This window comes from Bacillus rossius, chromosome 1, assembly GCF_032445375.1.
Source record: "Bacillus rossius redtenbacheri isolate Brsri chromosome 1, Brsri_v3, whole genome shotgun sequence".
Lineage (NCBI taxonomy): Eukaryota > Metazoa > Arthropoda > Insecta > Phasmatodea > Bacillidae > Bacillus > Bacillus rossius.
The window spans coordinates 264,736,120-264,880,298 of record NC_086330.1 but is presented as its reverse complement, the minus strand read 5'-3'; the positions used below and the strand labels follow the sequence as shown (position 1 = coordinate 264,880,298).

General features: G+C 37.9%; 2 protein-coding genes across 4 annotated transcripts in view; both read right to left on the bottom strand.

Moving 5' to 3' along the window:
* LOC134527557 (uncharacterized) overlaps positions 1-3,235 on the bottom strand; it is a 17,963-nt gene extending 14,728 nt beyond the window's left edge. Inside the window, exon 1 of one of the 2 annotated variants that reach the window (XM_063360345.1) lies at positions 1-3,235. This exon is cut by the window's left edge and continues 2,136 nt beyond it. The gene's annotated coding sequence lies outside the window, so the exon portion shown is untranslated. The other variant, XM_063360346.1, reaches the window with a different exon arrangement.
* A 58,445-nt stretch (positions 3,236-61,680) lies between these two features.
* Positions 61,681-138,367, bottom strand: LOC134527555 (uncharacterized). 2 transcript variants are annotated; one of them, XM_063360343.1, is made up of 5 exons: positions 138,234-138,367; positions 113,297-113,388; positions 112,376-112,548; positions 111,682-111,758; positions 61,681-85,009 (listed from the first exon to the last, which is right to left on the bottom strand). In XM_063360343.1, exons 3-5 carry the CDS (start codon positions 112,546-112,548, stop codon positions 80,796-80,798), a joined length of 4,464 nt encoding a protein of 1,487 aa, XP_063216413.1. In that variant the 5' UTR covers positions 113,297-113,388; positions 138,234-138,367; the 3' UTR covers positions 61,681-80,795. The 2 variants fall into 2 exon arrangements, with proteins under 2 accessions (XP_063216413.1, XP_063216414.1); XM_063360344.1 differs by having other exon boundaries at positions 138,030-138,336.
* Between the last annotated feature and the right edge of the window lie 5,812 nt (positions 138,368-144,179).

The following is a 144,179-nucleotide window of genomic DNA, read 5'->3' as shown; positions in this document are numbered from 1 at the left end:
GAATGGAAAACATTTAAAGAGGCAAAGATAGCAACTTTACCATATCTGTGAAATATGACTTTTTTGTAACACGCATGCGACAAACTCCCATGAGATGGCTGAATTCATCGTGCACATAAATAAGAAACTAGAAATACATGTGTCATGAGATTGCCTCTATGACAGTATGTACAGTTTTGTGGGAACATAAATATATATTTGTGAAAGCACACGCGTCTTGACTGGAGGGTCAGGACGGGAGCAAAGTCGAGGCGGTGGACAGCACGTGACATCACTTCGCTGCCTGCGCAGAAAGATGCACGCCCGTCTGAAGCAACCTTTCCTACACTAACCTTGGACATTACCAACCAAGAAGGGGCGTGGTGACAGGAAACCTTGGTAGGGCAGGGCTGCGCTGAAAAATGTGGTGGGAAGTTCAGCTGCATTAGGGGAAATGTACTGCATCCACAGGTAGGGGGTGTAAAACAGAGACCAAAATTCAGATTGCCTGGTGCGCAGCTATGTCCAGTTGAATCTTAAGTCTTCAGAAAATTGCTTATTATCTTCATTGGAGAATAAAATTCTTATGTTGATTTTAAGTTACTTTTTTTCTTTGATCAATATTTTGCCATGTTATTTAACTAATATTTATACTTTTTCACGTTTTCTTTTCAGATTTGTACAAAAATGACTCAAGGAAGGTCTGATCTGTCCTCTAAACCTAGAGCAGCGAAAATGAGAATGCTTAGATCTCAAGAATATAACGAAGAAAGAGAATCTCGACTGAGCACTGATTGTGAGTGCCATGCATTGTCTCGCGCCTCTGAGACTTTCACCGAAATGAAATCTCGACTGAGCGTAGCGCCATATATTGTCTGATGCCTGAGACTTTCACCCAAAGGGAATCTCGACTGAGCGCTGATCATTCAGAAACATTTACTCAGTACAATGATAGCTTAAGTAACAATTGAGATTGCCACTACAGTGCTCTAGCTTCAAAATGCCATGACCAATGCCAACAGTGATTAGAAATAGCTAGGCAGAACTATGAAACCCTGCATCATAATCATGCAACTTTCTTAGAAACTGAAAGGGAGAGAGTAGATGCAATTCAGCGTGTAGAGACAGAAGAACAGCATCAGGCCCGCTTGAATGCTGACCAACTACGGCACTCGCTCAACAAATTCTCGATTTCATCTGAAGACTATGATGATACCCAAGGTGGCATAAAGTCCTGCCTTGGGTAGATAAAGAAAAGAGTGTATTTAATTATACAAAAATGATTGCCTATGGTACATTTGTTTCAATCGGAGGAATGATCATAAACTATCAGTTTTGTAACGCCATTAAATAGTACAAGAAAACAAATAGTATGTGTTGCTTGAACAGAAAAGACTGTATTGAAATTTTTGACAACCTTCATCAGATATTGAAAGCACTACTAAATGAGGACCATCTACAATCAATACACTTTTTAGAAAATATTTGTGCTTACAATAGTGCCTCAAGGTCAGGTTTACCATCTTATTGGTTCACTGCTGACTGAAAAAGAGCCAATATTTCGTCAGATTTATTTTGTGTCTACTTATCAAGAAAAGGCAAATATTAGGAACCAAAACATTCCACAATTAAACGGTCACCTAATCACTATTCTTCAAAATATGCTGCATCACGTGAATCTATACGTGCAAAGTTTTAAAAACGCATTAGAATCTTATTACACCAGAACAAAACAATCAGTACAAGTAGTACAAATTTGTCATTGGTGCAGACAAAAAAGCCACTGCTGAACGTGGCAGATGAAGTTGCAGTTGTCTTGATTGATCAAGAATGTAAACGTCATGATATTGTGCTGCGCAATCGAGACAACAGGCCGAAAAAAGAAATAGACCAGCAATGAGAGCTTGTTTTTAATCCCTGGTTCCTTACATCCAAAAATATTAAAGATTAAAGGAAATGGACATAGTGCAGCAATAAAGGATGTTTTCAATCCTGAGGGTCCATTCAACCCACATATATTTAAAACTTTAAGGAATCAGTAATATTCTAGCAATGAAAGGTTGTATTCCATCCCAAGACCCCTCTCAAACTTCAAATATTTAAGATTTTGGAAACCTTAATAGACCCCTCTCCCCAACCAACTTTCAAATGTTTCAGTTTTCAGAAAACAGAAATAATAAAAAAGGATGAAAGCATGTTCATCAAACCCTGGCATACACCTTATAAAGAATAATTAAAGATTTCAGGAAACTGACATAGTCTAGCAATAAGTTCATTTTACAATCACTAACATACACTTAACAACCAAAATTTAATTTCTCAAAGAACAGAAAGTGCCATGAGTTGTTCTCTGGCACATCTCACACACAAATATTTTTTTAAAGATTTCAGTAAACAGAAATAGTCCAGCGACGAGAGCTCATTTTATAAATCCCTGGCATGCACCTAATATCCAAATATTATGATTTCGGGAAACAGAAATAGTTCAGTAATAGGAAGTTTTTTTATCCATCATATGCCTCCTAACACACAAATATTTAGATTATCAAATCAGAAATAGTCCAGCCGAGAGAATTTATTTTTCAATCACCTGGCCCCTCTCACTAGAAAAAAGTTAAGATTTCTGAAAACAGAAAAGTCAGGATTAATTTTTAATCCCAAGGCCTCTTCCAACCAAAATATTTAAGATTTCTGAAAACAAAAATAATCCAGCGATGAGAGCTTGTTTTCAATTCCTGCTTCCTCACATTCACAAATATTTAAGAATTCAGAGAACCAATAAGACGAGAGAAGAGAGCTTGATTTACAATCAAATTGCACATCCCAACCCTCAATATTTAAGATAATCTAAAACTGGAATTATTCATACCGTACGCTTAATAATATACAAATATTTAAGCTTTCAGAAAGCTGAAATACACTAGCGTTTCCAATTTACAATCGGACGCCATTGTTTAACTCATAGAGTAAATAAAGTACTAGTACAGAGAGGACACTTAATGCTATTGCAGTTCAACGTTTTTTTTATTCAGAAATGCCCTAGTTGCAATACAAAAACGCAAACTTGACAAACATTAAAGCGACGTTGCAATGGCTTAAAACCGAGATAAAGTACCTTCATCTGGAGTAAGACTTACGTTTCAAATTATAAGTACATTTTAATTTAAATAGATCATTGATCCTAGAAAGTACAATTTACAGTTAATTCAACGCCGACGCCATTAATTATGTTGTTGTTGAATAAACAATTGGTTAAACATGCCAACGAAAACTTGTTTATTTTCTTTTAAGTAAATATATTATTTTCATTTCAACACTACCAATTTATGCCTAAATTTAATAAAATGTTAAAACAAATGTAATATTTATTTAATCAACATGGTATTTTGATTATAATTTTCGTGCTCAGATGTTGGATTAAACTGTATAGCAACTAGAAAAATGCGATTGCCATGCCCTATGAAGTGTCCCCCTTACCCTTCTCGATGCTATTGCAGTTTAACGTTTTTTTTATTCAGAAATGCCCTAGTTGTAATACAAAAACGTAAACCTGACAAACATTAAAACAAAGTTGCAATGGCTTAAAACCGAGATAAAATACTTTCTGGAGTAAGAATTACGATTCAAATTATAAGGAAATTTTAATTAAAATACAACATTGATCCTAGATAGTACAATTTGCAGTTAATATGCTTAAAACACTAATTTGAGTAGTACATAAATTTGCAGCTTCAACTGAATGTTGGCGAGCAAGTGACTTTTTTCGTGCATGCATTAATATTAATAAAAATTGATTTTATTTTTTTCCTTATAAAAAAGGTAAATAATTTAACTAAATATCGGTAAACGTAACATATAATGATTAAGGAGAGCAATATTTTAAAAACAATAAGTAAATTTCGTACCTTCGGGACAGTGTTTGGCTTAACCTCATTTCGGTTAAAAATGCTTTTGTTTACGTAGCATAACACTTGTCAAAATGCATAACATGTAACATATTTTCGGATTATAATAAATTGCTGCCTTTTTTTTATGTCCAAGAAAAAATTTATTTTCTAGTTGATTCATGTGGATTGATGTTGACGTCCCTCGGCTTCTGGTCCCTATTTCCCCGTTTACTTGAAATTCCTGTTGTGCCCGTACTGCTCTCGTCGGAGAGGTGTGGGTCCAGGCCAACGTGGCCGGGACCGAGGAATACGGGACCTGGAGGGAGAGTGAGGTGAGGAGGAAGAATGTTAGGCAGTTTTAAAGGACCACTCGATGTTAACAGTTCCACGAGCCCCTTTTATTGTAATTCTGAGAGCCTGCCGCGGCCTGGCGGATCCGTCGTGGAATGAGCGCCCTTCCCACGAAGACCCGGACTCCCAAAGACCGTCTCGCGCAACCAACTCGTCTCGACACGAACTAGAAATCCTCCCACGTAACAAAGTTCCTGATTGAAAGTTGCTCCACAAAGGCGCGTGACACGTGCGCGGTCCTTTACGTAACAGACTCGTAATGACGACGAAGGTTCAGCGGTTCGTAACTACGCTTACGCGTCCTAGGATGTTCGACTCGTGACGTAACTCGTAACTCGTAAGCTCAACCGTGTGAGCGACTCGGCGGATGCAGCTCAGCTGCCGCGACAACCCGTGCAGTTACACTGTCGTCGGACCCCGAACTCGGAAGACGCGCCTCGCGAGCAGCGCGGAGCGGCGTCCACGTCTGTCCCTGATCGAGCGCTGAGCAACACTGCCCTTCCCCGCCCGCCGGCAGGCCGAGACCCACGGGCCGCGGGGGAGGGGAGGAGAAATCGGTCGGCGTTGGAGAGCGCCCCCCTCGCGACGCGGACGAGCGCCAGGCCGCGATTACATATTAGCACTGCGAGACATTTGAGAAAATTACAAGATTATTCACACAATAATTAATACATTACGGTTACATTATATACACACTTACTGAGGTTCACGATCATTTGAAAAATATATACAACACAGAATTGTTCGTAACACTAAGGAAGCCACTGGCATGCTAGGGCGCACGCGGGTGCGTCCCTGGCCGATGCACTACACTGATGGTTCACTGGGGAAACAAGGGAGGACGTTGACGAGGCATAACGGCCTGAAGGAGCCGAGGAGACACTTGGGTCGACGTCATTGTTAAGGTTAGGATTTTCGTAGGTACCTACCGATTGCATTACAAATCGCAAACAAAACTAATGCATAAACAAACATGAAGTATTTCATCACTAACACAGGCAACGTGTATTTCTAGCAAATTTAAAAGCCTAAGATGTACCATTTTTCCACAAAAACTGAAATGAAGCTGTTACCAATGGCATCTAATTCTTTATGGATAAGGTGAAAGCACAAATATTTCTCCTATCTTCACTTCTTGAAGACAGATGTGTAGCAATTGTTGAGAGGAAATAAAACCTTAATTTCAATATCAAAATTTCAAAGACACTTCATTTTATCGTAACCCTAACCTCGGTAATTGTTCCGTATCACATATCCAAGTTTATCCCTTGATCCTGCTGTCATGATCATGTATGATTTATCTGGTGGCACATGATGCTTGCTGTTTACATTCAGTACTTCGAAATATCTGGACATAACAATGATATTACAATATGACGTCGTACCGACCATGGCCGTTAAGCCCGTGCTCCGCACCGCCAGTACCGTATCCCGTTTTTGGAGCGCGCCCTTTGCCCAGCCGGAATGAGTCAGGCGAGCGCCTCGGGCGTGACCCCAATAGACGTAATAAAACTTAAAGGTACGGAACCCCGGAGGCTCGAACCCATAATTCAATTAATGGAAAATCCATTAGTACGAAATTACTAATTACCCGACATATAATAAGTGCGTCGTAGCCACTCCGGGCGAATACACCACGTACGGAGCAGACAACAAACCTCATTAACAGTCAATGCGGCCACTGGCCTTAATTAAAATGCCCGTGACTATGATCAAGTCAGACTAGGAGAAATCCCTCTAAAACAATAAATTCGCAGTGAGACAATATGTTAGTAAATTTACAGTCGCCAACTTGATGTCACAATTTGAATAATTAAATACATTAAAACCATTGTTAAGCTTTAAGCACCCAATTACCAGGTGCTACATTTAAATCAAGCACCTGGAGCATGTTTTTTACTCATCATGTAACCAATTAAATTATTATAAGTTTTTGGTGCCGACTCACAAAGAAGAGAAAGTTTCTCTTCCTTGCGAGGCGGCCATGTTCGGCAGTCTCCAACCACTCCGCGCCAGGAACAGACGTGTGTCCGTGGGCAGCATTCAAGTTTGTTTCATTGATTATTTTTATTCTGTACTACATCTTCAAATTTTAAAACTTTTTCTTAATTCACCGCTGCCCACGTCGACTCGGCGCGTATTTTGCGGAACCGGGCCTATCCCGACCGTCTTCAGTGTGGTACCGCGCTACGTATCGTATCACCGAACGTACGGTACTGGCCGACTCCAGCGAAAGTATTTTTAATTAAGGACACCGTGCATATGCCTGCCGGCTGCACACACATAAGTGTTTCTTCGAACTTAGGAGCCCACTCATAGAGCCCCCCTGCACCCGTTAACTTTCGGCGCTGGCCGTCTCCAGCGAGCATCGACCCATGTCCCACGAGACTGCCGCGGTAACCATTAGTGTCGCGTAGTTGTGTTTTTTTGTGTTAATTGTGTAACTGCTAGACGTCGCCAAGTGTTGGTGAGAGTTTTTGTAGTGGGACTAAATTAAAGGTAATTCTCACCAACTCGTGTACAATAATTTTCCGTAGTCTCCCGTCCTCCACACGGCCGAGCGGCCTTCACAGTCAAGGGAGAACCATTCAGGTTAGATTTAAGCCGTGTACCTGGCGGGGCACGCGGGGGCAGAGTGCCCACAACCCAACATCAACGGCCTAGCAGTCCGCTAGCCTGGCGCCCCTCCGGACAACCACAGCATCGCGACGCCCGTAGCACCCGTCAGGTACCCCCCGGACCTTTCACAGAGGTCGGGTGACGGCAAATACAAACCATGTTACGAAGTAAATCAAAGTTTTTTCAGGATTTTTTAATCTAATAATATGATCAAAATAAGGGGCGTAGCCAGGGGAGGTAGGGGTTCTAACCAACCCCCCCCCCCCCCCCAACAACCCTTAGCAATCATTTTTTATTATCTGAAAGCAGGTTAGCCAAAAGCCTGGGTGTCTTACTGCTATCACCGGCCACTGCACTGGAGGGGAAGAGTAAGCAAGCCCTACCGATTCTCCTTCCATTCCCCTACCCCTGTAACGAGCAGAAGAATATTGTTGTATGCTTTTTAGTTTGTATGCTTGTTGTCTATGAGTATGGGTGTTATTTTGTGTCTGTGTCTGTGTTGTGTGTGTGTTTATTTGTTCGTATGTTTGCATGCATTTTGGTCAGTGTCCTGTGAGTCTGGATGTTTAAGTGCGCTTATTTGTTCGTTCGTTTTTTTCTGTATGTCTGCATGTTTATGTATGTGTGAGAATTCTTGTTTGTTAGTTCGTTTGTTTGTATGCTTGTTCTGTGTGTGTGTGAAATTGCTGTTGTTATTGTATTGCTATAATTATTTCGCTCAAATTACAGACTTCATCGCTATGAAGAGGACTTCTACCGGAGTGCCCGTGGCCCTGCCCTCGACCTGAAGCCTGCTGCCTCTTTCGAGTCTACTCGTACACTTATCTGCCAGCCACAATTAAGACAGAAACGCATGCATAATACCCATGAACCTTGAAGACAAAATGTGCTTCAAGTGGGCATTACTGGTGCGACTGGCATACCCTCATGACACCTGGTGGCAAGTCTGCTCACCACCTCAAGTAGTTCCCCCTTACGCCGCTAGAAGGCAGCGTCGCGGTGCCATAAGGCACTATGCTTTCCTCTCGCGGCCCGGAGAAGTCGATTGTTCTTTGTTTTCGTTTCGGTCCGGTAGAGAGCGCGCATGTCGTGTTGTTGCCACGACCGCCTTGGACTCCTTCGGAAATTTTCGGCTTAGAACCGAACCTACCCCCTCCTTTGACCCGGGGCCTTACCGCCCGATTTAATTAGGGGTTTTGGCCGATTACGGGGGACTCAGCCCTCTGACCTCGGCTACTGACCTCGTCTCATCTACGTCCTCTGCGCTAAGAGGCTTTTTGCGGGAACTGTGATTTTCGCGTGCACGAGAATGTAGTCAGTTTGTTTAAGATATGTTATCCCGTTTGTACAGTAGCCAGGCAGAGGTAGTTTTTAGAAAAGTCATGCGTAGTTAAATTTTTATTTCTTCTTATTTAATTCTAAAAATTCCAGTTTCGTCCGCGCATCCTGATTTCTCGGTCCGCGGCATCCTGATGTCGGCGCGAGACACCTAGTGAGCTCCGAACTCTACACCCTGGTTGACAGGGTCGAAGTGCTGGAGAGACAAATTACTCCCAGCTCATGGTCCTGCACCTCCACTGCGGGTCACGTCAGAAGAAATGTTTCCGCGACCCAAGGTTATCTGTTGAAGACCCGGGTGGTAATGTGAAATCAACATCCCCCCCCCCCCACTTTCTAGCTACGAACTACATTAATCGAATGAATAGCCTACCAGCGAACAGTGCTTTCCTCAAGAATATGTAGAATCAATAAAACTAATCATCGATGTAATTGTTGGGACATTCAAATTTGGTGCCATTTTTAAATTTTAACTATGTAATAATTTTTGGTAAGGTGTAACATGTACTGTTTTAATTACTCCTGGGGCGCCCCCTTTAACTTTGTTATTTACTAAGATTTTTATTGTCAAGTTTGAATAATAAGAACACAAAGTTCCTTAATAATAAAACAGGGAACCTATATACCAAGCTACTTGTGTAGTGTTAATTTATTTATGATATACCTTGTTTCCTTAAAAGATCCACCAGCTCCCCAGTTGCTTGTGTCAGGGAGTTCCAAATTATCTTGTTCTCCACCTCGTGCCACCTCTGGTCAATAACTTAATTGTCTCATTTTTCTTACCCAGCAGTTTCCACGGCTCTTTTTTTAATTAATTTAAAATAATTTAACTTTGAGGCACGAGGGGCATTTCAATTGGTAGCAGAGAATTACCAATTGTAACGCCCCTCGTGCTCTGCACGCTGGCGACCAGGGATGTGTCTGTCGGACCCGGGAGAAGGTTTTTGCATCAGGTCATCGTCCCGTCCGGTCACTGCTCTTAGCTTAATTTCTCAGAACTAAAGTGAGGAGGAGAGAGAGGAAGGGGGGGCAGAAATAGCCACTAAGGTGGGAACGCAGCTCCACTGGAGACTGCTTCGTGACGAGACATGCTTTTCTCAGCAGGCCTCTACAAGGTAGCAGCTTGCAGCCCAGGAGCTGCTCAAAGCAGTTTTGGTCATGCAGGGAATTAAAATTACAAACTCGGGGCGTGACTGCAGGCGAGAGAAATTTCAACCGGGCTGACCATGTCCACATTAGACAGCAAAATATCAGATTGGCCCCCTGGGAAGGGGCTTCGGTCCACTGGCACAAAGTTTAAATCCGTGGCGTACACCGGCCTAACAAAAAGTAAATCACCCCCATTAACAACCAGATAAATTAAAAAAAAATAGAAACCCCGAAAAATTTTAAAATTATAGAAAAAATTAAAAAAAAGTGACGAAATGCCTAATTTCCGGCACATACTCCCCCGCTTGAATGCGGAGCATATAGGGAAAATAAAACAAACACTTACACTGCTCATTAAAACTAGTACCAGGTTCGCCTGTATCCTACTACTTATATTCTAACACCTTTGAGACGCGTCCGCCTCTCAGGCACAACATATCGATAACCCTTAAACAATATTATTAACTAAGAGCTTATTAACTAAGTGGCCACTTAAAACTAATACAACGTAAAGCTAGCATTCTTATTTCTAGTACCATGGATTTTTTAAGACCTCGAGGATTTCTGGCATGCCTAATATTAGAGAGTCCCCTATGTTAGGGTAAAGAAAATTAAACACATCTACTTTAAGTCAGCCTGTGTTTTCTTTAGATGGGAGATGTGCGCTCTGGTCACGAATTCTCCCGAACTGGGGTCAGCTAGGCTAACCGTAACTGGCGTTAAAAATCGCTGTATTTGAAAAGGACCCCTCCAGCGGTACGCCAGCTTGGCGGAAAACTTATCCACTGCCTTGCTGAGTGGGTGTGCCTTACAAAGCACAAAATCGCCTACCCTGTAAGGGTTAGGAGATCTGTTTTCGTTGTATTTCTTTTTTCTGCTCTCATGAGCCAGATTAAGATTTTTACGAGCTCTTCTCCAAATCTCCCTGATGTCTCTCGGATCATCGGGCAATAGGTCATTCAAAGACCAAAGATTTGAAAGAGGGGTATTTGGTCGGTAAGTGAACATGAGTTCGAAAGGAGTACTTTTGTGTCCTTCATGATGTGCATAATTAAAGGCCATTTGCAGCCACACCAAATTCGAATCCCATTTATCCTGCTCCTGCGCATGGTAAGCTATTAAAGCAGACCGGAGATTGCGGTTGAATCTCTCAGCATGCGAGGGCTGTGGATAATAAGGCGAGGTTGTGATGTGCAGAATGCCATGTGAGAAGCACATGTTCTTAAAAATCCTAGCCGTGAACTGGGTTGCATTATCTGACACTACTATAGACGGGACTCCCGACGTCTTGAAGATCTGATTACGTAGCTCAGATACAGTGTTTTCTGCGGTGGCTTTTCGTATGGGGATGAGCCAGACAAATTTTGTGAAGGCGTCGATACACACCAGCAGCATAGTGTTTCCTGTCTTTGAGCGCGGGAAAGGCCCGACAAAGTCGATAAACATCTTTTGCATGGGGCGCTCGGCCACATCTGAAGTTAAATAACCGAAACCAGTGTTCTGCGCTGGCTTACTCAGCGCACAGATTTTGCATAGTTTCACCTGCTCGGTGATGTCCTTGTGCATGCCGTCCCACACGAAATGACGTCGGATACCCTGAATGGTCTTATATATACCGAGGTGTGCGCCCACTGGCGAGGTGTGATAATAATGGAATATCATATTACGTAGATTTTGCGGGAGCACGATTTTGTATGTTTTTGATTGGGGGGTGCGTTTTTGCAACAGCCCCTTAGACATCCTAAAGTATTTTGGCGCCGTTCCTGAACTAAAACGTTTAATAATACTGGAAATGTGTGGGTCAGCTTCCTGCTGGCTCTGTAAATCCTGAAATGCCAACGGAAAGTCTGTCAATAGGGCTTGACATAAGAGTGGCGTTCCTTCGGGCGGAGTCTGAGTTGGGTTTTCGAACATGCGAGACAGTGTGTCCGCTACTATATTCTGTGTGCCCCGAATGTGTTGGATTTTGAACTTTAAAGAGGAAATTTTTGCAATCCATCGCCCGAGTTTCCCTAATTGTTTCGGGTGTGCCAAAAGCCAGGCTAATGCCTGGTTATCTGTCTCTAACAGGAATTCCCTGTGTTCTATAAATTGACGGAATTTGTCGATGCCGAAAACCACGGCGAGGCATTCTAATTCGTAGATCGAGGAGGCTTTCCTCTCGGCGTGGGTAAGTGTCCGCGACGCAAACGCAATGGGCTGTCTATAGCCTTCGACTTCCTGTGACAGTACTGCGCCTATAGCCACACTGGACGCATCAGTCTGTAAAATGAAAGGTTTGGTGAAGTCTGCCATGCGGAGTACAGGCGGGGAAGAAATCGCCTGTTTCAGGAAATTAAAAGCTTTTTCTTGTTCCGGACCCCATGTGAAAGGTGTGTTTTTCTTACGCAACGTATTTAGTGGTGCTGCGTGCTCAGCGAAATTAGGAATATATTTTGAGTAAAAATTTGCCATACCAATAAAACGTGAAATACCCTTAGGGTTTGTGGGAGGCGGAAAATCACGAATAGCTTGAGTACGTGAAGGATCAATGGTGACTCCCTTGCTAGAAACCAGGTGTCCTAGAAAAGACAGTTCTTGGACTGCAAACTTAACCTTTTTTGTGTTGACAGTTAACCCCGCTCTACGAAATCTACTTAGGACTTCCTCTAAATGTTTGATGTGTTCTTCAAATGTTTCTGAATATACGACGACATCGTCTAGGTAGTTGTACACTGTTTTGAATTTTAGATCTCCTAGTATCTGATCCAGGAGTCGAGTTAGTACTTGGGCTCCCGTGGCAAGTCCGAAAGGTACTACTGTGTATTGGTACAAGTTCCAAGGGACACAGAAGGCTGTGATGGGTTTTGAATCCGCAGTAAGGGGAATTTGGTGGTAGGCAGAATTTAGATCAAACACACTAAAATATTTGGCTTTACTGAACCAATGAAAAGCAGTGTTTAGGTCTGGCAAAGGTATGTTTTGTATCACTATTTTCTCATTAAATTTTCTGTAATCAATTACACATCGTTGTTGATCCTTGCCCTTAGGCACCAGAAAAGCTGGGGAACTGTAGGCGGAGGTCGAGGGTTCGATTACCCCTTTTTCCAAAAGCTCCTGAACATGTTTGCGCATCGTCTGCATCTTAGGGCCTAAAAATTGATAAGGGTGAGATCTCACTGGTATTTTATCCGCTAACTCAATTTGGTACTCGACTAATTTTGTGCGACCTAATTTACTAGTCAAGACATCTGGAAAAGTTCTGCATAATTTATCAATGGCGGCCCGCTGCTGTGTATTAAGGTGCTCGTGTGAAGTGGTGTTACCCTGATCCAAGATGGCTGCCGTTGGCTCGGCCGGAGCTGAAACTATTTGTTCAGGGGTCCCACAAGGAATAGGATTACCCATGTTGAATTTGAAAACGAAATTCTTCGCCTGAAGATTAATGATTAGACCTGTCTTGGCAATGAAATCAGACCCGTAGATTAGGTCTGTGGCAAGTTGATCAGACACCAAAAACGGGAAATTCCATGAATATAAATCAATCTTCACCTTGATCACAACTGCTAACGTAATATTTAATGGCTGCTCTGAAGCTGTGAAACATTGTAACTTAGTGGTCTCAGTTCTTAGAATTAATTTGCTCTGTTTTAACTTGTTAAATAACTGCCCAGAAATCAGGCTGCGCGCTGATCCTGTATCAATTAGTCCCGGTACAGTGTGTTCGCCAATCGTTGTTACTGCATACGGAATTACTGTAGGAATATTGCCAAAAATTTGGTGGCACTTTCTCTTTCCCTTATTTGTAGGATCAACACACGTTTTACATGAGTACGTGTGCGTTGAATTACCATTTCCCTTATTTTTGTTATTTCTCCTGCTATTGTGCTTTCTTTGTTTATGTTTGTGACCTCGCTTGTTACTTTTATTCCTGGACTCCTTGTTGTTAGGATTATTGTTTTTGTGTACTGGTGTTTCTTGTGTACGGCCATTACTTGGCGCCAGTTGAACTTCCCACTTATAAGAAAAATTTTTAACACTTGAATTTTTCGGTGGCCCTGAATAAGGTTGTTCAGGCCACCGCGTTATGCGTTTTTTGGAGTGTCGCCATTTTGTTTGTTGTTTTTGTGGTAACACTGGGACAGGGAATGTCCGTCTCTTTTACAGAAAGTACAATGTGCATTTTGTTGATATCTCCCTTGTGGCCTTGAAGAGAAAAATGTATTGCCCTGATGTTTCTGTGCTGCATTCTTATGTTGCGAATTACTGCGCTCCGTTCCCGCGCTGCTACCTTGTTGACTAGCGAATGTGGCTTGTTTATTTCGCTGAAAATCAGCGTATTCTATGTTTGTGGCGTGTACGCAAAGTTTGTCTAGTTCAGCATAATTTTGGGGGCGTGCCTGGAACACTGAGCGCGAGCGCTCCGCTGGGTTCAAACCGTCTAGAATCGTACTCACGACCTCTCTCTCGGAAACCTTTAACCTGAGTACCTGGTTGGCTTCGCGTATGTCAGCCACGTAATTTGGCAAGGCTTCATTACGCTGCTGCAGGCGGTTAAACCACTCCAACCGAATGTTTGTGAGTAGCCTACTCGGTATACAAAAATTTAACACGTCTTCATGAAATTCGTCGAAAGTGAGGTCATTCTCAATGGCTGCCATGATCCTCTCACTAAGGGGAGCTTGGGTGTACGGGTAAACAATTTCAAAAATCTGTTTGTCGGGAATCCCTCCCTTTTGCCGTAGCTTTAACAAGACTCGAAGGAAATCAATCAGTTTGTGTGCGTCCAGACCCGACGCCTCTGGCAAATCCTTGAGTAGCCTTTCTACAGGATGGGTGATTTTTCCGTAGAAACTGTAGCCAGTTCCTGGGGCTGTCGTGCTCCGCAATACTGAGTTGTGGGGCTGAGCCGTGGCTCCTGCCGGCTGAGGTGAAGGCTGATTTTGTGGCACCGGGTGCGACTGAATCTGTTCCCGAGTCGCACCCGAGGGACTGACCTGTGGTGGAGTGATCTGGGGCGTTATGAGTGGCGGCTGCAAAATACCAGCACTCGGAAGTGGGGTGGTTTGCCATGAAGGAAACTGTGGTTGAAATTGAGCATAAGGGTTAAAATAGCCCTGAGTGGTCGGATACGGGAAAAACATGTTTGGTGGGTATGGTTGCGTCATGTGGTGTGCCATGGTTGGTAATCCCTGTGAAAATGTCACGCTAGTGACGGGGTGGGTTCTCACATGACCCGTTGTAATGTTTGTCGCCGCTGTCGTCGACTGCACAAGCGGCTCTGAATGAGTGGTAGATACGTGTATCGGTTGGTTTGGAAGCGACGTTAGTGGCTGTGAGTCAGGGGCTGCGTCTGGTAATCTGCTCGTTTCCATCTCCTGTCTGTTTACCGTCGCCCGTACTTCTGATTGTCGCGTGTCGGGTTGCTCTACTCCCAGGGGCAAGCTAGGAGCGTCCCCTTCCGGGAAGGCGGGACAATCGATGCCTAAAGCCTGTGCCTCAGCCACATAATGCTGACTGCGTCGTGTGTCTTCCAAAACGGCTGCTCTCGCCGCCAATTTTGAATGGAAACCTGCCGTCTGTTGCAAACATCGTTCTACCTCTTTTATATAAATTCCATGGAGAAGGTCTGCCGAAAGCTGTTTCAGGTTTTGCAAACGTCGGGTAACATGTTTTAGCCTGACTATATGTCGCTCGACATTGGGTAAATTTTCCTCCACATCTAGATAGCTTACGAAAGCCGATATATCATAAAACTTGGCGCAAGCAAGGTTGAATTCTTCAGTTACATCTAAATCCAAATTCGATACACTAGTGGGCACGCCATCATGAAGGGCGGCCCTGAGCCTCTTCCTGAGGACTTGGACATTGCCACTGGAGGGCAAATTGCGTAGCTTTAACTCATAGGTCAGCTCGTCTGACAGCAATAACTCCGGCTTAAACATACTGCTCGGACTTAAATTACTGCTAATTAAAACAAAATTTTAACACACATGTATGATTCAAACATACACCATAAATACTCCTCCCTTAAAAACTATCTTAATTTTAAATACCTCCTAAGGCTTCCTATATTAATATAAACTACCAACTAGCCCCAATGCGCGGGGAGTAAGTCACACTTTCAAGGTGGGGGGGTATGTGCCCAAACTTATTTGCGTAAAGAGTCGCCGTACTACTCAGACAACTGCGCGAGCTTCCCCTGTCAGTTTGACTTGCCAACCTGTATACTCAACAGGGGGACTGACCTGCCGCTCGCAAGGTCGTCTCCCACGATGGACAAGGAAGAGGGGTGTGCGGGAGGAACAGGGCCGTGTCGTCGCCCTCAGATAACGGGCGTGTCGCTGGCTCAAGCGGGGTGATGGGGGGGGGGACGCCAGCTGAGGCGAGAGATAAGACACGTCTCGCTGCCGGCCTGCTAGCGGACCGGACGCCGCGACTTCTTGCGCTATGCGCAGACTAAGTCCGCACGGGACTTTAAAACTCAATCATAACTTTAAAATAGAAAAGCAATATGACTACCGGGTGTACCAGCGATCAGTTCACAATGTTATTATTACAAAATTGCTATCACAAAATTTAATTAATTTTTTTTTCTATATATATATATTTTTTTTTTAGGTATGCCTACTCGATTTGGGTATGCCTATAGACCAAACCATGCTCTGCTACCAATTGTAATGCCCCTCGTGCCTCAAAGTTGAATTATTTTAAATTAATTAAAAAAAGCCGTGGAAACTGCTGGGTAAGAAAAATGAGACAATTAAGTTATTGACCAGAGGTGGCACGAGGTGGAGAACAAGATAATTTGGAACTCCCTGACACAAGCAACTGGGGAGCTGGTGGATCTTTTAAGGGAACAAGGTATATCATAAATAAATCAACACTACACAAGTAGCTTGGTCTATAGGTTCCCTGTTTTATTATTAAGGAATTTTGTGTTCGTATTATTCAAACCTGACAATAAAAATCTTAGTAAATAACAAAGTTAAAGTGGGCGCCCCAGGAGTAATTAAAACAGTACATGTTACACCTTAGCAAAAATTATTACATAATTAAAATTTAAAAATTGCACCAAATTTGAATGTCCCAACAATTACATCGCTGATTAGTTTTATTGATTCTACATATTCTTGAGGAAAGCACTGTTCGCTGGTAGGCTATTCATTCGATTAATGTAGTTCGTAGCTAGAAAGTGGGGGGGGGGGGGGGGATGTTGATTTCACATTACCACCCGGGTATTCAAAAAATAACGTCGGGTCGCGGAAACCTCTCTTCTAACGTGACCCGCAGTGGAGGTGCAGGACCACGAGCTGGGAGCGATTTCTCTCTCCAGCACTTCGACCCTGTCTGAAACCCAAATCAAATCCAAAACGAATTAGACTTGCTTCCAGACAGTCCTATACCGTCGGCGCAAAAGGCCAACAAACGGGAATGGGGGGGGAAAAGAAAAAAAATTACTCACCAACCAGGGTGTAGAGTTCGGAGCTCACTAGGTGTCTCGCGCCGACATCAGGATGCCGCGGACCGAGACCGGAATTTTTAGAATTAAATAAGAAGAAATAAAAATTTAACTACGCATGACTTTTCTAAAAACTACCTCTGCCTGGCTACTGTACAAACGAGATCACATCCCTTAAGCAAACTGACTACATTCTCGTGCACGCGAAAATCACCGTTCCCGCAAAAAGCCTCTTAGCGCAGAGGACGTAGATGAGACGAGGTCAGTAGCCGAGGTCAGAGGGCTGAGTGCCCCGCAATCGGCCAAAACCCCTAATTAAATCGGGCGGTAAGGCCCCGGGTCAAAGGAGGGGGTAGGTTCGGTTCTAAGCCGAAAATTTCCGAAGGAGTCCGAGGCGGTCGTGGCAACAACACGACATGCGCGCTCTCTACCGGACCGAAACGAAAACAAAGAACAATCGACTTCTCCGGGCCGCGAGAGGGAAGCATAGTGCCTTATGGCACCGCGACGCTGCCTTCTAGCGGCGTAAGGGGGAACTACTTGAGGTGGTGAGCAGACTTGCCACCAGGTGTCATGAGGGTAAGCTCTGCATGCTGGCGACCAGGCCCGCGGTTACTTTTTTCGCCGCTAGATGTCAGGGATGTGTCTGTCGGACCCGGGAGAAGGTTTTTGCATCAGGTCATCGTCCCGTCCGGTCACTGCTCTTAGCTTAATTTCTCAGAACTAAAGTGAGGAGGAGAGAGAGGAAGGGGGGGCAGAAATAGCCACTAAGGTGGGAACGCAGCTCCACTGGAGACTGCTTCGTGACGAGACATGCTTTTCTCAGCAGGCCTCTACAAGGTAGCAGCTTGAAGCCCAGGAGCTGCTCAAAGCAGTTTTGGTCATGCAGGGAATTAAAATTACAAACTCGGGGCGTGACTGCAGGCGAGAGAAATTTCAACCGGGCTGACCATGTCCACATTAGACAGCAAAATATCAGATTGGCCCCCTGGGAAGGGGCTTCGGTCCACTGGCACAAAGTTTAAATCCGTGGCGTACACCGGCCTAACAAAAAGTAAATCACCCCCATTAACAACCAGATAAATTTTAAAAAAATAGAAACCCCGAAAAATTTTAAAATTATAGAAAAAATTAAAAAAAAGTGACGAAATGCCTAATTTCCGGCACAACTTTGAGCTGGAGGGAAAATTCGACATTTCAGGACAGGAATTCCCTACTCCCCTCCATCTAATCAAGACCTTTGAGAGGAATAATCCAGAAGAGTCCATCAACATATACTCAATCGTCGAGTGTGTGTGGAAAATGAGGAAAAACTGCATCATTTCTACCTCTTGTTGCTCGACAGTAAAAGTAACTTGCACTTTATTTACATAAAAAAAATTAAAGACTCGTCCGGCGACAGCTTACAGCCTACACAGAGAAGATTCATGTCTGCAAACGCTGCTTTACATACTATCATGATATGCCACGAGAAAGCGGACTGTCAGGACAGCAATGTCTCGATGCGCACAAAGAGTTCTGCTACACACATGCTCCTGTACATGTCGATATACCCAAACCTGAATAGAATGGCCAGTCACCAGTTATGAAGTTCAAGAATTACCATCATACCATTACCATAATATGGTACCGATGCTGAAGAGAAATTCATGCAGACGATTATTGATATTGAAAACCAGGTAAAAGACATATGAAATGAACCTACCGATGGAGCGACTGATGACACTAGAGTACATCAGCTTCGCTGCAACCCAAGAGAGCTGCTACTGTGAATCAACATTCATGGCTAAAAACTACAAGGTCAAATATCATGACCAATTCAGTGGAAAGTACCTTGGAGCTGCCTGCAACAGATGCGACCTACTGCGCAGGCGGCCCAACAAACTGGTGGAGTACTTACACAACCATGCCTACGATGAGAAATTTACAATAAAAAAGCTGGGCTTTGATACCAAAGAAATTATCATTATCCCCCACTGTGGCCATGTGCCACTTTTGTTTAAGGTATTTCCATTGGCTTTTATGGTTAGGTTCGTTTAAGTAATTTATGGTAATTTTTGTTAGTTAAGTTTAATTGTTTTGTTCTTTTAAAGTTTGTATTATTTTAAATTTATTTTAAACGTTTAGGGAATTTATTGTTGGTCATGGCCAGGTTCGGGATTGCCGAAGGCCGTTAGTTATCCAGAACAATCCAATACATGTGAGAGATAATTATTTATCCTAGGGTATTTTAATTATTAAGGTTATTTTATGTTAAGATGTTTAATAAGTAATGTATATTTCAAAGAGCAGAGAGACTAATATATTTGTGGGCGAGCCTACGAGTGGAGTTGTTCAAATCAACTTTTGAAGTGACGAACTACTTTCTATGATGTCACATTGGCGGTGCCGTACAATGCCCTGCCCTGCTAAGCACAGTTGTGGTATCTGTTATGAAGTAAAAATGGAGAAATAGTGCTTTAATGTTTAACTGATAGCTGTACCTAGTGATAATCTTGAATGTTAAAGTTATTGTTTGCATTTAAAGTATTTTTTCGTTTAGAATTCATTTTTGTCGGTTAAAATAACATTAAATCACACCAAACCACATAGAAATCAGTTACCATTGTCAGGATATTTGACAAGGCTTGAATTTACTAAGCCACTTTATTGTAAGTACTTATAACTGAGCCAAAATATTGTATCTGCGTAGATACCACTTAAATGCTAAGTAAAATGTAGATACATAGGCTACTGGTTTTTGGTTAAGTAATTTCACCTCAAAATATTTTTATAATCTGTTTGTTGTGAGATTGTATGTTAGGGTCTGCTTAATTTATTTTGCAGGATTATGAAAGCATTAAACCTCATGGTTATGTTTTTAATGAGCAAATTGTTTGAAATTGCAACAATAAATCGTTCAGGATAAATATATAATTAATTACAGAATAAAAATTGTTTACATAAACAAAAATTAAGGTTAATAAGGCACTTATAAATCCAAGATATTGATCTAAACACAAGTTATAATATTACATTAACATTGAACCTGTGCATAAAGTCACACACTGTAGTAATTGCTCAAGGTTTTCATAAAGTTGCAATTCACAAGATAATCAAGTCACATGCTGGAAAAAAGTTAAAGAAATCATATTATTAAAAATTAGCATCCTTGTTTACACTTAAAAATCATAACAATCGCTGACATCGTCTCGGCCTTCATTACTGGCAAGGGGAAGTGAATGCCAGAATTCCAGTCTGTTTCCAGGAATAACCGATGACCTCCCCTTCAACAACTGAAGCAAAGACCCTTTCCTCGTAACTGAGATTCCTCTCGGTCGCTCTTGTTTGTTGGGCGCAGGAATTTTACCGGATTTGGTGATTTTAATTTGCATAAAATCCAACATATTCCACTCTTCGCGATAGGCTTTTTTGTAGAGAAGTTGTAGACTTCCTCTTTTGGCTTCAATCGTAACAATATCTTTCAGATATGGCCTATCAGATGAACTGTTTTTGACCTTTTTCAAGGACACAAAACTTTTCCACTGACAAAAGTCTTCGAGTTGCATTGTGAGAACATTAACTTTTTTTGAAGCCATTGTTACTGCTTCTTGAAAGTCACTGAAATCGTAGACTTTCGACTGCTTGTTCGTTTTCATTGATTTTTCTACACTGTGGTGGAATGAGTCAGCAGACATGAATGTGTGGCCTGGCTCAAAATACTTCACCACAATAGCATCAGCACTAATCAGACATGAGTTCACTATATATACAAAAAATGTAAAAAGTGTCCAGTTCTTGTTTTGCAATGAGCAATTGTCCATCCAGAATACAACACATTTCGCATCGCGTGCCTCACTACATGATAGGAATTTGAAAACAGCGCTCACTATGTCTTCTTTCTTCCTCCCTCTTATAGCTTCATGCCAAATAATGGGGACAATATTTGACTTGCTTTTTGAACCAACAGGTGCGAAGGTTTCATTGTACACCGATAAACGGTGTGAAAAAACAACATTTTTAAACATGTCCAACCTTGGAAGCATGATGACTTTCTGCAAGTTTACACTGTAGATGATTTCATCTTCACGCAACTCTTTGGTTTTGTCTTCATTATACATCTCTCTCGCAGCAGTTGCCCTATCAATATGGAGCTTCCATTCTTGACAATCGTTACAGCTGGGATCAGATTCATTGAGAGAGTGAGGGTGCTGTTCGAAATGTTCACAGAATTCACATTCCTCGTGACCTAACTTTACGAAGGAAATATTCATCTTATTTACCTCCTCCCTGTAAAGATCATACGAACAAGAAAATCTTGGGTGACTTTTACCAAAATCATTGTACATTTTGGTAATAGTCAAGTCACTAGGTAAGTACAATCTGTTTGGTGCATGTTCACGGCGGTAGTGGGATATGGATGGCTGAAATGAATTAATGTGCTCTTGAATGAGTGTCTTGTCAATCTTATTATGAGGAATTTTCCCTTTTCTGCCATCAACTCTGGGAGAAATTCCTGTCTGTTTGCACATTGATTGAATAATACTGTCATTGTTTTTACTGTAGCCTAGTGTGCTAAGAAAAAATATTTTGCACACTTTCTTCGAATATCCTTGTTCATCTTTCAGGAAGTATTCAACTGTATCTGTCCTCCTTGATGCGCACCCTGCTGTTTTTCTTTGCACGGGTTTCTTATTTGTTCCCCCAATAATGAAAGATTTCTGCTCATTACGAGACAAGTTCCAGTATTGCTCATTAATTTTAATCCTTTGATCCTCGGATATAACACTGGTACATCTCTTTTTGCACTTGCAGACTTCTTTAACAAAATGTTGGCTTTTAATTCTACTTATTTTAACACTGGCCCTTTCATTGGGTGAAGCAGAAATTTCCTTCTTTTCCTTAGTTCACCTGTTTTGGTTAACTCTCCAGTTGTTTGCAATGTGCTACATGTAGCAATAGGTTCAAAATCATCTACTAGATGTATCTCAATGTCGTCAGCATTTACTGGGACAGATTCTTCCTCATTAACTACTACTGGAACAATTTTGTTCCCGTAAGCATGTAGGCCTACAGGGTATACTTGAACCCCATTATCTCTTAGTGGATCAGATTCAACCTCATTACCAGTCACAGATAAAGTGGATTCTCTTAGTGGTTCTTGAACTGGTAGTAAATTACCATCTACATCAACAATATATTCTACTACATCTGTAGTAATTTTTGAGGAAATGGATGGACACATTACAAGTGATGTAGTCGATTTGGCCATAGTTCCACTATTTACTCGACTAGTTTCAATCGGACAGTCTTCCACAGATTCCTTAACAAATATTTCTTCACTTTCCATTTTATCTTCAAGAAGAGCTTCAGGCTTTTCAAGTGAACTGAAACAAATACATTAACTTCTATCAGATACATGATAAACACACATATTTGTAAATTTACTTGACTTTAGCAATAGTGTAAAATGTTAAGCTTTAAAATGGGTAAATATTACAATCCATAATTTTACATTATACATATTATGGTGAGTAAGAAAATTTTCTCATTAAAACTAGATTTAAATGGTATAAAAATATGAGTTGTTCGATTATAGCACTTTATGAATAATATAGAATATTAATAGCAGGACTATAATACAACAAGAATTTAAACCAGCATACTAATTCTCAAATACTGCCTGTTTCGTAAACCTTCATTTTAAATTTGACAATCCTGAGGGACATTTACCATTTATTATACTAATGGTGAATCAGGAGTGTGGTTTCATTTCCAAGAAATTATGACTTGTATTAATTGTAACATATTGTATTAATTAAAACTTCTAGAACTGTCTGCATGTAATGAAGATATGTGAAACAGAGTACTATACACAAATATGGGCTGAGACATAATAATTTTGTAATATTTTTCACCTGTAATCATGATCATGATGCACAGTCAACACAGGTGATTTATTTATCTCCTGATTATCTCTGATTCCTGCATTTTTTGTAAAAGCAGGGATTAAGGTCACCTCTGACGAAGAATTTTCAAGCACTGGTACTACTCTCAAAGAATTTACATATGTAGTAGTTGTAGTTGTAGGCTTTTGTGATTCCTGGCTCTCTGAAAGAGAAACATAAAACACATTTTATGAATTATGGTAGCATTTTCTACAATATTCTTGTGACACAAATGTTCGAAACTGCCTTAAATAAACTGTATTCTAATTGAATATGCTGTGCTTCAATGAATAATTAATAACATATATTAGTTATATTATATGTATTACAAATATATTATGATGAAAACCCATGGTGAGAGTATAGCTACTACACACAAAAAATAAACAATTACCACAACAATTTGTCCCAAGCACAAACAGCAAAAAAAGATTTAGAATACTGAAACACTTACCTCGTTCTTCTTTTTCAGGCACATTATTTATCTCTGCGCATAGGTTGAAACATTAATTCGCTTCTACAAGCACTTTTTTCTTTGCATTTCTTTATAATAGAAGAAGATAGCATTTTAACTGTTTATTAGGCCATTGCACAAACTTCAAATGTACAAATACTCACTATTCGTTTCTTTGTAAACAACAGTCAGGTTGACCACCATTCCTAAAGGCCCTGTCACACTGTCAAATATATTGTATCCAATAAATTGGACAACAAAATTTGAAGGGTGATTTTGGATGAAATACGTCTTCAAATATATTGTATTCAATATTATTTGACGAGCAATGTAAAATATATTTGAAGTCATTTCACACTATCAATTTTCTTTGAGTGAGCTCGTTTTACCAAACATTATGTAGAGAACTGTAAATGACAGTATTTAGAATCAAAAACAAATTTTGGGTCAAGGAACGCGGGCTTTTTTAAGTAGGTTATATTCCAATTTAGGTATATTGTGATCATACACAGTTTAAAATTTACGTTTTCCAGGTGTTTGGAATGCCTGCATTAAGAGCATCAAAGTGTTTCAAAAGCTGTAGCTGTAATTGCAATTGTAGCAAGTCTCAGTAAACTAGAAGAGAAATCTAAGAAAAGGAAACGCAGATGGTGGACGAGACAGTGGATACTTTCCCGGCAAACAAATGGTGTTTTACCCCTTTTTGTCATGAACTTCGATACGAAGATGCCGATTCATTTCCGAACTATGTAATAATGGATTCTGAAAGTTTTGATCTTCTTCTTTCAATTGTGTAGTCTCGCATTGCAAAGAAGGATACTCATTTGTGCCAGTCTATACCAGCAAAGCAGAGGCTGGCAGTTACATTAAGATTTTTAGCGACAGGGGAATCATTTAAGTCCCTTATGTTCTCTACAAGTATTCCACACAACACCATCTCAAAATTTTTACCTGAAATTTGTAGTGCAATTTATAGTGCTCTTCAAAAACAATATTTAAAGGTATGTTTAGTAAGAATAAAACATATAATTAAATGTAAATCTGCAAGTAGGCATATCCCTTCTCATTCCCGCTTATTTTCTCACCCAACTAGCTGCTGTTGTATGGACACTTTCACTTGTATTTCATCAAAATTGTTCCTATACTTTAAAGTGAATGTGTTAATTTTTGCTGTGTTTAGAAATTGGCAATTTTGTTTTATTTTGAATTAAGTGTATTTACTGTTACAAACCTCAACCTGAGCCTTTAAGCTAACTTCACCTCAGTCACATTATCTCTTTAAAATAATTTTTTAACGAGATATTAGACCATGTATGCTTGTTTCGTACAGCCTGGGAAGTATAGGCTTACTGACAAGGATCTGCTACACAAATATTTACATTCACGAAAAATGGTATTACTTTCAAAACTTAAATAATAATAATTGAACACGTAGGCAGAATTTTAATATTTCTAGGCCTTTCTTGCAAATCACCAGAGCTACTTGCTTACTCAGAGATGCTGCTTTAACATAAGTCAGTACCATCTATTGTCAGGAAATTATGAGTCTATATTCCAGAAAATTCCAGACAATACTTACAGAGTAGCAGCTATTGTAAAATAAGGAGAACAATGACTTATAAGAAAGATTGATTGGGTAAGCCAAAATAATTTTAGTTACATTAAGTCTCTGAATTGAAATATTTTAAAATTTATTTTAGGTGTTATTAATTTGGATTTGTAGGTAAAAGTTCCGAAATGCATATCCTAGTTTTGATACCTCATTCCTGATGGCACATTTTGTACGCAATGCTTGCTGTTTTAATTTAGTGTATCAACAATACCTGAACATAAGCAAAACTGGTATAGCAGTCAAATAATGATCGTAAGTTGAATAGAAGATGTTTTCTGGTTTAAGGACCATAATATTCCAAAACTACAGTAACTTCTTTTAGTCAAATATATTAACCTGCACTTCCGTACATACAGATTCAATTGGAGGATAATATACAATAACAATTACATATTCCAGCAGGAAATAAAATAGTATTAATTCAATTACTGTATTTATTTCCCATTCGCCATTGCTGATACTTAAACTATTACACTTCAGAAACGGAAACAAAAGCGGCCGCTTTATTTTAGATAACTCTGATTGGCTGATCCCATCCAACATCCAACATATTTTAGAACCAGTCCTATACGTAAAATATTTGAAGGAAACTCTAGACATTCAATCTCTCAAATAAACATGGCTGCGATAGTGACGTTTAACGTGACGTCACAACCCTCAAAGATATTGGATCCAACATATTGGAAGGTGTTGGAAGCTAAAATTTGACAGTGTGACAGGGCCTTTAGACAAATTATTGTATCTTCATATTGCTAGGGAATATTATGGTAACTACAACTTCTTTGGCCAAAACATTGTATATACAGAAGATACAACAAAATCGATTAGTAAACTGCAGATCAAAGAAATTGGCTTAGTAAAATATGTTCAAAATGTAGATACGACTATATTATTATATAGATTTCTTTAATAAAAACACTGCAAATAGAATATTTTACACTAGTAATAGTCTAAGTGTATCGTTGTTAGTAAGAAAATATCATCATATCATTTTTGTTAATTTTGTCAGTTACCACATCTGTGCTTAGCAGGGCAGCGCCGCGCCGTGCACAGTTTATCGGCGCGGAAGAAAAAGGAGTCGTGAACCGCCCCCGCGGCTGGGAGGTAGTTTGTGCGTTTGCCCGCGGGACAAGTATACTAGTTGGTGGAACGTAATGTGAAGTCGCCGGGGATTTTGTTTTTTGGTTCGGTTTAGCCGGAATGTGAGGCTGGTTTTCGAAAGGTAAGCGATAACCTGGTGAAGATTTACCAAGAGTTTACCAAGGTTTACATCGCTGAAGAATTTACACGCCAGTGTTACAAGTGTTGGCTGCTTCGCTGATTTATTCCACTACAACTAGTGCTACCAGAACGTCACCTTTAAGCAGCGACCAAGGTCAATGTCCGCTCACCTGTATGAAGTATTGCACCTATTGGCTTTAAGGTTGGTCAAGAAGTGCGGCAGGCACCGCGACTAGTAAAATTGTGATGTTGCAATTTTTGCCCTCAATCCCCGCCGCAATTCAAGACACCGCAACGTAAGTACTGAATCACCTGATATTCATCGTACCAACTGACTTGTGATTAAGTGAGAAGCTTTTTTTGTACAAAAAATAAACTGCGTTTATGATACTTTATTTTTACGTAAACGGCGCGGCGAACACGGCACATGCAGTATTTCATTAGTGGGCTGGCGGTGACAATTTATTTAATTCTGAGATTCTAGAAGGAGTTTAACCTGCAAGAGTTCAGACTTTTAATTCCTAGTGGGCAGCCCAGATAAACAATACCAGGACTTGAACAACGATACCCCCAGAGACTGTTGGTTGTAATATTTTTTAAAGCTTTGTTTTAATTATAGCTTAAGATTCTTTGTGTTAATTACTATTTTAGCCAAAATTTTGTTAACTCTAATTTGTTTTATCTCGGCCGGGCGACGCGCGTATGCTAAAGGAATTGTAATATTATTTGAATGTTATTTATCTTTATATAAATTTATAAATTTATTTACCGTATTAATGAAACTAGTGTACCTACATCATGCTTGTTTTCTTAACTAGTAAAAATATGTACCAAGCTGCCGAAATAGTTTTGTTTTTTAGTCACTTTTTTTATAAATGCTGGGGTTTTTCATTATTGTTTTTATTAATTTTTACTAAATTATTTGGCTCCTTAAAGATTTTAGGATCGGTTAGATGTGCCTCGAGAAGACCTTGGTTTTGGAGAAAGTTTATTTAAACAGTAATGTGGTTTACGTCTCCGAGGAGCCTGACTGTTCCTGGTGGATGTGGGGGGCTGTGGCTGGACTTGGGTGCAAAAACAAAGCAAGTCACAACTCACACCACATGCAAAATAAATTATTACGTTTTACAAGAATCTGAGTAACAAGTTCTCTGTACAGTTTATTCAAGGCTTATAGTTTGGCTTCCCTTGCATCCTACCTACCAGCCGACAAGTTTATTGAAACAGGAAAATATTTCACAGCATAAGAATTTTCCATCGTCACAAGAAAAGGCGTGTTCCTTTATGATTATATTACAAGCTGGAATAAGTTAGACGCGCCACAACTGTCTGCAAATTAATATTTATTTAATAAACTAAATGATAGCAACAACAGTGATAAAGATTATGCACATGCACAGGCAGTATGGGACAAGTTCGGCTGCCTGACCCTGGGCGCCTACAGTGACATATATTTGAAGACCGACGTGCTGCTGCACACGAATATTTTTGAAAACTTTTGTCAGTTCTGCCTGTCTACATACGGAATTGACAACAGCCACTCTGTTAGCGTGCCAGGGTTCGTGTTCGAAGCAATGTTGAAGGAGACGCAAGTACGGCTGGAACTGATGTCAGAGTACATGTATTTGTTTATCGAAACTTTGATCAGGGATGGGGAAGCTCAAGTGGTGAAAAGACACTGCAAGGCGAACAATACCTGCTTACACCGCACCTATTATGTCAGACAGCCGTCAAAACATATTATGTATTTTGACACCCACAATTTATACGGGTACAGAATGTCGTTGCCTCTTCCAGTAAGCAGCTTCAAGTGTGTTGGTACAGACCTTGACATAATGGCCATACCGGATGAGGGACGGATGAGATACATCTCATCTTAGAAGTTGATGTATAATACCCGTCCGCCCTCCACAAAGGACACAAAATCTCCCTTCCTGCCCGTCAGCTAGTGCTCACTTGGTTCGCGTCAAACAAAATTAATGAGGATGTTAAAGGAAAAATATAATTACACAGTTCATTACAGAAACTTGAAGCAATCTCTCCAACATGGTCTGAAAATAAAGAAAATATACAGAGTCCATTAATTTGAGCAGCATTCCTGAATGGAGCCATTTATTTAGAAAAATACATTGAAAAGATAAGAAGCTAAGAATGATTTTGAAAATGAATTTTACAATTTGACGAATAATTCATCGTTCGGGAAACTTATTAGAAATTAATTTAAGCGACAACGTATGAAACAAGAATGCAGTGAGAACAGACTCAGAAAAGTAATTGCTAAGCCAGCATTCCAGGACCGAACCATGTATATACTATAAAAATCTGTCTTTAATGAAACTACAATATGAGAGAACATTTTGACGCCACTCCCGCTGCCTGTCTAAGTTTTTAAATTGATTATTAATGTTGAAAGTGATCTCAGGGATTTTAACGGGGGTTCGGCCTCGTGGCTGCAGGCAGGAGCGCACCTCTGTTCGAAACCTACCCGGGCTGTTAAGGCCACCCAGGACGCCTTATAAATAACTGGTAAACGATTTGACACGACACTGCATTTATTCAGAACCGATACACTTGTTGGTCCAGGTACTGGCCGCTTCTGTTGTCTGACCGCTGCGACACGCGTATTTCTCTACGTAAACGGTACGCGCGACCAGGATAGGTTGCCAAGTGGTGTACACGGACTTCTACAGTGGTTGATTATAAATGTGAATGGCGTGGCGGATAGCCACAGATCTCCTGTGCTGCAAGAACTTCTACATGCAGTTACGTTAACATGGAAAATAGCACATACAAACGGACATTCCAAAGTTATTTGCAATCTAACCTGTGACGAAATATGAAGGTCCCGAAAAGTACATAACCCGGTACACTGGAATAATACACGTTAGAGTCACTTATTAATTAGAAATTACTCGGTTAGATTGCACGTTACAAGTTACACATTTACATACGATGAAAGTTAAGAGACGTAAATTAACGAGTAAGAACTCGACACGTTGCTAAGAGTCTTAGACGATGACAATTAATTGGCTTTGAAGCCGAAAAGCTGCGTACCTCAATTACGCTGTCCTTAAACTGAACATGGAATTACGTAAAATATTTAAAACTCCCTGTTGGGATAAAATTAATTAGTTACAAGTCGCACGAAATATCGTGCGACTGTGTGGGGTCGGCGCAGAGCTGGAAAAGGATTTTAAAACTTACACTATTGCTGATATGTGGATGTAGCGCGAAAGTTGATGGCTCTGCGTTCGCGGAGCGTCCGACCCCTGCGAGCTCACGACGGTAACTGAGTTTGAGACCGCCCTGCGGCCTCGCGCCTAAACGCGTGGAGCGCGGGAAAACAGATCCGCCCAGTTTTGGGCTTAAAAGACATGTTACACAATATATGATTATAAAAAAATTAGACATGATTTCCCAAAAATTAATTATGTTTAAATTGTTATTAAATTGGTTGTTTTTGATTTGAACAGAATAATTACGTATTTAATTCGGCGCATTGCCACACCCGGCCGGGCGCTGTCGTCGCTTTGGTGTTCGTCGCGGCGCACTTTTACACACTCGGCGGGAATCAAGCTCGGGCATGTTCGATGCACTTAAGAGGTGTTGTTGTGGCATAATGGCCTTTGTGAACCAGAGGGAGCACCGGCTGTCGGCGTCAATTTATTGACCGCCCAATATATGCAGTGGTTTCGGTCCTGTACTTATCAAAGACATTGATGTACAATTTCCACTATGATGTGATGAAGCCGAAATAAAAGGACAACATAACGCTGACATACATGGACACAGACAGCTTAATATTTGAAATAGAGACGCGCGATTTCTACCAGGACCTGGGAAATGATTCTGCACTAATGGAAATATTTGATACTAGCAGCTACCCTATTATCCACCCTTGTTACTCGACCAGGAACAAACAAGTAGTGGGAAAGTTCAAAGATGAGTGCATTGGGGTGGCAATGGAAAGTTCGTCGGTCTAAGAGCAAAACTCTACATCTACAGATGTGGTGATGATATTACACAAAAGGTATAAAATATGCATAGTGAAAAACAAAATTACATTTGAAGTAGTATACAATAGGGCATCCAGCATAAGGCTTCTACGCTTGGAGCTGAAGGAGCCGATCGCTATCTTAGATTGTGATGTCACGGTGGCCATATTGGACTCCAAATTCTTCAAAATTACTCAAAATTACTCAAAACTGAATCAAATTAATTCTAAATATCCCTACTTCGAGGGAAAATATCCCATTTTATGCCTCAAAAAATCCAAATTCCTAAAAATGGCTTAAGACCTTGAGGAGCACATGAATAATACCATGATAATATTGGCCGGAATAATCAGGAGCACACTGAGGAAACTAATGCATGATTACATTAATATCAGCAAATGACAGAAAAAATTTTAATAAAAAAAATAGGCTACCTATTTATAAAAATAGTAAGACAAAAAAATTAAAAAAATATATATTAAAAATTCTGCCAGCTTGTGCTAAAACTCTACCCTTGTTCAACACAAGAGAATTTCACAAGCTAGCAGAAGCAGTCTTTGTATTATTATTTTTTGTTTCTGAGATTTGCTGATATTCAAGAAACTGTTGATGCCAGCCGATAGTGCGCCACTTAGTCGCATAGGCCGCGATGCCTCACCGACGCCTCTCAAAGTTGTGTGCCACCCACGCGCCCGCGCGTGCAACATGGTGCAAAGAGTGTGAGTGCACCGAACGACCCGCAGCTAGCACCACTACCGGCCACATCGGCGGAAGCACTCCGCCGGGTGTGGCAATGTGCTTCCGCCGGACTATAGCATTCAAGGGCACATGTTTTCTCCCACAGACATAAACTATGTAATATATAATTCTTCAAACAATTTTTCTTATAATGTAATTGTTCAACGTGCGAATATGTCCTAAACTTGGCCGTGTCTGTTCCCCGCGCGCTGCGCTTTTGGCGCGCAATTAGCAGGCCCGCTGTAGTGCTGCGCTACACGGAGTTGGCAGTATCCATCGGGAGCTCGGAGAGGATGGTCGTCTTCGCGCATCGTTGAGAGGTCAACTTCGCGCCAATTCTGCAGCCTCTAGAAGGTGAGTTATGACACCACCGGCCGTGCGTCACCGCGCAGGTCTTAAAAGCCGTAGCGCGCCTAGCACCATCACAGCAGCAACGTCCGCCACGTACAGGGGTGTGCCTAGGGGGGGGGGACGAGTGGGACCCGACCCCCCCCCCCCAGGGCTAAAAATATTTTAATATATAATTCATAAAATGAAAAAAATAAATATTTACTTTTATAAAGTTACGGCCAGTATTTTTAGATAGCCTAAATCAGCAATATTGAACACGTATTTTTCAAAATTTTCCCGGGGGAGGACCCCCGGACACCCCGCCTAGCTGGGGGGTATTCCATACCCCCAAGGCCCCAGCCTTCTGCCTGAGCCCCCCCCCCCCCCCCCCCCAGAACAAAATCCTGGGCACGCCACTGGCCACGTATTGTTATCTATCAAACTCCCCCTCGCACCATTATAAGCGGGGTCATCACTGAACAGCTGTGCACGCGCAGAGCTCACCAACCTCGAACAGTCGCGGCCAGGGGATGGATAACACCATGTAAAGGTTGATATGTAATAAAAAACACACTTCACATAGCGGAGTTTTTCATTTGTAGTGTAAGGCGTCTTGGGTGGCCTAAACCGCCCAAGGATCACCTCTACGGACACGTCCCTGCCCCCCGCCACTTGGCTGAACCCAAACCCCGAGACCCATTTCGCAAAAACTTGATAGCTTTGATGGGGAGGCAGCCGGACTGGTGTCAGTATGTGTTAGGGCCGAATGAACAGATTCCACTAAATATTTAGTGGCCACTAGCACTTCCTCTAGTGGAGGTTTCGAACACCACTAAACTTCGTATTTTTAAAATATTTTAGTGTCAGCTCGGCTGGGATTAATGGTATTTAGTGCGAGAGGCCACTAGACAATGAAGCTAGTCGAGTTGAACCGAATGCAATGACGTCAGGTAAACGTCATAAATATTGACCAATAGGAAACATCTAAAACAATGACGTACAATACTTCCGGTAGGAAAACGATTGGCCTTGGTTGTTTTGATTTTCGTATCGTATAATATTGTAACTCACATTGAATTATATTTGTTTGATTAATACGATGGAAGTTGAAACCGATTCTGCCGGTAAAAAGTACGGTGACAGGTTTTCTTCGGGTGAGAAAACAATCTTGTTCTCGCTTGTTGAGGAATTTTCCCGTACAGTGGAAAACAAGAAGACAGATTTTTCAACGATTGCATCGAAGAAGAAAAACGAAACCGCCTGAAAAACTTACTGTCGCTGTAAAATTCTAATGGATTATCAAAATCCCTCAAGTATCTTCTAGGCGCAGGTGCAAAAGGGTTGTCCCTCGCATACATAATAAATTCATTAAAATCTCTATTGAAAAAATTCCTGTTTACCGCCATTTTGAAGAAAAGCTCCACTATTTGCTCCACTAGATGCAATTAGTGCGGTCAGTCGCCCACTAGATTCCTCAACTAAAAAGTTAGTCGGCACTATCACTAAATATGACTGAACATGCACGAAATTTTTTTTACATAATGAGTGAAACAATTTTATTTAGAATTACATTAATTTTGAGAATTTCTGCTGCCACTTTAATATAAATATATTTTTTATCAAATGAAATTCCACCAAAAATTCATCTATTACTCAGTCAAATATTATGCCTTGAGACAGCTGACAAGCATTATTACGCAAGCCGAACTTCCTGCTCATTGATGTCTAGCAAAATCTTCCTTCTCTTGCGATCGTTAGCGAGCATCCCGCATCCCACATGAAAAATAAATAAATATTTACCTCAACACAACATGTAATGACATATGTTGATGATAAGCAGAACTACTTGCGACAATTTTCCTGTATTAGATAAATAACTCTCTTTAATGAAAAAATTGTAACATTTCTATTTAAGAAATTGTTCCAATTTAAATCTCTCGGTTTGCATATGAAATACATCGCTGTAGATACTGCGGCAAGGAGTTCATCTTGAAGAAAAATGCTAAACGACATGAAAGAAGTGAGTGTAGTTTGGGTCCTTGCGAAAAACCATTTAGTTGCAGTCAGTGTCAGAAATCCTTTGGTAGAAGATATTCCTTGAATAGACATTGCAAGACCTGTACAACTAAGGTGACTAAAGATCATGAAGACTGGGCTACAACCAGGGCCGGAACTAAGGGGGGGCATGGGGGGCATGTGCCCCGGGCGGCAAATATTAGGGGGCGGCAAAATATTAAAAGTGGTTCCTAAAACAAGTTGAAACTTGTCATTAAAAAAAGTTTTGAAAGTGTACATATCGCAACCAATAAGTTAGCCAGGAAATTAAGAAATTATATTTAACTTGATTATGCATAATTTGTAAATATATTCGTACTTCAAATGCGTTACTTCACTCTAAGAAACAAGTATTACCATAATTCGTGGTCTGGAGTGAGTAAAACCACTGCGATGAGAGCTGGTATCTCAAGGACCCGTTGCGCGGGTGATCACTTGGCTGAGCAAGATGTAGCCCTTTCTCTGATAAATACCCTCATTTTTCCAGCCCCTACTCAGTCGCTCCTGTGTTTTCGTACCATGTGCGTCTCTGCCTGAGGACGGGAGCAGATAGCAGTTCCCGAAACGTCGTTTGTTTCTGTTTTGGAAAAACTATTGTGGTTGTTTCGTCTTTTCGTTTTGTCGTGTTATTGTCTCGTTTCAACTGTTGTGCTGAATTTTTTTGGGTTCAATATTTTTGTGCTGTCATCATTTGTGGGGTTTTTATCGTTCTATTCTGTTTTGGAAATTTATTGTGTTTGTTTCGTCTTTTCATTTTGTCGTGTTTTTGTCTCGTTTCAACCATTGTGCTGAATTTTTTTGGGTTCAATATTATTGTGTCGTCATGATTTGTGGGTTTTTTTCGTTCTCTTAGTACATTTTTTTTTGTTTTTCTTTGTTTGTTGACCATATTCCTGTTACGGAATATTTTGTGGTGTTTAATTCTGTTGACAACAGAAATTTTTTGCTTAATTTGTGCTTTTTGTCTTTTGGTTATTTTTACTTATTTATTTATTTTATTTTTTAGTTTTCTTCTACAGAAAAAGTGCTTAGCAATGGCGTATGTCCAAAAAACTTACATCAAGTAATGTTGAAAGTCATTGACAGATTAATTATGGAACTGAGTAACACGTTTAAGGCTTTGGAGAACATTAACAATAACTTTGGATTTTTTAGTGGTGTTCAAATTCATAAAATGGAAGTAGAAGAATAAAAATCAAAGCAGCAGAATCAGGAAACACAGTGCCGATCTTAACAAAGAAGAATTCGTATTTGAAATTGAAAGTTTTAAGCACCATGCATTAACAGTAGACTATGAATTAAAAGATGCTACAGCATCGACAATGTTGATGAGCCTTATCTCCAAAAATAAACTGGAGGAGGCACATCCAAACATTACTACTGCTCTGAGAATGTTTTTCACCCTTCCAGTTACAATTGCGTCAAGTGAAAGAAGTTTTAGTAAACTTAAACTTATTAAAAGATATTTGAGAAGCACGATGGGCCAGCAGAGATTAACAAATCTAAGTATTATATCTATTGAACACAAACGAGCTGCTTTGATCAATTTTGATGATATTATTAACACTTTTGCAGCTAATCATGCTCGAAAAATTAAATTTTGTACTGAATTTCTTTGTATGGTTATCAATACAATATTATACTTAATTCAGAAACACATGTTCCTTATGTAATTTTAGTACTTAATAAACTTATTGGTAATACATTAATTTTACTGTTGTGCAAACAATAAACAATAGTTTGATAACAGTCTACTATATTATAATAAAAAATGTAATTGTATTAGTTTTCCAATTAGTGTACTTGATAAATAAAAGTTCTCAATTATGTAGTGAATGGTATCATTTCAACCACCGCTTCTAACGAAAAAGTGTATTTTATAATGTTGGTAAGGAGGGGGCGGCAAATTAAGCTTTGCCCCCCCTAACGAATCTCCTAGTTCCGGCCCTGGCTACAACACTGAGGAAGAGGAACGATGGCAAAATATTATACGACTATAATGATTACGAAGAATGTAAAAATGCTCTTGCTAAAAATACTATCCTAGAAATCGATAGTAATTAAAAAATTATAACTAATGAAAGCAGCAACTTCTTGGGAAATGAAAAGATATTTAGGATTATAATCGTCTCCATGAAAATGCGAACGGAGAACAGCCTGAAACTGAAGATATCGAAGACTGCAATGAAACATCTAAAACTGGCACGATTGAAGACTATGATGACACATCTGAGGCTGACATAACCGAAGACTGTTATGACGTACCTGAATCTCACGAGATCGAAGACTGTGAAGAAGCTTTGAGGCCAAAACGTTGGAAACGACGTGTTAAATTATTCTGATCAAGCATGCGATGATCACTGGGTCGATGACGAAAGTGATCTTGCAGCTGGTGTTAAAAAGAAGACACCAGAGATCTTAATAATATTTATTATAAACACTCAAGAAAGATGATGGCAGCAGAAGATATTGATTATGAATCATGGTAAGATCCTAATGTATTGGTCGATTGATTAAGATTTCTACATGCTTCGCTTTGCGCAGGAAACTATTCGCAAATCAAAGATGTATCCTTCATAGGTAGGTACTTAAAGAACTGAGGGAAGCTGGCTTCATAAAATAATGACAGTAGTATGTAAATGGGGCGCCGAGGACAGGCCTCAGGCGGTGGATTGAGATTGTCGGTCCGCCATCTTGGATTTGTGACGTCACGGCGGCAAAAATTCCTCAAAATTCCTCAAAAATGACTCAAAATGACTCAAAAATTCCTGTTTTAAGAAAAAATTTCCCTTTTTCGAGGGAAAAATTCCCGTTTCGAGGGAAAATTTCCCGATTTAGTCCTTAAAAATCCCAACGGCTAGAAATGTCCTGATAGAGGCTTAAGCATCCTTAACTCAAGCCTCAGTTAAGCCTCTATCAGGATGTGACCTTGACCTTTGACCTTGACCCCGACGGCCATCTTGGATCCACCATCTTGGATGACGTCATTTCGTTTTCTCGAACATTCCAGCATTGTGTTATCGGCCATTTTGAATTATGACGTCACCGTTGCAATTTCCGTTACGGCCGCCATCTTTAAATTTATTATCCGATTTTAATGAAAAAAATTTAAAAATTATAAAAAAATTAAATAATAAAATTTTTAATAAAATATTTAAAAAACAAACATTTACAACACGGAGCTCGGAGTCCTCGGTTCAAACCCGACGAGTGCAAAAAAAAATAAAAATGGCGACCGATCCTTCCCCCGCGGTGGCTGCAGGCATACTGGCTCCCACCACTTTTTTTTTCAAAGCATATATATATCGTCAGGTAGTATGACGTCATGTCCGCCATCTTGTCCTCGTCTGCTGGAAGCCATCATCATTGTATCGTCGGCTAGAGTGCGCCGATGACATGTTAGTTTAATTCGTATCCGCTAGAGTGCAGTTATAATTCATTACTGTGACACCCGCCATCTTGTCATTTGGCCGCCATCTTGAAAATCCGTAATTATTTAGCTAGAAATTCGGGAAAACTTTCAAAATTCATTAAATAAATCACTCATTAATTTACATATTGATTCGATCGATTCCCGTCCTCGGTTCGATCTTGGATGATGCAAAAAGAAATTAGATATAACATCAATTTAACATAATAGTAACAGGTTCGAGGAATTAAACACTGCAAGTTCTTTTACAAACATAATATTTATTACATAATTTCTATTCTACTACAGGATCATTTGCGAAAGCCAGCAATCTTATAATCATTTAGTTCCGCAGTGGTGTGAAATGACTAATTCTTAGCTCCAATCGGTTTATACTAGACAGAGTCCAGCCAGAACCTTTACAGACATAGTCCACCTCTTCTTGACAGAGTTTCTGGATACCGTTTTTAACAGTTTGCTTCACATCGTTAGAACTGTAAATTACTGCAGCCGATGTCTTGAATGCACACTTCTTCACTTTGTCATCGAACGGATATGGCTTTCCATATATACAGTCCAACCACAAGTTATATTTCAAAGGTCCGTTTGTTGCTACATCATCAGTAAGCTGATTGATTATGTCCTCTCTGATATCATCAAGAAAATTACAAATGTCTTTCGACTCACCTAACGTATTTAAATAATAGTCCTTCAATGTTCCACGAAATGCAGACTGCGCCAAGTAGAAGCCATTATCGTTCACTTGTAATGCTCCGAACACAGTCTTAGGTTTATTTTCCTGTTCAGACGTCATACCAATCGGTTGCTGCACATCGGTTTTCTTGCTTGTACGCTCACGAGCCTTCAACCTAAACCGAGGAGTCGAAATTTCTGCAGGTAGTTCAGCAGTAGGCACACGGACTTCACCTTTACAGTTTTTCGCATGTCGTCGCAAATTATCAATTCGAGTAAACCATTCATGACACTCATCACATCGAAACTTCATGCGAGATGGATTCTTCGTGCATTTGCTCCGCTCATGTCTTCGTGCATCATGGGAAAATGCGAACGACGTATCACAGTAGCTGCAAGGATACCGTGGTGATGAAGACGATCCTTTCAGACCCGATCCAGATACAGGCGTTACAACAGTAGTACCATTTCCAGGCATTCTCTTATGCACATCGATGCATCGTTGTTGCGACGAAACCTTTACTTTCTGCCGAACAGCAGGACCTTTGCATGCCTTCATGTGCGTTTTCATATTATCTTTTCTGGCAAACTGCTTATGACATTTCTCACAAACAAACATTTTACGATATAGGTTCTTGGCACATTCGCTCCTCTCGTGTCGCCGAGCATTGCTGCTGTTTGAGAAAATCTTGTCGCAATAACAGCACCGATGTTCGCTAGTTGTCAAATCAGCATCCATTGAAGTCTCCATCGAGGTCGTATCGTCGATCGTCGTGGTTTCCTGCACATCCAGCTCAGTAGTCATTAAGCTATCTTCTGCTGGTGATATCACATCTGTTGAAATCTCCTCCAGTGTTGACATCGACGTTGTCAACGGAATCTGCTCCTTCTCCGTCGTAGCTGTCGTCAAGGTTCCCGTAGACGATGGTACAACCTCCATCGAGTTCGTCGTTAAAGTCGGTAAAGATACCATCGAGTTCGCAAGAACAGGTAATTACGTGATTAATGCACCAGAAGAAACAAACTAGGTGATCCTTACACCGACGACGTCAGTAACAAACTGAGCGTCCTGTTGTCTAGGACTCGCTTATATACATGCACCGTATGGAATAAAACGCTAGTCAAATCAAGAACCATTTACAATAATACTAGAGTCAAAACAACATTAAAATAGAAGGACCATCAACGAAAAGGCAGCACATTTGGAAGCACCGACAACGAAACGGCAGCACATTTGGAAGCACCGACAACGAAAAGACAGCACATTTGGAAGCACCGACAACGAAAAGGCAGCACATTTGGAAGCACCGAAAACGAAACGGCAGCACATTTGGAAGCACCGACAACGAAAAGGCAGCACATTTGGAAGCACCGACAACGAAAAGGCAGCACATTTGGAAGCACTGACAACGAAAAGGCAGCACATTTGGAAGCACCGACAACGAAATGGCAGCACATTTGGAAGCACCGACAACGAAAAGGCAGCACATTTGGAAGCACCGACAACGAAACGGCAGCACATTTGGAAGCACCGACAACGAAAAGGCAGCACATTTGGAAGCACCGACAACGAAACGGCAGCACATTTGGAAGCACCGACAACGAAACGGCAGCACATTTGGAAGCACCGACAACGAAACGGCAGCACATTTTGGAAGCACCGACAACGAAACGGCAGCACATTTGGAAGCACCGACAACGAAAAGGCAGCACATTTGGAAGCACCGACAACGAAACGGCAGCACATTTGGAAGCACCGACAACGAAAAGGCAGCACATTTGGAAGCACCGACAACGAAAAGGCAGCACATTTGGAAGCACCGACAACGAAAAGGCAGCACATTTGGAAGCACCGACAACGAAAAGGCAGCACATTTGGAAGCACCGACAACGAAACGGCAGCACATTTGGAAGCACCGGCAACGAAAAGGCAGCACATTTGGAAGCACCGACAACGAAAAGGCAGCGCATTTGGAAGCACCGACAACGAAAAGGCAGCACCATCATCAAAAAGGCCGCACATTTGTCATTGGCTCCAATATTCATTGGCTCCAATATTCATTGGCTCCATTATTCATTGATTCCATCAGTCTATTGATTCCATCAGTCTAGTGACTCCATCTGTCATTGGCTCCTACAGTCATTGGCTCCTACAGTCATTGGCTCCAACAACTGTCTTTTGTCTCACCAACTCCAAATATATATATTTGGCTAGAATTCTACGAGTCTAAGAGACTATGAGACCACATGGCTACGAGTCTAAAATGATCTAGCTGGTTACGAGTTATACATGGCTTGCGAGGCTACAGAGCTACGAAGTTTCTAGTACACAGGTTTACATGACTGCGAGGAAACAGGACTACAAGTCTGCAAGAGTACTTGACTACGAAGGTACTCGTCTACATGACTCCAGTTACCGCATCTGTCTTCGACGGAATTTTCTCTTTTGCTCCAACTGCTCCATCAGCATTATGTTATAAGATTACAAGGCCTCTTGCTTACGTAGCTTCAAGTCTACAAGCCTCCAATGCATCATGACTGCGAGACTACGATCAATGAGGTTACGAGTCTACGCGATTGCGAGTCTTCAAGGTTACGTCATCGCGAGGCTATAGGACTACGAAGCTTCTAGAACGCATGGTTACGAGACTGCGAGGCTACAATTCTACGAGGTCCCAAGACATCCAGGCTACGCGACTACGAGCCATGAGGTTACGAGACTACGTGACTACGAATCTTCAAGTTTACGAGACTGCGAGGCTACAGAGCTACGAAGCCTCTAGTACACAGGTTTACGTGACTGCGAGGATACAGGACTACGCGACTTCGAGCCATAAGGTTACGAGATTACGTGACTACGAATCTTCATGTTTACGAGACTGCGAGGCTACAGAGCTACGAAGCCTCTAGAAAACGAGTTTACATGACTGCGTGGATACAGGAATACAAGTATGCATGAGTTCTTGACTACGAAGCTACTCGTCTACAAGGCTCCAATTGACACATCTGTCTTCGATGGAATTTTCTCTTTTGCTACATCTACACCATCAGCATTATGTTATAAGATTACAAAGCTACTTGCTTACGTAGCTTCAAGTCTACGAGGCTCCAATACATCATGACTACGAGACTACGAGCCATGAGGTTACGAGACTATGCGATTGCAAGTCTTCAAGGTTACGTCATCGCGAGGCTATAGGACTACGAAGCTTCCAGAACGCATGGTTACGAGAATGCATGACTAATTGGCCGCATGGCTACGAAACTTTATGTCTCTGACTACAATAGCACTATTCAGTGGTGAGAGTTAATTTATTTCATGCAAAGGTACTTGCTGCAAGCAGTTCCACTTTTCAACATCAGATGACATCACGTTTTGCTTGCAGGTAAAATAATATTTATTTATTTTATGCGGGATGCGGGTTGTTCACTATCGATCGCATAAGAAGAATGGCATCGATAGTCTTCAAGGAGAAGGAAGTTCGTCCTTCCTGCTAGTGCTTCTCAGATTTCTCACGGTCCGCCATCTTGGATTGCGACGTCACGGCTGCCATCTTAGATGGGTGTGACTTTGACCTTTGACCGAAACCGCAGGAATGATCGCAAGCACACGGATTAACCATCAAAATATATATAAGAATTATCAGGAGCACACGGAGAAAACCATCATAATATTGGCAAGAATAATCAGGAGCACACGGAGAAAAACGACACATGTTTTCTTTGATATCATAAAATTACAGAAAAAAAATATTTAGAAATAAAAAAAATTAATAAAAAAATTTAAAATAAAAACAAAAAATACATAAAATTCTGGCTTGTACTAGAACTCTATCTTTGCTCAGCAATGATAAGTTTACAAGCTAGCAGAATCTATTTATGTATTTTTTGTTTTTATTTTAAATTTTTTTATTAATTTTTTTTATTTCTAAATATTTTTTTTCTGTAATTTTATGATATCAAAGAAAACATGTGTCGTTTTTCTCCGTGTGCTCCTGATTATTCTTGCCAATATTATGATGGTTTTCTCCGTGTGCTCCTGATAATTCTTATATATATTTTGATGGTTAATCCGTGTGCTTGCGATCATTCCTGCGGTTTCGGTCAAAGGTCAAAATCACACCCATCTAAGATGGCAGCCGTGACGTCGCAATCCAAGATGGCGGACCGTGAGAAATCTGAGAAGCACTAGCAGGAAGGACGAACTTCCTTCTCCTTGAAGACTATCGATGCCATTCTTCTTATGCGATCGATAGTGAACAACCCGCATCCCGCATAAAATAAATAAATATTATTTTACCTGCAAGCAAAACGTGACGTCATCTGATGTTGAAAAGTGGAACTGCTTGCAGCAAGTACCTTTGCATGAAATAAATTAACTCTCACCACTGAATAGTGCTATTGTAGTCAGAGACATAAAGTTTCGTAGCCATGCGGCCAATTAGTCATGCATTCTCGTAACCATGCGTTCTGGAAGCTTCGTAGTCCTATAGCCTCGCGATGACGTAACCTTGAAGACTTGCAATCGCATAGTCTCGTAACCTCATGGCTCGTAGTCTCGTAGTCATGATGTATTGGAGCCTCGTAGACTTGAAGCTAAGTAAGCAAGTAGCTTTGTAATCTTATAACATAATGCTGAAGGTGTAGATGTAGCAAAAGAGAAAATTCCATCGAAGACAGATGTGTCAATTGGAGCCTTGTAGACGAGTAGCTTCGTAGTCAAGAACTCATGCATACTTGTATTCCTGTATCCACGCAGTCATGTAAACTCGTTTTCTAGAGGCTTCGTAGCTCTGTAGCCTCGCAGTCTCGTAAACATGAAGATTCGTAGTCACGTAATCTCGTAACCTTATGGCTCGAAGTCGCGTAGTCCTGTATCCTCGCAGTCACGTAAACCTGTGTACTAGAGGCTTCGTAGCTCTGTAGCCTCGCAGTCTCGTAAACTTGAAGATTCGTAGTCACGTAGTCTCGTAACCTCATGGCTCGTAGTCGCGTAGCCTGGATGTCTTGGGACCTCGTAGAATTGTAGCCTCGCAGTCTCGTAACCATGCGTTCTAGAAGCTTCGTAGTCCTATAGCCTCGCGATCACGTAACCTAGAAGACTCGCAATCGCGTAGACTCGTAACCTCATTGATCGTAGTCTCGCAGTCATGATGCATTGGAGGCTTGTAGACTTGAAGCTACGTAAGCAAGAGGCCTTGTAATCTTATAACATAATGCTGATGGAGCAGTTGGAGCAAAAGAGAAAATTCCGTCGAAGACAGATGCGGTAACTGGAGTCATGTAGACGAGTACCTTCGTAGTCAAGTACTCTTGCAGACTTGTAGTCCTGTTTCCTCGCAGTCATGTAAACCTGTGTACTAGAAACTTCGTAGCTCTGTAGCCTCGCAAGCCATGTATAACTCGTAACCAGCTAGATCATTTTAGACTCGTAGCCATGTGGTCTCATAGTCTCTTAGACTCGTAGAATTCTAGCCAAATATATATATTTGGAGTTGGTGAGACAAAAGACAGTTGTTGGAGCCAATGACTGTAGGAGCCAATGACTGTAGGAGCCAATGACAGATGGAGTCACTAGACTGATGGAATCAATAGACTGATGGAATCAATGAATAATGGAGCCAATGAATATTGGAGCCAATGAATATTGGAGCCAATGACAAATGTGCGGCCTTTTTGATGATGGTGCTGCCTTTTCGTTGTCGGTGCTTCCAAATGCGCTGCCTTTTCGTTGTCGGTGCTTCCAAATGTGCTGCCTTTTCGTTGCCGGTGCTTCCAAATGTGCTGCCTTTTCGTTGTCGGTGCTTCCAAATGTGCTGGCTTTTCGTTGTCGGTGCTTCCAAATGTGCTGCCTTTTCGTTGTCGGTGCTTCCAAATGTGCTGCCTTTTCGTTGTCGGTGCTTCCAAATGTGCTGCCGTTTCGTTGTCGGTGCTTCCAAATGTGCTGCCTTTTCGTTGTCGGTGCTTCCAAATGTGCTGCCGTTTCGTTGTCGGTGCTTCCAAAATGTGCTGCCGTTTCGTTGTCGGTGCTTCCAAATGCGCTGCCTTTTCGTTGTCGGTGCTTCCAAATGTGCTGCCTTTTCGTTGCCGGTGCTTCCAAATGTGCTGCCGTTTCGTTGTCGGTGCTTCCAAATGTGCTGCCTTTTCGTTGTCGGTGCTTCCAAATGTGCTGCCTTTTCGTTGTCGGTGCTTCCAAATGTGCTGCCTTTTCGTTGTCGGTGCTTCCAAATGTGCTGCCTTTTCGTTGTCGGTGCTTCCAAATGTGCTGCCGTTTCGTTGTCGGTGCTTCCAAATGTGCTGCCTTTTCGTTGTCGGTGCTTCCAAATGTGCTGCCGTTTCGTTGTCGGTGCTTCCAAAATGTGCTGCCGTTTCGTTGTCGGTGCTTCCAAATGTGCTGCCGTTTCGTTGTCGGTGCTTCCAAATGTGCTGCCGTTTCGTTGTCGGTGCTTCCAAATGTGCTGCCTTTTCGTTGTCGGTGCTTCCAAATGTGCTGCCGTTTCGTTGTCGGTGCTTCCAAATGTGCTGCCTTTTCGTTGTCGGTGCTTCCAAATGTGCTGCCATTTCGTTGTCGGTGCTTCCAAATGTGCTGCCTTTTCGTTGTCAGTGCTTCCAAATGTGCTGCCTTTTCGTTGTCGGTGCTTCCAAATGTGCTGCCTTTTCGTTGTCGGTGCTTCCAAATGTGCTGCCGTTTCGTTTTCGGTGCTTCCAAATGTGCTGCCTTTTCGTTGTCGGTGCTTCCAAATGTGCTGTGTTTTCGTTGTCGGTGCTTCCAAATGTGCTGCCGTTTCGTTGTCGGTGCTTCCAAATGTGCTGCCTTTTCGTTGATGGTCCTTCTATTTTAATGTTGTTTTGACTCTAGTATTATTGTAAATGGTTCTTGATTTGACTAGCGTTTTATTCCATACGGTGCATGTATATAAGCGAGTCCTAGACAACAGGACGCTCAGTTTGTTACTGACGTCGTCGGTGTAAGGATCACCTAGTTTGTTTCTTCTGGTGCATTAATCACGTAATTACCTGTTCTTGCGAACTCGATGGTATCTTTACCGACTTTAACGACGAACTCGATGGAGGTTGTACCATCGTCTACGGGAACCTTGACGACAGCTACGACGGAGAAGGAGCAGATTCCGTTGACAACGTCGATGTCAACACTGGAGGAGATTTCAACAGATGTGATACCACCAGCAGAAGATAGCTTAATGACTACTGAGCTGGATGTGCAGGAAACCACGACGATCGACGATACGACCTCGATGGAGACTTCAATGGATGCTGATTTGACAACTAGCGAACATCGGTGCTGTTATTGCGACAAGATTTTCTCAAACAGCAGCAATGCTCGGCGACACGAGAGGAGCGAATGTGCCAAGAACCTATATCGTAAAATGTTTGTTTGTGAGAAATGTCATAAGCAGTTTGCCAGAAAAGATAATATGAAAACGCACATGAAGGCATGCAAAGGTCCTGCTGTTCGGCAGAAAGTAAAGGTTTCGTCGCAACAACGATGCATCGATGTGCATAAGAGAATGCCTGGAAATGGTACTACTGTTGTAACGCCTGTATCTGGATCGGGTCTGAAAGGATCGTCTTCATCACCACGGTATCCTTGCAGCTACTGTGATACGTCGTTCGCATTTTCCCATGATGCACGAAGACATGAGCGGAGCAAATGCACGAAGAATCCATCTCGCATGAAGTTTCGATGTGATGAGTGTCATGAATGGTTTACTCGAATTGATAATTTGCGACGACATGCGAAAAACTGTAAAGGTGAAGTCCGTGTGCCTACTGCTGAACTACCTGCAGAAATTTCGACTCCTCGGTTTAGGTTGAAGGCTCGTGAGCGTACAAGCAAGAAAACCGATGTGCAGCAACCGATTGGTATGACGTCTGAACAGGAAAATAAACCTAAGACTGTGTTCGGAGCATTACAAGTGAACGATAATGGCTTCTACTTGGCGCAGTCTGCATTTCGTGGAACATTGAAGGACTATTATTTAAATACGTTAGGTGAGTCGAAAGACATTTGTAATTTTCTTGATGATATCAGAGAGGACATAATCAATCAGCTTACTGATGATGTAGCAACAAACGGACCTTTGAAATATAACTTGTGGTTGGACTGTATATATGGAAAGCCATATCCGTTCGATGACAAAGTGAAGAAGTGTGCATTCAAGACATCGGCTGCAGTAATTTACAGTTCTAACGATGTGAAGCAAACTGTTAAAAACGGTATCCAGAAACTCTGTCAAGAAGAGGTGGACTATGTCTGTAAAGGTTCTGGCTGGACTCTGTCTAGTATAAACCGATTGGAGCTAAGAATTAGTCATTTCACACCGCTGCGGAACTAAATGATTATAAGATTGCTGGCTTTCGCAAATGATCCTGTAGTAGAATAGAAATTATGTAATAAATATTATGTTTGTAAAAGAACTTGCAGTGTTTAATTCCTCGAACCTGTTACTATTATGTTAAATTGATGTTATATCTAATTTCTTTTTGCATCATCCAAGATCGAACCGAGGACGGGAATCGATCGAATCAATATGTAAATTAATGAGTGATTTATTTAATGAATTTTGAAAGTTTTCCCGAATTTCTAGCTAAATAATTACGGATTTTCAAGATGGCGGCCAAATGACAAGATGGCGGGTGTCACAGTAATGAATTATAACTGCACTCTAGCGGATACGAATTAAACTAACATGTCATCGGCGCACTCTAGCCGACGATACAATGATGATGGCTTCCAGCAGACGAGGACAAGATGGCGGACATGACGTCATACTACCTGACGATATATATATGCTTTGAAAAAAAAGTGGTGGGAGCCAGTATGCCTGCAGCCACCGCGGGGGAAGGATCGGTCGCCATTTTTATTTTTTTTTGCACTCGTCGGGTTTGAACCGAGGACTCCGAGCTCCGTGTTGTAAATGTTTGTTTTTTAAATATTTTATTAAAAATTTTATTATTTAATTTTTTTATAATTTTTAAATTTTTTTCATTAAAATCGGATAATAAATTTAAAGATGGCGGCCGTAACGGAAATTGCAACGGTGACGTCATAATTCAAAATGGCCGATAACACAATGCTGGAATGTTCGAGAAAACGAAATGACGTCATCCAAGATGGTGGATCCAAGATGGCCGTCGGGGTCAAGGTCAAAGGTCAAGGTCACATCCTGATAGAGGCTTAACTGAGGCTTGAGTTAAGGATGCTTAAGCCTCTATCAGGACATTTCTAGCCGTTGGGATTTTTAAGGACTAAATCGGGAAATTTTCCCTCGAAACGGGAATTTTTCCCTCGAAAAAGGAAAATTTTTTCTTAAAACAGAAATTTTTGAGTCATTTTGAGTCATTTTTGAGGAATTTTGAGGAATTTTTGCCGCCGTGACGTCACAAATCCAAGATGGCGGACCGACAATCTCAATCCACCGCCTGAGGCCTGTCCTCGGCGCCCCATTTACATACTACTAATGACTTATATTACTTGCATGTGTCTAAAAATTAAATAACAAATAATATTTTGTATTTCAAAAACGATTGTTTCATTTCTCGAAATCTGATTTCTATCTAATGTCGAGTTTTCGTAATACAACTTCTAACTTAAAGATATAAAACTCATCGTCATCGACAAATAAAATGGAGAGTAATAATAGTCATACCAACAATCAAGCCAAATTCGATCAAAAAATGCAATTTAAATCAGTTAAGGCCAAATGTAGATGGAACAGTTAGAAATCTTAGAGCAATTGGAGCTTTGACACACTTGGAGCTGTTGGAACTTTGGAGTAATTGGAGCAATTGTAGCAGTTTGAGCTGTTGGAGCATTTGAGCATTGGAGCTCTTAGAGCAATTGTAGTAATTGAAGCATTGGAGCATTGACTTTCGGAGCCAAAGACAGTTGGAGCGAAAGACAGTTGGAGCGAAAGACAGTTGAATTTAAAGACTGTTGGAGCCAAAGACAGCTGGAGCTTAACAATTTTGGAGCGAAAGACAGTTGGAGGCAAAGACATTTGTACTTTTTTTGACGATATCAAGAAAAATATTATAAATCAGATTACAGATGAATTATCAATGCACAGGCCTTTAAAATATAACTTGTGGCTAAACTGCTTGTATGGTAAACTGTATTTGTTCGAGGACCAAGTGAAGAAGTTCACATTCAAGACAGTGAATACTCCCATTTACAATTCCAATGATGTGACGCAGTCTGTTAAACACAGTACCAAGAAACTCTGTCAGGAAAAATTGACTATGTAGGAAAAGGATCTGGCTGGTCTCTGTCTTCGGTAAATCGTTTGAGGCTAAGAATTAGTCAGTTCAAGCCAATGCAGAACTAAGTGTTTTTTTAGATTACTTACTTTAGCCAGTGTTCCCGCATAAGTTTAGGATTTATGTAATAAATTATATATGTAGAAATATTTTTTTTTTCATGAACCTGACACTTTTATGAAATTTTAAATTAAATTTGTATATATTTTTTTGTTGAGCATGGATCGAAGAAAGGACACGAATCCATCGATTCAATCGATTTATTGACGCCGTCCCCGCTGCCTGTCCTGAAATTATGTTAATTAACATGTTAGAAAGGAAATTTAGTCTCAAGGGCGGGGTTCTTGGCCTCGTGGCTGCAGGCAGAGACGCGTCGACAAAGGACCCCCCGGGCTGTAATGGCATCCCAGGACGCCGTATTAGTAAAATACACACGGGACTTTAATTATTTTATTTCGGTAACACACGTTACAGTACTTCTAGTCGCACAAGAGACTGTCACGCGGCTGGCCGTATCGTCGTCAACCTTCACTCCGCCTACACGGCTCTCGATTGGTGGCACTGATTACGTCTCACGGCATTCCGGGGATTACCCCAGCGAGGGGTGCAGGCTAACCTGAGTTACGTTGACGGCAGGTCGCGACACGGCAGGACTAGAGCCTGACACGTGAAAGTCCGTAATACTAGAGATGGGAATCCGCTAATGTTTACGTGGGTTTACAAGTAACACTGAATTATGCATAGATTTAATGATGACGGCATACACTAATTTTAACACGGCGATTAACACTAAGTAATTATGAGCGCATCTCGGGCTCGGGATGGATTCGGCTCCTGGACCTCTGATGGTCACGTGACGCGAGACTGGTTCTCGCAGTGGCGTGTGCCACGTTAAAACTGGGAACGGGCGCGATGGGACCCAGCATTGCCCCTCTGTTCACGTCCGTTGCACATCCCAGGGATTGAGGCATTCGTAAGTTCAGTTACGCATTTGGCGCAATGCCGCCCTGCATGGGCAAAGTTCTAATTCTCCGTGGGGAGATTTTATAGCGTGAGGCGCAGGCACCACGGCGGGCTGCCTTAAAACACAGAATTACGTATTATGCTGAAAAACCCGTATTCGGGTCGCACACTTTATCTAAGGACCGCACGACATGTCGTACGGCGGGTTAGGGCCGACCGGGGAGCGGTAGAAAGAAGATTCGGAGAAATTACCTATTGATGCTAAATGTGGAAACTGGCGCGAAAATTGGATACTCTCCGTGCGCGTGGCAGCCGGCCCTGGCGAGTGCTGGATGGCGACTGACTACTCTCCCTGGCAACCGGGCCAGGGAGGGAAGGAAAACCCGCGGAAAAACGACGGAGCGCAGGAAGGCGATGCCGGCCAGTTTTGTAAGCGGAAATATTTGATACAACCATAAATTAATTAAAGACAATTTTTATACTTATTAAAAGTTTTAGTTTCTGTTTGATAATTGATTTACATGTGCACTAGATACCTGATGCGCATTGCCACACCCGGCCGGACGTTTTGGGCATTAGCTGGCCGTGACTGACGTCACGCCGTTCGAGGCGCTGCACTAACAAACACGCGCGGGCGTGTTCGGCGCACTGACACTGGTTCAGGTGTTGAGGACACATAATGGCCTGTGCTCTCAGAGGGAGCACCGACCGACGGCGGCGTCAAATGCCCCCCCCCTCCCTCGACGAGGCCATTCTGTGCCTCAACACCTTCACACACACTCTTAAGAATACGCCGGCACACTGACCTGGTACACCCGGGGCGGCTGACCATGGGGCGGCGTCGAGTACCTGTGGGTCAGCGTCAACAGCGGCCAAGGTGGGCGGCGTCGCAGTGCCTTCAGCGGCAGGCGACGCGTACGAGGTGGCGCGCGCGGCAGGCGGCATGCCCAAGGTGGTGCGCGTGGCAGGCGGCATGCCCAATGTGGCGCATGTGGTGGGTGGCGGTACGTCTGAGGTGGCGCGCATGGCATGTGGCGCGTCCAATGTGGCGCACGCGGCTGGCGGCAGCGCGTCTGAAGTGGTGTGCATGGCGGGCGGCGGTGGCATTGCGGCACCTTCAGTGGCAGGTGGTGGCGCATCCAAAGTGGCGCGCGTGGCGGGTGGATGCAATGTGGCGCCCTCAGCAGCGCGTGTGGCAGGTGGTCGTGGTGCGCCATCAGTGGTGGGCGGTGGTGTGGCGCCTTCAGCGGCACGTGTGGCTGCACGGCCGGTCTGCACTGCGCCAACCCCCGTGGGCCTTCACGGCAGTTGGGGGCGGCGTCAGGGGCGGCGGCATCATGGCTGTCAAGTCCGCCCGGTGCCTTGTGGCATGGCGTCGGCAACCTGGTGGTCTGCCAGACTATGTCACAATGTGGCAGTTTTGAGACATGCGGCCCCGCCAGTTGCTCTCTCAGAGGCTGGGGGCGGCGTCGTCGGTGGTGCCGGAGGTGGTGTTCGGGATCCGCAGTGGTGCTGCGTGTGTTCCGCCACCTGGTGGTCCGGCCGACTGTGTCGCAAAGTGGCTGTTTTGAGACGCGCGGCCACGCCAGTCGCTCTCTCGGTGGCTGGGGGCGTCGTCGTCGGTGGTGCCGGAGTTGGTGTTTGGGATCCGCAGTTACGCTGCGTGTAATCCGCCACCTGGTGGTCCGGCCGACTGTGTCACAAAGTGGCTGTTTTGAGATGCGCGGCCGTGCCATTCGCTCTCTCTGTGGCTGGGGGCGGCGTCGTCGGTGGTGCCGGAGGTGGTGTTCGGGATCCGCAGTGGCGCTGCGTGTTATCCGCCACCTGATGGTCCGACTGGCTGCACCTCCCTTCGGCTGTCTCTGTTGGCTCGATTGTCACCTGTGCAGCAACAGGGGGCGGCGTCGGAGGCGGCATCGGCAGTACTGGTGGCGGTGTAGGCGGCGTGTCGGTGAAGCGTGTCAGCTCCGCCCAGTTCACATATTCGCCCCCTTCGCTGTGCAGCTCTGTGTTGTTATTCTCTGTGGGCTGGATTGGCACCTGAGTGGCAACAAGGGGCGGCGTCGGAGGCGGCGTGACTGCGTCTTCCTGACGTGTCCACCCGATCTCCGCGTGCCAATTGTACCACAGGGGCTGGACGGTCGTGTCTTCCTCCACCTGTGGTGATGTCTCCACCCCATATGGCGGGGGGCGTCACGCCGATGGTGGCGTCTGACTGGCCGACAGTGGTTGGCGGAGGCTGCGTCTGCGTCCGTGGCGGTGCGACGGTCCAAGAGTGCGTCACTAACACGTCAGTGATCGGACGCCATATTTCGTCAGCAGCTTCATCTACTGGGGGCGGCGACGGCGTCTGGGGCGGCGACGGCGTCGGGGGCGGTTACGGCATCGGGGGCGGCGACGAGTTGCGGACGGATGTCTCGGTTGTTCGTGACGCGGGTGGTATCATGGCCGTGACAGCGGTGTGGTGGTTGACCGCGTGTGGCAGCAGCGATGCGTGCTGTGTCATGTGGTACAGTCGTAGCGGCATCCAGTCTACTTCCGGCCCCTCTGTGTACTCTGCGGCGTTGTTATCCTCCCACTCGTTCTGTTCCTCGTACTCCCAGTTGTACCCTGGGCATGGGTAGCCCTCGCTTGCCCATGCCTCGTAGGCCTCCTGGAAGTCGTTCATCTTCAGAGACTCGTGGTGACTTATGACCTTGTTGCTCCACTGTGTTTGGCTCGCGGCTGTCCAACCCGAGCGGCAATGGGGGCGTCGATGGCAGGGCGCGAGCAGGTAGGGGGGTTCGCCTCCCCTCACCAACAGAGTTCATTTCCATGCTCGCTCGCTTCCCGCCTCGCGGGAGCCCGTGGCGGCGTGGCTGCATGACGTGTCTGTTAACAGCTGACTTGAAGGCGGAGCGGGGTGGAGAGCGGGGTGGGAAGTGTGCGTGGCGTGCGGGGGTGAAAAGCGGTGGCGGGGAGGGGTGAAGAGTGGATGTCACAAGCGGGGGTGGGGAGAGGGTGAGAACCGCGGTTGCAGGGCGGACGAGAAGAGGTTGGAGAGCGGAGGAGGGGAGGCTGTCTGGTCTTGGCCTGGCAAATCTCGCTGGTGCGGCGCCGCTCCGTCGCGCGATGTTGCCACGTTGCGCGTTGCTGCACTGATCCCTACTCGAGCCCTTTGTCTGCTAATTTTCGTTTCGTTTTTCGTGGATTGTTTGTCGAAAGAGTTTGATGATGTTTTAGCCATACAAGTTGGGCGACAATTTGACGCCGTCTCCACTGCCTGTCCTGAAATTATGTTAATTAAAATGTTAGAAAGGAAATTTAGTCTCATGTGCGGGGTTCCTGGCCTCGTGGCTGCAGGCAGGGACGCGTCGACAAAGGACCCCCCGGGCTGTTATGGCATCCCAGGACGCCGTATTAGTAAAATACACACGGGACTTTGATTATTTTATTTCGGTAACACACGTTACAGTACTTCTAGTCGCACAAGACACTGTCACGCGGCTGGCCGTATCGTCGTCAACCTTCACTCCGCCTACACGGCTCTCGATTGGTGGCACTGATTACGTCTCACGGCATTCCGGGGATTACCCCAGTGAGGGGTGCAGGCTAACCTGAGTTACATTGACGGCAGGTCGCGACGCGACAGGACTAGAGCCTGACACGTGAAAGTCCGTAATACTAGAGAAGGGAATCCGCTAATGTTTACGCGGGTTTACAAGTAACACTGAATTATGCATAGATTTAATGATGACAGCATACAGTAATTTTAACACGGCGATTAACACTAAGTAATTATGAGCGCATCCCGGGCTCGGGATGGATTCGGCTTCTGGACCTCTGATGGTCACGTGACGCGAGACTGGTTCTCGCAGTGGCGTGTGCCACGTTAAAACTGGGAACGGGCGCGATGGGACCCAGCATGGCCCCTAGTTCACGTCCGTTGCACGTCCCAGGGATTGAGGCATTCGTAAGTTCAGTTACGCATTTGGCGCAATGCCGCCCTGCGTGGGCAAAGTTCTAATTCTCCGTGGGGAGATTTTATAGCTTGAGGCGCAGGCACCACGGCGGGCTGCCTTAAAACACAGAATTACATATTACGCTGAAAGACCCGTAGTCGGGTCGCAAACTTTATCTAAGGACCGCACGACATGTCGTACGGCGGGTTAGGGCTGACCGGGGAGCTGTAGAAAGAAGATTCGGAGATAATTACCTATTGATGCTAAATGTGGAAACTGGCGCGAAAATTGGATACTCCCCGTGCGCGGTGTGGCCGGCCCTGTCGAGTGCTGGATGGCGACTGACTACTCTCCCTGGCAACCAGGCCAGTGAGGGGAGGAAAACCCGCGGGAAAACTACGAAGCGCAGGAAGGCTTTGCCGGCCAGTTTTGTGAGCGGAAATATTTGACACAACCATTAATTAATTAAAGACAATTTTTATACTTATTAAAAGTTTTAGTTTCTGTTTGATAATTGATTTACATGTGCACTAGTTACCTGATGCGCATTGCCACACCCGGCCGGGCGCTTTGGGCATTTAGCTGGCCGTGATTGACATCACGCCGTTCGAGGTGCTGCACTAAGACACACGCGTGGGCGTGTTCGGCGCACTGACACTGGTTCAGGTGTTGAGGACACATAATGGCCTGTGCTCTCAGAGGGAGCACCGACGGCGGCGTCAATATTAATAAGTGATTTTTTTAAGTGTTGATATTTGTCCTGAATTTCTAGGTCAATCATAATTACGAATTTCAAGATGGCACTCAAATTTCAAGATGGCTGACACCACAGAAATAATAAATAATTAATACACTCTAGCAGGTAAAAATTAAACTAACATGGCGGTAGTGCACTCTAGTAGACGAAAACAAGATGGTGTGCATGACATCATACTAGCTGGCAATATATATACCTTGGTATTATTGGTGGGTTAGTCTGTCGGAAGCTTCCATGCAAGAAGGATGTGTCGAAAAAAATTTCTTACCTGGTTCATGTGTGTTTTAATTAAAATTTGATTTTTTTTTATTATTGTTAAAAAAATTTCCTAATATTTTGGATGACTACAATTTTCAAAATGGCAGTGTTTTCTTAAATTTTTTTTTAATAAATATTTAAATTTTCCTAATTTTTTAGCATAAAAATTATGCATTTTCAAGATGGTGTACATATCAAAAATAGCAATATTATAGAATACAATATCGCAGCCATAACTAAACATTCAATGATATCATACTGTTTGAACGTGATATTGGCCGGGACACGTGCAGGTGCAGAGCTGGCTGGCGACTGCTGCAATATGATATGCGCCGCGCGCGCATGGAAGATAACATGGATTGTCGCTTTCCCCCCTTCTTCCCAACACTCCCCACGTGGCGCCCTGCCTTTGATACGTAATTGACACCGGACAGCTGCGGAGTTACGCGAGCTGCCGACACGTGTTTTCGAGAGATTTCTGTCGTCGGGACGGCTCGCGATGACGCGACTGCCCTGGCGGCTCTCGTGAGTTCTGGAATTGTGGCGGGGCCTATATATATGCCCGAGGACGTCAGGGCAGGAAGTCAGTTCGGAGCGTTCAGTTGGGACCGAGATCGAAGACGAAAAAAAAAAACCAAGAATATATGCGAAATAAAATGTTTGCTGCACAAGAAGAAATGAAGAAGAAGATTGATGAAACCAACATCCATTTGGAAGGCAAAGTGCAGTGTTTGGAGCAGCATCTTGCAGAACAAGAGCAACATGTAGCAGAACAAGAAGAACTATTGGCGCAACAGCTGGCCCAACTCAAGCAGACCACCGAGCAGCAAGTAGCATCTGTAACTGAAGAGTGCCGTCGGATGATCAAGAAAGCCGCATCGGCTACGAAGAGGAGCAGTTATTCTGGAGATGTAAAGGTGGAAGGCGCAACCTGTCACCCAAAATTCAAGCCACCCACCTTTGATGGCCAATCGTCGTGGGCTGTCTACAGGCGACAGTTTGAGGCAGCTGCTGAAGTAAATGGGTGGGACGATGAAGAAAAGGCTATGGCACTCGTCTTGGCCCTGCGAGGATCTCCACTAGAGCTGCTGCAGACCATACCAGTTACGGACCAGAAAGAATATGGGGTATTAGTAGAGGCCCTTGAGTTGAGGTATGGCGACCGAGCACATGAGCGAGGTGTACAGAACAGCCCTGAAGACACGTCAGCAGAGATCTTCGGAAACCCTCCAAGAGTTCAAAGCCGACATCAAGTGACTTATGCACCTCGCATACCCAGAAGCACCAACAGAGTTCCGTCAGCTGCTAGCCACCAGTGCTTTTATAGACGGGCTTAGAGATGTGCAGGTTCAGCAAACTCTTCGGTTGGCCCGCCACAAAAACATTCGCGATGTTCTTGTTCACGCCCTGGAAATCTAATGTGCCTGCATTGCCTCAAGAAACATGAGTATCAGAGCGAGACAGGCCGTGATAGAACCTTACCACCAAGCGAATAGCCGCTCAGATACTAACGAAGAGATTATACTTGGAACACTGAAGAAGCTGTGGAATGGATCTCAGTTTCAGAAAACAAGGGTGACGGCGGTGCTTCGTCTGCAAAGAACTAGGACACATCCGGCGCGAGTGTCCGAATCGTGGTAGGAAGCCCAAATGAGAAGTACATCGCTGTGAGACAACGATCGAACAGGAGAAGAGTCAACCGGTCCGACGGAGAAGAGGTCGCCCACGATGTTACGCGTGTCGAGAAAGAGGGCACGCCCAACATGACTGCCCGAATCGTGTGAAGAAACCGAAGGAGGAAGGACATCGATGTGATAGCGGGATTAAGGAGGGTGGTAACTCAATGGTTATAGTCACCTAAGGTGTTCTGCTTCTGCGTGCCGACAAGGGTATTCTCAAGGGAGGTGCTCGGAATGGGAACGTGTTCAGCGGGGTTGCCTGGTGGAAAGGGAAGCGCATCAGCAGCAGGTGCAGAAGAGCGAGACCCATAGTCACCGCAAAGCTGGCATACGGACTGGAAAAGTCGGAGAATGGCCGCGATGTTACACCTATCAGGAAGTGGGCCATATTCAGTACACCTGCCCGCTGCGTAGGATGGCTTCACCGCATGGCTCACAACAGCGCAGTGTTACCTGTTTGGGACGAACAGGTTAAAGGAGGGGGCAATGTTACGAACGTGACATTGGCCGGGGCATGTGCAGGTGCAGAGCTGGCTGGCGACTGTCGCAATATAATATGCGCCGCGCGCGCCTGGAAGATAACAAGGATTGTCGCTTTCCCTCTCCTTCCCACCACTCCCCGCGTGGCGCCCTGCCTTTGACACGTAACTGACACCGGACAGCTGCGGAGTTATGCGAGCCGCCGACACATGTTTTCGAGAGATTTCTGCTGTCGGGACAGCTCGCGATGACGCGACTGCTCTCGTGAGTTCTGGAATTGCGCCGGGGCCTATATATATGCCCGAGGACGTCAGGGCAGGAAGTCAGGTCGGAGCGTTCAGTCGGGAGTTCTCCCGCGGCGGAGTTTCCGGGCGATAGTGCCGCGGGTGCAGCAGAGTGGCGAAGTCCTTGGACGAAGGTTCCAAGGCAGGGAGTGAGTGAGTGAGTGAGTGAGTTCAGTAGAGTCAGGAGTTTTCCCGCGGCGGAGTTTCCGGGCGTAGAGTCGCGGACGCGACGGAGTCCCGAGCGAAGTTGCGAGCGAGGAGTCGAGCGGATTCTCGGCGAAGGGGAAGTGTGTCGGCGGCGGCGGAGACCCACGAGGGGTGCTGCGGTGAGAGTTGCGCCAAAGGTGTGGCCCAGCGAGGTGTGTGGAACAATTGACTGGGAAATAGACCTTTCTTTAAGTGTAATTAATTATTTGCCATTTTAGATATTTGTGACATAAGTAGTGGCAATAAATAAAACTGTGTAGTGTAATAAAATCTTTAATTGGGCTATCCTTTACGAACCCGCGGTAAATCATAACAATACACATCCAAGATGGCGGGCATAAAGAAACATGCAAAGTTTCTAGAATACAATATGACAACTGCAATATGTGCTACAAGTTTTTTAAGGTTTTTATTAAATTTTTTTAATTTCTAGCATAAAAATTATGGATTTTCAAGATGGCGGGCATAACAATAATAGCAAAAGTTACTTCATAATTGAAGATTGTGGTTGTGACACAAGAAATTTTTGGTTTATTATTAATAAATTACATGTTTACTGTCACCGGGAATCGAACCAAGGACTGAAATCGATTAAGTAACATAACATTTGAAGCTTAAAGAGATCATATTTATGGTCAATGTCATCCAAGATGGCCGCTGTGATAATGCAATCCAATATGTTGGACCAGCACTAGGCACCTCATGCTGAACCCTGTAACTTCAAATGTATTCATAGGTACATAAATCCATCCAAATATTTGAAAAATTAAAACATATTTCAGTATTTATATTGTATGATCTTTTCAGCACTCTTACCTTCTAATTATCACCTGATAGCATTCTCACAATTGCATGCTTAGCTTCTACAATCTGCTTTGGGGTAATTTTTTATTATATAATATTTCCTTTAGTAAACTACATCTTACTTTCTGTATTATTAGAGCACCCAAAGTTGCTTAAGACAAATATGATCTAAATCTGTTTGGTGGCAACTAACACTGATGATATTCTCTATGTTGAAGAATTTCTGTGAGGCACTGTCAAAATTGTCAACATTATTCTGGTAGTATTCTAAATTTCAGTTGGACACTTACATTTTGGGGTAGAAATTTTTCTCCAGCTAACATCCATTCTTTCAGCATTCAGTATATTATCAAAAAAAGTTTCACATTGATACATTGCAAATTCTTGTTCCAACAGATCCAAATCATAACTATTAGAAGCTTTCAGCGGAATACTGGACTGAAGAATACTAATCATTTTCTCTGCAAGAAATATCACAGACTTTAGCCTGTTGCAGGAACTCATAATTCAGTGGGAATTTATTTACCATTTAAATACTTGCTGGAACAAAAATCACGCACAGAATAGAATTTTTGGGCATCAATCTGGCTTGCTAAGTCGTTTAACTGTGCTCTACATTTGGAACCAATAACCAAAACAGTGTCATCTTTCTGGTGTTTATTTTTATTTTTTCGAAGCTAACATCGGAAATTAATGTGGAACTTAAATGTAAAGCAGATGGTTAAACAAATAAAACCCACAATTCTTTGAGAAGAACTTGTAATTTTCATTTTAACACATGAATTTCAGGAGCTTCTTGCTGGAAGAAAACACTCACAGCATTAAAGAGAGGAAGTATACTCTCAAGGAACAGACAATAGAGTTTTGTAGAAGGATTTTGCATCAATGACTTGATAAACCACTGGGAAATGCTTGCACCAAGCAAAAAATAATAATTAAAGGTTTCTACTGTTCTAAAAAACTTTCATCAGATTCAGGAAGAGAAATCAACCTAGTGCTGACATTTATGGCAGTAAAAATTCCTTCACCTGTGTTGTCCAAAGATTCCAGCAAAGATACAGCAGTGTACCGACTTAGTAAAGTTTTTCACTAATAAATGAAATCACAATTGGGTACAATTTGACTGCACTTTTATCTGTGCTGCCATTAGTTGCTAATGAAAATGCTGAAATTTTGAAAAACTGATGCAATTTCTTCTTTAGTTTGTTTTCTCATGCACTGTAATAACGCAGAAGTTTTCATCCATGCACATCCATACTTTTGGGCTATTTTAAAATCAGAAAATATAACCCGAAACAAAATACTTGCATGGTCGTAAACTGCCAATGGAATATTATGTTGGCTTAAATAACAGCTCAGTGTTCGTACACCCACTTTTTACAAATAAAAAAAAACTAGATAAGTTTGTGTACAGATAGCATTTTACCTTAGTCTTGATGCTTCTTCGACTCAATATGGCATCTGCAGTCATCACGTCCGCCATGTGCGATAAATTCACAATTGCATACTTCACAAAATACATGTATTTCCAAAACTTTTGAAGGAACTAGACAAGGCCACTCTTTCGTATCACATGCACAATACTTTTGAACTATTTATTTTGCAGCTAGATATAGAGGAAGCAGCTGCACACTTATTTTACCATGTTACATCAAACAATGGCGATGTGATAAAATCAATACAACAGAAAAAAAATTTTCCAGTCTCCAGTGTTGGCCGTTGCCAACTCTTGCACATTTCCAATGTTGCCAAAACATTAACTACCCATATGTACTAAAATGTTCATGCCATAAGTTTATAGAATATTGAAAGTATCATTCCATAGACTGCTAATCGGCTGCACTTGCTAAATTCATGGTACAAAATCCATTACACTGTCCCCAAAAAGACCAAGAACTAAACACCTGGTATTTTTAATTCATCGTTAAATTTCTCTATGTCCGAAATGAAGGAATAACACTCCGTAATTCCATAACAGGACATCTAAATAAGTAACAATTACGGAAAATCCGTAATACTTGGCAGCACTGTAGATGAAACAATAATACACTATAGAACCTCTATGCAACACAATATGGCATAACATAATTTTATTAAGGCCCTGGCACACTGTCAAATATTTGTCTACAATATATTTCACAATAGACTTGGAGGGGTAGTATCGGTAGGAAAGAAAATAGCTTCCACTTTTTATCATCAAATAAATTTTGACGGACAAACTCAAATATGTTTTAAATCATGTCACACTATCAAAGTTTATTTTTGGTCTAAGCTATCTCAAACTTTTTAATTTTAATCTCAGTTTCAATGTCTACATGCAATATCTGCTGCACCCCTTTGAAGTGCTGGATAGTCATTACCTTCTCAACATCAGGTTGCAAGACTACCCTGTTTACTCTGCTTTAGTGCAAGTGAGAGAATGTGACCATTCAACAAAAGGCTCAGTCAGTGTGGTGGTATGCTGAAATAAAATTTGATGTCGCATTGCAATGGAATTGGCGACAATTGTATCCTTGAGGAAAAACCTCCACAGGGCAAATCCATAAGCCACCTCACACTAAAGAAGAGTGAACGGGTATTCTCACAGCCCCACTCCCACTTCCCATGCATGCTGCATTTTAAGCCTCACAGTCACACAAGGTTCAAGAAAACCTCTCTTTCCTATGGGGACACATAGGGGCCAGAAAAAATTAGTATCTTGCTATAAATTGTACTTTTATTTGCTAATTTACACTATAGATGTAAATTTTTACTAATTTCCAACATAAATGCTATTTTAACTAATTTTCTAAATAAATGCTTTTTTTTTAAGCTAAATAAGTTTAAATATCATTCATTTGCAAAAATACCTTTATAAAATGCCTCGTAACTGCTACATATAGGTATTTTGACAGTTTTCAAAATCATTGAACTAAATATATCTTCTTATACTTAGAAAAAAACCCTCTCTTGTACTCTTTCAGTGACCTGAATCAGCTTGTATTCAAACTTTGCTGTTTGTCTAGGACACATGTGTATGTATAATTAAATTATTTAAATTTATGTTGGTTCACCACCTTTGTCAGACTTTATCTTAAATACAAAAGGTGTGTGATCGAATAATAAGATGAATACAAAACGGCCTGCACTTTCTTGCATGCTTTAATGGGAGTGTAAAAGTAAACCATAGCAATACTACAGATTATTATGGCATTCCCCCAAATGTTACACTTAACCCATGCTATCCGGTAATCGTTCTCTACATTAGTTTCTATGACCATACTTTGTGATATTGCCATGTCTCTGTGATACACCAAGTTACATACATTCTGAGGTAACTTCAAAATACAACCAAAAACCATTAATACAGTATTTTTGTGTTTTATTCTTTGAATTAAACCTGCAACTTAATGTTTTTTGACATATTGCAGTATCATTTTTTTTAGTTAAATAAGCAATTAATTTTTTTGTGTTTTTAATTTAAACGGACATTAAAATATTGTGGTTTTTGCACAAAACTAAAGGGTAATTTGCAGGTATTTGTATACATGAATATTTAGTTTACAAATATTTAGTACTTAAAAAATTATTTTTTAAATGAATTGCATCTGAAATGCTAATTTCACAACAATATATGCAAATTTATAAAATAAATAATAGATGCAAATTTTGGCAAAAATAGATGCTAATTTTTCCAGCCCCTAAGGATACATTAAAAACATTGTGTACACTGAGAAAATAACGAATATTCAGCACTTTATAGTGAGGTCACTGCAAAAATCGCAGCCATAACTGTGGACACAATTCGGAAGAACGGCAAGAGTTTGAATACAATCTATACACTACAAGAGTTAAAATAACCTTCATATCGAAATGTACTAAGCTAAGTTTAAAACTTTTAACTTTTCTGTACATTTTCAAATGTCATACATGTATATTCATTTAATACTTATTTTATAATAACCGCTTGGAATCCCGGCAATCATTCTTGATGATCCTGAATAAAGATCCTATTATTTGGTGAGCAATGACTCTCTTCGTGACAAATTTATGAACTGGAAGGCAGCCACAGATATGTTAATTTTAGTAAGAATTAAATTAATATTTGCAATGAGCAAGTAATTCTATAGTTGATATGCTGAAAATTGTAGCTGTAAATAAAATAATCATACATGCAAGGAAATATCTTTATGGTAATCCTTAAGAATAATAATACCTCTTTCTTATAAATACTATAAATCTTCTTACGCTTTTACTTTCACTTTCACGTCTATTCCTAAATCCAGAAATATATTGTCAGACAAACATCATAATCTAAAATTCTTTTCAACAGTAACATGAACAATTACTCATTTTTTTAAAATACATGTATCAGTTCACTAATTTTCTAGAATATTGCCAAATATAAAAAAAAATTATCTGCTTCACAAAAGTAATTGTGCTATCACAGAGTAAAGAAATCTGGCTAGGAAAGTATAATTTAAAATTAAACTGAAATATTATTATGTACTCTGACTTCCTGTATAACTAATATATGGTTATATAACTAAAACCAAAATACCAGATATTGGTTTTAATAGATAATACAGTGTGAATTACAAAGAAAAATACATTAACGTCAATTGTTACAAAGAAACAAAATGTTTGAGGGTATGAAATCACGGAGTGAAACTACTGCAGAATTATGTATACTAGTTTCTAGGGTTGTTGGCCTGGTTACTGCTCCTTACACCAGTTGTTATAAAATTACTTAAATAATAAAACTACATATAAAAATACATAAAATAAAATAGAAAACTTTAAAGCTGAATTTTTTATGATGGTATGTAAAGAAAAAAATACAATTTAATTTTCTTAATACAATATATATTTATTTTGTCACATCAAATCATGCATAATATACTGAGCATACAATTATGCTCACTTTCTTAGAAAATCAAGTGTACTATAATTTAAATTCTCTTATTAAAACTAATAAAATATTTACAACAAAAATAATTTGCAAGAAACATTTCATGAACACAAAATAAAATTCACATTACTGTTCTCTACAAACAAAAAATAATTTCCTTGATTACCTAAAAGCAGAGAGAGTCGTCATACATACTATCTTTCACAGGGTGACAGAAAAATGAACTTTGCTCCATGCCACATCTTTTCGTGCTGTAATTACAGAATGGATCCTTCAGTTCCGACTTCTGCTTCCCTCGGAGCACAAGAACACGTACATACAATGTGCAAGAAGAGATTCAGTCCAAACAAACACATAAAGTACATATTTAATACATAAATAGAAGCACAGAATACAGGGAAACTAAAATTACATACCTGTAGTTCGTGGGAAAATTGTACTGTTACTGGAGATAGACAACCTAAGTTAATGCTTTGTACAATTTCTTTTATAATTGGCTACGGTCGGTGAGGGATTTTTTTTTACACATTACACAGTGCCAATTAGAATGCAAGTTACTGTACTACTGAGGGGCCATGATTGCCTGAAATTAGTTACGCCAGGTTAAAACATACAAACCATAACAGCAGGAAAACTCTCAATAGTTATTTTATGAAATATTTTGACACTGAACATTTTCAGTTAAATGCAGGTAAAACCGTGGAGGTGCTACTTCAGGCATGGTACCAGCGACCTGAACCAGCAGTCCCAAAATGATAGCCACTATCGCAACACACCATCGACTAGAAAAGCTGTTTCCTCAAGTGACACTACCATACATTCCTGCAAAGTTACCTCTCCTGATCAATGATGCCCCTCACAGTCTTTCAGTCAAATAAAGTCAGTCACTGTTGTTCCCACATCCCACTAGTGTTCCACTACTAACAGACATCCAGTGCCATTTCTTGTCTCGTGCATTTCCAGTACACGTAAAAAGTTGAAGTACCAAGTATCAAAATTTTTTTTATCAAACACGGATCAAAATGTAATGCCTTGTGTAGATTTTCGTACATATCAAAATACTTGCAGATTAAACTACTTTTGATGATAGCAATTAAATCAGAATAATAAGCATTAATATTTTGGCCATCACTCAAGAGAATAAAGTCCAAAACAAGTTGCAATTTTTTTTCAGTAATGTTTAGGGAAATATGGGCATATGAAGATCTAATTCTTAGTTAAATTGATCACACAAAGGATTTAGTGACAAATTATTTTAATAATTCGTAGTAAAAGTAAAATAAAAAATTTGTGAGACTGGTTACTGCCATCCTTTTAGAATGAAAATGAAGGGTAGGGGGTTAAAAACATTCATTTTGCCTGTAATTTTGAAACACCATTGCTGTAATCTATTTTTCACTGCAAAATACTTACACTGCATCAAACTAGGTGCATTATAAAGCAATAATGCAATAATTTAAATGCATATTTACTTTTTAGTAGAGATAGAAAGCCAAAGTGCATTGTGGTACAATACGCAATCATAACAAGGAAGACTTACAAGATGAAACATGTGCAAATAAAGTCATTGAATGCTATTTTACAATATTACATAATCTACATTAGGCAAATGTGCCTATTAAGACTCTGTAACACATACAGATAAAATAAAATCAGTATAGGATGTCGGTATACCCTTATACTCATACTTTGCTATAATAAAATTTGTACTATTACTTATATTTTATAATAGGAGTTACACATATTTCTGAAATTTCTAACAGGCCACAATAATTTTCTAATAAAATAATCACTTTTGTACGAGCAGGAAAAATAAATTAAATCTGTGTGCAGAACCAATAGAGAAATAGCAGTTGGCAATGATTTAATTTCACGTTGCCGGCAACACCAGAAACAAAATGGCAGTCCTCCGAATATTACCATCATAGTGTGCACAATTATTTGCTGAAAAATAAGTAAAATTAGTGTTGTATAACTGTGTCAAATTATTAGTGGGATAGAAAACAAAAAACTTGCACAATCTTGTAGAAAACATACCCTAGTTTTTAAGCTAAACTTCCAATTTAAAATAAATTAAAATTAATAACAAATATAACTGTAAATTTACATTATGTCAGCAATATCTTATTTTCAACTGAGAAAATTATTTATTAAAAATGCATTTACACCAGTGCATCCATGTCAAATTTTTCTTTATGACATGGCAGAAATATTTCTTCTTCAAACATAATTCACATTACAAACCAAAGGACTATTGGCGACTCAGGCTGTGTTGACAATAACTTAATTCACTTGTTAATAGAGGATCAGCACTAGAAACGACCTTCACCCATCTGTTTAATGGATGAAAAGTATTTTATATCAAATTTAATATATTAGAAAATATATCTCGAGTGGGTTGTCTAAAAAATTCCTGGCCAGAGCATGATTAAATAAAAATTGAAAAAGGACTTTTTATTAAATATTGCACTGATGAGTTTAACGAATATATTTAATACCAACCGAAAGTAGGTATGAAGCCTATACAATATACAAACATTGGGTTGTCTATTTTTTTCCTGGCGTAACTACTGGGTTGGCAGGTATAAACAGGTAAATCGATAATAGTTATTTTCACCAATCTGTTTAATAAATAAATCTTATATTAAAATGAGCGCTATTTAATTACGAACACAATGATGTAGGGTTGTCTGTAAAAAGTCTGGCCTGAATGACGGTTGTCGAGTTTTGAAAGGTGAAAATTTTATGCATGTGGAAACTTGTGACAAAGAGGTCCGAGCCAAATATCCCGTGCGATAGAGGCGGACACAGCGTTGTAGCTGAGAGTGACGTGACCGCCAGCTGAAAGTTGCAACAAAGAGGTCCGAGCTAAGAGGACACTACATTACAGCTGCGTGCGACGAGACAGCTGAATGAAAGAGGTGCGTATGCTATTATTGTGCAAAAGAGAAGGATAACGATACATAAATAAATACTGAGCATTTTTTTGGAGTAGTTAATAACCTAAAATATAACCTAAAATAATGTGAACAATTAATACAAAAATTTTATTATTGAAAAAAGTTACAATTACCAATTATTATTCCGTATCTAATTCATCAGAAGTGAAATGTTGATCCTCAAACTTGGTACAATCGTCTTCATTTTCCGTAATGTCTTGTATTTTCATTGGTGTTTTGTTCCCAATAAATCCTGTTGGGAACGGATACTAGAATCTAGACATTTTGTTCCTTCATCAGCGACTGAAGTTTTGACGTGCTCTTAGAAGTAATTTTTTATTATGAAATAAACATGCTTAAGACATAATTTTTATGAGATGTTTCATTTACATCGTTAAATGAAAATATTGTCTTAAATACTGTTCCAGAAAGTTGCAAAAATTATAATTTCTTTGGCTTATTTGCTAACCAAAAATTCTTTGAAGAAATAATAAAAAAAATATAAAAATCTGGAAAATGAAAAATAACCGTAAGTGTAAAAACAAAAAATTATTTTTGGTAATAATTACTTCAATTGAAAGTAATTTAATCAGCGTAAGAATAGCACATTTTCCATTGTTATATTCTTTCATTATAAAGTAAATATAGAAGAAATATTTAATATTATATAATAATTTTGAAGAATATAGACCAGGGCTAGCCTTTGAAAATGATAAAAAACAAAAAAATATATATATAGTAGGATGAAACCCGTTGAAAAAGGAAGAGAATATAACAAAAATGAAAGGAAAAATAATTTACGGGCGATGTGAGTTTGGGAAGTGGAAGGGGGTGAGTTTTTAAGGGTAAAAAACGGATTATCTCGATTTGCGGCAAAACTACAAGTCCTATAAAAAAAAAATTAAATGACAAAGTTGTATGCAATAAAAAGATATACAACTTTTGTGATTACAATTTTTTCACATAACCTCAAAATTTATGTGAAAAATTCAAATAATCAAGTTTTTGGTTTTTCATTTTTATCTTACACAAAAAAAAATTTTTTTTCACGAAATTTGGTGAAAACTTACCTTTTTATGTCCCAAACACACTATCATTTTTTTTATTTGAAATATTTATTTTTTCACCTTATTTTGAATTAATATCGTAAAAGCACCCTAATTTTCAATAGAAATTTCTCGCGTCGAAATATCAGCTTTTTTAAAAAAGTCGGTGGCCTTTTTGTTCGAGGAAATCTCTTCTTTATGATAATGTAAAAAAATATATACATAACTATGGTAAATGTTCTCAGAAACTGCAAAGAAAAGAAAAAAACTCCAATCCAAAATATATATATTTTTTTAAAGATATTATAGCCATAAATCCATTATTGATATTTCAAAGAAATTCGTTAACAATTGACAGTAAAAAAGATATGAAACTTATTTACAATACGAGCTTGCACCTTATCCATGGTCACTTTTTACAGAAAATAGCCTCAGGAAAAATGTTAAATCTCAAATTTACGAATTATTTGTGAGTGTGAATGGACCAACGCAATCTGACGGCATTGTGCATGTCGTCGACGGTGGAAGAGATTATAAATAAATATTTTCGCTATGTAGAAAAACATTACGCAGCAAGCAGCTATATCGTTAAAAAATCACTTACTGTGACAGCAGTACCAGCAGCTAATTCAAATAAAAAAGGAGAACGTAGTCGTAGAAAAACCTTAGACAATATTCCAGAGTTCAATTATCAAAACCATACAAAAATACCATTTCTGCAAGAAAAATTTTTATCTAACGAGAAAAACAAGGACAAATTAATAAAAACGTTAATGAAAAGATTACAGTCACAAGGATTTTCCTGTAAACAAGTAGAAGATGATGCTGACATAATTAAGACCTCGATAGAAATTGTCAGAGATACTAATAAAACTGTCATTGTGGGTCAAGATATTGATCTTTTGGTCCTTTTGAAACAATTAAATTCAAATAATAATGGCATTTATTATCTCAAGCCAGGTTCTGGAAATGTAAAATATCTATTTTTCACGTCTAATAGTTTCAAATATGAATCCTTCAAAAATATAGTTGCATTTCTGCATTGTTTTTCTGGTTGTGATACATCTGGATTTGCAGGAAAAGGAAAGAAGAGTATTGTAAATTCATTATTAGACAATAAAAATTTGTCAAATTTGGCCAATATTTTTTATAAAAAGATGCAAACAAAAAAGATATAAAAAAATGGATTACAATTAATCAAATATATTTATAAATGTAAAAATGATAATAAACACTGAATCAATTAAGATTTCGAAAATATCAATTGGCAAAAATTAAATCATCTTTCATATTGGCAAATCTCCCACCCACTTGGCTGGGTAACGAACTGACAGCAACAGATTGGGGTAGGTAGCAACAACAACGGGGCATTATGCCCAAATTTACAGAAAAGGAATAAATTTAGTAAATATTGCTCAAAACTATTTGCTGCAGCTGTGAAACTGGATATAACAGTTTAAAATGTGGCTGCCGAAAACATGGTTTAAAATGCACAAATTTATGCTCAAATTGTCATGGTTCTGAAAAATGCACCAATGTGGAAGAAAAAACCTACGAGGAAGTTAGTGATTCAGATGAAATTGTGGATGAATAACCAATTCAGACTAAAAATAATATTGGATACGAAGACGGTGATGGTCTTGAAGATTTCGAAGATCTACTAGAATCGGGAAGGTTTGTCGAATCTAACGATGAAGAAATTCCATCAAAGAGACAAAAAGTAATGGATAAGAGATTAGAATTCAAGATAAGATTTATAAATAACAAGATTAATGTATTTGAAACTATTATAATGAATAACATAATCAGTATAAAATATCTAAATTCAATAGTACAATTTACATTTCTATTCATATATTATGATATTTTCTATGACATAAATGTAATTAGAATTTAATAAATCACCTTTTTACTGAAAAAAATTGCAGCAATCACATTTTTTAATTGAAATCCCCTTTAAATCCTATCTTTAATATTTAGAACAACTATTTTCGCATGTTTCTTGCAATCTTTATGATTCATGGATTTGCAATTTCTTTTTTTATCAATGTAATATGTAATCTTACATTTTTCAAGTAATTAAAGTGTAAATTTTACTAAACAGCTTAAAATTGTACATAGTGATTTAAAAAAAAATTTGGATTCGAGTTTTTTTCTTTTCTTTGCAGTTTCTGAGAACATTTACCATAGTAATCTATATATTTTTTTTACATTATCAGAAAGAAATGATTTCAACGAACATTAAGGCCACCACCTTTATTTTTTTAAAAGCGGATGTTTTGACGCGAGAAATTTCTATTGAAAATTAGGGTGCTTTTTCAATATTAAGTCAAAATAAGGTGAAAAATAAATATTTCAAATCAAAAAATTACATTGAATCTGGGACATAAAAAGGTAAGTTTCCACCTAATTTTGTGAAAAAATTTTTTTTGTATAAGATAAAAATGAAAAACCTAAAACTTCATTATTTGAATTTTTCACATAAATTTTGAGGTTATGTGAAAAAAGTGTAATAACAAAAGTTGTATATCTTTTTATTACCTACAACTTTGTCATTTAATTTTTTTCCATAGGACTTGTAGTTTTGCTGGAAATCGAGATAAACCGTTTTTTACCCTTAAAAACTCACCCCCTTCCACTTCCCGACCTCAGATCGCCCATAAATTATTTTTCCTTTCATTTTTGTTATATTCTATTCCTTTTTCAACAGGTTTCATCCTACTATTATTTTTTTTGGTTGAGAAATTATCGTCTATTACTCTATTCTCTGTGCTAAAAATTCTAAATTCTTCATTATATTTATTTCCCAAAACAGTCCCTTCTTATAACACGTGGTATGGTAACCAAAAAAATCGAGTGATGCTTCAGCTAGCTCAACTTCGTTGTATTTAAAGATCTTTTTTTTTTGCGAAGAGCTAACTTCAATAAACTATTTTTAAAAGTTTCATCACTAAAGTCAATCAACAAATCATCCTAGTCATACAAGAAACACTATTTAGGCATTTTTTAACACAATAAATTGTCAATAAACAACTATACGTAGTAACAGTAACACGTGTTCACACTGCGTCCTCTTCTATAGCACTGGATATTTGGCTCGGACCTTTTTGTCACAAGTTTCCACACGCATAAAATTTTCACCTTTGAAAACTCGACAACCGTCATTCAGGCCAGACTTTTTACAGACAACCCTATATCATTGTGTTCGCAATTAAATAGCGCTCATTTTGATATAATATTTATTTATTAAACAGATTGGTGAAAATAACTATTATCGATTTACCTGTTTATACCTGCCAACCCAGTAGTTACGCCAGGAAAAAAGTAGACAACCCAACATTTGTATATTCTATAGGCTTCATACTTTCGGTTGGCATTAAATTTATTCGTTAAACACATCAGTGCAATATTTAATAAAACGTCATTTTTCAATTTTTAATTAATCATGGTCTGGCCAGGAATTTTTTAGACAACCCACTTGAGATATATTTTCTAATATATTAAATTTGATATAAAATACTTTTCATCCATTAAACAGATGTGTGAAGGTCGTTTCTAGTTCGGATCTTAGACTATGTGTACAAGTACATAATCTTCAGACAAAATTTTTTTTATCACATATAATTTTTCAGAGAAAAAACATTTCATTGTTTGCTTGGGATGCTCAAGTGATAAACTCAAATTATGACTTAGTTGTAAAATAGAAGTGTGATGAAGATAGAGGTTAGGTTCTTACGTTGCACAGTTATGCCCAGAAAGACTTCAGTACAGTGCCCATTGTAAATAACTCTTGTAGCTCAAGAGGAACACTTATAACGTGTGCACTACTAATTGACACCATCTCTTTGGTCCAACACCTGAGACTACCCGCAACCTTGACTTGATGGTAGGCATGCAGTATATGATTGCATGTATTTGCCACCAAAAGGTGTTACGACAATGGCGCCATGTCCAATGTACACTCAGCAGCTTTTGTTCTCTCACATGCAGAAAACAAACTTATACATACACACCTATCTCTATCCACTTGTCTCAGAGTACAAGAGTTCATGCTTGTTTTAGATCTTCAGACCCAAATTTTCTCCACTTTCTTGTGTTTTGGTTTTCTATTAAAAAAAATTTGATAATTTTCAGTCAATTATTTATAAATTAATATTTACTACTTCAACTAAATTTGCACACCATAACACAATATTTTCAGCTGTTTCTAAGCCGTAACAAGTTCTAGAAACTAAAGCACAAGACCAAAGACTATTCAAATAAAGCAGTGGCTTACTTCTATATTACAAACCAATTCTTCTCAGAATTTCAAAATTTTATGTTGGCATCAAAATTTTGAAAATCATTAGTACATTAATCATGATTAATAGTTTTAGATTAAAATATTTAGTTTGAGGAATGTAGCCCCACCTCAAAATGCCTTTATATTTATTTGGTAGTTTAATTATTTTTCATGCTCTTTGCATTTTATTTACATTAAGTTCACCTCAACTACATCCCTGAATTATTCTCTGCACTACCTTTTTATCATAATTTAGTTTGTGTTGGCTCTTTTGGTACTCATGTACCACAATGTACCGTAACTACGGGACGTTAGGGTGTTTTGTTTTCTGGCCACTGCGAGGAGCTGCATTCGGCGGTGGAGCTGATGTGCGACTGAACTCGCAGGCGAAGTGCGCTGAAGCCGCACAAGTGTGTGCCCTCGCTGAGGGACTTCGGAGTCCTGCCTTGGACTGGGTAGCATGACGAGCTTCACGACTTGTAGAGAGACGATACGAGAGCCAGGTGGAGACCACTTCGCTGCCGCTACGTGAGCTCTAGACTAATGGGCCAGGAATCTGGCCGTTTAAGTGCTCCTAAACTTTTGCCCATTATTTTAACTCTAAGCCAATTTATTATTTTGAATGCAATTATTTCACTGCTGCTCTCGGCCAATGGTAGACAGTGTTAGACGAACCTGATATTTATAAAGAGCAATGGAATTTAAAAGTGTATATTTGATGTTATTATAATAATTATGCTTCTAATCGTCACTGCTAAGGACTGTGGATAAGCCATTTAAATGCTGGACTCTGAAAGACTGGCATTTTTTATGCGCATCACGAGTTAGCACGAGAGACTACTTGCGAAGTGTGTGATTCCTCAACCTGCAGAAAATACAGTTCATGCCACTTAACTGGCCGTGTGGAGATTCACAAACATGGGACAGAAGAACCATGCGTTTAACCTTTTTAAAGAATTTTCTCCTCAGTCTGTGGTGGACTTATGAATGTAAATTATTTTGCACTTGGTACGTTTCAGAGCAAAACTTAATTAAAACTTGTGCGGCACGCATGAGTGGATGAGACTATAGTTATTACTGGATTTCGCGCGCTGCGAGGCAGCCAAGAGTTATTTGCTATTTTGCTCACTGTAAATAACTAATGAAATTCAAGCAAAGACTTGAAGTCGGAGCACAAAGTTTTTTTTAAAGACATCAATTTATTTGCACAACTGAAGCATCACAACAAGATGTCTATGTGAATGATTGTGCTCATGTGCGAACATTGGAGTGTGGGTCAAAAGTCATTAACAACACTTATACCACTCGTGATCATAGAACTGCTGCGGGCCTTATGAGACGTAAATTTTTTTGTGCGAAGTTTAGAAATATGGAGGTAGCCAACTTATGCATCTTCATCAGTGATTTTATGACCTAATGGCCAGTCTACAATACACTTTTTCAGCAGGAAATATTTTGGCTTTAGAAAAACAATAAGAATAGGTAGTTTTAGATATTGCTCCTTTGTATTTTTTTTATGAGTCATATAGTAATTTTCAATTTTAGCCTAAGCAATATAATTTTTTTGGAATATATTTTGGAATCTTTTAATATTGTTTAGAGGCACTATAAATACACACAATCTTTTATTCACTAATTATGCTATTACCTTGCGCTACATTATGTTTATTTTTAGCTCGTTATTTTTTTGCACTGCAGCGTGTTAATTAAGATTGCATTAGGCATTACTTTTAAGCTTGTGTATGAAGGCCTGTTAACCCAAGGCGTGAGGCTAAGTAATGAGATAAGTGTAACTATCGTAAATTTCTGCAAAATATATTTAAAAAGATATATAAATTTTTTGTTGTTTATTACTTTAAATTCATTTAATATTTTCGGCATTCCTAATGTGTTTGAGACCCATGCTCGGGCTCTGAAATCTTTTATAGCACCCTGTCTAGACATCTCAAGTTAACATTATCTCTGAGATAATGTTAAACAAAACAACAATAAAAACAAAAAACTTGTTTGTCTTAGGCTCTTGTTTTTCTTTATTTACCATTCTTGTAACAATGGTCTTGTCTTTGTCAGCCTTCCGAGTTAGTATGTGCTGTCAATTTTTCAGACTAAATTCCTTTCAAGAAATTATTTGAGCTGTCAAGGCAATAGACATCAGTTGGATTTAGCTTGTCCTCAGATTGTTTATGTATTCACTTTGTTGTTCACGCTTCTGTTTTTTCTATAACAAGTGTTACCAGCAATAGTGTATGTTCTTGACAAAGATAGCATAAAGTTGACAAACCAAATCTGTATTTCCTGCTAATAAATTTTGTTGATTTTAGAATATGGTGTTAATATTCTTTAGAAATCTCAATTCTGTTAATATTTTAACTATATAATATAAGGTACACAGCTTAGTTACCAGCAACACAGCCTGACTGCCCATGCACAACAACTGGAACATTATTTAAATTAGTCAAATTACACCATATTCATGTGAAAAAACAATACCCCCACAAATTTTTATAAAATGAGGAAAAATTATGATTGATTCAACATATATTTTTATTTAAAAACTAAATACTTTTGATTGAATAGTTTGGTTAGCTTGAATGTTTATAAATGATATTTGTAAATATATAAAAATGAGAAGAAAAAAACCTGCCAAAGGTTTTTTTGTGGCACAAAACTTTTGAATATTAACATCCTAAAACAGTCGGTATTTACATTTTTATCCAGAATTTTACAACTATATTTAATGAAAAATTGTTTTAATATCTAGTACACAATTCTCTCTTCCATATAAAGCTATGCATGTGGTAAGGTAGTACCTGTAGTGTGACTGTCTATTAACTGCTTCAAATAAGCTTCTTCCTCCTCTCAATTTTAATTTTAAGGTTATAAATTTTTTTAAACAATTTAACACAACCTAAAGTATAAAACAACAGAAATGCCAAAACTTTTAAATTAAAAAAAAAAAAACCAATGTAACAGCTTTGTAACAATCACTTCGGCAACAAACACAATGTTGCCTACACTATTACACCATCAATAACAGTCCTGGAAATGAACACACAATTGTATCCAATGTACCTACATCAATGGTTTCAGCACTAGTATTTTCCAAACATCAAAGCCTAAAATATTTCATCTATGGTATGAGCCTAATTATGTGGACGAATCAAAGATTACCAATTTTTGTTTCTACACAAAACCAATTAGTATTTGGCAAGGGCGCTGCTTTAAAGGCCCAACCAAAATCAAAATAAGTTTTTCACTGACACAACACTGTATAATAGATAAATATGTGTGATTCAATCTGACTAGCTATAATCATGATACATTTAGATAAGCATTTACCAAGCACAATATTAGTATTAGGTAGGAGTTTAACTCTTGCCTAATACTATGTTATTATTAAAACCATGTTATGTTTTCAGCCAATTAGAAGCTCTGAACATCGCAATTTGAGAACTTATTTTAATAAATAAGAAAATGTGCGTGTTGCTAAATATCAGTTCCCCATTTCATGAAGGAGAAAAAAAAGTCTGCATTTAATTTTGCAATTCTTGTGCTGTATTTTATTATGTTATAATAACAAACTACAGCACCATTAATTTTTCCAAGGCTTAAACAAAAGAATGGGGTTTAGTTTATGTTTGCTGTAACCAAGCTGCTGTACTAGTCTTGTGTTGTGAAAGTGCTTATCGCTATAACTACCTATGTGTTAATACTATGTTGATTGTGGCCGGGTCTTTAGTAAACAAGCCATTAACTTAACTCAGAATGTGAGAATGCTGTGACTGTGTTCACCATTTATAGATTCAAACATTTTTCATCAAAAACAAAATAATAATAAAAGATTTTATTGTAAACATATTACACATTAATTTTAAAAAGTATACTTACTAAGAGCAATTACAATTTAGGTTCACGTATCAGTTCAAATTTATAAATAATAATTAAAATTTTAAAACTAATGTAATATATTTTTATGGCAAAATCTTGTACTTTATTCAAGATAATTTTTTTAATTATCAGTAACTGAGTAACTGTCATGCATAAATAAATCATTTTATGCAATTTTTGACAATTGTAGCAATACATTTTTCAGCAAAAAACTCATATAACATATTGACATAAATAATAATTTACTTATTTAACTGTTAGAAAACATTGTTTTCTATGATTATGGTAGAATGAATGAAAGAAATTTTTTTGTGAAATATCACAATGACATAATGATACTAAAAACATCTAAATGAAAATATTTCAAAATTACATTTTCAACTCCTTACCAAACACATCCCTCAAATGTAGATCCTCCAAGTTTATTGAAGCATTGAATACTTACGTAATTTTTTTGGGAAAATTTTTTTTTATAATAGCTGGATGAAATGCAAACAAGTTTATTTGGTTTAAAACCTACTGTGCATGAACACCTCCCCTCAATTCAACACACACCAATGTACCAGTAGCTAAGACGCCAGACTGGAATACAGTGCACATGCAAAAAACAAAGGTTATATATATGTGTATGTGTGTGTGTGTGTATACACACACACATACACATTTACTGCAAATTTGTCTAAAATTTAACTATCTATATAATAAAGCCACTATTCTTATTTCATTTTCTGAATATCTTTTTACAAGAGAATCAGGCTGTTTTTATTAAGAAATCAAGCTGCAGATATATACCAAACATTGCAATCAAGATTCACGTTGATTCACTGAACTATACGTAGAGAAGTAATTTCATGGGCAAACAGAGCGGCAATGCATATGATAAAAGCACTGCCAATTCAAGTCATGTGGTATGCCTGCTCTATGATTAATCTCTCAATAAGAAAGGCATTACAACTCGGACACAAACAAAAGAGCTGTGAAGATAATTAATGTTCCAACAGAGCACCTTAATTTCTCACTTATCCAGATACATGTTACTTAAAAACTATATGTAGTGACAAAAGAAGTTATTTTATGACAGCATTACAATGTGCTAAAAATGCAAAATTTTGTTAACTTCCCGTATAAAAAAAATCTGATGGAAGTCATTTAAATACATGCAAAAATCAAATGATTTAAACTCACCATAGTTCCAGTTCACATCCTTGATTCAAGAGTTAAACATAAGAAGCTAAAAAAAACTACACATTAACACATCACTTTGAACTCAAACTACATCATCATGCACATTCAATTTTCATGGACTACAAAATCACTGAAAACAAATCTTACAGCGTGTAAACTTCTTGTTTTTAAGTACACGTACACAAGATTCTGTTAAGATTGTTCTGGCAGCAGGCCTTGCAACATGACAAAACTGTCAACAGTCACGAAGAGACTCTACTCAACTACGATGGAATCTCCAACAAAACACTTTATGTTTTCACATACTATTACTATCACTTTGTTTATAAAATTTTTCAGGTGGCAATTACTGCACTGTATCCACTGTAAAAAGAAATATTCCACTTTCAAGAAAAAACACTCATCAAAACTTGCTTGCAGTGCCAATAGCTGCCTTGGTTAGAAACAATCATTGTAAAAAAAAGCCTCTTTTTTTAAGTCTCATGAAACAGTCAGTAACCCAGTAAACTGGTGCAAAGAAAACCAGTACAGAACTCAAAAAACTGTCATGTCACAAGTGAATGAAAAAGTTCTGTCCATAGTTGTTAACACCGAACATGACTTACATCACATGTAACAAATAAAAACAGGCTTCACTGCTATTATCATACACTTTACACGTACCACACTAAATTACAACAAAACATTAAAATATGTACACTGTACACAGAATTGGCCACAAAACAAGAAGCAATAAAACAGTAAAGTAAAATAATAAAATATACATTAAGGTGCTATTTTTCTAACAGAACAAAATGTAAAAACTGTTTCAAACACTAATCAATTCCAAATGACTATGCAGATAAATAAACAGTTGAAAATAATAAAGTATTAAAATGTGAAACACATGACAAGTAGGTATTTAATTTGCACCACCATAATGCTACTGTTTAAGTATTTGCATACTCAAGTTTCTACAAAGATGTGTTGAAGGTTTTTATCCACAACCACCATGAAACAGTGAAGTGGATTTTACACACTGCAATTTGGCACACAACATTTAAGTGACAACTTTTGTGATGTGCTTAGTTCTAACACATCTTAAGTTAAGGTTTTACTCGTCAGATAAAAATATTTGGTGTCACAGAGGCACCATACGTGTGCAACATTCTGACTTCACTGAAAGGCAAACAAGTGGTTAAAAAAACAAACAACAGAAGGTATTTGTATGTTGAGTGCAAGTAGAGGCTACATACAGTCCAAGAGATATATAATATGCTTTGAAATTTTTTTCTAAGACTTACTACTTCAACAGCAGCAGACTAACTGAAATTCTGATTTCTTGGATTTTAAGAAACCAAATGAAACAATATTATAACAAAGGCAACATAATAATGGTTGATTTAAAAAATTCATACCACATGAATACATTATTTAATTTCATGCTAGAATTAAAAACTGTCCTTTAACTGTTTTAAAAAACCATGAATTACAATTATTGTACTGATAAAATACATTACAGTGAAATAAACTATCATCTTCAAATCCATATGAAAAATACTGAGCTAAACAAAAAACAAAAAAATAACACTATGATTACTTAAGCTCAAACTAGTGATTTGTCGGTTCTACTTTTTTTCTCAGTTCTCAGTTCCCAGATTACCTCCACACAATTTTGCACCACACCAAAGATACAGTTATGTCCAGATAGATTGCATCTTGATTTGTTTGATATGACTTATCATCACTCAATCTACCTAAATCTGTCTCGCAGGGTGTTTAATGCCCTCTATTTTGTGGTGCGGCAATAGATAGTAAGGTGTGGTAACTTTTTTTTGTTATAAGAAAATTTCATTTATGCACACCCATGAAAAATGACTTGAGATAAAGGTAAATATTTGTTCACAAGAGAGACAATAAATTATAAATATAAGTGCATTCAAATACGCATATGTTATATATGCCTGTGTGAGTGTATACACACACACACACACATATATATAATATAGAGAGAGTAGATAAAGTGGGAAATATAGGATATATATATGTATATATATGTATGTATGTAAATAGAGAGATAGAGAATTAGAGAAAGATGCTTTGTATAGCTGTACCTATTTCAAATAAGTAACAAAAAAATGGAATGAGTCATTCCAACACATGCCAGACATTAGATAGTTAATAATAAATATTAAATCTAATATGACAGTAGCAACAAACCAAAACAATTATGAATTAGGTATATATTATAATGGACAAGGGATTGCTCCTTCTTAGTTAACTGAGGTCTGTTAAAGGGGATACACACACATGATTTGTTGGTCGAGATATATTGCTGTAAGGCTACAAAAGGGGTGGTAGCAAATCCTGCAGTTCATTAGAAGCAGACAATTCCCACCCAAGGCGTTATCTTTCCATCTGGGCGGACTGGTGCTATGGCAATTTTCAGATTTACTAATCATTACTTTCATGTGTGCAGATAGTATCTGTAAATTGGCAGCTTGAAGGGAAGTCAGAAAGAAGTGTCTGTGTGCAGGTGTGCAAGACAATGTCATCTTACCAGAAGTCAACTGTACTTTAACCGGGGAAAGGTTTGGCTACCCGGAGGTTCTTGGTGCCAGTTGTATTGTCGAGAACCGGTTGAACAGAGAATCGGGACCCACACATCACTAGTTCAAATCACAGAAGATTTATTTTAAAATTTCTTAAGATAATTTAAAAATTAACTATTTACAAAATAAAAGCTAAAACTGCAATGAGTCATAATCTGAATTCATAAAAAAAAAGGAAAAACTATTATAAATCTGTGTAGGTAACATTTATAAACAATCTGATTACGAAATTATAACCAGAAAAAAAGTTTCATATTGAAATAAATACATAATATTGGCTTTTTGGTCATTGATCAAGAGAGTAACATCCTATATATTGATATATGACCGATATTAATTTAGTTACTCAAAATAATCTTGCTTCAAAATTACTATGTATGTACTTTTAAAAAAAAAAACATTGCATTACAGCTGCACTTCTTGACACAAGATAAACTGAATGAATAAAAAAAATATATAAGGTAGCTTTGAGTAAAAAAAATTATTTGAAATGTTTACAAATGTAAGTAATTCCACTGGTAAGTTAATTTTGTTTGTTCACTGAAATACTGTGTATAAATTATTGCACTCCAATATAAGATTGGCAAATATCTGCAGGCTATGCTCAAGGGTGTTTTTACACAACTCTTACCAGTTTTGTTTACTGCTAGTATTTTTATGCACATGATTGTAACGTAGTAAAGTCAAAAAAAGTGGTTTTAATATTTTTCTTCAACAAAATTTTTGTAGCTTCCACTTAAATGAGTGTATGTGTGAGTGTGTCACACACTCACACTCCAATCCAGCATACACTCTCACAGATACTTAATATAGTAAAACTCAGTTCAAAAGTTTCTCATGGAACTTTAATATTTTCAAATATTAACCATCAAAACTTGTTTAAATTGCAACTTTTTAAAAGGAGTATGCTGTGATTAAATTTACTCACAATCTCCAGAGAAATTAAGGCTCGGTTTGACACCCTTGTTGGGTGATTGCATTTTTACGTATATTTTTTTCAAAACATACTTTTCGATAATGTTCCACTTTGTTAGCATCGCATATTATGTTTTGTTTGCAATATATTTGTAACCAATAAGGTAAGTAGTCATAATCATTAAATTAGAAAAACTGATTCACTGATTTGAAATAGCAGCTACACAAATAAAGTATGAATTTATCTCAAATTCTTTTACTCACTTAACTTGCTTCACAAAAGTTTTTTCTGGTATCCAAGATGCCAATAAAATCAAATTTTTTTATCTAAATATTACAACATTGAATTTTATTTGCAACAAAACAATTTAGTGAGAATGAAGACTGTTCAGTTATCCATTCTTTGATCATGGGGAAAATGTACATGATACAACACAAGCTGAGACATGATACTGATAACCATGGATCATGTTTGCATGATTGGACCTTACATCTCGTTTTTTGTATGTTGTCACAAAACCCATTTTTACATAAGTTTACTTTCAAAAATTGAGTCATATTCATAGGCAGGAAGGAAGGAGCAATACATAAATTCTGATCATTAAAGCTTATGAACTATAAGTTTCTGTGATACACATTTACAAGAGAATTTAACACTTAAAACAATAATCAAGTAACCCATAATGCTGCAACTTACAGTATTTACCCAAACTTATGCCAATTTTTTTCCTAGCTCACAAATATCACTCACAAAGGTTATATTGGTTTGGAATGAATCATTAAGGAAAAGATTATGAATGAGAATATTAATGAGGGAAGTGTAGTCTTTGCAACAGCAGAATAAATTAGTTTCACAGAGATTTTTAAGAATATTAATTAAACTCAAAGCTTCTCAACAAAAAGTACGTCGTTATCAATCATATCTTTTTAACACAACTTAATATTACGTATGTACATGTTTACTGTCCCACAAAAAGTCAACAATAACTTCTTATGGTAAACATACAAATGTTGAATTTTCAAATAAAACACAGAATCTTAACAAATTTATCTGTGTCCTTTGTAAATTAACCTTGAATTTAAATTGATACATCACTTGCAACTGTTTCAGTTGCAAGTAACAACAATGTAAAACAGAACACTTGTGCGAGACTAAAAACAATGTGGCAAAGTTTTACACACTGAAGGTTTTAACACATGGCTATAATTATTTATGTCTGTTTGTATGTACGTTAATAATATTCACAGTAAATACATTTAAAAGGCTTTCTTTGATGCAATGAGCAGTAAAAAAAATATATATATATAATAATTTATTGTGATCAGCATAATGATGCTAGGAATGCAAAACTAACACAAAAATAAATGTAGAAGCACATGGTATAAAACTCATCCAAAAGCCAACCTTTTCGGCAAATAGTCTCTGCATCTCACTTTAATTTTCGTACAACAAATAAAAAGTAACTATTTACAAAGAAAGAATTTATTATTTAAGAAAAAAACTCTAAATTTTACTGATAATTTTTACTGTATGTGCACCGTCTTCTTGATTTTTTATCCGATGTATTTACATAAACTTTCATTCGTGGTGACAACAGAGGAATCCTCAGTCTTGGTTCTCAGATTTGTTAATTTAGTTCGTCAACTTCTCACACCTCAATATAATTTAAAAGAGAGAGAAAAAAAAAAGGTATATGTAGTAAGTGTTAACATGAATATGGTATTTGTGAATAATGTGGTGAAAGTCAGATTGATATTGATAATCAAATTGTGACAAGACAGAAGACGATTAGTTATATATACTCACCTTGGGTTTTTTTTCCACTGGAGGTACATCAAATAGTTACTTTTATTGGGTAAATACAGTAAGTTTATATTTACATTTTCTCTATGGCAGAGTTCTAGAGACTTACAAAGCTTAAAAGGGAATATTAAGTATGTGAAATCAGTTCTTATTGCAGAAGTGTTGTACACATTTCATTATGGCATTTTCTTGCCTGTTTCATTTATATGATTAGCTATTAAACAATTTAAAAAAAATGAACTCACTTAAATTTACAGTACTTATTTCCCTAATGATAACACATTGTTTTAGCATTCCAATCACACTCTCTCATCAAACAAATAAAATGATTTTAAAGACGCACATACAAAGTAAAACAGATGAAAGTACAGACACAACACGGTGTGGAGCGGGCAGAGGCAGTTACCTCTCCTGGTCCGTGAGCAGTGGCATGGAGGGGCATTGCACAGCATGCACGCGCGACGGCACCTCCTGGGGCGTCATGATGGGCTCAGTGAGCGCAGGTGTCTCCAGCACCAGGGGGGGTCCAGCGGGGGGCACGGCTGGCAGCACAGCCTGTGTACTGCTCGCCACAGCCAGCGTGTCGCGCAGGCATGCCTCTGGGGTGAACACTTCTGTGTTGGCGAGCGCCGCCGCCAGGATGTCCTGGCCCGGCGCGGCGCGGCATGGCTGGGCATCGCCGGGGTCCACAATGAGCACGAAGGAGGGGGAGCCCTGTGCGCCCACCACGATGGGCGTCGTCGATGCAGGTGCACCCGGCAAGATGGCAGACGACGGGATCCTGGGGATGGAGGACGCGCTCGTGCTACGCTGCACGGCTGAGGCTGGTGCCACGACCGGCTGCGCCCCGCACACAGATATCTCTATGGTGGTAGTGGGCACAGCCTTGGAGCCCTGGTACGAGAATGCCTGCCTTGCCTTTTTGGGAGGCTGCAGATGAGATGCCGCCACCAACTGCATGGACGAACCGGCCGCCTGCCCTTTGGGAGGCTTTCTGCTAGGCTGAGAGATCACCACCTGTTTGGAATTGATTCCACTGCCTTTCACCAAAGGAAAAAAATTGGTTACCCTTTTGGAGCCCTGTGGGTTGGTGTTGGAAGATAATGAAGTGAGCTTCGGTATGCTCTTCTGCAGCAGGAATGTCTGTGTGCCGCCAGAACCAACCAGGATCTTCGGCAGTGTTCCTTGCACAGCCACACTCTGCAGTCCAGTGGGATCCACTTTCAGGGCTCTCGTCACGCCAGACGACGAGGCATGAATGAGCGATGTTCCAGGCAACACCACACTTTTACTTTGTATGATTTTCACGCCAGCTGCTTCCGCACCGGTTATGCTCTTCTGTATGTTTGGCAACAATGGCTTTGTTTTCGAGGGCTGTAAGGTTATTTTTGGCCTAACCCTCTGCAGAAGAGTTTTCCTACCCTCCTTGAAGAAGCTTTCCTGCTCGCTCTCGGTGCACATGCGGGTGGTAAGGCCACTGGAGTTGGCGACAAGCACTGGTGCCAGCTTCCTGCCTCGTGCCGCCCTCGGCATTATGACTACTTTGCTGTGTGGGGTGGTGAATATGCCCTTCGCTGTCAGGGGCAGCTGGCAGCTCTGGCTCGAGACGATGACTATGTTGTTGGCCAGCGTCTTGACAGGAGTGGTCGCGGAGCTGAGGAGCAGTGTGGCAGGGGGCAGCGACGCAGAGGCCGAGGTCCCCACTACAGAGATGTGGCTGGTGCTCGGAGGCACGCAGCCATAGCTAGCGCCGTTGTCGTCCTTGATGACCGCGTCTTCCACCACCACAGGCATGGAGTTGATGTCCAGCTCCATGTCCTCATACTTCCCCGCGTCCGTGGCGAGAACAGTCTTTGACATCACCGCATCTCTCCCCTCTTCCATTTCCATTATTGTTTCCTCGGTGCTCGTGTCCTCGGGGTCAGCTGCAGTGTCTTCCTCCTTCTCAGCCCCATCATTACTCTCACTTTCACTCTTGTCCAAATCAATCACCTCTATGGCTCTCTCTCTCGTTGGGGCAGCATGATTATCTTCTTCAAACTCATCTGACCACTCTGCCACTATTTCATCACGAGACACTTCCACTTTTGAAATATCTCCTACTTTCGAGGAGTATGGGTCTTCCTCTTTATTAGAAAGTGATTCTTCCTCGTTTGCAGGAAGAGATCCTTCCACTACATGAATTTCTTCACCATCCAATTTGTCATCATCTGCAGAACCATCGAGTATCTTTATTAATGCATTATCAGAATCACTGAATTCAGTGATGTGACGAGTGTCACTTGCAGCAACTTCGGCTGATTCTGGCACGTCACCGGCTGCACTACCTTCTTGAGACAAGCCTAAAGATGATGTAGTACTTTTTTCTCTCATGTTTTCGTCCATTTCTTTTAAATCCTTGATGGTACCAGATTTGAACCCAATTATTGTAATTTCTTCAGAATTTTCTCCCTCCAGAACGTTCTCTCCAGTTTCTTCATTCACATGTGTAACATTATTGTAGGTGCGTAGCAAACCTGCTTCAACCTCATCAACGCATACCTGCATGCTGGGACCACACAACTCTTTTGAACTGGATGCATCAATCTCATTACTTGCCAGTACAGACATGGGCGGTTGTGCCTCCTCATGACTTGATGCTTCATTTGGACCAGGAGCCCTAGCTTCTACTTCATCGCTTTGCTTTGCTACTTGTTCTTCAATCTCTGGTGTGGTTGCACTGCTTACACTCTCACCTTGGTCACTGCCTTCGCCATATTCACCACTAAAGAAGACAGTTTTACGGGAAGCACGACGTTCCACACATATTAATTCTGGCATATCATCATCTTCATCATCATCTTTTTTGATTTCTGACTGACTGGAATGCTCAATATTCTCTGCTTCACCATCACAGCTAACAATGGCTACACTCTCAGTTACATCTGCAGAATTTGCCATGTCTGCGTGTTCTGGTCCACAATCTTCCTTGCTACCTGGAGCTTCACTGGAGTCAACCTCCACTGGAGCAACATCTGCCACGACATCTGGCAAGGGACAGTGTCTGGCCATCTCCAACTCACTACTTCCAGTCTGCTGTTTGGGCGATGGTTCAGTGCTGTTGTCCTGCAGCTCGCCTGGCAGCCCTTGATCCTTCTCCTCGATGTCACCATCATCGTTAATGAGCTCAGCAGACTCCTCAACTTGGCCGCCAATTAACTCTTGTTCGTTACAGAATACCACTTCCGAACTGTCCTGTTCATTAACGTGCACAATGCTCTCTCTGCTGTTACACTCATCTGACAATTCCAAAACAGTCACATCAGCTTCCCGACTAGCTTCAAGGCCATTCAGTTTCACCTCTTCTTGCCCTCCCTCCACAAGCGTATTGTTGTTATCTGAGCACGGCATAGCCAAAGACTCTAGGAGAGGCTCATATTCAGGAACGGCATCACCAAGCATGAGCTTTGTATAGGCCTCTTCTTCATTTGGGTCAACCACATTGCTCTTCGACCTCTTGTTTCGTCTAAAAGTTTCCTCAAAAGGCCTCTTCTTCGATGACTGTGTGTTTTTTGATGTGGAAGGTAAATCATCTAAACGCTGCCTCTTGGAACCAGACTCGGGTTTTGGGATTATAGGGATATTTCTTGTTCTTGCAAATTTATTTGCACGCTCTTCAAGTTCTGTATCCAAGATGGAGTCTGCAGAGTCATCAAAGTCAAAACATGATGCCTTGCACTTCTTCTTGATCCTCTCTTCCTCTTGCTGAAGAAGCGTGGGATCTTCATCATCCCAATCTGCGAGTAGTTGCGTTTTAATAACATCTTCGTTCTTCCTTTTTCTGGGTGCTTTCTTCTGGCTGATGGGTGACTTTATCAAAGACTTTGTTTCTGGGATTTCAGGTTCCTTAGCCACAACTTTCTTTTTGTGACTAGCCTTGCTAGTTTTTACTGGTTCTGAATCATCAGGTTTCGACAATTCAAGTTGAGCTACTTCAGTCTTAGTGTTTGGTGATTTTGACGTATAAGAGAGACTTTTCTTGTTGGCTCTTGACCGTGAGGTGGCAGATGGTGGGTAGCTGGTTCTCTTCTTGCTGCTAGCACTGTCTGTCTTCTTCCTGCTCCTCTTGGGGGTGGTCGTCTGAGGCCGGGGGGCTCCATATGTTGACGACAGATGACTCTTCCTGTGCGCCATAAAGCCCTCTAACCGCTTTGTTTTGAAGTCGCACAAGAAACATGAGTAAGTCTGCTCGGTCGGAAGGACATTAGTTGTACTTATATAATCTTTATCTGGGCAAGGCTGAACTCTTATGAATAACTTGTGATCTTCCTCTGGCTTGCTGAGAACAGAATCAACGGAGCGCCTTCCAAACAGTATTCTGTTGTCTGGCACGAGAACATTAAGATCTATTTTTCGTCTCGCTGGCAATGACCTCCTTTTGAACTTGCTTGGTGACCGCCCTTTACGCGGTGACTTTCCGTTCTTGCCAAAAATGACATTGTAGTCTGGACGTTCATCAGGCATTGACTGGAATTTTTTGATGATGTTGGGATCCCCGTTTGTGAGCTCTTCAGCTCGAATCACGTCACTGGGAAACTTGTTCATGAACTGTTCATTTTTATGTTTTCGCAACATTTCTGTGAACAGATTAAACATCACACAACAACAAGTACACCATATATTTTTTAATTAAATTTTCAAAAATTAGTGTACACATACCTTACTTAAAAATTTTAGTGAAATCTCAAGAACTTTTGAATAAGTAACTGCAGTGCAGATGTATGAAGATTGTGTTGCAAATATATGTTACCATAGATAACAGTAGAACTCACGTGAGTCTGGGTACCACAATAACTAAATTTGAACCTATTATATATTCAATAAAATTTATCTATTGTGACTGTGTGTATTGGTCACAAGACTTTTCATGTTTTATTTCTGCTTTTAAGAACATTTAAGGACACGAGAAAAACACCAAACCTTTACATGCAGATGTTTTACATCATGTGACCATCACAAGTCATAGACAGGTTACTGCTGTGTGCTGGTAATGACTGTACAGTTCAAGTAAAACCATTAAGGTTCCTTCCAAAACAGCTTCATACTCAGGGGTACCAACCGAGATCTTAGTAAGAAGAAGAAAATAACAGAAGACTCGTCTGTGTATCAATTGTTTTAACTGTAGTGAAGATCATTATAGAACTTTCGGTAGCATTCTCTAAAACTCAATATTCTCCTGGAGGATTGAGTGGCAATTGGGGGGGGGGGGGGGAAGAGATGCAATTTAGGGTGTATATACTCATGATTTGATTGGGGGAGTTAGGAAGGAAGCAGCAGGACCGTCAGCCGACCATGGACTGTTAAATGGCAACATAGAGAGAACGGGAGCATAGTCTGAATGGGTGTTTGGAAAGTTAAGTATAAAGTTTGTGTTTGTAATTGCCAGTGTAATTTTCTATGTTCTATTTAATGTTGTTGTTGTACTTAGTCTTTGAATGGTAGTTGTACTTTTGCTTGATGTGGCATTGTTTGAACTTAGTTTGTTGCAATGCTTTCTGTTTTCATACTTTGAGAAAACAAGTTGTAGTGGCCCATTTATTTCAATAAATTGTTTTTTCTTTAGCTCTCCAACCACCTGTGTTAGAAGTTATATTATATTTGTTATTTATTCTGGCAAGTTTATCTTTTTTGAGATTTACAGCCATAAATGTTTTGCCTTGTTGGCTTATAATAAACATTATTTTCAAGAATCTGATGTATGGAAAATTTGGCTATTATACTGTTAATTATCTATTTACCTCTAGTATGTCTTTTTGAAGAGAATAAAATAAAACAAATATAGTTAACATACTTCTCTTGTGAATTCTCTGCCACCTTGTAAAGAACTACGCATTAGGTTATTTTCCCTTTGAATTTGACTTTAAACTTGCAGGTTAGGCCCCATCTGGGCATGTCTTGTATACCTTGTAATTTTTTGGGAGAATCTTGGTAACCAGAGTTGAAGCTTGCAGTGAGAAGTGTGTTTGTTCCGATGGGATCGCCCTCACTATTTAGGTTTCATCTAACCTCTGTAAAAAATTAGGTACTGAATTCAGTTACAATGTGTGTGCATTTCCTTTGTCTGGTTTAAACAACAGTTAAAAACAAGAGGTTTTTATTAAAAAAAAACTTTTTTAATGTATGTTTAAAAATAATATTTTAATTTTTTTAATGAATGGTCTGATTACACTCTAATAGCAACAGGTGTTAATTTTTTTTAAAGATTTAAGGAACAAAAAATTATACTGTTGCGAACACAGACATAACCGTGACACGTGCCAGGTTCAGAGCTAGCTGGCGGCCATGCATGGTCACTGACGTCACGCGCTGTCCACTCACGTAAGGCATGCCAGGCATGTCTGGCCAGATTACAAGGGTCCTCGCTATCCAGCCCCCCTCTGCTCAACGTTCACCATCCCGCCTCGGGCTTATGTCACCTTTAGCAGCCTGGGAATTATGGCTTACAGAGGCTGCCGCGAGGAGTGGTGTGACTAAGCGTCGCTGTTCTGGGTGTTTCGGACATCGGGTCGGCCCGGGATGACGCGACGTCATAGCCACTCTCGTCCCTTTGAGAAGGACGCCATGGGTATACAAGCGACGAAGCCGGCCTCTGCGGGAGCTCCAAGAGTTCGGAGAGTTCCGCCAGTGAAGGGAAGTGCGACTTCGGAGAAGAGGGTGAGAGAGCCTCTTGAGAGCGGCGCAACGAGGAGCAACGGGACCGTGAGAGTGCGACTGAGTGGCGCGAGGCTGTTGTGTGTGAGGACAGGCACAAGGTAAGTGGCAAATCACTGTCTAGCCTAGCTCTAGTGAGGAGTGCAAACTGTGGAACTTGATAGAATAAACATATTCAAGTGCAAGTGATTTGTGATCAGACATTTATAAGTATAATTATTTAATAATAATTAATAAACCTGTAATATAACTTAATTGAGTTAGCCCTTACCAACTCAGTTCCCCCACATTATACTCGTAATAATATATAGAGGTGGACGGGAATGGCATTTTTACTTCGGGATGTGATTCGGTTGGTGAAAGATATTGGATGATCGGGATTGGGAGAAACAGCATTGAAATTATGTAACACATACTGGAAATAAAAACAAACATCTTATTCCCTGCTCATTTACCATAATTTACTTTTGATCATACATGATTACAAACTGCAAAAACCTTAAAACTGCTCCAATATTTCTGGAAGAAATAGAAATTAATGGCTTAAATATTAGAAACCAAGATGACGCCTTTCAGTTTCTTTGTTAAAAACTGGATTTTGTGTCATTTCGAATATGTCATTCTTGGCAACATTGTTCACTGTTGCTCTCATGAAGTTTATTTTCCAACATAACCTAACAATATGGTAATGATGTTTATGTTTATCAAAAGTACAACTATATTATTAACAATATGTTTGATCACATTTGAGTACTTTATTTAGTCTGAGTTTTTATTTTTAACAGCATTTATGAAGGAAGGTTGAATTACATTTCACAGATGTTTGTGTTTTTGTGATATCTTTTTGCTTTGTCCTGTCAATACGTGTGCAAAGTTGTGGTTTGTTACGTGACATAGATTGAGACAAAAATGTAAGAATATAATATTTTTATAATAATCAAATTTGTTTGCCGGAAATATTCACAATTAAAAAAATTGGTTTTACCAAAGTATTATCCCGAGGAGAAGAATTATTTTCCAGAAGTTCAGGAATGGTGTCTTTCTAAACTTTCATCCCAAGTTTTGGGATTCCGTTTACCTCCAATTATATACTAATCAAGATCTTATAATTTTAATTATCTGAATATGTTGTAAATTAAACCCAGCTGTAAAATTAAATTAATTAGTTATTTGTAGACACGGGTGTAAAAAAAATGGAAATAAAAAAATTTATTATTAAAAAATATTCCTATTCAGTGGGCAATCCCAGACATTACTGTAAATGGGTGATTCTACAAATATGGGAATATTCATGTCTTAAAGTAATTTAAGCCTCCATTACACATTGTTATAATATTGGTTTTCCCCCACAGTTAGGTTTTAGTTTATACTGACTTTTTCAAAAATTTAATTCTCCAAAAAATATTTATTTATTAAAAAAAATTAATTTAAATTCCTAAAATGTCATTCACATGTCCTGTCCCATTCACATAATTTTTCACATTCTCACAGATTTCTACTGGAAATTATCTGTTTTCTGTTAATAATATTATTTATTTTCATCTAAAATGATGCTATAAAGAAAATATTAACTAAACAAACTATGAAAGGGCAAAAAACTATTTTAAAATTAATATAGTGATTGTCCTAGGGATTTTTGGTCATTAACATGTCTGAAAAGAAGATTTTTTTTTACTAAGAAAGGAAATTTGTTGTGTCTGGTTACATTGCCTGAAAACCAACATGGATGTCTCTTCTTAACTAGCGCAAGTTGTTGCTAACTGTATTTCAAGAACTGTGTGTTTAACTACCAACTTTAATCCATTTTGAAGGTGAGAGATTTTATTTACTATCATTAACATGGTTTATTTTAATAGCTAAATATGAAATATAACTGAATTTGGATAATACTTCTGGGTAAACCTTCCAGTTGAAGGCATTTGGCCAAATATTTACATAGTTGCCTTATAAACTGGCTTGTGTAGAAGCATTAAACAACCATTTTGTCATTCACATGGCTGGTTTGCTATGTCATCCACATGCCTCAAATTTGGGCATGTGAATGACTTATAAGCTATGCGAATGACATTTTCACAATTGTAGCCTACTATTATGTACTATAAAGTGTAAAAATGGCTTTGTGTGTGTGTGCATGTGTTGGTGAGTCAAGGATGTAATGCCTTATTTCAGTTTTATATCAATTTTAAGATTTTATGTGTACAGTGTATATAAAATTAAAAGTGAACAGTATTTTAATTTACAAATAATGAGTAAACCTTCCTCTTATGACAACTGATTACAAATGCCATTTGATTTACCTGTGCAAATAAAAATAATTTTGTTCATTGTTAATCATAAAAAAAATTTGTAATCAATTCTTACTTGTTCTATCACTCATGTACTTAATATTGGATGCAATACACTGAACTAAACTTTTTTTCAGGACGTGGAAAACATGCCTAAAAAAAAGCTCACAGAAAATGAAAAAAAAAAAAAAAAAAAAATTGAAAGAAAGGGAGAGAAGAAAGAAGTTGAGGGAAGCTCCACAAAAAATGAACAACATAAATTAAAAGAGAAGCAGGGGTACATAAAAAATAAAGAAAAATGTGTAGGTAAATTAGTAAAGGACATGTCTCATAGAGAGCTGAGGAACAAATGCAAAAACTGGAAAAGCAACAGCTGCATACAGAAAGAAAAAGCAAGGTTTGCAAGAAATTTTTCAAGATTCACCTCCAGAAAGTGATTGAGACACTGTCTCTCACCATTCAAGAGAAGAAAGTTTGCAGATATGTAGATCATGAAGTGCCACAAAATATTGAACTTGGCAGTAGCACCAGATGTTCTGAAAAAATACTTTTGTTAACTACACCCAAGAGAAGGAATTTTGTGCATGATCAAACCACCTATTCCAGCATCATCAACCAAATTCAAAGTGCCTGAAAAATCAAAAATTGATAAACTCTGTAGTGAAGTACTGTGAAGACCCTAAGTGTTAAACTAAATTTAAAATTTGTGAAAGTGTAAAAAACTTATGCTAAATTTCAAAGTAATCCTAGCAGGAGTTTGTTTCAGAGTATAATTAAAACATTTTATATTAATCAATCAAATTGCATTTAATTTTGTATTTTCTGTATATCTGATCATTCACATGCTCATGAATGTCATTAACATGCCCACATGTCATTTACATGGTTGTGAAAGTATACAAAAATGAAAACAAAAACATATAAAAATATTTAAGCTTTGCTGATATCATGCCATAATTATGTACCTCTTAAAGTATTAAAATTATTTTTTTGGAAATTTTAAAACGTATTTGACATTTTGATTTTTAGGTATACAGAAATATCCTATAATTGTAGAATCACCCAAATACTTCAATTGTAGGAAACATCTATTCTATGAAGAATCCTCTTTATTTGGGGAAATACCCTATCTGTGGTTAAGTACCAGTCAGATGTGCAGATTAGCTGGACCTGAGTTCTTTGATATTATAACTTTTTGGTTCAACATGAGAGGCAGAAAGCAGGTTGTTGTATGGATTTCATAGAACGTGCTGAGAACCAAAATAACTAATGTAATAAAAACAGCTGATTTAAACAATAAAAATGGTTTAAACCAAAAAAACACCTGTTTGGTTTAAAAAAACTGATTATTGTTTCAACCCTGCTCTATAAGTAATAAACACGGGAACATTTGATAAGACCATGCATTTTTCTTCTATCACAGTTTCAGTGTTGCAATTTCCCAAGCACAGCTATCAGTAAAACCTTTTTATTCACACAATAAAATACACGTAAAGCAAATGCGAGAAAGTTCACATCAAACACTAAACTCTACAAATAAGTAACATACGTATACAGTAATGAGCTAATTATCCATCAAATAGTTTATTAAGAAAATACACAGATCTAAAAACTACTTTACTTAAAAAAACTTTAGTTAGTAACAGAATTTATACCTATGTTTATGCTTGGACACTTGAATCTCTACAAGGGTAAATTTGTTTCCATAGCACACACAATAAGCTGAACTGTTTTTTTTAAATGGGGTTTTACAAAAATTGTCTTTCTATTTGTGCAGCCAACTGCCAACTGGCTATATGTGCAAGGTTTATTGTATGAAATGGTAAACACACATAATATTTCCGAAGTGTCATAAAGTTTCTCTGTTTCCATAGTACATAAATAACACTTCGATTCCGTAACTGGATGTTTAAATCAGTAACAATAGCGAAAAATTCATAGGACTTGGCAGCACTGCAGATTACTTAAGTTTTGTTACACATGCACACAATGCAACCAATTTACCAGAAAATAAATATATTTCCAGTAAGCCATGCAGGAATCCAACTATGTAATATCATGTTCCAATAAATTATAAACTAAAATTAACATCTTTAAGTAGGCACATTGACGTTAAGTAAATTCTCTGATAGGTGCATATATAGCAGTATTAATATTGCAGTGTTTAACAAGTAATACCGCAAATGCCAGAATTGTCATGAAAATAATATGATTTAAATTGTACATAAAAGAAGAATGTGTGTATGGCAGACCTGGCATTTTTTATGATTTTGTGCGTTTTCACGATGTTTGAAGAGCACAATGGATCGGCGGAAAAATAGCCAAATATTTTCCCATTAAAATTACGGCCATGTAAATATTTACATTTTACGCCGCTCTGTTAACAGAGCTGTCAGATGGTGAACAACCACCATTACGTGTGAAACCAGACACTTCCATGCTTTATATCAACAGACCAAAAACATTTACCCAAAGGTATCATTTCACTCAAGCACTGAAGTACAGCAATAGCTATGGTCATTAAATACAGTATATGCTCGTGTATAGCGCGCCCTTTTTTCCCCTCAAGTAAAGGAAAAAATCAAGGATGCGCGCTATACACGGAAAAAAAAAAGTTAGTGAGGGGGAGGCAGGGAGGAGGAGTGGTAGTCGTTAACTGCCGGGTGATGGGTGACGTTTCTGGCCAGCCCCCACAAGCACAAGCAACGAGGCATCTCTTTCACACAAACACACACACACAGACTCACGACCTGGTCTCTCGCACGCACATGCTCACACACACATACGCGCCTTGTTTATTTTTAGATCTCCCCCCTCTACAAAAAGCCAGCATAGGAGCTAGTAAAAAAAAAGAGAGAGAATGTTGTTGTCACCAGTCCCCAGCCCACTTCCTTCGCTTCCACATCCCAGCAGCTATCTGTGAGTCATCTAGTCCTCCGCGCCAGCTTAGCAACAGTAAAGGGAGTGGTGGTGTTTAGTCCTGTCAACTGTCAAGGTTACTTGATGGTCATAGTCCCGTTCCCGCCTGCCTCCCTCCCGCCTCGTACCAGTTGTGACGATACAGCGCTTCATTGTCTTCCGTCCACACAGCAGAGTTTAGCTTGCTTGTGTCATTTCAGATGGTACAGTATGCCACAAAAGTTTCGCTTTCAGGTGGACGAGTATTTAATTTAAGTATTTTCCTGACATATCACCACACATCAATGTAAATAATCATTTGTTTCATAAGTAATTACTTAACAGGTACCACAAAATGTTAGTAAAATTTATTTATGGGAAAAAATATTATAAATTTTTTTCCTTTGGAATTTGTTGCAAAAATCGTGGTGCGCACTATACACGAGGGCGTGCTATACACAAGTAAATATGGTAGTAATTGAAAATTGTATACCTGAACTATATTATTAAGGTAACGGAAATAGCACAAACATAAGATAAACTACGCTGCATTTTGTCAATTAGCATAACTACTCGATCATTTCTAAACATTGCAGAAAAAAACATAACTTTTTTAAAAGGTGTCTGTTATACTAACATATTTTATTAAAAACATAGGAAGGATTAATTTAACAGAGAATTAGACAGATGCAAACTTACGTGTGTGGTTTTTGAGGTTATTTGTCTCTATTTTATATCAGGTGTATAAACTATGCACTTATTTTATAATTTTATAACCACACATGTAATTTTTTTTTAATACATAGGCCTATGTAATTTTTTAAAATAAATGTGTGATTTTTTTTAATAACATGTGGTGAAGTTTAGTGTGGGACTGGGATTTGAGATTCGATGACAAACACCGAGGATTCGAACAACGATTCGGATTCGACCAAAATGTGGATTCGTCCCATTCTTAATTTTATATGTACACTTAATTTTACACTCATTAATAAACAGTTATAAATAAAAACTCAGATAAGATAAAGTACCTACTAAATGTGATCAAACTTATTTTAAATTAATTTATTTTTACTTTTGACGAACGTAAATATATTTACTGCATCGCTAGGTTATGTTTGAAAATGAACTTCATGAGAAAAGGCAATTAACAATGTTTCCAAATGTGAGACATTCGAAATGATACAATCTCCGTTTTTAGCAAATAAATTGAAAGATGCCATCCTGGTTCCAAATGTGCAGGCCATAATTTTCTGTTCGATTTTTCGAAACATCACAGCGGTTTTAAGTTTTTTGCAGTTGGTCATCATGTATGATCAAAACTAAATTACGGAAAATGAAAATGTTACTCAAGTAGACATGATAATTGTTAACCACAAATTTTATAAAATAAAAACTTCTGGTTTCTAAATTTGGCATTCCAGGCAGTAGTGGCACAGGATCCAGGTATGACTTCGGCATCTATTTGGAAACCTTTCAAGAAATTACCTGATAACAGGCTGCAATGTATTTTTTTCCTTCTGTCCTGAAAACCGAATATTGTTTAACAACAGGAATGCACAGGCATATAATACATCCTAAAACCAATAATTAGTTAGTCATTCTTTAAGGAAAAACCAACAACGGCGATTGCCAGAGAACGTGTTTCCTCTAGTGTTGCTAATATTGTCTATAACAAAATAACAAGCGAACATGTTAAAGAATTAGTATTTTTTACAAAAAATTTGAAGTAGAATAGGGCATAAGATGTTTGTTATAATTTATTTTATGTGTTACTTATTAATTGTCCTTATTTGTCAATATTTTTTTGTGAACTCGAAATCGTTTGGACTACTAATGTGGATGTTTTATGATTTTATGAGAGTCTTATACATATGCAAATTTAAATAGTAAATATTTTTTTTTCAAGTTAACTGACATAATTTCAATGCTGTTGCTTCCAATACCAATCCCAAAAATGCAATATCTTTCCCGACCAAATCTCGTCCCGAAGTAAAAATGCCATTCCTGTCCTCTAAGAAAAACATGAATTTTTTTTCGGATTTCAGTAAACAAATTTACATTTTTTTTAAAGAAATATTTCTTTAAAAAAGCATAGTAAATAAATTCAATTTCTACTACAGAAAATGAATATGATAACTGAATTTTTCAGTGTCAAAATGTAGGAAATTTTATTCTTTCTTTCCTATTATCATTTTTTTGGAAAACTACTCTCCATTCTAGTTTATTGAGACACTGAATACCAAAACTTCCTATCACAAGTCATGCATGCCAAAATAATTACAAGAGATATTTAGTACTATTGATGTTTTTAACAAACATTTATTTACATAAAATTTTGCACTTAGTAGATATTTAATTTTTGATTTGCTTCCAAACTTGAGTCAAACTCAATATCCCTGATTAGTAGTAGGCCTGTGTGAATATTGGAATTTTTGAATATCAATATGAAAATAAACTATTCGTATTCAATTTGACCTTGAATACTAACACTTCGAAATAACGAAAATTTGTTTGCTTAAAGAATGTACTTTGTATTTTAACAGACATTTTAAATCATTACTAATTTTTATATAATTGTTCACAAATAAGTCTTTTTACTGGATTTTTGCCTGTTTTGGCCTACGTTTTCAGATATTTCTAAATAAGTTTAATTTTGTCAAGTAATTTGTATTATGATTGCTGTTACCTAATGTTCTAGAAGAATGGACTTGGTGTGGGATGTATTAGAAAAAGGCAGGTATATGAGACCTGTGTGTGCGAGAAACGGTGATTCCCCACCAAAAGAGAGACAGAAACGATATCTCGTCACTGCGTGGGAACTGGAGGAGAACTACTCTCCCACAGTGTTGGAGAGAGAAGGAGAAAGTGAATTCCCTGTTTCTGTGTGTGGAAATGGTTTTCAGTGTATATGTTCTGTGTTCTGATTGGCTTGTAATTGTTAGTGTGAATGAAGAGTGTATGTGATTGGTCGGTGAGGTCATGTGACTGCCCTTCCTGCGTGGAGGAACCAGTGCCATGATTTCACCAGTCGTCTGTCGATCGCTGCACCAGGAGGGCGCGTTCTGTGGCTTCTCACGAAATATGTAGTAATTGGGATAGAAAATTTAACGTTGGTTGTCAGAGCCATGCCGAGTTTTAAGTTAACCTAACATTTTTATTTCCATTCAGCCATTTAATTAGAAATTGTGACCATCTTCATCGGCATTTTGGATCGTGGCGACTGTGTTTCGCCAGGTGCGGCCAGGTTTGGGACCTCAGTAGTAGTGTACTTCAAGTAACTTTTTACTGAAGGACTTAATTTACGTTTGTTTTTTTTTTTTTTTGCTTAATTTTCATAGCTCGAGCTGCGAACCATTCTCGACAGGCGGATGTACGAGTTAAATGAGTGAGAACAATTTTGAAAGTGATTGGATTCGTCTGTGCATTCTATTTTGAAAAATTAAACAAAAACTACAATTGGCGCTTAAGGGCGCCGTCTGGACGATGGAAGGAAGCCACTGTAGACATTTTCCTCTATATCTCTCCTTTAGAAAGTACTTGAGATTTTCAATTTTTGTTTGGACAGGAAAGGAATAAAAAGAACATTCGACGTCGGACTGGTGGATTTAAGTTGTCTCATACCCACCTTAACACTTTTGCGACCCCGCCAATATCACGAAAATGGCTCTTTTCAACCTATTTTTTTGTGCAGTAAAAATCGTCAGAATTTAAGGAACTCACCAGTCAGACGCGCCATAGACCTTCTTGCATTGATTCCTGCATTGAAACAGGCATGTCACCGCGGAAAATCTTCTGAGGCACTAATAAAGGTAAACGTATGCACGGGCGAAACTACTAGCCACCTCGTGGCGCCCTCTGTAGCTGTACCGGCAGCCGGCTGCTATCTCTCCCGCGGAGGCGCGGCGTGATGACGGGGGAGGGGGGGGGGAAGCCTTGCCTGCTCAGGGCGATAGTGGCCCTTCTCCTCTTTCCCCTGTCGACCATTGTTATCATATCAATTACGTCTCTTCTAAAAAATGCTTGCATGAAGCTAAAACTGCAGGGGACCAAAATACACGCTCCTAGCATTCAGTACCTACCTGTGTCCGCGAAGTGAGTTAATGATAATACATTATAAATAATTTGTGCAGTAGCACATATAATGTTATATATTTACATTCATTAATTCGTGTGCATGTAGAAGAGATGAATATGGATATAAGTAGCACGAAGAAAGAGTACAGGAGATGGAATAAAGGTCGACTGCATCTCTCCGCAAGCCGCAAGAAAAACAGATGGAGTAAAGGAAGGAAGAAAATATCAGTAAATGGGAGGTAAGAAATAATCTGATCCCTTAAACTGATTTTTTTATTTATTTACTTTTCATAAGAGACCAACTACTAAACAAGTGTTACTATTCTCGGCTTTTCTGTCTTCTTTCTTTGCGTTTACGTATGAACATCAAGACACCAACCAATATCTATACGCGAGTTTGTGAAAGAATTTAACCAGACAAAATAAATACATTTTACACATATAGAAGCTGGATTAACATAGCCCTGACAACGCGACCGCGGCGCAGCGACTCAAACCCATATAATATTTTCAACAGCCAACATAATTCAACATCATTACACGTCACCGCATCTCCGACCAGGCAACAAGAATAGAATCAATAGAATTTTTTTTTGTTTATGTTGGACTGACTGGAACGGTATGAAAAACATAATACAACAATACAAAATAAAATTACGCGTAGGTAAAGTTTAGTATAAAAATTAGTTGTCTGTAAAGTAGGTTTACGGATGATAGTTTAACGTGACGTCATTACAAAACCGTAATTAAATGATTGCATACTTTTATGAATAAAATTGAATCATTTTAATTTTAATAATAAAAAATAAATACTTGAAATTATACTAGTAATCAGATTTTTAAAATGCAAGAATAATTAACCTTTACTGCCGAAATTGTTGTTGTAATAAGCAATGAAAACCATATTAATTTTTGTTTAAATATAATTATTAACAAGTTTTCTGATAAATAAACTATAATCAAATATCTTACATACTGCACTCGCAGACAGATGCTACCTTTTTTTAAATAATAAAAAATTAATACTTGAAATTATACTAGTAATCAGATTTTTAAAATGCAAAAATAATTAACCTTTATTGCCGAAATTGTTGTTGTAATGAGCAATGAAAACCAGAGATTAAAATCCGTCGAGAATATTTTTGTTTTTATATCTTCCAGTGCTCAAAATTATATGCAATTGTGGCCCCGGGCACGTAATTTTATTTATAATTCATTAATAATAACGCCCCTCGCGATAAACAAAGGAAAATATGTATTAAGTAATGCCTGGTTCCCGGTTCGCGTCCGTCACCGTAGATGGAAGCACGGTAGGGGAATAATATTATTTCGTTTTTATAACACGATTTTATAGCAAATACGCATCCCAAATGCACCAAACTTATTTACAATGTGTTAAAATATTTTTTAAAACATTGTGCAAAAGATTCCGGGTGTATTTTGAATTATTATGTGTAACTGTAAAACACCATTGTTCGTTAAAAACGTATTTGAATATTCAACATTACTTTTAAATAACCGTACCGATTTTGCTGAAAATCGGTGGACGATCGTTAAATTACATAATATTAATAATTCAAATGACGAAAACATGATTGAAAAGTCAAATCGATGGTTGTTCCAATCGAGTGGAAGAGAGATGCCACGCATGCGTACAATGAGCATAACAGGACACATCCGTAGTGGGACAATGTGCGTTACGGGACACTTTTTCGTGCGTGCAGCCGGCGTTATTCGATTTATTAGACGTCACGTCAAAAATATAACTAGGCATATTTCGAGGATTCATTATTGTGTGTGTGTGTGTGTATATATATATATATAAAAGTGGATAACATAGTAACGGAATTCATTTCTGTACAAAAAATTAATAAGAAAAGTGAATAATAAGACCGAAATATGAAATTAATACTAAGTGTTGATAAAAAAATATGATTTTGTTTTTTGTTTTTCTGACAGCCACACTCAACGCCACAGAAATGGATGAATACCAACGGGGTATCAAACCTTTGGGTAGAACGTTGAGACATTGTTAATCCAACATAACACACAAGTAAGATCGATCAATCCACCTGAAAGCTGATAATTGAATAACAAACGACGATGAAAATTTATTGAATACAGAAATTGTTTACAGATAAGTTTCCTGACCTGTTGTAATTGTCTTATGAATGTAAAGAAGAATTTCCCATTTTTCCTAAAGAACGACTAAAAATTTCTCTATTTTGAGGGAAGAAATCCCTTTTAGAGGGAAATTTACCCCTTTTCCTCAAAAATTTCCAAAGGGTCCATATTCCTCACAGCAGAGCAATTTTTCTCAGAAGTCCCATCAGTGGTCATGACCTTGACCGCAAACTTGAACATTTTTAACTTTTAAAAAAAAAATATAGGCATTATTTATTTATTTCCAATATTTCACAACTATTGATCGAGGGTCGCAGTTCATTTCCGGCGCGAGTAAAAACATAATTTGTGTACAAAAAACAATTATAAAATATTTACTTGATTATAGTTTTAAGATAAATTTTAATAAAAATACGCATTTACATTCTTGGTTCGAACCTGGTGAGGGAAAAAATAAATTGCTAAAAACCACTAGAAGACTTTCATACTCTGTTAGTTTACTTTTGAAGAATAGCCTACATGTTAGATTTCCTTATTGTTCTTTCAGTTATTCCTTCATCAATTTAATTGTGATTACAAAAAGAAATCGTTAGTTTTATTACAAATGTGACTCTTACGATTTTTCAAAGGAGAGAAATTTTACACAGAATATTTTTCCATGTTTTTACATTTTGTTAACAAATTCTATAAGTTCAAATGATCAGAGAAAACTGGTTGTTTATAAGGTAAAATTAAACACGTTAGCACGATATTATTATACTGTAAGTTAGGACCCATTAAAATATAAAGTAAAGCTTTCATCCGTGTGTAGTCGAGTGACCTTCAGAATATGCTTCTACTAAGTGATTACTGAGCTTGCCCGCAATAGTTTAGCATAATACCTTAGGCCTATGTGTATCATCAAGTAGATTTGTAAAATTACAAACAGTATCTCGTCATTCGTCAGAAAATCATTCCAGATTTACTGATGAAAGGTGCTGTTATTTGGCCTCAATTTCTTAAAGTTAATTTAAGAATGCAAAATATTTTTTAAGGATAGAGCATGTAATTTCAAGTCCAAGTTGCATTTTTAGAATTGACATAGTTGGTCTTATTTTCAGGACACAATTTGTACCACCTGAAATATATTTTACTCACACTACTACAGCAAACCTCTCTGAAACAAGGTAGGCCTGCATTTTTGTGATTCATAGACATGTGTATAAAAATAATAAATAAATACACTGAACAATTAATTTTATTTCAGAAATAGAAATAGCAATGAATCAGAAGCTGAAAGTAATCGAGGAACATTCAAGAGAGAAGCAAACTATGGTTCTGTAGTTGTTCCAGATTCAAGAGATCTTGTTGAAGGGTGAGAAACTAAATCAACACTACAAATTAAAATAATTTTCAATATTTTATTAATTATACTTATATTGGCATGTAGAACTGTCAACACACAGCATTTTATGAAAACGCAGTCTTATGTCAGAAGTTGGCAAGAGGTAGCAAGAAATTTCGTTTAGGATATCTGGGCGAGTTGGTATTTTATGAATCCATTCAGCAAGTGTGTAACATTATTTAGTTATATATAAATATATGTATTTTATTCCATACGTCGTCATAGATACAACAAAATGGAATCAATTTTATATGAAACGGTACCTACTTCAATTTTCAAGTGTTAGCATATGGTATTTAAAGAAGAGAAATTCTTAACAAGTTTAATAGTATTGTATTACTTTTCTAAACGTAATTATGTATTGAAATGTTACTTTTGGAAATAATTTAATGGCATACATATCTTAGCCTTTTAATTAAGTTATTAATTTTATTTTCAGAGAAAACTTAGTTTCTCTTACAATGCTTCAACCAGTACCACCTGACGACAAAATTGCTCCAGAGAGTTCGTCAACACACCACCCAGACATAGGCCTATCACCCAATAGGTATGACTATCTTGTCATTTAGCTCGTTAAATTACTGCACAATTTTCTTACTAGTAATTTAATGAGGTATGATTGTACTCTTTAACAGGTCGTTCATTTACTTTTCAGAGTTCCAGTCATTTCTGATCAAAGTGACTGTCACAAAAAAGTTAAACAAGATAATATTATCATACAAACACAAGCAAGTTCTTCATCTTGGAAGAACAATAATGAAATACCCTCAAGAAATCTCTGTGAGCTCTATGGCAGTGATTATTCTGATGTAAGTGGTATTGAACCTCTTGACCAAATTTCTGTTGAAAATGATAAATTACAAATGAATTATGATTATTTTCCCAGTTATTTTGTAAAAGAACATTCTCTGACTGGGCGAAGAATATTTGATGTCAACCATTTATTTAATGAAATAAGAAGAATGAGCAGGCATAACAAGGCATTAGATTGTTCGTTTGAAAATATGAAATTGATTAACGAAGAAAGAAAAGGTATGGAGAGTGTGTATCATTTCCAGTGCTCCATGTGTGGTGTGAAAGATAAATTAGTCTCGGACAATCCAAACAAGAAGTGTATGGACATTAACAATGCTTGGGTCAGCAGTATGCTACTAACAGGGTAATCTTTTACCTAAATGAAAGAAATTACATCATCGCTAGACATGCCTTGCTGTTCTAAAGATAAATATTACAAATGTGAAAGGCAACTACAGTCTGTTATACATGACGTGCATGGCTTAAAATGGAAGAAGCAGCGAAAGAAGAAGCTCGCCTAGCAGTGGCTGCAGGCTCCGTAGATGCAGAAGGGATTCCCCTTATTACTGTAATAACTGATGGAGCTTGGTGTAAACGATCATATGGAAATTACAATGCAATGTCGGAAGTGGTAAGTCTTTTGCATTATCAATCATTTATACTGTTTGCATATCATCAATAGTTAATGCACTAAATATTTGACTGTGTGTATATATTTTTTCCAGGCTTGCATCATTGGTGCTCTAACAAACAAAGTAATTTTCATTAGTGTTAGAAATTCATACTGCTGCATCTGTACCCGTGCGGAGTCAAAGGATATACCTGTCAGTGATCACGTTTGCTATAAAAACTGGAACAAATCTGCTACAGCAATGGAATCAGATATAATTGTTGAGGGGTTTAAGTGCAGTGTTGCAATGCATGGCGTTAAATATCACCAGCTGATCGGTATGAACCTACAAGAAACACGTTTTGATTATTTTTTTGTTAACACATTTTCCTTTCAGATATTTTATTTTAAATTTGTGTGTGTCTATATTTAACTATAGTCACTAAATACATCTTTAAAAGTAAATAAAAAAAAAAACTTTTGGTAGTTATTGAAAGAGTTATAATACATAATGTATTTGTATTTTAGGAGATGGTGATAGCAGCGTAATGCGCCAGCTGGAGAAAGCGAAACCTTACGGACAACGTTCGTAATACAAAAAATAGAGTGTGTAAATCACATTCTCAGGAATTACCTCAGACGATTACGCGATATTGCTACGAAGACTAAAAATACACGTGGAAATGTTCCCATAGTGATTAGGAAAGCATTGTCAAACAGGCTAATACGTCTTCGTTATGCCATCACGTGTGCAATTAAATACAGAAAAAGTCAGAGAGGAATAACTGAACAAGAACGTGTAAAGGAATTACGGAGTGATATTCACAATGGACCATTTCATGTATTCGGGGACCATTGAAAGTGCAGTGAACGAGAATACTATTGTGATGGTTCTAGAAGCACAGAAGAGAATATAGTTCCAAGTATGAAAAGTATGGGCATGTGGGATGAAATAATGTCAGCAAATAATCTGGTAGTTCATCATGCAGAAAGTCTCTTGAAAAACATGACAACAAATAGAGCTGAGTCTTTTAATAATACAGTTGCAAAGTTTGTTAGTGGTAAAAGAGTCAACTTTTCTCTCCGTGGTGGATTCCTTACCAGAAGTGAACTTTCCGTGATTTCGTGCAATGCAGATGGTAACGAACAAGCCGAAATTCACAAAAAATTCACAAATCACAGTCCTGGTGAATATTCAAAAAAATATTTAAAAGCAAAAAAAAAATTCTGCTGAAAAAAGAAAAAAGAGGCGCTTGGAAAACCCCACAAAGAAGACTAAAAAAAAAATTAACTTTTCAGAAGACTCACATTATGACAATGTTTCTCAGATACCAGACATGAATCCTGAAGAATACGAAAAGAAAAAAGAAGAATTTTTGAGAGGACTGCAGTGTGACAGCAAAAAAATTCAGGATATCCAGTCATCAACCACTGGACAAAGGCACTGTATCTTGTGGAAATGTGAAAGAGCAAAGCGTCTGACGGCTTCAAATTTCGGAAAAATATGTCGAATGAGAGAAACAACACCGCACTCTAAAACAGTTCAATCTATTTTATATTCTACCTTCTCTGGAAACAAAGCAACTAAATATGGAATTGAGAACGAACCTCATGCAGTCACTCAGCTGGAACAGGAGCTGGGCTTAGTCATAATTCCTTCAGGACTTTTCATTGACGAAAATATACCATTTCTAGCAGCATCGCCTGATGGGCTCATTGGTAGTGATGGCATCATTGAAATCAAATGTCCTGCAACTGCCAAGACTATGCTTCCTGAAACGGCCATTCTGGAGAAAAAAAAATTAATTTTTGTGAACTGAAGGATGGAAAAATGCAATTCAAGATCGGTCATATGTACATGTACCAAATTCAGGAACAACTCCATATTACAGGTCGCCAATTCTGCCTTTTTGTCGTTTGGACTCCAAAAGGAACGCTTTTTCAGAAAATCACAAAAGATGACTATTTATGGAAAAGTTTAATGGAAGAAAAACTTATACAGTTCTACATGAATTCATTACTACCAGAGTTGGTGGACCCAAGATACACCCGTAATCTTCCCATAAGAGAGAACCTAAGTAAAAAATAGGTAGCAATTTTGTTCAGTATCGTCTGTGGACTATGTAAGAACAATATTAAAAATTATAGCATAAGTATATTTATAAATAAAATACATAAATAAATTTAAGAAGGAAACAAAAACAATATGGAATTTCTTTCCATAACGGTGACAGTGAGTTAACACATTCATAAGCAGAGGGATTGTAATGGGTTAAAAGGATTTATGATATTTACAAACAAGTTTTTGAAGATTTTATCAAGCTCGCTACTCAATCTTACATTTTATTTGTCAGAACCACACTAACGTGTCATGATGTAGTCCTTCAATTATGATATTTAGAATACACGGCGGTTTAATTTCAACTTAAATATTGGGTTTTACAATGTACTTTTTATAGGACTAGTATTTATACAGGTAATATGCCAAGTGCCATTCTGATTGGGAAATGATGTTTAACAAGAAAACCAGTTTAAATGTGCTCGTGCATATGTGTGTGGTGAGTTTGAGAAAACTGAATGCAGAAGGTGATTTCAAACAGAACATGTAAAATTGGTATCTGCATAAATAAGAAAGTAAAGGTGTGGACATTGTAGGAAAAGAATGTTTATTTTTGGATTGTATGTAAATACATTCAAAAACTTAATTAATCTTTAACACAGTTCTATATTTAAAAACAATTTTATATTGTGGGTTATCTCTATGCATTATTTTCTTCTTCTATTTTGGTTGTTTTGTGGATTCTTAGGTATATTTCGAAGAAAGACTTCCTATTGTTATTGAAGCCGTTTCCAAAGTGCGACTGCAGGAAAATTTTAAGATGATTTTTCGTTTAATGTTCAATAGATACCGAAGCCATCGTGAAATCAAACGTTTGTGTGTAAATACATATACAATTTATGGACACGAAACTGCCTTAATTGTGCACAAAACATTTCCAAACTGATAAATAAAATATAGTAATAACATTTTGGTCTAATTCTTTAATAGGCAAAGGGATAAAATGGGAAAGGTTTTGATTAACTTAACAATCGCTTTAAATCCCATAGTATGACAAAAATTGCATTGATGGTTGCATCGTTTGAACCTATAATAACTCGTAGGAGTAATACCACAAACCTTTGAATACATTTTTTGATACGACCAACCATAAATTCAAGGGTCGGAAAAAACATGAGTTTGAGGACAGAAAAGTTCGTAACTTCCTTAGTAGACACATCATCAAATCTGTTAGTATTGTTTGTAAATGTTATAATTTTTAACACAATTTTTTGTCTGAAACAATTTTTGATAAGCCAAACGATTGCTCAAGGGGTTGTAAATAGCAAGGGTAGAAATATAAAAAAACTCAATTCCCATACCATGTACAATGTTAAATACATTCTTATTTATGGTAAAACCCTTGAAAATGAATTATATAACAGTTAAATGTATATTTTTATTTTTTATCCAAAACTTTGGTCCAAAACAATTTTTGATTAGACCGCAAGAAATTGAAAAAAACAACTCATGTGGAGATAAAAGGAACTAAACAAAACTTCCGTACCATGTACCTACACTATCCAAAGTCATTCATATTTTTATTTAACTTTCTATATATTGTCAAGAACGTTTATATGAAGTAAAATATTATGTAACCAGCCATTACTGCAAGCCGTGGGAATAAAAATGGTTAAAAAAAATGATAATTTTTTAGTTGATATACTATCAAAAATGAAATAATTTATTGCAAAATTCCTAAACATTATACAAAACCTTTGGCTGAAACAATTGTCGATACGACGAACTATTTACAGTTATAATAGAGGTTGAAAAAAGTTTTATAGTTCCTATCAAATATGTTGAAATTTAGTTTTAACTATCTTCATATTATCATAAACAATGACCCAGAGCAAAAAAATTTTTGTGACCACTTACTAGTCAAGGTATGAAAAGTAGTGTTAGAAGGTAACAAATGCGTAGGCGTAATATGAAATACGTTCTATGTTATTCAGTCCTGAATGAATTGAACAAAATCTTTTAAAATAGTTTTGGGCCATGGAATAAGACCGTGTTCATTCGATAAATTTTGAAGATTGTAGAACGTACAGGATGCTTAAAAAGTTTCATAAGTTTATAGAAGTTTTTTGAATATTCATGAAGCGATAGGTACTTCGAAATCTACCTAAACCTGTAGTCTGTGCCGAGAGGGGTGGATTTCGTTTACTCAACTTGTCATACTGGAAAAACTGTGTAGTGCAGTGCTTATGAAGAAAGTTGAATGACAAAAATTTATTTTGCAGCTGCCTTGAAGAAAATGTTTTTTGCTGGAAGGTATATTTTTATTTTGTTACTTGAAGATTTAATATTATTGAATAAATATTTTTTTTGATGATTTAGATTCGTTTCATTTGTTATCAAACTTTTTAAAAACTTATATACTTTTTATTTCATACCAAACATTCTTAAACTTAAAAAAAAATCCATTATCAAAACTCAAAATGTAACAGCCGTTAGTAAAAATGTGTGCCTTTTAATTTATTTGTATTTAAAATATCCCTACTACTGATTTTAGTCTGGAAAATTGCCTGTTTGCCTACGTATTTTTGACACCTTTGTGACTGAATAAAACTGCCCGCGCCCTTGGTGCAGAAATGCTGTTAATTTAGTAACCGATCAAAATTTAAAAACAATATATAGATAAAAATTAAGAAAAATTTCAAAAGTTAAACATTTTTTGTATTATTATGTAAATTAAGATGCTCATTCACAGCGTGACTGTACTGGTGGCACCATAGAGGTTTTCAAGAAGTTTTGCGGATAAACGGGAAAACATCACATTGTAATCAACCATCAATGTAAAGTAGTGTCCAGACATGTATTTCTAAGTCAGTAATTCAGACATTATTTTTTATGTATGCAGTCACATTTGTTGTGTGACATACACAATAACTTAGTGTTAACACGTTACGATCAACCACTAAAATAAGTATTTTGCTATATCGCTACACTAAACATATATGCAATTGGCACGCCGGCTACGGTAAACTAAAAGACGTAGAGTGATTCAGACACATGACGAGGCGGCAGCGCGGCTCTTATCTGGCCAGCAGTGTCGGCGTGGGGAGGAGGGTGGGTACTAGTGGGGTGGGGCAGTGAGGAGGAGGAGATAAGAGTAGTTTCGAATGTCGCCACTCAGCTCCGAGCAAGAACGACATGCTATGTACGCGGTTACGCGTTTACTCTCTAGCCAGACGGCGCCCTTAACATCTTTTTATTTTTATTTTGGTATACAACGAACTGTCATAATTGTTGAGGTTAAGTCAATTATGCGAAATAAGTACCCTTTTTTGATGTTTTAATGGGACTTCATAATAAAAAACATGAACAATAAGCAAAGTTTTAAACATGAAAGAAGTACTTAAAGTTTTTTTTCACCACTGTCTCACTTAACAGTAAAGGAAAAATCATGTGAACGATTAAAAACACAGCACATTCATCATTTAAAACTTTAATCAAAATATAATTTATATTCATTTTGTCACATGCACCAGAAGTGGTAAACAAAAAAAAGTCAACAATCATGGATTAAAACCCCACAAAACATGAACACTCAATTGCAGTGGCCATTAAAAAGTGTAAACGTCATAGTTTCAACAACATATAAATTGATAGTCACAATCGATCTAACACCTTGTGAGACAGTAGCAACTTACTTGCTGTATGTAACTATGACAAAACAAATGGTGCAACTCATAACTATATTTAAAAAAATGTAAATAGTGGTTTATTATTCTGGATTAAATGAAAAAAACTGTACTTGTAATTGTGTAAAACTAAAATACAATTTACCTGGCGCATTAAAACAAAAACTCATCAATAACTAAGGTTTAAATATGTACATACGAGCTCATTTAATCACCAATTTAAAAAGATTCACCTTTTTCTGTGAAATGGATTGCATTATATTTCGCTGTATTTTACAGTTTGCACAAATTTTCTGGATCAAGATGTAGAGCAGCAGGTTCTGGAGAAAAGGGGAAATATGAACTGAAATTAAAGGTTGGTTGGTTGGTTGAGTTAGGTTAGTTGCATTATTAAAAACATAATTTTTTATTTCATAATTTAAATAATTTAACAAACATTTTCCATATAATTACTGTAGCTGACTTAACCTAACCAAACTTTCACTTAAGTCTTAATTATCTAATTTTCCAGAAGTTGTTACATGTGAAAAAACATTTTTAGCGGAATTTTAACTATTATTCTCACTATTCGAATTCGATAGTAGTATTTGTGAATAATTTGGTAATTGTATTCAATTCCAACTGAAAAACTGATATTCGCACAGGCCCACTGATTAGCAGATGCCTAGCTGTAACAAGCTGGTGGGAAAAATGTATTTTTTTTTACAAACCACCATGGCAAGCAAGTTCAGTATGCAGAAAGCTATGTTTATTTGTTATGGTGTTATAGTTTTAATAATAATTTCATTCATTTAAAAATGTTTCAAAAAAATTTTTAAAAGCAAATATTAGAAATGATTCACTTTAGTACTGTTTAACTAAAAGTAAACAAAAAATGAGAATTTTGTCAAATAAATAAGTGATGCACAATACTTCAAAACGCTTCCTTTCAATCTTTATTTATTAACACAAAAAAAGCATTTCTTAACATATTTATAAAAAATTACATTTTAAGTATTTATTTATTTATTTATTTAGTACGGTCATTATCAGTGGTGGTATCGAGGTATCACAAATTGGCATCAAAAAAGGAGGTATCAGAAAAGTTATAGTTAAACAATACATTATTATTTTTAACTTAGGGTTAAAAATAAAATTCTCTACTATAATTAAAGTAAAATATTTAACTTATTCATATCTGTCAATTTAAAAGTAATATAAAATTATTCACCCAGTAAAAAGTATCTAAATCAATCTGGAATTGAATAACGTTTAAATTTTTAATTGTCCTCCCTGAGATTGTATTGTATTTTTTTATTCAAAAAACCATAAAACAATTAAAATTGTCAAGTAATATTTTACAGTCATAAAATATCAGTACAGTTGAAATCATAATTTTACGATAATTCTGCCAGTTTCAACAGTTATTTATAAAAAACCTTTGGTGTGTTTTGTATTAATAGTTGTAGAACTTAACCTCAATAACATAAAGCAGGTGTAGCTAACAAAGAATTAATCAACCTCATCACTCTATCGAAATTATATTCAAATGTTATATGCTGTAAGAGGTATCATCTGTTTTATGATAAAAACTCTTCACTCTTTAATTTATTTATTTAAAGTGAATACTACAAAAAGAATAAATACATAAATTAACACCACTTTCACTTTACTAGATGAATTTACCAACATTTCATTTCAAATAAAATAACTGCAATGTTAAAATTTTTTATAGGTAGTGGTACACCTATCCCTCACTTAGCACGATTAATTCGTTCCTAAAAATGCTTGTGTTATTCGAAATCACGTATTCTGAAGCATTAATATCCATAAATAGCAAGGCTAATTGATTTAATGTGTTCCTAAATTATATAGGAAAATATACTTTACATAATATAAATGCGTAGAATAACACTGAACTATAAATATGTCACACCATTAATCTTTATATGCCTCCCATCGTACTTTGTATGTCAAATACGTAGGGACAGGAACTTTTCGGTTAATAAAATTAGTGAAAAGTGGTGAGCACAAATGCCAAAAGCGGTGAGGAAAAATGCCAAAAGCGGTGAGGAAAAATGCCAAAAGCAGTGAGGGAAAAAAGCGGCAAAATGTATCTAAGCATACCTTTTTTAAGAAAAAGTAAAATGAACTCAATTATGAATGATCAAAATGTTTAAAACTAACATTTAGAAGTGAAAAACCCTTCAAACTCAAAAGATTTAAAGACAAGGAGATTAGCTACTCTTCCAGAATGTCAAAACCTTTGGGTTTAGAGGGAAGGTTTGTCAATAAAATATATTCTTAACTCAGGTGGTATGCTAGGCCAAAAAAGTTAGGTTTGTTTAGTTTTAGGTTTGGTTGGTTTAGGTAAGTCTTATTTTATATTGGTAAGTTTAGCTTAGGTTAGTTTTAAAATGCCCATTTCCAACTAGCTTATGTAGGGTTTGGTTTTGAGAGCTTCTAAATTTAAGCCACTCCATGATTAGAGATATTGATGTAGGCATAAATACAAACCTTCAACGTATTTCTTCATTCAGCTTAAAATAGTGGGGTCCTGAAATTTATGAAGTGGGATGTCCGCTTTGAGGAACAACCCAGTGTCTCCATAGCAAAACGATGCGCTTCAGTTTTCCTTTTTTTTTGCTTGCTGCGCACAAACACCAATAGTATGCTGCAGTGCTACAGTAGCAGTGGAAGAAATGCATGACTTTTTGTGCTTTTCACTGCTTATGTGCTAACAATTGAGTCTCTACGGTCCCAACTGACTCTGCAATTACAGTATTAACAAAATAAAACTGCCTTATCTGTCGAATAGAGACCATCAGAAGAAAATTCTTTGGCCCTATCTAGTGCGTTTATGTCATACTTCGGCATCACGAAGCAGCGAGAAAACTGTCAACACGATATTCGTTCAGTTACCACAACGAATAGCCACCGAACAATAATAAATGCACGCATGTGCAGTAACCTAACACAACCAAAGAAAAAAAAATTACATACATCCATCAATTTGTTTGTTGCAGTTTAAAATTGCCTGAAGTATTTTATGGTTAAGTAAATTATGAAGAAAAAACACACTTGTAATTTTTGTTGATATCAAAATTTACACGTTTCGAACGCTGTATAGTTTTTATCTACCGAACACGATTGATCGTATGATTGAACAACAATCGATTGTTCGTAAACGTTCGTGTTCTTTCTCGCATTCTCGTACTGCTACGTTCGTAACACGTTTATTGAGTAACGCGTTTTGTTTTGATAACTTCATGGCACGAGAAACAAATATTGTTGAAGCTTGTAATGTTAAAATGCAAAATATAAACGGTCCTGGATTACCGTCATCTGTGGTTGTTAACCTCGCCGTGATATTATTGCCACAGAATGTGGTTTTTGTGGTTATGGCTGGAGAAAATAAATTGTTTATCTAGTTTTTTCCTAGTAATATTGTCGGCACGGTGAAATGTAATTTTATGTAGTGTTTTATTGTTTTCTTTTTTATTGGTGCGCTGGTGTTACGAACGGAAGATGAATTATATCTAACTTACTGTATGTGTGTTTGTGGCAATTTAAGATTCAAATAATGAAATTTTGACCAAATTCGCGACGAAACAGTGGAAAATCGCAAAATTCACATTTTCGTAAAAAAAAAAAAAAAAAAGGGGGCAAATTCACGAAATAACGACGGTGATTTGCGACCGCGAAAAGTACCTGTCCCTACAAATACGACACCACGTCATGGGAGATACATGGTTATGTACTTTATAGTCAGTCAGCTGGTTGACTTGCCAGCCCTGGTGTGACCTTCCACTCACGTCGTGTACCTTTCCAAAATATCCTTTACTAACAGTGAAACTAATATCACTGTCCAGATAATTACATTTAATTTTTCAAAAATTAAAGTGCTTATTCATGTATCATCACCTGGTTCACACCAATCCTGTCAGGCTAATGATTATTTCTTTAATTACAACATTAATTTAACAACCTTTTCCATGTGAATCATCTGTTGATTACTGTTACGGTATCTAATGTCAAATATATTCCCGCTAGTATAACCAACAGCATTAGACATATAAACTTTTGATATGAGTGCTTATTTTGTACGATTGTGCACACAGTTGATTTGCTTAAAACTAAAGTGCGACCAACATAAGCGTGGCCTTCATGAGAATCTGCGTGTCTTAATACTTCTAGTTTTGTCTCAAATACTTGAACATGTGCATTATGAGTGATCAAGCACGTACAGTTACCGGCAAAAGAATGGGCAGACGTGGCTTTTGTTTGAGTGAATTCCCTGCCACTGGCTAGACTGAGTTCACAGCCCGGTTTGTGGCCAGGCGACAAAGGTACGGCATACAGGCGGACGTAAAAACATTTGGTCCTTTACATTCCATAGCCGCAATTTAACTTGCCATAGCTGATGTTTGTACAACTGACCTGCGCGCGCATCTCTTCCCCCCTTGTTTGGCTAACTGTATCCCATGGCACATCTGTTGTTTACAGTAGTTGAAACAGACTTCGTGGCATCGTGCCCAACTTTTTTTTTGCCTGCTGAGATTTCGTGTTAACTGAAATTTACAGACGTGCTATTCAAGACTGGGACAGTAAAATTAACATCGCACTAAATGAATCCGTACAATCTGAAGACGTGTTAAGTGAGGGATAGGTGTACTGTAATTACTTTGATCTGATACTCACCTAGTCCTTTTTGAATGAATTCATTTTTCCGCCTGCAGTTGTACAGGCAGACTTGGTCATAATTCCTTACATATTCACTGTTAAAAAAACAAACAAATTGTAATTAGCATACATTAAAAGTAAATTTTTTTAGGCATTAAAAACATACACATTGTTGTAGAAATCTGTTATTTAATAATTGCAATCTCTGTATTCTGCTATTCTTTCCACATTGCCGTTGGGATGCAGGCCACATGTGTCCATCATGCAACTGAACCTGTTGATCATACAACAGAGCATGTTTGGTCATGCAACCAATGACTGAGCATGTTGGTCATGCACCCGAACATGGTGTTGGTAACAAGGGCAGAACCAGAATGACGGTCAGGAGAGGGCCAAATCAAATTTTCTAATACACATTTAGAATTTAAATATTTAGTACATTTTATTTATGGGTCAAAAAGTCCTGTTATCTATAGCAGTGCAGTAAAATAATACTTAAGTAAGTTTGATCAACTATGATAATGAATTAGGAGAAAATTGATAATTATTCTGGGTTCGGGGGGGGAGGCATGCCGCTATGGCTGGATCCACCAGTGGTTGGTAATGCTACCGAGCATGCCGTAGCGTGCCCCTCTCACTCTCGAGCGGTCCCAGCCACCCGCACTGCTGCCAGCACATAAAAGCCAAGGAGAAAAACAGGAACAAGCCTCACTATTTCTCCTCTTGGAAGAACTGCACGACGGCGACTGGCACTTTCTTGAAGCTTGTCTTGGCGTCCTCCGGGAGCTCGTCATAGGCGCGCGCCTCGCCGGGCCACCAGCACGAGCCCAGCTTCACCCACACCACCTGCCCCGACTGGTAGCTGAACGGCGTCTGCTCGCACATCTGCAAGCACCAAGCTTCCACCATTACACAAGCACACAACCCAGCACAGAACTAAACCCGGATCCCCTCGGTGGAAGGCGAGTGAAGAGACGACTCAACCTCTGTGTCCCCTAGGGATGGGGTTGGCAGATTTTAGAGTGAGATGAGCTAAATATTAAGTAAACATATCCTCCAATTTTTTAGAGAGCTTCAACATGTATTTTCTCTGTATCTAAATGGAATTTTTAAGAATATAAAAAAAAGATAAAATCAACATATTTAATTCACAAACTCAACATAAAATCTTAAAAATAAAGGAAACTTAGGGAAAAAAATGTTAATGTATAATAGAGCTCTACTGATAAAACAATAAAACCTAAATTAGTTTAATTAATTCATTATCAAAATAAAAAGCTGCAAGTGCGCAAGTAGGGGACATGCTTTGTGATTGTGCCGTTTGATATAGTTCAGCATTTTTTTTGACGTGGCAGTGCAGTGAGTTGTAGAGCTGAAAAATCCTATGAGAGGCACTCTTTCTTATTGAGTTCTAGGTGAGAGAGGGCAAATTTAAAGGAGGGAAAGGTGGTGCGGGTAAAACATAAAAAGTAGTTCCGAGTGAAAATGAGAAGGGATGAGATTAAACGCCCAATTCCATGACTCATTGATAATCAGGAAACTACACTAACAAACAGGTAATATAATGATGTTATATGGAACCTATTAGTATAAATAGGCTACATAAAGATAAAATAAGTGTTCGTAATCTTACCTTCAAATTAGATATGCAGCTGGTTTTTCATTGCACAAGACTTCCAGACATTGCAGTGTATGAAAGTGGTAAAACAAGCTGCTGTCTTTGCCCTGAAAACAAAACAAAAAAAATTATTGATTGCATCAATTTTCTGGAAATGCAAATATTAACAGCACATTCTACTTAACACACCTTCATACAATGATAAATATTTTCACTACAAGTTAGATAACTTCTAGAAACTAGGAACAAAAATTAAGTCAGCATTGTACAAAGCGTGATTTAAATCTAATAATAATAGTAAATCTGACTGGCATAATTCAAACCCAAAAACTGTGCACCCACGGAGAGAAAAGTTACTATGATTTTTTTTTGTAACATGCCTATCAACAGTTAAGGCTAGTTGACTTTAGAGAAGGCACAACACAAATACAGATACAAATTAAAAAAAAAAAACATAAAACTAATGGGCATTGCAAAGTAGGGTAGGCATTACATACAGGCAGGCACTACCCACCTGCATGCAGGCACCACCCAAAAGACAGGCACAATATAAAAAAAGACATAAGATGTCACAATTAGTCAAAGACCAAATAACACATGGATACGGAAAAAAACCTAAGTAATGAGAATTTTGCAGTAATGAAAATAAGAACAACAATACCTACAAATTATTAATACAAATACAAGTAAATAAGATATAAGCTATTAATTTACCAAACTATTAAGTGCCGCCTGCAAACAAGCAGTTCTTCAGAGTTATTTACTATGTACAAATTTGATTAATTTATTAAAGTTGGTTATTAATCTAAATAAAAAATGTAATTTTTATTATTTAATGTACATAGTGGTGACTAAATGTCTACTAAACTGTGGTACTGTTATACCAGTATTGTCAAGAAGATATTTACAGTTTAGATTGGAATTATAACAGCTACTAACAAAAAGTGAACATAAGTACACTCTGCATTCTGATAACGAAACTAGGTTAGAATAAGGGTATTATTTATTACTTATAATTTCGAGTAATTTGTTATGAATATTTTCAACTTTGTCCCAGTCTGATTTACTTATGTAATTCCAAATCACAGAACCATATTCAAATTTTGATCTTACCAAGTGTAAGAATGTAATCAGTATTAATGGCATAAACAGTAAAGTATTTAATTAAAGCTAGGGATCTACAAGAACTGGAAACTAAAGAGTTGACTTGTTGATAGTAGTATAATTTGATATCTAATATGATGCCGACCTCTTTAATAACATGAGTAATTTATTTTTCAGTATTGCCTAACTTAAAATCATACTTTTAACCATATTATATTTTAGTTTTTTCTGTTGTTAAGTTCAACAAGATTTGTTTTACACCATTTATTAATTTCAGAAATATCTTCTTGGAATGGGAGACAATCATGTATAGAAGTAACCTTTCTAAAGATTTTCAAGTCACCTGCAAACAAAAGACCGGTAGAATAATGCTGAACCTGAATAATATCTTATATATCAAATTCTCGTGTCACAGTGTTAGTTATTATACTCCTCCGAAACGGCTAAACTGATTTTTATGAATTTTGAATGCATATTCAGTAGGTCTGAGAATCGGCTACTATCTATTTTTCATACCCCAAGTGATAAGGGTTGTCCACCCGCTAACATTTTTTTTATTTTTTGGACAAAATTTTTATTTTTTATAATGTGACATTAAAAAATACATACAACCCTAAATTTTCACCCTTCTATCACCAACCCCTAATTTTTAATAGAATTTTATATTTTTCAACCCTGGTCGATAGCTGATCAACTAACACTTGTTCAACCTTCCCCACCAGGGGTCTACCCGTGTCACTTCTCACCCCGTAAACAGCACAGAGTAGGGATGAGACCGAAGCCGGTCTCCTGTTTCTCTCACACAATAAGCCTTCTCTCACTCCCTCCACAGTTTTCGGCCATTATTATTGTTTATGCATCAAGCGTAGTAGTAATGATTACAATTATAATTTTACTATCTCAGTGTAACTCTCATATTAACTATATTCTCACGTAAATTTATTATTAATTTGCTGGACTATAATTATTTATTCATATTTTATTAATAATTAATCAAATTATTAATTTAAGTGCAGTTCGCACCATTAGTTAATTAAGTGATTTACATAACCTCAAAAGTACTCAACACGTGTCACTAGCTCCCGCCAACGGCTTTTGTGTTGTAAGTATAAATTATTCTTATACAGCTATATACTAATATTATAAAGCTGAAGAGTTTGTTTGTTTGTTTGTTTGAACACGCTAATCTCAAGAACCACTGGTCCGATTTGAAAAATTCTTTCAGTGTTGGATAGTACATTTATCGAGGAAGGCTAAAGGTTATATTATATTATCAATAACATTAGGGATCCTTACTAAAAGTCCAATTTAGAATCAAATGCGTTGGAGGGGGTTAGATACAACATGCAGTACACGTACGAAGTGTGTGTTGACAATGCCGCAGGCGCTGGAAGTTTATTTCCTATTGCCTATTAACATTGTTGCCACGCACTAGATGCCTTATCATTCTTAATTTTCCCATACAAGTAAAAAAACACCCGTGTTATATTAACAACGAAGCAATCAGTACCCTCATATAGAATACATATAGATAGTGTAAGGTATATATATATAGATATAAAGAGATAAATACAGATAGAGAGATACATAGATATATAGGACTATAGATGTAGATAGAGATAAATATATATTTAGAGACATGGATAGATTATTTGTATATGTGTAACTACTTCAAACATATTACAACACAAAACTGAATGAGGCATTGCAATGCATGCCGAGCATTAGCTAGATAATGGAATCTTTTCAATATTAGTAATCCCTTATTTTTCAGTTTTTTTTTCTATATTACAGGTGCACCATCCTTTATCCGAAATTCCAAAATCAGAACAGCTCAAAAATCCGAAATTTAGTTCGAAACTTCAACGTCCGCGCTATTGTTCGCAGTTGTGTGGCAAACTCAAGTCGCGATCGCGTGAATAGTGCGAGCGAGTGACTTGGCAGCACTGCGTCAGCAAGGCAGCATGCAATTTGGCAACGCCGAGGCACTGTGTTTACCGTTTGTCCGGCAAACTAGCGCCAATTACAGCTTGCTGCTTGGCTACGATAGTAGTAGTTTTATCGCGTTTAGTAGTTAACCGTGTTGTTACGCGAACGTGTTGCCATATTTGAAGACGGCAATGGCAAAAAGGCATTCCGATATGAAGATGGGTGGTAGTGAAAAAAAAGAAAACACTTAACATTATCAATAACTCAGAAGGTGGAATTATTGCGGAAACTTGATCGCGGCGTGCCTGTACGACAACTAACAGAAGAATACGGTGTTGGAACTACAACTGTGTACGATTTGAAGAAACAAAAAGACAAATTGTTTACGTTTTTTAGTGAAAGTGACGACAGAAAAGCAATGGAGTGTAGGAAAACAATGCATAGGGCACAAAATGAAGATGTTGACCGTGTGTTGATGGAATGGATTCGGCAACGGCGAAGTGAAGGCGTGCCATTGAATGGCCTAATGATAATGACGCAAGCGAAAAAATTTCACGAAGAACTAGAAATTCAAGGCGTGTGTCAGTACTCAGAAGGCTGGCTGCAAAAATTCAAGAAACATCACGGCATCAAATATTTGAAAATATGTGGCGAAAAAGCTTCAGCAGACCACGAGGCAGCCGAAAATTACATAGATGAATTTGCCAGGATTGTTGCAGATGGAAACCTCAGCCCTGAACAGATCTACAATGCTGATGAAACGGCTTTGTACTGGCGCTATGTACCCAGGAAAACACTGGCGCCGGCTGATGAGAATGCGCCGTCTGGATATAAAGATGCTAAGGATAGATTAACTATTCTTGCTTGTGCTAATGCAGCAGGTACACACAAGGTGAAGTTGGCAGTTATAGGAAAAAGCCAGCATCCTAGGTGCTTAAAAGGTGTGCATAATTTACCAGTGAATTACTACGCGAACAAAAAAGCGTGGGTCACTCGTGAGTTGTTCATCGACTGGTTTAACAATCATTTTGTCCCATCAGCACGAGCTCATTGTGGTGAAGTAGGATTGGATGATAACTGTCCTGTTGTGTTGTTCCTAGACAACTGCTCTGCACATCCACCGGCAGAACTTCTAGTTAAAAACAATGTTTCTTGTGTGTACCTACCGCCCAATGTGACGTCTTTATTACAGCCTTGTGATCAAGGAATTTTGCGCTCCATGAAATGCAAGTATAAAAACAACTTCATGACGTGCATGCTAGCTGCTGTAAATAGAGGAGAGGGAATTAAAGAATTCCTGAAGCATTTCAGTATCAAAGACGCGCTGTATGCTATCGCGAATGCGTGGAATCTAATCGAAAAATCAACATTAACAAATGCTTGGAATAGGCTTTGGCCTAAAACGGTTTTTGACTGCGAAGAAGACGATGACGATGACTTTGTTGGATTTTCAACCTGTACTGATGAGCGATTTATTGTGACAAGCCTCGTTTCCTATGCAAAAAACGTACCAGACAGTAGCATCAGTCAACTTGAGGCAGCAGACATTGAAGAAATGTTAAATGTTGACGAGGATGTACCTGTTGTGCATTCATTGAGCGACTCCGAAATTGCAGGAATGGTTTTAAACCCTGACAAGAATGCAGATGACAGTGACGACGACGTAGAAGAAAAATGTGAAAAGATCTCAACTGACGACATGGTTACACTGTGCGATAAGTTAATTGCAGGACTCGAGCAACGTTCATTTGTAAGTGCGCAAGAAGTAATGTCTGTGTATGCGATTAAAGAAAAATTGCTTAGTCAGAAGCCTAAACCAAAACAAGTCACACTTCAAGAGGCATTTAAAAATGCCATCATTCGTGCTGCTTCATCTCAGAAGGAAAATCCTGCTCCCGGCCGATCACGAGACGTACGAGTTGACGGCGACATCGGCGGCGATGACGACGCACCATAAACATTCTCCAGATGTTTTACAGTATCAGTATAAATTTTTAAAAACAAATTATTTTGGCGATTGTTTCAGGTATTTATTTATGCTGCAGTGTTTATTTATGTTATATACTTTGTTGTTTTTTGTACTATGTTGCTTGAAATCCTTAATACATCTGACATAACCTAACTTGGCTTTACTAGGCCTCCTGTATTAAAATTCCGAAATCCGAAAAATTCCGAAATTCGGAATGCTGCTGGTCCCGACCATTTCGGATAAAGGATTGTGCTCCTGTACTTTATAGAGTCTAGATTACATACAGACCACCTATTTTGAGATATATACAAGTAAATAACTATATACTGGCAAAACGTCTGTCGGGATCTGAAAGTGATATAAATTATTTTGCACACTTGACATTCAAATTAAGAAGACAATTACTAACTACATCTGATCCCTAAACAGTTCCCTTTCACCCTGTGTTCAGCCCGGGCAACGCTGGGTATTGCAGCTAGTTTATTATAAAATCAATAAATTTTTTTTATTTACATCGAAAATATATTGTTGGAAATGGTCAAAAATAAATTCAGTGAAAGTTAGATTTTTATTATAATTGGGTAATTTTTTTTTATTCATTTATAAGAGCTGTAACTTCCACAGAATTTTTTTTTCACCATTTCTAACAATATATTTTCGATATAATTAAGAAAAATAATATTTTTCCCTTTCGTAAAACAGTCTAATATTTACATGTATATGTATATGAATGTGTGTACAATCAAAGATTAAATATGTATATCGAAAATGTTGTTGGAAACGGTCAAAAATAAATTCGGTGAAAGTTAGATTTTTATTACAATTGGGCAATTTTTTTTTATTCATTTATAAGAGCTATAACTTCCACAGAATTTTTTTTTTTCCCACCATTTCTAACAATATATTTTCGATATAATTAAAAAAATTACATTTTTCCCTTTTGTAAAACAGTCTAATATTTACATGTATATGTATATCTATGTGTGTAGAATCAAAGATTAAATATACTATAATGTTTTTCATCATTAAGTAATTCAATTAGTTTTATTTATGTGTGTTTTGTACAGTGAACAATGCCAATAAAACGCAAAGGGGCTAATTTGAGCCGTAATACAAGTAGATATAGAAGCATGTGAAATAGAAAAGATCAAAGAACCGAAGAAGAAATCCAGCAACAAAATACTGATGCGCGTGTGAGCATGGCGCAATTGCGTCAAGAACAATCAGAAGATACTCGAGCTGAACGCAATGAAGTAAGAAGATTAGAACGACAATCACGCCGTTTCACAGTCAATAGACGCAGAAAAAATGACCAACAACGCCAACAGGGTATTTAATTAATTAATAATATATATAATTTTAAATAATAAATAATAAATTAAAATTAATTATAAAAATTAATTTTTGGTGTTTTGTTATTATTATATTGCCTCATCGTTCACAGCGCTCCATGCCTCTTTCACCACATCCTCATATAACACTTCCTTACACACTTACAATAAGTTAGTTTTTTTTTCTACACTAGAAATTCCCTTGAAATTATTTTTTATGGCAAAACGTTTGCCGGGTCAGCTAGTAATTAATAAATATACTGAAAAGCAAAGGTGATGTATACCTCCTTGCAGAACTCCCAATTTGGGGTACTGAAGAGAAAAGTAATTATTGTTTATGGATACAAAAAAACTTACTAATTTCTTAGATAACTGGTGAACCAATTTATGTATCACATATATCTACATTTGACTGCTTTTATAATAATATAGAGTGATTTACAATACCAAACACTTAAGCTAAATTGAAATAGCAAGCATCCAAATGACTGTTACATCATTAAAAAATGGATTAAGAAAAGTGAGTAGATTCATTGTAATGGTTATTCAAATTCTGAATCCAACCTGACTAGCAGATAACTTATTTTTAGGTGAAAAATTGTTAAAATATATATATTTTTTAATATATATATGCAAAACCATACAGTAATGATTTAGGTTTACAGTTTTTGATGTTTGATTTGCTGCCATTTTTGTAGATAGGAACAATTATTGCTACATTCCACTTTGTTGGGAAAACTTGGAAGTTAAATATATGTTGCAAAAGGGGCACGATTAATTGAGAGCAGCCTTCCAAAATCAAATTTGGTATTCCATGTTGTCCAGTTGAAATGAAGATTTTAGAAATTTAATGTCTCACGAGATGGAGGGAAAAGTGATTGGTTCTGAGCAGGTATTTTTAATTTGAGATTGGTGGAGGTTGTTTGAGTAGACAAACACTTGCAAAATATTGAGCAAAATAATTAGATTTTACACTAGGGTCACAGAAAGCAATTCCATTCACATTAATAGATAATTGTTGTTGATAACAATCTTTCATTAATTTTACATAGTGCCACAATTTTGTTACGGTATTTCTTAATGTTGTTGTTTACATTTTCAGTCCAGTTTATTTTATCTCATTTAATGAGGTTTATTAAACTACTTTATGGTAATGGGAACAACATGTATTTATTTTAAAAAGAGCTTATGTTTTTATTTATTTATTTATTTCAAACCTTGTATTAGTTTCTTGAAAAACCAATAAGGGTATTTGGAGACTCTTTTAGAATATTTTGGAATAAGAGCATTAATTTTATCACATAAGAAATTAGTTAATTTATCAACAAGAACGTTAACTCCAAAAGTCAAAAAATGCTGTCCAGTCCTGTTCCTTAATGGTGCTGAATATTGTAGAATGCAATTCTGTAAGGTTGGCAGGAGAAACAGATGAATGTGTGTGGAAGAAGAGAGAGAGTGTAAAGGGATAAAGAGAATAAAGGAGTGCTGTTTGCAAGTAAATGAGATAGTTGTATTATTACTGAGTGAATAACTTGTTAAAATTAATAGGTTATGGGCCCAGAGTTACGGGAAAGTTGGTGTAGAAGTTGGTGTAGTTATTAGATGAGCTGAACAGGTGTTTGGTTGCGTGTGTAAATACAGTGGACTGGAAATGGCGGAAAAGTTGGACTTGGGATCAATAAATAAATTTGATGGGAAAAATTATCCTCAGTGGAAATTTCAAGTTACTTGTGCTCTGAAAACTAAAGGGTTGTATAACAATATCACTGGAAAAATAGAGAATCCCGAGGACGAAAAAGAGTTGGAGAAGTGGACAAGGAATGATGCAAACGCCATGTTTGTGTTAACCTCGGCAATGGATTTTTCGCAAATAACTCTTGTTGAAAATTGTGAAACGTCTCGTCAGATACTTGAAAAACTGGACTCTGTGTATCAACAGAAGACTGAATTTAGTCGTATGGCGTTACTGGAACAATTTCACAAATTGAAGATGGAAAGCAATGAAGGGTTAATAAAGTATATTTCAAGAGTGGAAAATTTGGTGAAGTTAATTAAAGAATCGGGAGAAAGCATGACGGACACAGCTATCATCACGAAAATTCTGAGTTCTTTACCGGAAAAGTATAGAAACTTTCATCAGGCATGGTTGTCAACTGAGGCAAGTAGACAGACCATTCATAACCTCACAGCTAGGTTGTTAGATGAAGAGATCACCCAGACTGCATGTGAGGATCCAGAATCAGCCCTCACAGTGTCCAAATTTAGAACGGCAGGTAAACTGACTAACAGAAACAGGAACATCACGAATGACAGAACAACTTTTGTAGTAAGCTGTCCATTGCTGAATATTCTTGGAGATGCTGTAAGGTGGACAATGGATAGTGGAGCATCATGTCATATGACTTACTTAGACGACATTCTGTATGATTTTACAGAAGTGAGTGAAACAGTAGTGCTGGGAAACAACATAAGCTTGGTGGTGAAAGGTAGAGGCACAGTGAAGATAAACCGGCTCCTTAAAATTGTGTGGATTGAAGCTACCATAAATGATGTTATGTTTGTACCAGAGCTAAGACAAAACTTGTTTTCTGAAGGTCAACTCACTAGAAAGGGGATGATGATAATAAAAGTTAGTATGAAAGCTGAAGTTTATAAAAATGGTAATCTGACTGCTGTTGGTGTGAGAGAAGACAACAACTTGTACACTATGCTTTTCTAAACTTCCAGGAGGGAAAAAGAAGTAGAAGTGAATGCGACTGAGCACAGTTATAAGATTTGGCATGAACGATTAGGTTACATAAACAGTAAACATCTCACTGCTGTGCCTGATCTCGTAAGTGGTGTCAAACTGGATCCATCAAAGGATTTTTTTTTGTGAAGGGTGCATTTATGGCAAACAACATAAGCTACCCTTCAAGAAGGTTGTGGAGAGGGCCCCATACAGAGAATTGCTTGGAAGTTTGATGTACATCATGGTTGGAAGCAGACCAGATTTGTGCTTTGCAGTAACTTATTTCTCAAAACTTCAAACATGCTACACAGAAACACACTGGAAACAGCTAAAAGGGGCGTTGAGCTATGTTAAGGGTACCAGAAATTTTGGGCTGGTAATCTCCAAGAAGAAATCTTTCATTGATCCTCTGTGTGTCTATGTAGACTCAGATTTTGCAAATGATTGTGAGGAATCAAAAGAGTATGACTGGTTATTGTTTGTATTTGTTTGGAAATTGTATTGTGTGGAGGTCAAAGAAACAAAACACTGTAAGTCTTAGTAGTAGCGAAGCTGAATATGTTGCTGTATCAGAATGTGTGAAGGATTGTAAATATGTTTTTCAGTTGCTGGAGGAAGCTTGTAACTCTTGTTTTAAACTAGTAGTGGTATACGAGGACAACCAGTCTGCAATAAGAATGGTTAATACGCTAGAGACCAAGAGATCTCGCCATATAGAAGTTAAACATCACTTCATTAGGGAGGAGGTTGCAGCTGGAAATGTACAACTGGTATATGTTAGCACTGAGGAACAAGTTGCAGACATGTTCACTAAAAGCTTGGGTAAAATTAAGTTTGAAAAATTTTGAAGCATGCTGGGAGTGGTAGAACTACAGAATTGAAGGAGGGTGTAGAATGCTATTCAGTAAGGTTGGCAGGAGAAACAGATGAATGTGTATGGAAGAATAGAGAGTGTAAAGGGATAAAGGGAATAAAGGAGTGCTGTTTGCAAGTAAATGAGATAGTTGTATTATTAGAGTGAATAACTTGTTAAAATTAATAAATATACCTACATAATCACCATTTTAGTAAATTTGATAGGTGGAGATGATGTTCGTTAACTGAATATCTATTATAATAAGTATAATATTTAGGGCAGGATGTGATAAGTCTTCTTTCTAACATACTTTTGGAGGACTGAATATTATAACAGTGAAGTAGTCCCGAACTAGTAAAAAAATTAAGCAAGGATTGCACCTTAGCTATTATTTATGAATGTGATATATTAAAAATGTTTGTTAGTCCAACAATACCAGGCACACTGAAGTCACCCAGTTTTATCAAATCATCTTGATAAATAGTGAGGTTATCTTATAATGCTTCAAGGTACGTTGCAGATGTATGTGGAGTTGAGGAGTACACAGAAAGAAACTATGTATGTTCATTTATACTATTTCCACAATAGTAGTTTGTAATAAAAATCTTCTAACAAACATTTGCATGAAACCTTTTGGCCCTTTTATGAAATTTCATCATATGTTATTTTTCAGAAGAAATAAACATACTCATCATTGGCCTAGTCTGTCACTAGGACCAATAATATCTTTCATTAAAATAGGTAAGACATTGGAGATTTGTATGTTTAGAAAACTGTTCATTGTAACTTTTAAATAGTTACTTGGTAAGGTTTTAATTTTGATCCAGAGAGCTTCAATTCCAGGAGTATCATTGATTTGTATTTGATGGAAATTTTTGTTCATTTAGCACAATCAAAACACCACCTTCTCGTTCCATCTTTGTGAGTGTGGAGTTTCGATCAGATCTAAATACTATGAGATATTAAACCATAAAATAGTGAGAATTTATGTTGCAATTATTAAAATGTCCTATCCCGTACAGACTAAATTTTCAAAAAATTCTTTAGATTTAATTAACAACCCTGTATCATTTTTGCAACATATTTCCCACTCAAAGGGTTTAGGCATTCATGTTAATCTTGTAGGGCTCCGCCGAACACCTCATTATGTACTGCTACGGTGGTGTAATCAACAGAGGGCTTCTGGTTGATAGTGTTGGCATTGTCAGTAGTATCAATAGGTAAGTTATTGGTGACAATTTGCTCTGGATGTAATTATTTGGCCTGGATGTAATTTTCCATGACAGGGGCCAATTAAACAACTGCCATGCCAGAAGACAGATGTTGAAGTCATCTTCTAATATTGAAATGTGAAATAATGCATACATATTGTATTTAGTACATAGTTTGGCCAAATTAATTTAAGAAAGGTTCAGTTCATTTGTGATGTTTAGAATTTCCTGCTCTTGTACAGATGGTTCAAAACATGTCACAAATAGGGCTTTTGTTTTTCTGACCTTGAGTTTTTTCATAGATATTTCTGAGCTTTTCTAGTGTAGAACTGAATATTCCAAACATAAATGTTTATAACTTTTTAAGAGTGTATTAATCTGGATTACAATCACTCACTAAAAGTTCTCATAAAATAAATTAAGCAGTTCATAAAATACTTAAAAAATGGTATCAGTTTAAAGAGTTCCTGCTTTAACACCATCCATTTAGCCAAGTCGAGGAATGACTGTAAACTTGTATAGGAATGCCTTTATTTCATCTTCGAATTTTACAACACGTGACATTTGGGGGGAAAACTCATAACATACATTGAAATTTCTCTACTATGTATCTCTCAAATCACAAGCTTTCTATTCAAGATTGTTAGAGTAGATTTTTCAATATCTCTTAATGAGAAACAACTGGAAAACAGGAGATTTGACTGTGATTCACAAAGAAGTGTACTGGTAGGTCCTGGTGCTAATACTAAGAAGCTCAGCTTCACAAGCGACATTGTTTTTTTTTATTATTTTCTGCTAATTTCGGATTTTTTCTAATAAACATTTTTAAAATGTGATAGCTGTGAAACCTAAAAAAAAATGAACTTAAAGAGCGACAAATATGTGAACTGTCAAACAAGCAGTATTATTCATGGTTCCTTGCCTGAATTTTTAGAGTTTACAGCTTACAGCAAATACCTGGTGTAAAAAATTTGCAACACAACAACATGCAATACTTTTATAGTGAACATCCGTAGAAACTGTCCTAAAATGACACTGATGTGATGAAAAGGCGCATTGTCCAGAAGCCACTGATACTACACCTTGACGACACACTGACTGCGGATGCCACTCTGGAACTGAAGACAGCAGAGTTCGTGTTAAAGACAGCACCTTTGCTGGCAGCAAAGTCACACTGGGTGAGAGAACGTTCTTTGAGCAGGTACATCCTGTCCAGCAGGGACGCATCACCTCTGGGGTAGAAAAAACCAAAATTCTTGAAGTTCCAATGAACAGTTTTCTAAACATTCAACACTCCAATGTCTTGCTTGGTTTGATGAAAGATATGTATTAGTCCTAGTGAGAGACTAGGCCAATGATGAATATGTTTATTTCTTCTGCAAAATCAAAGTGATGTCAATGTTACGTTTTAGCAAACAAATTTATTTTTGAGTACAAATGTAGCTTAAAACAGTAAAACAGTAGCAAGGTAAAAAAAAAAAAAGACTCCTGAGAAATATTGTATGCAACGACAAAAGATAATGAATTCAGAAGTTCTTTTAACTGCAGACAGTGTAACTGGTCTATACCTAATAAGTTAAACTACTAACTGCACAAAAATTATGTCACTAACTAAAAAATAGAATATGGTAAAACACCCGTACAAGTACTCAAATGAAAACAGAACTAGTTTGACATATGTGATGTCAGTAGCGATGGTGCGCAGTCTCTGAAGATGTCTCACAGCTTCTGTTTACATGAACAAGGGTGACCAAGGGCCTATGAATCACACTCCAGCTGCAAACACAATGCATTCAGTCATGCATGTTTCACAGTGCTTCTTTCTGCAAGCTTCTTTTGTACATCAGTGGACAACACAGTTACCTACGAAAAGTTTTTGGCCAGTGAAATGGAGGTTTGTGTTGGTCTATGATTCACAAGTGAACAGTAGGTAACATGCATGTTTTTTCAAGTACCTATTTCTTAACAATTTCCTTATTTTTTTTAAGTTTTTTATACTAATATTACCTTGATACATTCTTTTTTGTCCAAGAGGTATCAATCATTAAATACAGGAAGAAACAGCAACTTTTATAACCCTACAAGTTCCCCCCCCCCCTTTTCCTGTTTCCAATTGAAAGTGATTACATTGTTGAGAACCATGTGTTATAGAGTTACTTGGAACACCTGTAGGTACTATCTACGTATAATGTGATATACGACATAGTTAAGGTATAAACGAAATAAGGCATTAGAAATCAAAGTAATAAAACTATGAGAGATGAGAAGAAAACGGAGCGTTGATGGAATAACGGGTGGGATGATCAGAGGTATCCAGAGACAAACCCATGGGCTCACAACAGTCTGCCATTTTCCCCACTTAGATTGCCAGTGGAACACAGTGAACAATAAAAGTTTGAAAATTATTACAGGAATAATTAACACAAGCAGGATATTAATGAGATGACAGTAATATAACCTTTGAATAAAAACCCAAGTTTTTAATGGTACTTGTCACTCAAGCTAGGTTAATGAAATGGGTTGGTGGTGAGAAGCATAGATATGGTAAGCAATGTAATTTAACTACATATAGTAAGTACGAAACCGACTCACTATATGAATACCAAACCATAGCATTGCAATCAACTTTAAAAATAGTTAAGTATGCTAGAAAATTAATTTAATTCTAGCAACAGATCTGGCCAAGTGCCAGTGCACTTACACTGAGTACTGGGTCACTGCACCTTCACTGCACCAAGCAAGTGCAACAATTCCCATACCATCTCCAAGAGTCAACACAGATTTTTAGTGGAATATGGCAGGCAATTAAACAAGTAAAAATCATTTTAAATTATTTAAGATAATGAAAAGTACAATTAAAAATGTCCTAAAAGAAAAAGTAATACTAAAATGAATTTTAAAAAAATACACATGCGTTAACTCAGTACACGTGATAGAAATGAAACTTTTTTTGCAATTCAAATATCCATCAGAAACGTTTCAAAAGTGTTTCAAGAAAACGTTGCATTAAAATCAGGCCTTGCAATTGTAATTGAAATTTTACTCTCATCATGCCCAAAGAAGCTTCACTTCAAAAACAATTAATATTCCATGTGCACTGGATTTGTTTAAGCATTTTATTACACTAGCATATTCTTAGTTGAACTCATATTTACACGCTCATGGGCTCATAATTATAATATGGTGTGTTATTTAGTTTAATAATTCATAAAAAATAATTACCCTGTCAAATTAAAGGGTGAAAAGCATTCAAACCGCAAAAAAATACTTAGTTACACAGCTTAAACAATACTCAAATAACAATTTTTAAGAATACTGATTTACTTAACCCTTTTAATGCCAAAGTCCGATAAATCGGCTTTGCCTTGTGCGAAAATTGCCAGGGCCGAAAAATCGGCCCGATTTTTTTTCCGTTTTCAAGACAGTTTTTTTTACTAGCAACGCATTCTACCTTTGTCAAATGAAGTGTCCTACTATCTAGTTCCTTTTTCTGTAAACAGGAAGCGAAAGTGCCCTACTATTTAGTTCTTTTTTCTCACAACAGAGAGTATGAGTGTCATACTGCTGGACATAGCACAGCATAACAAACCGTGTTTTGCTGCATTTCTTTATTCTAAAGAAACACTTTCCCTTCTGAAAAAAAAATAATTCCTTTTGTAAATTCTATTTTTAATTCTTTAATATCATGAAGCTATTTTCCAGCAATTTCTACAAATGTATTTTTTCAAAGTTATGACAACAATGGTTCATTTTAGGTAAACGATATATGTAGGTAACTACCAGTTTCGTGGATATTACAAATTGCGTAGGATTTTATACCTTTGGTTATTCTGCGTTGAAAATTATTATTGTAGTAGTCATAGTAAACACGTTTTCCTACATATTTCTCAGTGGAAAGTGATGTTACTCTGTTTCAAACTAATACTACCGCGAAACTTTGTGCGATCAAGGTTTTTGTTCTCGTTTTCATAATAATGTCTCGGAAAAGAAGTTACATTGCGGGTAAAGATGACAAAGAAATGCTCGACTATTTTTATTCGCTCGATAGTGATATTTGTGAAAGTGATACAACAAGTGACAAATGATACAAGTACTGATGAGGAAGAGCATTTACCATCTACTTCAAACACACCGAGACTTACTCCAGTGGCTGCGGGTAATTATATTCCAGCCGGTGTATCACTTCGTACGAATTCAGGCAATAGTTCAAGTGATTCGTCGGATGAAAATGAACAGACTGACGTAAATAATATAATCTGGTCTTCTTGTGAAAACTTTTCACCACCAAAACACTACATACCCCAGTTTTTAGAAAATGCTGGACCAAAACATTTACCGCCTCGAAACTCGAAGCCCATAGCATATTTCCAGCTAATGTTTACTTTTTCCTTACTACACCTTCTGGTAAAGGAAACCAATAGCTACTACGCTCAGCAGTTTTTATCACAGAACAAGGAAAAATTAGGTACAGGTTCGAGAGCTATTTCGTGGGGAAAAAAAATTGGTTGTCTGTAAAGTCAGTTTACGGACGATAGTTAAACGTGACAACCTCATAACATAACATGGATGAAATGATTGCATACTTTTATCAATAAAATTGAATCATTTTTATTGAATTATCACTATTTTGTACGGATACAAAGAAGGAGTCAAATGAAATATACAATTTAATTGATAAATTTACTTTTATTTGCACTCATTAATTCAAATATATTTATTACTTTAACGAACAGATTATTTTAACTATAACTTTTATACATGTTTGCTATTTAACTTCAAGATCGTCGAGAATGTTTTACGCTTTTTCGCAATTACACATTTAACGTCGTAGTTTGTTCGTCGTGAAATTAAACGTAGAATTTAATAAAAATGCCCTTGCAGTTAATAAAATAAGTATTAGTAAGTTTAAGAAAGAATTTCGGCTTTAATCTCCAACCCAGACGCTCGTGGTGCGCTGGGGCCGAGATTAAAATTTGTCGACAATATTTTACGTTTTTATGTCTTTCAGTTCTCAAAATTATATGCAATTGTAGCCCTGGGCACAACATTTTATTTATAATTCATTAATAATAACGCTCCTCACGATAAACAAAGGAAAATATGTATTAACGAGTGCATGGTTGCCACGCGATTCGTTCCGTTCGCGTCCGTCACCGTAGATGGCAGCACCATAGGGGAATAATATTATTTCTTTTTTATAATATGATTTTATAACAAATACGCATCCCAAAACACCAAACTTATTTATAATGTGTTACAATATTTTTTTTAAATCATTGTGCAAAATATCCCGGGTGTAATTTGAATTATTATGTGTAACTGTAAAGCACCATTGTTCGTACAAAAACGTATTTGGAAATTCAATATTACTTCTAAATAACCGTACCGATTGTGCTGAAAATTAGTGGACGATCGTTAAATTACATAATATTAATAATTAAAATGACGAAAAATGATTGAAAAGTCAAACTGATGGTTGTTCCAATCGAGTGGAAGAGAGATGCGGCGCAAGCGTACAATGAGCGTAACGGGACACATTGTAGTGGGACAATGTGCGTTACAGGAAATTTTTTTGTGCGTGCAGCTAGCGTTCATAGATTTATTAGTCGTTGTCACGTCAAAAACTTCAGTTGTTGAAATGAAAGCATTTGTAGCATGTATAATAAATATGGGCCTCATAAAAATGCCTACACATTCCTCATATTGGTCTATTGGTCCTTCTCGCAGCATGCCATGGTTTCGAAAAATGTTTCTCGCATTAGAGTTCAACTACTTCTAAAATTTTTCCACCTATCCGATAACAAAAACCTTGGTCTACCAGGTGAATCAAACTATGATCCAAAAGAAAAATTCAAGCCAATTATTGACCACACAAATAACGTTTTCAAGCACCACTTCACTCCATACCAAATACTGAGCATTGATGAAAGTTTGGTCGGAACAAAGAGCCATACGTCATTACTCAATACCTTCCCAACAAACACCACCACAAATGGGAAATAAAATTTTGGATGCTTTGTGATAGTACTGTCAATTACTGCATGGTATTTTATGTATACCATGGTGCTAAAGATCAATCAGATAAGGCTAGCATAAAACTATATGGTCTTGGGTACACTGTGATCATGAAGCTATTATTAGGTGTGAATTTACTACGAAAAGGTTATCACATTTTTGTTGATAATTTTTTTACAAGTGTACCAGTTGCACAGAAACTCTATTCTGAAGGGACTTACCTTACTGGCACTGTTAGGCGGAACAGGAAGCATCTACCAACTGAATTACACAAGCAAAATAAATTTCAGGTTGGGGAGAAAAGGTATTTCAAAAGTAATGAACTGCTGTTATTAGCATATCACGAAAAGAAATCTCAAACAAAACCAGTAATTTTACTATCAACAAATGGAAAAACAGAAGATGTTCAGTGTACCAAAAAAACGGCACGGACAAGAGAGAGTGCGTGAAAAACCAGAAATCATTCACAAATACAATAAATACATGCGTGGTATAGACACAAGTGATATGATGCTGTATTGCTACCTCGACGAAAGGTCATTTAAATACTGGAAAAAAGTATGTTTCAATATATTTGGCCGTATGGTACTCAACAGTTATATTTTGTACAAAATGAATACAGATGGTAACATTTCTGACAAGATATGAGTTCGTCTCTGCTGTAGTGGTCAGTCTCGGGAAAGAGTGGCTAGAACAGCAACACCAACAAACTGGTGACACTAACGAAAGTGTGGCGTCATCAGGAATTCTGAAACTGCCATTGAAGAAAGAAAAAAATGTTGTGTTTGCAGTGTATCGAGTAAACATCAGGGAGGATAAAGAAAACGTTCAAGGACAGTTTGTGCAAAATGCCATAAATGGTTGCATGGTGTTTGTTTTAGTAAACACAACTGCTAGGACCAGTGAATATGTATTTGACTATAGTTGTGATGGATTTATCATTGTTGTTGTCATGAACTACCACTTAATTTTATATTATTAATTTTTTAAAAAAATGTGATAATGCAAAATGCTGATCAAACCAAGACTTTTTTTTTTCTAAAATTTGAAAGTCAGTTTCACATAAATTTGTATAAAGGCATACAATAGTTATGCATAATTTTTTAATAACATCATTTATTTTTTAAATACATTAATATCAGACTTATAATTATTAAAAAATTATAAAGATTCAAAATACACTAAATAGTTGGAGTTATGCTAAGAGAAGATTTCATTTGAATTGTCACACAGTTACAAAAGCAATGTTTTTTTTTTTCAAAAAATTATTACTACAATAAATATTGGAAAAAATTACATTACTATTATACTATCATATAGAAAAACAATTAAATATTTTTAAAAAATTCAAATCAAAGAATATTACTGTCAAAACTACTCCCTATCCACATTACAATCCATAAATAATATTTAATAATTATTATTTTTTAATTTAAAAAACAAAAATAAAATAAGATGACAATTTTTATGTTTAAACGGGCATGTGTCATTTTGCCTAAAGGCGTTTTGCCTAATTTTAGGCAAAATGCCATTTAGGCAAAACGCCGTCAGGCAAATCGCCGTTAGGAAAACTGCTGATAGGTAAAACGCAGTTAGGTTAGGTAATGTTAGGTTAGGTTAGCTTAGGTTAGCTTAGGTTAGGTTAGGCTAGGATAGGTTAGGCAAAACACTGTTAGGCAAATCACCATTAGCAAAATAGCGTTGGAAAATTCGCCGCTAGGCAAAACGAGGTTTTGTCATCATAGTAACATTTTAGGCAAAAATGCTGTTAGGCAAAACGCTGTTAGGCAAATCGCCATCAGGCAGAACTCCGTTAGGCAAATCGCTGTTGGGCAAATCGCCGTTAGGCAAAACGCCTTTAGGCGAAATGACTTTTAGGCAAATCGCCGTAACGAATTCATGTTTAGGCAAACCGCCATTAGGCAAATCGCTTGTTACTCGTTTAAACATGAGAAGTGACAAAATAAAACATTTACCTATAAACAGTAAAAATTTGATAGTTATAACAGTAAAGGTTAAAAAGTTAATAAAATTAAACTCTAGAGATGCAATTTAGTTAAAATTGACCTGGCACTATTAGCACTACCATCCTAGCAGAGGCTGGCACTAAGAGGGTTAAGTAATTCAAATAATACATACTTTAAAGAGCACCATTTTCTTGTGAATATGGGCCATGGAGTGGTGCTCAACAATAATCTCAAACCCCGTTGTGTTTCCCTCCGCCCAAATACTCCCTTACTAGATTCCAGCAAGTCAGGGTGACATCAGGCACACACAGGTCCCTACCACCGTGACCCACCTAAACCTGCAGCATGGCAGGGTTCAACCTGAGTGGCACACCGCCACGTGGAGCCTTCTGAAGGCATCGGGGCCCGATAGGTTCTCTGTACTGTCTGCAACCTATTCTCCGTTTTTTGAGCGTCAGAAACATTTCACAACTATGTTTTACGAAAACGTTGCATTAAAATTATGCCTTGAAATTTTACTCCCATCGCGCCCAAAGATGTTTCACTTCAAAATCCTTTACATTCATGATGCTTTCAAATGGAAGAGCAATAGCATCCAATTGTGAAATTTGCATTATGTATCTTTGAAATTCATAATAGTACATTTGACATGGATTTATCAGGATCTTTTCATGTCGTGATAAAGATGTTAATTTTTTTAAAATTTTTTTTTTAAGTAAAACTTCTTTGGACGCAATGACTGTAAAATTTCAGGGCCAAATTTTAATGCAACGTTTTATTGAAACATTGTTATGCAGCGAAAAGGACAGAGAATAAGTACTTGGCCAAAGAGATATAACGAGAGCACTATACACATGCAGTTTTTCTTTATGGTATTTTTCAAGTGAGTAGTATTTATTGTTAATTAATCATTATTGATTGAGCAATAATTATTAATATCCTCAGCAGTTATTTTGGAGTAATAATTTTGTAAATTCTTGTTTATTAATATATATTTATTTTAATAAAATTTTTAATAAATACAATTAGATTAGGATTCTTAAATATTTGAAAAAGAAATAAAAGCCAAAAAACTGTGTCACTTTTAGAAAATTATCTTCTTTCTTTCTCTCTGCCGTTTTACACCTTATGATATACATTTGTTCTTTTATATTTAATTTTTTCATTATTTTCTTGTATCATAATGCTGAAAATTTTGTGATTCTTCAACAAAGGGTAAGCGATTGCAGGTCTAGGTGATCATACAATGCTCCATTCCACTAAACATACATTCAAGTTGTGTCCAGTTAGCCACATGAATTATTAAAAATTTGTAAGTGATTTTTTAATTATTGAAATCTATAAACCTGTCTGTGAAGAAATTGTGCAGTTTGGTAAATCAAAAGAAATCAATATTAAATTAAAATTATTAAAATTACTGTTACTAAGCCTTTTCAAGAAACAGTATGCCTATTAGTTATGAATTATTAGAAGGACTTTTTAAGGGGGACATTATAGAGTAACAAATTGCCTTTACAAATAAGTCAGTCAGTAAATTTACAGTTTATTACTTGCCATGAAAATGCTCAGGTTAGCCACAATAAAACAAACTAGGTACTGCATTTATAATACCCAATACAAAATAGGGGAAACAGGTTAGAAAAACATAAGTACCTACTTGAAAAAAAATTTAAAAAAAAAAAACGAAAACTTTGTTAAAAGATTGTCAGTGCAACTAAATAGTTAAGTTTTAGTGACAAAACAGTATATTCCACCAACATGCTATCTTTCCAGTAGCTGCTTACCCTTAGCCACTGTTTATACAGAGGCACACAAATCTCACTGCGTGTAACGAAACACATTCCCCGTGTTGATTCATACTTGGTAGTTGCGGTACATGTTTCCGTAGAGGGTGAAGAATGCAGAATGTCCCCGTGAGTGTTTGTACTAAACCTTCTGCTGACTTAACGCAGGAATATGATAGCAGCCATTCCAATAGACGCGTCCCACAGAACGTGGAAAGACATTGAAATAATGTTTAAACATTCTCTGTGCTTCCAAGATTCCTAATTAAAGTGGACCACAGTCTTGGACCCAGCCGTAACATAATTACATTAACCATTCCTGTATTTTAGAAACCAGCCTCAGCAACACTGGATTCCTAAGGATATCTGGAGATGCACAGGATCAAGTTGCAAGAAGTATCAAGAAAACTGTAGGGCAACAACAACTAGGTCAATGACTTGAAAACAGTCTCGGCTATGCTAATAAAAAATACAGCACAACATGGAGAAGGCCAAGTCATTGCACAGGCTACCTAATTTAACTTATAAATGGTAATTTCTCAGAAACCAGTATTTAAAATGCTCTTTTCAGGGTAAATAGAGATCAGGTCAGTTATAGATATTGATTCCTGCAAGTGCTTATTACAAGTCAAAAAAGTAGGGGAACTGAATGACATTATATCAGTAGGCCAATGAAATTGGAATCGAGTAAGTTATCATGTTTTGGTAGCAATGGAGTTGACAATGTTTACGTGTGGTTGTTTCTTTGTTTGGGAATTAGTTAGTGGCAGAAAAGGAAGTTACAGACTGCATGTAATGTTCGTTTTTTGATTAATTAAAGGTTACGGAAATGTTTGAAACAATATGTGTAAACTGTTAACAAATTTATGATGAGTTGGTTTGCAAAGAAAAAAGTATAGGCAAATTTACAGTAAAAATTTTGTATAGTGATCTATCCCTTGATCCTAATGGTATGATACTGAACACATTGAACATGTGGTATATGATTTTTCCTGTTTTAATTTAGTACATCAAAAGATCCTGAATATAACAAAAATTGTGATAAAACAATGAATTATGATATTATCAGATAAAATAAAAATCCTGCAATGATTATTTTTTTTACTTCCTAACATTTTTTGTATTGTAATATTTTTATGTTCAGTATCTTTCAAAGTACTGAATTAAAACAGCAAGCATCGTGTAAGTACCACAGGATCGATCATACAGGATTGTGCCATCAGGATCACTGGATAAACTTGGATATGTGACAGAACAATTACCAAAATTACTTAAAAAAAAAAAAAGTGATTCGGATATGCACAATTGTGTGTATGGAAGAATTAAGGATGTATGTTGAATCAAGGTGTTCATATAAGACTTAAGTGAAAGGTGAAATTTAATATGTTAGGTTAGCACTCGTTCTGGTAATGAAAATAAAGTGAAAGGTTGATTAAGTTAGGACTACTATATTGATACTTTAATATAGTCTGGACGGAACACTGTATTAAGCGATGGAGATCGGTAACGACATTACTATAGCTACATTCTAATGGGATAAGCAGGAAAAATGTGGATTTTGGACAGAGTAAAGTACCTACATTCAATATTTTTTGACTATTTCATTTTGGTACATTATTGTTTTAAATATTGTCTTGAAGACTAATATTCTACTCGGTCTAGTTTGGTTTTTGATATCGGTGTTTTATTTTTTGAAATTAAGGCTTTCCAAGATAATTTTTTCTCGGTAACATAAAGTAGATTATTCTCACCTGGTCTAGTCCATTTTGCAATACCGGTATTTAATTTTTTGAAAAAGAGACCGAGATATTTTCTCAGTATTGTAAAGTAGAATACAGTTCCCACCCAGTCTATTTTGTGATGCCTGTATTGTATTCCTTATATTTTATCACTTCGCCCACAACTTATTTCGGTAAATATGTAGAGTCGCAGTATATGTGAAAAAAAATGCTAAAAATCCGAAAATACCTTTATTCTATGCTCTTTCACTTCCTCTTTTCAAATCAACCGGCGGAGATAAGAAATTCCAAATACTTTAGGAGATACCGAATTTTTTAATTTTCATCACAATACCTGCGTATTCATGCTGCGATTACCATTGTTTCTTGTTTACGAGTATCTATTATGTTTCTTATTGGACAATGTTGTCACGTGACAGTTCCGTGATTGGCCAGTATTCAAATGAACCAATACGTGATTATTCATTTATTTATTTATGTTCCGTCGGAGGTATCGCGACGTAGGTGAATGACTACATAATTTCCTTCTAATGGCAAAGGAAATGTACCCGCCTCCAACTTAGGTGGGCTTTTAACGTTTCTAATTTTAAAGTCTAATTTTTTATTTGGATATTGTTGCGCAAGTAATAAGTAACAAAAAAAATGTACGTGAGTTGTTAATGTTCATCATTTGTCCGGGTTTGTTAGGTCAGGTCAGTTACATTATAAATACTTTAAAACTAAAAAACCATTGAAATTAAATCATATTATTTTTAATGTACGCATAGTTTGAAAGTATTCATAATGTAACTGACCTGACCTAATCGACAATTTTAGTTCCTACTGATCATCCTTTGTCAGGGTTTGTTTGGTCATGTCAGTTACATTATAAATATTTTAAAACTAAACAGCCATTAAAATTAATTCACATTATTTTTTATGTCCGCTTAGTTTGAAAGTATTAATAATGTAACTGACCTGACCTAATCGACCATTTTATTTATTACGCATTCACGAACACACGGCATAATAACAAAAATGGCGTCGTTCAAATGGTTGTACAGGTGTTTTATTGCTAAATTAAAAAATTTGATATCTCCTAAAGTATTTGGAATATCTTATCTCCGCCAGTTTTAATGAAAAGAGGAAGTGAAAGAGCATATAATAAAAGTAATTTCAGATTTTTAGAATTTTTTTTTCGCAAATACAGCTACTCTACATGTTCAAAATTTAAAAATTCAATATCTCCTAAAGTATTTGGAATTTCTTATCTCCGCCGGTTGATTTGAAAAGAGGAAGTGAAAGAGCATAGAATAAAAGTATTTTCGGATTTTTTGCATTTTTTTCCGCATATACTGCTACTCTACATATATACCCTTATTTCTCAGTATCATGAAATTTTAACTAAATAGAGCACTCTGTTATACTTCACGATACTGCCATAAATTGTAACTTCCAAAGATTTATTTGACAATGATATATCGATATTGCAAAATAGACTGGAGTGGGAGAGATTATAGTCTAATTTACAGTATGAAAAAAGCATAATATTCAAAAAATTAAATTAATAATAAATGGTGTTTTTATTTTCCCCATTCAAAACCCACATATTTCAGAGCTTTTTCCGTAAAAATGTAGGGGTAGTAATGATATAAGCAACGCCATATTGGTAATATCAATAGTATTGTAATGGAATCAGGATTTAAACTAGTCCAGGAACATCTGTAGTAATTGAAAAACAAAAATTCTAAATTTTAATATTTTATTTACGAGAGCCGCGACGTTAGAAATTTACCAAACTTTAATACTAGATTGCTATATCCCAGAAGTTCAGAAGAGGGACTCTGTACCATAACACTTCAGAGATCAGAATATAGTCTGTAATCTTATTTTTTTTCTCCGGGGTTTAAAAAGAAACTCTAATCCTAAATATATAACGAGATACATGACAATAATATTAAAACAATGTTGGACAGACTGCAAAAATTCACTGTTCCACCTAAATATTACCAGATAAGTCGTTTTGACATTTGCCCTTCCTAGTCAAACAGGCACAAGTTAATTATGACAAAACAATTCAAATACAATTAACCATGAATAAACAGATAATATACGAAATTTCAGAATACAAACCTTTTATTATATTCACGAACACAGGTTTAATACGTTCAACGACCAACAAAATAAAACAGTAAACATTCAATGAAGTTGATAAATGAAACGGCGTTCACACACAACACAGACAGGCATTCACGGAGGTTGTTTATATTTATATTGCATTAAAAATAGGTGTAACAATTGAAGACACTAACTTTACAAACTAAGTACTATACTAACCGTATAATAATTATTATGAAGTTTACTTTTTCAACGAATCAACTAAAAACAACACTATATATTACCCATAATACAACACATAGATACAACACCTATGTACCCCAGGGATAGCACAAGGTCGTGCGATAACAGAGGCGTATGACGCCTAAAGGCGGATAGAGAATTCGCTGGAAATATCCCGCTGCCCTATTGGTAGATTCCACTTTCCAAAAACACTCATAAGATTGCATTGCGCAGGTGGTGGTGTTGAGCTTCAAAATTGGTGTAAATGTGTATTTAGTGGCTTAAAACTAGCATTTCGTGAATATATTGATATAAAAAACGTGTACATGATCTGTTACGTTTATTATTTCATGTTACTAGATGTGCGATAAACGAAAATGACTTGTGTAGCATTCGGCTGTAGTAACCGAACAGGACGAAAATCTAATTTTCAATTGGAGATAGAAAGTATTAATAAAATCACTTTTCACCGGTATTTATAGATTATTTTATTATAAGTTATTGTTCTATGTATTGTTTGAAGCCTGTTTTTCTGTTTATGCGCTTGTTAAAGTATCCAGTGGCATACCTAGGGAGACTGGCGCCCCTCGCCAGAAATGAAAAAAGGGCCCCTCCTGGATTAAAAGAGAGAAGGGGAGGGTTCAATAACACGAAACCGTCGCGGAGACGCCCCCCCCCCCCCCCTTAGGAAAGCACCAATGCCCTTGACGGGGGGCCATCCCTGCCACCTGCTTGCTATGCCACTGAGTATCACCAGTGAGTTATTTATACTTTCAGGTTATATTAGTTAAATTTAAATTGGCATGCACTCGTAATACAACATTGTGTCGTCATCCCTCTGAAGGCCATAAATCCCCGCCTCCAGCCGCCAGTATTAAACCCTGCTAACAGAATTCACCCCTAGCACATTTCACGTGAGTCGAGTGAACCGCCGACGCCGGTGAGTGCCTTCCCAGATTACGTCCATATGCCAAAACCACCACCAAGTTCTCACAAATCATAAATTACTGTGATTTTTAATTAGCACAATAACCCTTAATAATGAAAGTGCGTCATAGGGGTGAAGCGGTTTCCCCCGTGGGAAACCGCAATTAATAAATGTCCGGAACATCCCTTGCGGCCTTCTGCCAATAATTAAGCACAGTGTTAACCAACCTAATTTACCTCCCTATTTTTACTTACAAATAGCCCCTGGGGTAGTCAACAAGTGACAGACAGTCTCAAGCTTGACTTTTTATTTTCAAATATTATTAATCTAAATTTTGTTATGTATTATTATTATAGGCCTTCCGCCAAATAATTCAGACAGATGTCATTAAGATACAAGTGTTCTATAAGTAATAATGACTAATTATGATTATAAAATTGGAATAACGGCACATTAGAAAGTTTGGCGCATCATGACGCTTCCTCCCCTCCCAAGCCAGCACAAAGTGGCAGTAGAGTTTTACTCACGGCCCGGGGTGGACGTGTGATCCCGCGGGGAGACTTCAACACTTGTACTTCTGATACATCATTCTGGTAACTATTATAATTCGCTAAAAACTTTTCCTTTTCTTCTCTCCCCGCGTGCCCCTGTACCTTTTTCTGGTGCAGGGCCTATCCCAGCCGCTTTAATTTTTTCTCGTCGCAGAACAAAGGTTCGCGACGCAGTCACCTTATGGTCCGAGCCGACTCCCGCGAACAGAACTTCGCATAGTTCGTCAAGCATGTGCCTGCCGACTGCATTTCTAAAGACTTTTCCAATTAATATTATCTTCGTGGCCCCGCGACTCACACAGGTGAACCCGGGCACGAATCTCTATACACATTATCACGGCAGTGGCCGTTAATCCACCCAAACTCTTGTCGTCGCCTGGCCGACTAGCCCCTGAATGATAGTATTTTGTCGGCTACTCAGTGTTCGGTAGAGGGGGGTTCGGGCCGCATGGCCAAGGGACTTAGTCACCAGGATAACAATTGACACACTCGAAGACAGTTTCCAGGTTCTTTATATACGGTAAATCAAACCCTTTACAAGGGGCTGCTGCGTTTCCGCCTGTGACTGATTCTGTAGGGCGAAGCCCGGTTCCGTGCACTGATACTGTATGGGAAAAATACGTGATGTCCCATTCGTGACGAGCAATACCCGCGCCGCTAAGACCTGAACGCTATATGACTCACCCCATAAGCTGAACGACTGACCAGACAACACGGTGCCCGGGAGGGCCCGAAAATTACCGTACAAACAATGGCGAATATCCAGTCCACAAAAGGACTCCGTGACTCGTAAACCACCGGAGAAAACACACATGGGAGATAAGTGACTGACTGCAAGCCGCGACTGAATGACGAGGTGACACACTCGCCTAAATGACAACACGACTGTAAGATAGGAATTATTTCCTCTCTGCAAGGCCTGAACTCCAGCGAGACAACGCGCCCGTTCTCACCGTCTTCGAGCGATCTCGCAGACACGTCCGCTGTCTCCAGCGCCCAGCTGCCGACTGCCTGCCTCCCCGCCTCGCGCGACCGAGCACCCACGTCCATCTGCCTCCCCTCCCGCCCGCGGAACACGCTGATTGGTCACAGGCGGAAGCCACGGCTTTGGCGCCCAGTGAACAATGACAACTTATGACACATTACACTTCAAATAATAAAATTAACATGTTATAGTAAAGGATGTTACAAAATATTTACAACAATTTTATTAATTTTCCACTGGCACGTGAACCTCTCTTCCCCTTCCCCCCTGCCCTAGCCGCACAGCACCATCGTCGCACACGCAACCCAGGGCAGGAGAAGGCGTTGGCGTGGCATAACGGGCTGTGAGAGCTGGGTCGACACTTGAGTCGACATCTTTCTTCGTCGACCCACAGATCAATGTAGGAACCTTGATTGCATGTGCCGCATTGTAACATCCATGTAAAACGTAATTAATTATCAGTGCGAGTGTATGTAGTGCCAACGTATTTTTTGTCCAGTGTAATTGTATGACTTGTAACTCCATCCAGACCAGGTGAGATGCGAGATTAAAAAACCAGAACCTAAATACCGTTTCTTTTTTTCGCAAATGCTTCCTGAGCAATTAGGAAACAGTCCTCTATTCTGTCTAGGGACAGTGCTTGTTAGAAGTAGGGACTCCCTCCCACCATCAACAGCCTTCGATCCTAGTGGAACACGTAGGGGCAAAAACCCACGACCGCCTCGGTTAATTCTCAAACTAACCTGGCGCCCACCTGAGATTTCCTTTAGAGCCACTGAGAATCACTAGGACCGCCCCGGGTCTCGATCCCGAGACCGCGGGTGTTGGCAACTGAACACTAAATAAATATGAATATGTTCGGAATGTGTGAATGGTTATGCCTATTGTACACTATTTGATGGCAACCTAATGCTTCAAGAGATGTAATACGACTGAGCAGATATTCAGAAAAAATTATCAGGACTGCCTTAGCAGTTAGTGGAGGAAAACTTCTTAGTGGGTACACGGTAGACAGGCTACTGTACTGTGCTATGAAACACTATCTTGATTATGCTTATGATTTTTCCCCCACACTTAGTGATCATGTTCTTGACCAAAACACACTTGACAATCATAAGTTTTACTTGATGAAAAGTGTTTGTGAAAAGTACATTAAAGTGAGAATGCACTACATCTGCAAGAGGAAAGTAGACGAATCAGAAACTAAGAGACTATTTTTCAGCAAATTAACACTCTTCAAAGGGTATTAATTCATGCATTTCATATTTTTTTTTTTACTGTTGTAGGGCTCCTATCTCACTATGAGCTAACTAATATTGCACCACAGTTGTGCGACAGTTTACTATGTAGACTACCTAGATAGATGTACACATACATTTATAGATAGGGATACCGTTGGTAATAAGTAAATTACAATATCATAGAAACACAATGATAAATTTAATTATTCATTAATTAAATTCAAAGTATCTCAGGTTTATATCAAAAAGTAAAATATATATTGCATCCAAAATCCTATCAATTGTTGGTACTGCAGAACACATATATAGTGGAAAATGTCTGGAGTAACGACGCGCACATTTATTAAATAATCAAGTGTCTCTTTTGTTCGGGTTCGAAAATCTTATACTCAGATTTAGTATAAAATTATGATTTACATAAGTGTTCACCTCGGCTAGATAAAAATAACTTAAGTCGGTAGAGCTCTGATGCTCTCGCTCCCAGACCACTGGGTAAATACAGTGGTGTGTTAAAATAGTGTGTCAAATTAGATTCACGAAGTTAATGTTAAAATATTTCAGTATATCAATGTCTTTCTTGAAATTAGGCCGCAAAATAACTAAGTATGGATGTAATACGTGTTTCGTACTAACGAAATGGAGTAGCAGACAGTCATTTCTTACTCACGTTGATGACAGTCATCATACCCTCCTAGATGTAGAGGCCGTATCTGTCCACCGACGTGGGCCTAAGTGAGGTATGTTCCCCTAGTGCAAAGTCAGTGAAGTGTTTACGATCAAGGGCGCACGCGGGTGCGCCCTAGCACGTCCGTAGACAATAATGTGTTTATAAATATTTATACTTTTTACCTGGGAGTTGTAGTGTCATCATGTACATTTTAATTAATCACGAGCATCCATGTTGTATATAATTTGTAACTTAACAGAACTCTCAAGTCCTAAATTGTGTCTAAGATTGTACAAATGCTTAACTTGACATTTAATTCTTAACTAATTAATTAATTTGTGTTTACGTTTTGTCATTTACCGTTCAATTACTTGTAATGTCTTTTCTTAAATAATTATGTAATTTTTTTCAAGTGCTACGCTTAGGAAATGTAAACCGCAACCTGGCCCGCCGCGAGACGAGTCTCTCCCACGCCGGCCTATTTCCCCTTCCCCTCCTCCGCGGCCCCCAAGCACCGGCGCGCGGACGGGTGGAGGAGATAGTGGCTAGCCAGACTCGGAGCCGAGCAGATGTGTGCTCGCTCCGCTCCGCTCGAGACGCACGTAGCACGGCATCGTTGTTCGCTACCAGTATAATTCGTTACAGGACTGCCTCCGCAGTCGTGCCGAACCGTGTCAGAATTAGTTTGCATTGCTGAACTTTCTTAGCCAGTACGTTTCGTCACAGAACTATCTCCACAGACGTAACAGGCCGCGTATGCGCTACTTTGCAGTGCTGAACTTTCTTAGCCAGTACGTTTCGTCACAGAACTATCTCCGCAGACGTATCAGGCCGCGTGTGTGCTACTTTGTACATCTGAACTTTCGTAACCAGTACGTTTCGTCCCATCGAGTCGTGTTTGTTATCAAGAGTGTATTACCGTGAGTCCGGGTCGCGGAGATGGAGAACGCTCTTTCTGCAACGTGCCGGCCAGGCTGCGATAGGACTTTTTCCATGGAATAAAGGAGCTCGTGAAAACGGACAGCAACATCTTCTCCTTGCTACCATCTATATTTCCTTCTACCTACATAAATTTCCCTCCCAGTCCCATGTTCCACGGTCCCGGCCACGTTGGCCTGAACTCCACTCTCTCTCCGAATGGAGCTACGCGGGCAAATCAGGGCGAGTCTCAGGACAATTCGCAGCAGGGACTTAGGGACCTCAGGCCGAGGGATGTCAACGTATTTATACACTCCCTGTAAATTATCTTTTTGGATAAATCCCTAACAATATTCACTGATGCTTTAACAATACATTTATTTCATCCTTTGGTGCGGATGCCAATTTCTCTTTAGCTATTTTTCAGGATAAATTTCCGACGATGTCTTATGCGTGTTCATCTATTAATAGGCTATTACATTCTCTTTAAAAACCTTCTTAATTTAAGTAATCTAACAATGCGTGCCAAATTTAAAATACGGCTCCTGATTGGCCGAGAACTAATGATAGTTACATTATTTTAAATACGACACATCAATTCCACGCGCAACAATAGAATGGAACATAAAATCTCAAATTAAATTTAAATTAAA

Excerpts from the sequence above, each read along its gene's own strand:
- LOC134527555 (XM_063360343.1), bottom strand. The coding sequence starts at position 112,548 with ATGTGCGAGCAGACGCCGTTCAGCTACCAGTCGGGGCAGGTGGTGTGG. Across the intron at positions 111,759-112,375 it reads TTCTTCCAAGAGGAGAAATA|TGAATATGTAAGGAATTATG; the intron begins GTGAGGCTTGTT and ends TTTTTTTAACAG. Across the intron at positions 85,010-111,681 it reads ATTCATTCAAAAAGGACTAG|AAATGTTGCGAAAACATAAA; the intron begins GTGAGTATCAGA and ends ATCTGTTCACAG.